At 46.2% G+C, this 126,012-nt stretch overlaps 2 protein-coding genes and 2 long non-coding RNA genes across 9 annotated transcripts; 3 read left to right on the forward strand and 1 right to left on the reverse strand.

Moving 5' to 3' along the window:
* The first annotated feature begins 11,183 nt into the window (after nt 1-11,183).
* Nucleotides 11,184-16,154, forward strand: LOC142923037 (uncharacterized). Its single transcript, XR_012940485.1, has 3 exons — nt 11,184-11,283; nt 13,920-14,013; nt 16,069-16,154. It is a non-coding gene; the product is annotated as an uncharacterized LOC142923037 (long non-coding RNA).
* A 14,613-nt stretch (nt 16,155-30,767) lies between these two features.
* LOC142923041 (NLR family CARD domain-containing protein 3-like) lies at nt 30,768-67,674 on the reverse strand. Of its 6 annotated transcripts, XM_076063971.1 has the most exons (10): nt 67,612-67,673; nt 65,088-65,178; nt 64,050-64,145; nt 52,186-52,571; nt 48,678-48,742; nt 46,785-48,460; nt 36,012-36,095; nt 35,352-35,438; nt 33,450-33,522; nt 30,768-32,664 (listed from the first exon to the last, which is right to left on the reverse strand). In XM_076063971.1, exons 6-9 carry the CDS (start codon nt 47,540-47,542, stop codon nt 33,486-33,488), a joined length of 966 nt encoding a protein of 321 aa, XP_075920086.1. In that variant the 5' UTR covers nt 47,543-48,460; nt 48,678-48,742; nt 52,186-52,571; nt 64,050-64,145; nt 65,088-65,178; nt 67,612-67,673; the 3' UTR covers nt 30,768-32,664; nt 33,450-33,485. The 6 variants fall into 6 exon arrangements, 4 of the variants coding, with proteins under 4 accessions (XP_075920086.1, XP_075920085.1, XP_075920087.1 ...); XR_012940490.1 differs by lacking the exon at nt 48,678-48,742 and having other exon boundaries at nt 67,612-67,663; XM_076063970.1 differs by lacking the exon at nt 48,678-48,742 and having other exon boundaries at nt 67,612-67,672.
* Nucleotides 67,675-68,129: 455 nt separating this feature from the next.
* On the forward strand, nt 68,130-74,098 carry LOC142923025 (uncharacterized). Its single transcript, XM_076063957.1, has 2 exons — nt 68,130-68,362; nt 71,546-74,098. The coding sequence occupies exons 1-2, from the start codon at nt 68,179-68,181 to the stop codon at nt 72,199-72,201; spliced, it is 840 nt and encodes a 279-aa protein (XP_075920072.1). The 5' UTR covers nt 68,130-68,178; the 3' UTR covers nt 72,202-74,098.
* A 41,388-nt stretch (nt 74,099-115,486) lies between these two features.
* Nucleotides 115,487-117,307, forward strand: LOC142923036 (uncharacterized). The gene is made up of 2 exons (XR_012940484.1): nt 115,487-115,619; nt 116,477-117,307. It is a non-coding gene; the product is annotated as an uncharacterized LOC142923036 (long non-coding RNA).
* Nucleotides 117,308-126,012: the final 8,705 nt, after the last annotated feature.

Here is a 126,012-nt window from a genome sequence, read left to right on the forward strand (position 1 = left end):
CAAATGTTGGTTCCTTTACGATTGCGCAAGCCGCTAGACCAGGAGGCGACTGAGGGGGGAATTCTTCTAGGATCCTCAAACAAAGACATTCGTGGTTTGCCGTTGGTGGGGGCCCAAACTATCATATCCAATCACCAGGAACCGCTCATTCAAGTCCTGAATGCAGGGTTGGACATGTTTGTCATTCAGGAGGGCACCGTGCTAGCTCATGTGTCGTCCATGCTTCACGAGGGAAACATCATTGGCGGTGTGGGGGTCACGTTGAATACGAAGCCGCAACAGGTTTCTTATGAAAAGTGGATGGATACGCTTTGTTCTGAAAATTCCGAATTGTATGAGTCCCAGTCACCACATCGATATGGGCGACGCCGCTCCCATCCAGCAGAACCCCTACCGGCTGAGCCCTAAGGAAAAAGAACACGTACAGCTGGCAGTTGATGAAACGTTGGCCGCCAATATTATCTCACAGTCCACCAGCCCGTGGGGAGCCCCGATTGCTCTTGTTAAAAAGCAGGATGGTAGTTTGCACTTCTGTGTTGACTTCCGTAAGCTTAATACGATCTCTGTAGCTGACCCGTACCCTCTTCCTCGGATGGACGATTCCCTGGACGCTCTCGCAGAGGCATATTATTTTTCGACTATTGACCTATCTTGATTTTCGCAGTTGCCCTTGAATGAATCCTCTAAACCTAAGACAGCTTTTTGCACATCACAAGGCTTAATTGAATTAAATCAGCTTCCGATGGGTCTTCACTCCACTCGGCTACGTTCCAACGATTGACGGAACTAGTTCTGGCAGGCCTTCAGTGGGACTCATGCCTAATATATCTGGATGATGTTATCGTTTTTAGCCGTACGTTTAAAAAACATCTGGAATGGTTACATGCTGTCTTTCTTAACATGCCTGCGGCGAATCTCAAATTTAAACTGCAGAAGTGTCAACCTGCTCTAAAACTGGGTTCGGTATCTTGGCCACATAGTCAGTAAATCAGGGATAGCGATGGACCTGAACAAAACCACATGTGTCCGTACTTGGCTGACCCCCACGTCGGTGGGGAAGGAGGTGCAGAGTTTCATTGGATTTGCATCCTATTACCGCCGTTTTGTCACCGGGTTTGCCATGATCGCCAAACCTCTCCACGCCCTGACGGCAAAAGGTCAGAAGTTCCATTGAGGGGAGTAGGAGGAGGGCACATTTGTTGTGCTCTGGGATGGCTTGGTGAACGCCCCTCCCCTCCACTACCCCGACTTTTCCTTGCCGTTCATCCTTGATACGTATGCTAGCAACACCGGAATTGGCGCTGTTCTGTCTCAAGTCGTTATGGCATGGAAAGTGTTGTAGTATATGGCAGCAGAGTGATGTCTCCGGCGGAACTTTTGGCAACTGTTTTTTTTATGCAACAGTATCGCGCCTATCTTTATGGCAGACGCTTTGATATGCTCTCTGGCCATGCAGCGCTACAGTACGCGCTGCATATTGAGCAACCATCTGACCAATTTTCATGTTGGTTGGAAGTCCTCCAGGACTATTCCTTTACTGTTTCCTTTTGTAAAGGTACCCAACACACGAACGCGGATGCCCTGTCGCGATTATCAACGAGCGACGGGTGAACGTGTTTCTCGGGCCGGGGCGCTGTAAGGCACCTGCTGAGGACTCGCCTCGTCCCCTTCCGGCATTGGCTGAGGTTGACATCTCTGAGGAAAGCCGACGGTCCTGTGGTGCATGACGCCGTTATTGGCATGAACCATGCAGACTTCGGACGCCTTCAGGTGGAAGACGCTTCCCTGTTCAAGTTACAACGCCATGTCAAGGAGGTGGACGGGGGTGGGAATCGATGGGGTGTAGCCTCTGTCATCCTCAGAGGCAGATTGCTCATGCATTGGAATAGAGGGTTGACACGTTACAACATTGTCGTGCCTAATGCCTTACGGAGTAAAGTCATCTGGGCTGTGCATGAGCGACTGTTGCACCTTGGGGTGCATAAGATGCTAGCCACACTTAAGCTCGACTTTTTCTGGCCTGGCATGGTGGAAGATGTCGCTATTGTATTCAAGGGGTGTGTGCAGTGTGCATGGCGGAAACCCCCGTCCAAACTCTGCTGTCCACCATTGCAATCCATTCAGGTTTCCCGCATAAATGAGCTGGTCGCTCTTGTTATCCTTGGTCCATTTCCTACCACCCCTCGTGGCAATAAGTATTTACTGGTGGGCGTCGAATATTTTGGCCGATGGCTTGGCCGCCGCCCAACCAATCGGATGTGGCCATCACCGAGGCATTCCTTGATTGCTATGTGATGGACAAGGAAAGCCCTGAGCATCTTCTGACCGATCAGGGCAAGGAATTTTCTTCAAAATTGCTGCGGGAGGTGTACGACTTGTTGGGAACAAATAAAATACGAACGTCACCATACCACCCTCAGACGGATGGAATGGTGGAGCGGCTGCAGAGGACTCTGACCTCCATGTTGAGCCATCAGGTCAGTGAGTCCCAGCTTGACTGGGACTTCCATGTTACCGGGGTCCTGGCTGCCTATAGAATGGCCCCTCACCCATCCACCGGCTTCTCACCATTTTTTTAATGTATGGAAGAGAACACGACCCCCAGATTGATGTCCAATTATGTGCCGAGCTAAACAAGGCTAAATCTTAAATTTCGGAGTCCATGCGCTTTACTCTTCAGAGGCTTTCAGAAGCACGCGAGGCTTCCAGAGAAAATTCCAATTCGTACCAATTGTCAAATGAGCAGCTGAGGGGTCTCCATCTTTCCAGACATGAGTGGGCTTCAGGCGGCAGAGCCTGGCTGCACTGTCCCCACATACTGGTGGGTACATCACCGAAATTGTTTAAACCCTGGAGGGGGCCGTTTGGCGTGATTTGGGTCGTTTGGCTCCAGTGTGAAAAAAATTTGCTTGGGTCGGCGGAGTTGGTTTGTACATCCCTCTCGCCTCAAGCCTTTCATCACGCTGCGTGAATTCATCCCATCTACACTACACAGGGGCCAAGTGTCAGATGTGTCTGGCGAGCTGAGGTGTGTACCCACTGAGGTTGGTCCTCAGGGGAGTCATGTGATCCCATCCTCAAATTCCGCACGTTTAACATCCCCCAAGCCGCCACCTGCGCCGTCTTAACAAGCTTCGGGAGCGGAAGGCTCGTCTGCCCAGCGACTGCTTTTTGCTCGATGGGACATTTTGAAATTCCCCCTGCGACCCGCGAGGAGAGTACGCCCACCTCTCCTGGTAGCCTGGCCACAAGGACTCGATCAAAGACTCATCGGTTTTGTATATATTGTATATATTGTATAGATGGGTTGAAGTATTTATTTGTTGGTGCACACTAACGGGTTGTTTGTTTTGTTCTTTTATTGAAGGGGGAGTTGACAAAGGGGCCCCAAGTGAGGGCTAGGGGGGTCACGTGGTTGGGATCCAGATCCTGCTCGAGGATTCTGTAAGGTGGTCGTGACCAAGGGTGGAGCCAGCCACGCCGCAGAGAATATAAGCCGGGTCCCGAGAGGGACCAGGGTTGTTGTTGTTGTTCATCCTGGAAGAAACATTCGTCGACGGTCTACGTTCTATGATCTACGTTCTCCATTCAATGAGTCTCCAACACGTGTACCTGGACCCGAGCTGTTGGTCCCGGTCTGTAGTAGCTAGTTACGTTGTAGTTAGTGTAGTTAGCCTGGTGGTCACCACCATAGGTTGTTATTCTAAGGGGAAGTTACCCTGTGTGTTGGAGTTAAATAAATGTGTTGCCTCCAAGTCTACGTCTGCGACTCAGTTGAACTCACTACACATTTACAACTTAGAGCATTATTACTACAGCTATCAGTCAGCCCTGATGGTTTCCACCTTATCACTCCACAATTAGTTTGTCCCAATCTCGTCCACCTTGTTCTTTGTGCATCCCCGGGCAAGTGCGGAGATCGCGGGCCTTGCTCCCCTAATATACCCCCTTGGCCCCGCCCCTATCAGACAGTGCCCCCACTCCACTGTGGCAAGTGTATTGTTTATTGGATAATTTATTATCATCAATACAGTACCTTTCGGCCACCTGTTTCTAATTATCTCAAAGTGTACGCTCTAGAACTTTCTCTTTACAGTCCCCTACACAAATACAATGTCACTGCTTATAGTCAACACATCTTCTATCCTCTCACATATATTCCTTCTGCATTCTCCAATCCGTACTCACCAACAACGTGAATTATGATGAAAAAGCAACAATCGACAACTCACTTGGCATTGAAAAACCCTCTCCCAGCCTTGTTGTGATCAATTATTTTCCTGATCCTGTTCAGGTAATGCTATGAACAATTGTATATTTCTCTGTGCACTTGCACCATCCTGGATCCATGGTACCACCGTCAAATAATCATTGCAAATTCATCACCTTAATACAGCAGTGACATTTTTCCTACGGTGTTGAAGTAGACAGTGCCTCCAACTGATGAAGCAATTACATTTTGAGCATTCCAGATGTTGGCTCTACAGATATCCATAGATTTACAGACGTTCGGATTACGGAATTTCGCGTTCATGCAATTGACAAGTTATGGACATTTTTCTATTTACGAAATCGAATTTCCATGTTAACGAAATTTTACACGGCACACGCCATGAAAGCATCAAAGAAGAAGCACCCAGGAGGATGCGTCATCCATCCGCGACACTGTCACAGTATATCCCTACAGCTAACCAGTAACGCCTCACATCGCCTTTCTAGGCATTCCAACATGCAGATCGTTTGGTGAGTTCCCTTAAAAGTATGGATCCTTGCAGTCGCGAAAGCTTGAAATCTAGAATTAATTATTAGTCTTAAATTAGTTATTTTTCAATCTTCTTAACATTTATGTACTTTCTTATTATTTCTTATTTGTCAATATGTGAACAATTTTTGGTTAGGAGTGGGGTGGAATGATTGCCTGAAACTCATCCCTAATTTTTTGTATTGAATATAATGGGAAAATATTTTCTGATCACGAAATTTTGATTTAAAAATTGTGTTTGACTCAAGAACTCATCCATTTCTTAATTCGACGGATGCCAGTATTATGCAGGGTGTTCTCAGGCTCATGTCTAATCTGACATTATCATGTTGGAGGACTTCTGACATCCGACTGACGACGTTCATGATGGTCATGGCCTTTCTTTTAGTGATCAGAAAAACACTTTGTATCAGTTCAATACTGTAAAATACAGTAATTGAGAAAAAAAGGCAATCGGAGGGGTAACTATCTCGTAAATATTAAAAATGAAATATCTTTGTTTAAAAGAGCCTGCGGCAGTGGCACCAGGTCAATGGCAATTATGAATGCCTATCATAGTTGGCACTTTCCAAGGAATAGCTCATGTTAATGTCCCACAAAGAGGTACTCATCAACTCCAGAGGGATGAAAGGATGATTCAGTACCTTATCGAGATATTATCTTATGATCTTTAATGCTAGCTTTCTGTCTTATTGGACCCCTCACCCTCCAAAAACTATTGACAATGGCCATCAAAATCATTTGGAACAATATGACATGGTTCAAACGAATAACTGCCCACTGGAAGCATTTCTGAAGACAACAGATGAATAATTTAGAGAATGCAGAAATCTCTTGTCAACCTTAATTCACTGTGTTCCACTAAATCTTCTCATCTCAACTAATTTTTTTCATCTGCTTCCTTTGTCCCTTCCATAATTTGGCCACCATTGCATTGTTAATGTTGACCTTACATCTGATGTGCTAGATAATCACCTGCCAACTCTAGTTGGCAGGTGATTATCTAGTTAGTTTTGTATATAGGATTTTTTACGGAAAAAACTTTTTTTGCCGTTGGTCAGTTCCATTCTTTGTCCAATTTTAGCTCAAAAGAGAATGCGTCTTGCCTTGAATCTCGTTGAACATTTCACTCACAACGAGGCTGCTACAGAGAGCAATGCACATTATACCATCGGCAAGCCAATGTTTTATTCGTATATGTGACATTTAGTAAGATCAAGTGCAGATGCAAATGTAATTTCATTATTGTGCAGTCATTGATGACCTGGCTGAGGCCATGAAATATCTGCACTAGAAAAGTCGCTCAATAACAGGAAGCTGTCTTGATTCAGATGAAGGATATTGGCAGTACCAGCATCGCGCTCTGCCCTTGGAGCTGCCTGGCTACTGTTTTCATGCCTTCTTGACTGATAGCATGACTGAAATATTAATGGGGATGATATAACGCTCTAACGTTGTTCACGTCTCACAGCCGGAATACTGCCGACTGCTTCGCTCCTGACAAAGCGCTGATACACCGCTGGATCGAGTAGGATGGTCCTTGTGGCGAGGCTCTCAAAGTGGAAGATACCAAATCAGCTTCAACCCAATGGTGGTGTTTAGGAGAGCATTTATCTATGAGTATATATAGGCTGGCTGACAGATATGAAGTTATTCCTTCGGTGGTAATAAACAAGGACAATAATAATTGTTACCCTTTGTCATACCACTTATGGGTGAAGTCTTTCCATACTGGATAAGTCGTGGAGATTGTTTGACCATACTCCATCATGCTTGTCAACGTGGGTTGAATGACGAGAAGGCTCAAAGGCCAGTTTGCTTGATGGTAACTATGACTGAGAATCAAACTAAAGTGGTCTGATTCATATTGCAATGGCCAACCATTGTGCCACCGTTACACTCGTATGCATAAGTTAACAGGGAAAAAAAACTATACCATTTTTGTTACTGTGAATAAAATGACAAAACTCGTCGTCTTGAAATTACGGAATGTACAAATCTAAAGTCTTAGGTATAATTGAGAGAAGGGTTTTGCTAGTTGGGCGATCTCAGAATGGGTAGCAGGTGGCAATCCTAATCAAATGCCATTTTTCATATTTCGTCTGTTTAGGTCTGTTGTAGACAAAAAACGGCCTGCGATGAAACATGTCCTCTATTCAGACATGTGTAAAGAAGCTCATTCGCAGGCTACATTTTCATGATGATTTATTTCACGATAATATATTTACAGGCGAGAGTACGACTCACACGTTTCACAAGGCTATAAATACCGCAGTCCTGGTGGTTTCTAATAGAGTAATATCGAAGTCTATATTGATGGTTTCCACCATGTAGATCTCCAACAGTCGGCCCCGATGTCGTCCACCTGCAGTTGTTCTTCAGTCCCCAAGGAATCAACCCATTTGCGGGCCTCGCTCCCCCTTATATACCCCTACGGCCACGCCCTGGTAACTCCCAGCACTTGCCCCCGGTAGATTATATCAGCAAACTCTATCGTCATCTACTTCCCTTCTCTTCGATGGCAAAGGTTATAGTGGTGTCAGTGTTGATGGGTGGAGACAGGTACAGGGTACTTTACAGGGGAAGGTTCGTAAAAGTCGTATTCCTGCGTTGTAAATACTTTATCGTGAAATAAATCATCAAGAAATTGGAACCTGCAAAGGAGCTTCTTTACACATGTGAGTGTAAGCCTGAGTACAATCTCACGTGTTGTTGCTGTAGAGTATTTTCATTTTACCAGTGGGTCAATGAGATAAGGGGATGGTGATTAAGGAACTGAGTGATAGGATGGGTGGGTCATTCTTGAGAGCATGAAAAAGTGCGTGAGTGAGGTTGACACAGTGAATGATCAGATGATTGTGTGAATGATCAGGTAAATATATGACTCATGAGGAGGGAGAGGGAGCATTTATGTAAGTCATAGAGTAAGGGAAGTGGGTGAGTTCATAATGGAGTGAGTGAGTACCAGTTTATTGAGTTGAACAAGGCAAGAACTAAAGCGACCAGGATGAGTCTCATTTGCAAGAGAGACCTGGATCACCCAAATGACCAAAGTTAAATAAAAACACAGAGTTACAGTAATGAAAGCAAATATAAATAATACAAAACAACTGATACGTCACATGGGAAATCGACGTAATGGAGTTAAGGGATGATAGAATATGTGAGTAAGGTGCGACACGGATGTCCTCTGGCCCTTTCACGACTCAACATTTTTTTTGACTACGTAGTTTGAGACGATTTCCATGGATGTACCAGTAGAATTTATATCTGGTATAGATATAATGGGAGGCTGGTCGATGCCCCAGTCGGGTCATGGTATGGTTCTCTATTGTTAAACCATATTATGAATGCGGATGATCTGGTGATTACTTCCCACTCTAAGGAGAAGTTGGAGACACTACAGCTAAACATGGAGCATGCTCCTAAATTATGGGCCGTTACCATCAGCATCACAAAAACAAATCACCTCCCTGGGTATTTTACATCATCAAAATGCTCCCCTCCCTCAATTCCCCATGTATTTTGGGGCAGTTGTGGAGAGAGTGGAGATATTTCCGTACTTGGGCAGTGTGCTGATGACCAACTTTGTTTCAGTAGCCGAGGTCTCACTTCGAATCATTCGAGCGGCATTATATTTTCATCAGCTGCTGAACACTGTGTGGAAGCTACCTGGCATGTCACTCCATACAAACCTTCATGTCTTCTGGACCGCAGTTATGCCCTCCCGTATCTCTCTCGAAAGGAACATCTGCGCTGGTTTGAAACATTTTGGTTAGCCCACGATCTATCCAGGGTTTAACCAGACTGGAATCTGTGAGGAGCTCAGATTCCTGGAATATCTGGACAAATGCCCATCTGTGGGGCTCCTCCAGCAAGCGAGGCTGCGTTGGTTGTTTCATGCAGTCCGTATGCACAGCCACGGCATCCCCAAGCAGCTTCAATTTGGCTGGATAGATGGTGCTAAATGGGCGTGGTACGGGCTAGAGAAGAGATGGACTGATGTGGTACAGAAGGATGTGGAGCTGATTGGACTCATTGATGACTGGTATCAGCAGTGTCACGATCGGCTTCTGTGGAGGAGGTTCATGAAAAGCGCTGCTGGGGAGGTGGAGGCAGTTGCCCTCCAGCTACAGCATAGGGCAGAGGAGCGAGGCTCAAAACAACGAGCAGAGCGCCAAACAACTGACACAAATAAAGTTGGCACAGTGGGGAGCACGGCTGTTGCATCTGCCCATCATTTTCCTAAGTCAATCCATGGCACCTGCGTCTATTACATGACCTCCTGCCAGCCAGCCTTCGACACTTCACGTGGCCTCAAAATGCACCGAGCATGGCACAAGTGCTGTGGTGACACTCTTTAGTTCTATTGGATAAAGTCACGTAGGTAAAAAATAAAATAACAAAAATCACGACGTTTCGGCCACAACACAAGCGGCCTTCATCAGGTGAAGGGACGAGACTGTCTGGAGGACAGCGAAAGCTTTAAATCTGCTGTGGTGATGTCACCGCCACTTAGGGGTGAACGACGGTTGTTGCGTTGTTGTTGTGCGTGTGTGCACGGACGTATGTACGCCTGTGAGTCTCGTGTATGGAGAGAGAGAGGCAGCCGTGCGTTGTGCTGGCCCGTGTGCCATTCTGAGCTTCATAGGCGCTGCTCGCTAACAGCGCTTGCCCCAACATTCTTGTAAGGCTATACGGCGAATGATTGTCGCTGTTGTGTGTGTGTATGGACGTTCACCCCCCTCCCACCGCCCCCGTGTGTGCAGTTTTAGGGACTCATTACGCCCCCTCCCGACAAGCAGACCAGCATCCGGACTAAAGGTAAGTGACAATAAAAACAGATTTTTTTTTTCCATTTAAGTAACTTTATGTTTTGCTCACAATACAGTATTTATTACAGTGTTGCATGCAAATGTACGATATTTTGTCTTACATGTGACTTTGACAATGTTTCCATCTTTTGCTGAACCGTGATAACATCTTAAAAAACTTACAGTATGTGGATTTAAATACAGTACACTATTGTATTCAGACTTATGAACCATTCGACTTACGGACAGTTCTCAGGAATGGAACCGCTAAGTTGTACTATTCGCTAACAGCACCTTCCATTGGTATGGTTGACTACATACAATGCAAAGAAAGTTAAATATAGATACATATATATTGTACAGCACTTTCCCCAATAGTATGTTGATGTTCTATGGGGTATGTTTGTCTTGCTGAGTAATGTTTTAATTGGGGCAGTGTCATTTTCATAATTTCCCCAATGTTTTTACATGGCCGACTTGCGCGTCAGCAATTTTCGCACCCAATGGATAAATCTCTTCCTCTTCTTGGGCCTGGTGGCGGTGGTGGCAGAAGCGGCGGTGGAAGGGGCATCGGTGGCATCATGGTACATTTGAGACACGGCGCATTTCAATTCTTTCAGCTGGCTACTGAGATGAAGGTTCTCTTCATGCAGCCTCTTTTCCCCATGCCACATGTCCTCGTGACGCACCAGCTTCCCGCGTAGCCTAAACTGTTCCTGGCCTCTCTGCGGATCCAGGAAGTTCAACTCCGTCAGGTGGGCGTGCAGCGACCTCCGGAGATCTTTGTTTTCACAGCGCAGCGACATTTGCCGCTGTGCTGCATTGCAGTCTCGGAGAAAATTCGCATGGAGAGACTTGCTCTCCCTGCAAGGCACTCTCGTGGATTCCAGCTCCAACTGGCACTCTTTAAGCTGTTGAACCAGGCTCCTGTTCTCTCTCTGGAGAGTCTCTCGGTTCTCCATCAACTCCTCCTGCTGCTGCTGTAGCTCCAGACGGAGCATCTTGTTCTTCTGACAGAGCTCCACATTCTGCTGGCTCATCCTCTCCGTTTGCAGCGTCATGGTCTCGCGGTAAAAGTCTGAGATGGAAAGCGTAAAACGACGATAAATGAAGATCTCCATCCCAAGCATGGCCAAGACCAGAACGCCAACGATCAGCAGCACCATGCTCAGCTCGTGTTGACGGCACGCGGGACGGAAGGAAGTGTGAGACACGTCACGAAGGGGCGTGATATTTATACCAACGTCAATACCGGATGTAACGTACGCTATGACGTACCAGCCATCCCTGCCCACTTATTGTCAATCATTGCTCACCACGTGACTCCACGGCCCCGCCCCTAACCGTGCAGCTCCTCCCCCATACACTTCTTCCGCCTTCCCCACGTGACGCGAAGCGAGCCAATCAGGCGAGAGGCGGCGCGCGGTCGGCCCCGCGACCGCTTTCCGCCATTCTTGCAATGGGCGGCGGGGCCGCGCAGGGTGGTAGGGGGGCGGAGGGAGGCGGGGGGGAGGGGCCAGGATGGACGAGGGGGAGGGGCCAGGAGAGATGAGGGGGAGGGGCCAGGAGGGACGAGGGGGAGGAGCCAGGAGGGACGATGGGGAGGGGCCAGGAGCGGGAGGGGGGGGAGCCGTGGCGCCGCTCTTGGGCCGCGAGGCCTCCCCCTGGGCCCGCGGCGCCACGCGGAGATCGCGACAGCAGCAGGAGGTGGTGGTGGTGTTTGTGTTTGTAGGCACGGGAGAGGTGGTGGTGGTGTTTGTGGTTGTAGGCACGGGAGAGGTGGTGATGGTGTTTGTGGTTGTAGGCACGGGAGAGGTGGTGGTGGTGTTTGTGGTCGTAGGCACAGGAGAGGTGGTGGTGGTGTTTGTGTTTGTAGGCACGGGAGAGGTGGTGGTGGTGTTTGTGTTTGTAGGCACGGGAGAGGTGGTGGTGGTGTTTGTGGTTGTAGGCACGGGAGAGGTGGTGGTGGTGTTTGTGGTTGTAGGCACGGGAGAGGTGGTGGTGGTGTTTGTGGTTGTAGGCACGGGAGAGGTGGTGGTGGTGTTTGTGGTTGTAGGCACGGGAGAGGTGGTGGTGGTGTTTGTGGTTGTAGGCACGGGAGAGGTGGTGGTGGTGGTGTTTGTGGTTGTAGGCACGGGAGAGGTGGTGGTGGTGTTTGTGGTTGTAGGCACGGGAGAGGTGGTGGTGGTGTTTGTGGTTGTAGGCACGGGAGAGGTGGTCACGGACAGGCGGTGAGTGCCGGGTGATGGAGGGGGGGGATTGCAGGGTGAGTGAGTTAATGAGGAGAATTAATAGGTGAGGAGGGTGAGTGAGTTGAAGGGTGAGGTGAGTGAGTGGGTGAGTGATGAGTTCACGACAGGGAGATTGGGGCTGAGTGAGTGAACGCAGCGCACGGTAAAGATCCCCTGAGAGCATTCGCAAGAGTTGGACATTGAGTGCCGCTGTCAGGGTCCACACGCAAATTACTCACTTGGCATGATATACAAATTAACCATTGTAAACGATAACTTTAAAAAAGTCCGCTATTAGTCAGAACTAATGCGATGTGCATTTAGCATATTTGTAGCACTTTATAACCAACGTCAACATCGTCATTTAGAGTAACCATTAGTCCATACGTGTCACTTGCTAATAGTCCCCGGGTCAATCACAACTTTGCCGTGCGTGCAGGCTTTGTCTCTGGCTGCTCGCTAGGGCTGCGATGCCTTTCCATTCCACAAGATGACGTGCATTGCTCCTTCCACACCGCGACAATATTTACTGCAGTGTTCTATAACGCGGCAGTTGCGCTGCTGAAGAACACCGCGTTGTGTAAACTCCCTCGTTACAATGACTAATACAGGGTAAAGCACAGTCCGTGATAACAGCGTGAGATGCGTGTGTCGGCTGAACAAAGACTGAGGCGCGTGGGGAGCATCAGGAAGCATCCAGCAGCATCCCAATGCCTCGTGTGACGCTGTGCCCAGGCAGCCGTACAACCGCACATTCCTACTCGCGCGACGTGGTTCTGTTGACTCAATCGCGTCATATCCACTTAGCATCCACGTTATAAAACGTGTTCCCTAATACATCTATCGTGCCATATCCAAATGGCGTTATGAAAACACGCGTTAAGGCAGAACGAACTCTATAAACTATTTTTATTTTACCAGGTGAGACCCACTGAGCTATGTGGCTGTTTTCCAGAAGCGACCTTTCCACAAATGATAGATCAGCTAAATGGCTAATCACGTTAGAAATGTGTAGCACCAGCCACAAATACTCTAGACATGGGATCCCCTTTGACAGGGTCAGTGTCTACTTAGATTCACTCACTCCGCCTATTGTCATGTGGCGTGTGCAGCTGCGTCGTGATACTTGGTAGAGTGCTGTCTTTAAGGCAGAGAGCTTTACAACCGTGTGCAGTGGTTAATTTGCTTAACAGCTTTACACCGAACTCCTTGCTTGTGGTAAAACATGTTTGCGACTTTGCTGATCGAGAACTATGCAGATTTAGATTCATAGTAACATGTACTTGGTGTGAGATGAACTTCCAAACAATTTCCTTTGCTCAACATCTTGCAATTAATGTCTTTTTAAATGGTCAGCTTAAGTGATTCCGTGATGGTTATGTAACTTGACCATTAAGATAATCTATGGAGCACAATTATTTCAGTATTATTTGTCATAAGTAAACTTTAAACTGAACCCATATGTGATATTATATTGCCTGATTATTTTAATTTAGTCTACATGCTCTTCTGGGGATATTACCCCACATTTCATTGATGTTCCCTTTGACATTGGTAATTGACATTGTCACACCATAGTAATTCATGGGCAATTATGTAATTCTCTCTGTGTCTATCTCTCTCTGCATCTGTCTGTGTGGGTGTCTCTCTCTGCCGGTGTGTGTGTCTCTATATGCGTGTCTCGTGTGTCTCTTTGTGTGTGCCTCTCTCTGTGTGTGGATGTCTCTCGGTGTCTGTCTCTTTCCTTTTCCACGATGTGGTGTTGTATTTACATGCAAATTCTACCTCTAGCCCCGCCCACTTACCCTTGCGCTGAGCTTATCTCAAGCCAATATAACTTCGTGTTTCAGCAGCTTTCTCGCTATATTTTTTCACCTGATGATGGTTGCTTGTGTTGCAATCGAAACGTCGTGATATATTATTTTTTTCTACCTACGTGACTTTACCGAAAGAACCAAAGAGTATTGTGATTGTAATTTTGATAGTGATCGTTGTGGTGGAGGTGGTGATATTGATGGTGGTGTTAACGATAGCGGTGATTTTGGTGGTTGTAATGGTGGTATTGATGGTGGTTGACTATTACCCCTCTCGTGTCCTTACTTCCACCACCAGGTTTAAGAATCTGCCGGTGTCTGTGCTGGAGGTGGACGTCTGGATATCTGTGCGGTCTGGAGCGGTGGACAATAGACTCCTGCAGCTCAACCAGGTGGACGCACTGGGCAACGAGCAAGATGGTGGTGGCCCTAGAGACCCACTTACTCCCACAGAGAGCCATAGACTCACTCAGAGAGCACTCACACAGAGAGCCAAAGTCTCACTGACACAGAGCCATAGACTCACTCACATGGAGACACATAGACTCACTCAAACAGAGAACCATTGATTAACCCACACAGAGAACCACAGAGTCACTCGCACAGACTCACACAGAGAGACATAGACTCACTGACGTAGAGGACTATATGCAGTACATCCTCGTCTTTTATGTAATGTGTTTCGCTTAGCGCACACCACACCCACTATAACTCGATTAGCACATGACGGACTGCTCTTATGAGTGGTGTGGGTGTTGGCAGCGTTGTTCTGTATTGCTGGGAGCTGATGCTGTACCGGTGCGCACTGTGTTACGTGGCGTGTCATCCTCTTCCTCAGCCTTTGTTCCAGCATCTGTGTGTAGTGTCATCTCACTCACTCCCTTATAGTTTTCACTCATCATATCTCCCTTTCATGTCCTTTGTATGTATTTTGATGAATGTAACACAATTTTTTATTATTATTTGGCTGCTATAAATTTCCACGTCATAAGCTACTTCATTCATCTATCATTTGTGGCCAGTTCGCTTCTGAAATAGAAGCTAATAGCTTAGAGGGCTTTACTAGGTAAGATAAAAAATAGTTTATTTTTTTGTGATTTGCTTACCTTTCCTATACTTTTCACTTCGATTGTGTTTTTGCATCGTTTGTTCTTGTAACTTTCTGTACCACCCCAACTGGAAATCTGTGAAAAAGGGCTTTTTAGATTCCTCCAGTATAAATAAAGATTATAATATAGATCTTCTACATATACACAACACATTTAAAATAAACATAGAAAACAGTGTACTGTACTCTCAATTAAAAATAATAATAAAAGTTATATTGTGCTAAAACGGAGTCTCCCCCTTTACCGTTTTTCCTTGTAGAAAAGTTTTCTGCTTGACGTAAAATAGCTTTAAGCAGCAATTTTCGACAACGCAACCCCCGCGTTAAGCAAGGATATGTTGCACTCACTTACACAGAGAGACATAGACTCAAACTTGATTTGGCACTTTCGTGACTGCAGGAATTACTCTTTGGTTATTTCGGTAAAGTCACGTAGACATAGACTCGCACAGAAAGCCATAAACTCACTCGAACAGAGAGACTTGGAGTCAATCACACAGAGCCATCGACTCATTCAAACACAGATGATGATAACAGATACCCATGAACTCACATTGAGACCCATGGACTCACACAGAGACCAGTAAACTTACCAGACCTGTAGACTCACAGAGACGCATAGACTTACAGAGAGGTATAGACTTACACAGAGACCCATAGACTTACAGAGAGGTAAAGACTTACACAGAGACCCATAGACTGGTGAGCGAGATTTGAACTCGGATCACCAGATTTGTAGCACAGCACATTCGCCGATACACTACCGTTCACCTTACACACTCACACACGCACTCACATGCTCACTCATTCACGCAACCAGACGCTCACTTACACATTCAATCAATCACTCAATCACTCACACACTCGCGTTTTATTGCATGTAGCAATATCTTCAGGAGCTAAATGTCAATTATTGAGGTCTGTTAAGATAAGCGAGTGTGTGGGTGTGTGGATGACATAGCAATAGTGGGTGAGTAGGTGAGTGAAGAGGTGAGCTCAGTAGCATGTTGCAGGTCTTCCCCAGGACAAGGCGGGTCATATTTAGGGTGTGTAACATGTTGATTGACTGGGTTGAGTGTTGTGTTTGTGAGCGAGTAGGTGAGCTCACTCGAATGTCGCAGGTCTCGCCCAGCGTTTTCCAATCAAAGATTAAACAGATGAATGAGTGGTGGGATTTTTGTTATTGTTTTCAGGTGAGCAGCACCACCTTAACACAAATATCTGTATTACACCTTCATACATGTAATAGCTGTGTCCGTCTTACACCTCCATTTTCTTAGAAGCCTCTGGATTTGACATAGGGCATCTTTTTCTGTGTGTGTGTGTCTGTGTGACCCAGTCCTGAACCTTCCCTCGGTCGACTCACCCTCTAAAGAGTACCTGGTGCAGTGTCTATAATAAACATCAGCAATTGGGAGAGACAAAGGTGGCCGCGTGCATGGTGTTGGCCACATCACATCCCCACAGCGGATTTTGGCGAACCATCGAACAAAGGCGGTCGCTGCATCGCACTTTCAGAAGCGCTTCTGCGGCCGTCTCGAACGCTCTTCCTTCTGATATTAGAAGCCACTGGAGCTGTGCACTTTTACATCTAGATTGAAAACTCATTTCTTTGGAACTACTTTTTGTGCTTACTTTGTTGCCCTTCCCCTGCACCTCCGATTAGCACGGTTGGCTACGTACCATGCAAAAGAAGTTCAACATACAAAATACATACCACCCCCTCGTGTGTTCCACAGCACAAGGCTCCACAACTTGCCCTAACATGTCTATTGAGGCTACTTTGGTGACCTGTGTGTGTGCATACTTAATTATCATTATTTTATTAAATGGCCTTCATCAACAAAGGACACGAGTCCATTGAGGGACGGGGACAGCGTGGGACCCTTCGTGGAGCCGATTCTCGCAATGGCGGAGGAAGAGTTGGAGGGATGCAGCAGAGGAGGGGGTGGCACCGCACGATGTTCGTGCTGAGAGTGAACGTGGCACTGGGGGAGGCTCCGGAGTTGGGCCTCTTCAGGGCGACTGGCGATAGAGTGGAGAAGTCGAGGTGAGAGTGACTCGGGGAATGGGGGTGAGGTGAGTGGAGGGGTGACTCGGGGAGTGAGATTAGTGGAGGGGTGACTAGGGGAGTGGACGTGCACCTGATTATGCACGAATGTGAGTGGACTGCCCGTGCATTCATCATCATTATGGGCATCATCACCAGTGGTAAATCCACTGTTTGATGAAGGCCTCCCCAAACCAACGTCACTTCTCGTGACGCCTGCGCTGTGACATTCGGCCCCAGCACCTCCTGTGCATGAGCTTCCCACCTCCTCCCCTCCAAGTTACTCTTGATCATCAGCCATCGTCACTTCCAGAAACGTTTTCATCTGCGTGTTGCTTTTTCCTTCTCATCATGGTCAACATGAGGAGGGATCTTACCTCTGTGTATGTTCTCTCATCTGCACGTTCCTCTGTCTTGGTGTGATTTCGAGCACGCGTCTCTGCATGCTTCTCTGCGCAGGGTTTGTTCTGTACGTGTTTTTTGAGCTGGTGGCCGCGTCTGAACCGTGTCGTGCCCGTCAGGATGCCACTCAATACAAAACAAATGGAAGGAGTGAAATTATCTTGGGACCACAGCCTTGTCTCAATTCTTCACCCCTGGTGTACAAGTCAGCAGCTGGGACCATCACTGCTATCCATTAATATGTACGGGCTGCTAAGGATTCTCTTCATCTCTGGGTCTCTACCTCTAAATGATGACTCTGAGTATTGACCGCAGTGCATTTCTCAGCTCTATCGAGTACCCGGTAAGATCGAGAAACTCTCAGCTCACACGGTGGCTTCGGGTGATCAGCCAATGAATACATCAGGATGTGCACCCTCATGAATAACAAACGTGCATTGCGGAAGGTGCCGACTGACTGCCATGCTGCATACTGCTGTATAAATAACCCACCCACACATGCACAAGCCTGTGTGGGTATGCGTATTATCCGGTAATTGTATAGTGTTTCGCGTATTGCGCGATGAACTTGGCAACACCAGTACCGATGACTAAAGTGGTTTTGGGCTAACCCGAGGTCGACTCAGCCTCCAATGAGTACCTGGTGCGGTGTGTAAACATCACTACTCGGGAGATAAAGGCGGCCAGGCATGGTGCTGGCCACCCTCCCCATTGTGTACCATGCTGGCTTTCATAGTTGCTCGCTAAAAGCACTTGCCTCAAGAGTCCGTTGAGGTTATACAGACAACCTTTGTGTTTGTGTTTAATGTTTTAATTGGTAGCGGTGTAATTTTAAATGTAATTTTTTTTCATGGCCGACTTGCACTTTGGCCACTTCCAGACCCAACAAATAAATCTGTTCCTTTTCTTGGTGGCGGTGGTGACGGTGGTGGCGGTGGTGGCTTTGGTGTATATTTATAGAGTGCCTTCTCTCTTGACATAACAAGCACAAGACGGTGACAGAATGGAATGATTTAGATGGCAGGGGTGTACAAAGTTTGAGGAATAAGTGACAGCGATAGACAGTAATGGGATCGGAGAAGAGTAGGGACGAGAAGGAGTGGAGGCTTAAGGGGAGAGAAGAGGTAGAGAATGGGCAATGGAGAAGAGGTGGGGATTTATGGGAGGAATGGAAGAAGGTTAAGTAGATGGACCATAAATGAGGTTTGGCACAAAGAGGAGGGACAGAGACAGAAGATTGGGAACAAAGAGGACGAGAGAGGACATGGAAGGAGATGAAAGAGGCAAAATTATGTAGGGCAAGTCCATGGAGAGGTTTAAAGACCAGCGACAGGTATTTTAAAAGACAGCGGTAGTGAACGAGAAGCCATTGGAGTTGAAGGAGGAGAGGCAAAGTGTGAGAATTAAAGGGGAGATTGAAAATAACTCGTGCAGAATAATTTTTTATTTGGTGGAGGGGAATGAGGGCAGATGCAGGGAAATCAAGAAGAAAATTACATTTGTAATTAGAGGTAGCTCTGTTATATCCACTTCTGTGGGTGACTGTCTAATACATATGTGGTTCATAAAGCAGTGCGCCAACCATAAATAACTCTGTCCGCGTGTGATTTTTTCTCACAATTTAAAGGATTTCAACTGCACGGCAGTGCGTACAACTGTAGACCCCTAAGTCGTATGCGCTGTGCAACTTTTAGGCCTTGTAAATATTCCCACACACAGATCTTCTTAATGCGATGTTTTTTTCAATTGTAGAGGATTATCATCGTTAAAATGTTTACTCAGGCACGTGTATATGCATAAACACGATTTGATCAAGACTTGTCACACTAGACTTTCGCGACTACAAAGTAGAGAAGTAATGCATGGTGCTGTTTTTGTTTTATTTTAATTACTTAGATTCGCTCGGGGAGGGTACATGCGGAGTGTTTTTGTATCTGAACGTGTAAACGTGACTTTACCGTAAAAAAAACAAGTATACTATTTTCACTGATACAATTGTGAAATCTATTGTTTCCAGCCTGCATAATTTATATTTGTTGTGATTGGTTTTATCATCATTTACAGATTTGATTACTGTTACCTTTAGACAACTGTGTATGGGGTCACCATAGTGTAAAGGTCATCTCCATATATGGGGCTGCCAGAGGCATATGACAAGAGAAATTATCGATTACCGTCCTGCACTAATGAGTCCTAATTAGACGAAACCGGTCCACAGTTGTCTTTGTCTCACTGCTGCCTGTTGCTGGGACGGCCACGTGTTCTCAACGCTTTGAGTCTGTGGTCTAAACCAGGGGTCCCCAACCCCCGGGCCGCGGACCGGTACCGGTCCGTGGCCTGTTAGGAACCGGGCCGCACAGCAGGAGGCGAGCGGTGGGCGAGCGATCGAAGCTTCATCTGTATTTACAGCCGCTCCCCATCGCTTGCATTACCGTCTGAGATCCGCCTCCTGTCAGATCAGCGGCGGCATTAGATTCTCATAGGAGCGCGAACCCTACTGTCAACTGCGCATGCCAGGGATCTAGGTTGCACGCTCCTTATGAGAAGTCGGAATCCGTAACTTATTATAGTCTGCGCGTGGCCTGCCTATTATTGTATTTACCACTTCCGTCCGCGCCTCTCTCCCGCACTGTGCACTTGTCTCAGTCACAGTTTTGGTGTAAAGCCCACAAGCTAACCCTCGCCAAAATGAGTAAAAAAGAAACGTCGTTGGAGAGCTTCTTTGAAAAGGGGGAAAGGCCCAATGATGACCCCCCCCCCACCAGTCCGTGAAAAAAATTTCTTCCACGAAACTGGTCCCTGGTGCCAAAAAGGTTGGGGACCGCCGGTCTAAACGACAACTTGGTCACAAATTCAGTTTTTCTGAGCTGTTGGTCTAGATAAGTTGGAGAGGGTGGGTGCATGCATGCTGCACACCTATGTATGGTTTTTCATCTAAGATGACTCCCTGTCCCTTTAAATGCCGTGAATCCTACACCTGGAGGGTGATGGTGGTAACGATGGTGTGGGTGGTGACGTTGGTGACGGTGGTAACGATGCTGAAAGTGGTGACGGTGGTAACAATGGTGTGGGTGGTGATGATAGTGACGGTGGTGACGATGGTGATGGTGGTGACGGTGGTGACAGCGCTGACACTGGGACGCCTGCATGGCGCGACTGCCTCTCAAGGGCAAAGCTGGGCCACGTGGTTTGCGAGGAATGCAATCCCCTTTGCACTTCTAAAGGGCACCCCCAGTGGCAACTTTTTTTTTTGCACAATAAGAAGGCGACTCAGCATTTCACCTGCAAGCGGCTTTGCTCTGCACGTAGGGGTGCTGATTGCTCGATGTAAAATACAATTGAGTAATGTCCGATTATCACGGTTGGCTAAGCACGGTGCAACAGAAGGTCGACATACATACAAGGATCTTATTGCAGCCTCGTAATTTAATAACACACTGATCCACATTCTCGCATTTAGCCACAAACACGCGCAGTTGAGCACACCCACAGCTAGACGATAACGCGTGCTTCTCTCGAGTTATCTGCTGTCATCTGGCTCTCGTGATCGCCGGCCTTGCCTCGCCACAGCTGCTGTGGAGTCGCCTTTGTGCAGAATATAAATTACAACGTAGAAACGCATACAGCCCCTGTCTACTGATCTATTTTATCATCTGTAAAACAAGTAATCCTGATTTGTTTACAGATGTTTTACTAACTAAAAGTCTATCCTCCCAAGAGCGGGTGAGTGAGCGGGTGAATGTGTATGGATGGGTGGGTGAGCAGGTGGGTGGTGAGTGGGTGGGTGGTGAGTGGTTGGGTGGGTGTGTGAGTGAGTGGGTGAGCGAATGGGTGGTTGAGCGGGTGGCAGGTGTGTGAGTGGGTGGGTGAGTGAGCAGGTGGGTGGTTGAGCACTTGGGTTGGTAAGCGGGTATGGTTGGTGGGCGGGTGGGCAGGCGGGTGGGTGAGAGTGTGAGTGAGTGGGTGAGCGGGTGGGTAAGCAGATGGTGAGTGTGTGAGTAGGTGGGTGAGTGAGCGAGTGAGCGAGTGAGCGGGTGGGTGAGCAGGTGGGTGGATAAGCAGATGGCAGGTGTGTGAGAGGGTGGGTGAGTGAGCGGGTGAGTGGGCGAGTGAGCGGGTGGGTGGGTGAGCGGGTGGGTGGGTGAGCAGTTGGGTAGGTGAGCGGATGGGTTGGTGAGTGGGTGGGTGGTGAGTGTGTGAATGAATGAAGGAATGGGTGGATGGTGAGTGGGTGAGTGGTTGAGAGCGTGGGTGAGCGAGTGAATGGGTGGACGAGTGAGTGGTGAGCAAATCGGCGAGCGAGTTGGTGAGCCAGTGGTGAGTGGGTGAGCGGGTAGGTGGATGAGTGGTGGGTGGGTTAGGGGGTGAGCGGTTAGGTAGTGAGTGGCTGGGTGAGCGAGTGGATGAGCGGCTGGGTGAGCGAGTGGGTGAGCGGGCGGTTGAGTGGGTGGGTGGTGAAGGGGTAGGTGAATGGCTGGGTGGTGAATGGGTAACTGGCTGGTGGGTGAGTGTGAGGGTGAGTGGGTGAGCGGGTGGGCGAGTTGTGAGCGAATGGCAGCGCTGCTCGTGAAGCTGAGTCTCTGTGAGTCTCTGTGTAAGCCTCCGTGTGTCTCCGTGTCTCTGTGCGAGTCTGTGAATCATGAGGTGAGTTTATTTGCGAGTCTTTGCGTGCGTCTCTGCGCGAGTCCCCGAGTCTCCGTGTCTCTCTCAGGACCCCCTGGATGCGTTGAGGCAGCTCTGATCGCGTAACTGTGAATCTCTCAAGGCGGAGTTCTCCAGCGGAGAGTCTCGCGTCTTGTCCTGGACTCGCACCCAGGAGTCTTTCGCCCAAGAGCTCCTGGATCTGCCCCACTGCCAGGACCACTGCGTGCATCTCCACGGCAACCGCCGTAGCAATCGCGGCAACCAACATCACCGCGATGGTCACCATAGAGACCGCCATGATTATAGCAACTTCCATCGCCATAGCAGCAACCACCATCACCACAGTAATCACCGTAGTTACCACCATCACTGTCAGCAACCATAGCGTAGCAACCACAATCAGTCTAGCAACAACCACCATCACCACAGCCACCAATATGGCAACTACAATACAGCAATCAACATAGTTGCAATCACAGCATAGAAACCACATTCACTCTAGCAGCAAACCACCATCACCACAGCAATCATCGTAGTAACCACCGTCACCAAAGCAACCACCATAACTGGAATCCAATAGGAATGAGTCATTATGTTGACGATGATGTTTTTGTTGCTGCAAGTTGCAAATCAACTTTTTTCTAAACTCAAATGAAGAAACACCATCTCTACCCCCCCCCCTTTCCTCGCGCTCGGTTGCCTAGCGACGCCGTGTGTGCTGTAAGTACCAATAATAAGTTCATAGTTCATTTATTTGGTATAGCCCTGTGAGCCATTCGGCTCTTGAATCGGGTGCAACCGCAACAAACAAAAAACATGAACAAGAAAACGTCTTAAAGTGATTATGTGACTGTGCAAACAAAAAATACAGGAAAAAAATATCAAAATATTCCTGAAATAGCACCGTACACCAACGCTGTGCGCAAAAATCCCAGTGGGATGTAAGTCAAAATAACAACAACCACAAGACAACTAAGATTAAGGCCATCAGTCAACTCCGTACTACAATAAACAAAAACATGGCCAAAACAAAAAAAAAACCTTTTCGAAATCACCAAAATAAAACCCATAAATGCAATGTAACAGTGATCATAGGGACTGTGACCGAATTTTTTACAATAAACTACATAAATTAATTATAACACCAAAATCTAGAGCCATATTTTAGGCCACTGAATAGCAGTGGCAGCTAGGGTTGTACAACTCCTCTAGAGCAGTTTTGAGTGAAGATCTCATAGGTAGTGATTCAAGTTGCAGTTTATTGGCAATAGCATTCCAGACCCTACGGGCATCAATAGCAAAGGCCCTTCAGTTTTAGTATGGCAATAGGGAATGTGAAGCTGGTAAATAAACACCGAGTTGTCTCCAAAGTCCGTGTCTCCGCGATCTCTCTCCCTGCTATACTAAGGTTTTTAAATTTTTCCCCCCTGATTCTGCTGAAGATTTCCTCTTCATACTTCCTCGTCTCCTTGTTCTCGAGTGCCTCTTCTCATTGCGTTCTGGATGTCCATTTTAGTCGTAGGTTGCATAGTACCAACCACTGAGGCATGGACAGTCCTAAACATGGGATTGGAAACTGCAAAACAGGGAGTGGCTCTTCTTTTGAATAAAACAATGAATGCGGTGTGGGAAGCTGCGAATCTCAAGTAACGGTGGGCTCACCTCCCATTATCGGGAGTCAGGTAATGGTGGCTTGGTCACAGGAAGATGCGCTTGAGAGTCTTCCACTCTGGTGGTGGGTGTCCATCTCGGACCCCATTAAAACCGACAGTGGCCTGGTTTCAGCCAGCTGATGAAAGTTGTAATAAATAATTTCATCATCGCTTGCAGTTGGGGTTGGCATCGTCCCCCTCTCCTACTTATGCCCATCCATCCTGGGTTTAACCAGGCTGGATTGTGAGCTCACATCACGTGAGCTCTTCCAACGGGCAATGCTTGAGTTGACTGGGTCATCTAGCCAACATACCCAGCCTCCACATGCTCAAGTAGCTTATGTTGGGGCAGATAGAGGGTTATAAACGGACATCACACAGGCTGGAAAAGAGATGGATTGATGCAGTAAAGGAGAATGTGGAGCCGAGTGTATTTGCTAAAGACGGCGCTCAAGGGAGAGCTGCATTTTGGGGACATGGGTGTTACGAGATAAGAAATAGGCTGAGCCATTTTCCCAAAGAGCACTTGACTCTAGAGCCTGTATGGCTATTAGGGGTTCTTTGTCTCAGCTTTTTGTGTGGAGGAGAGGGAAAGAGTGCTCTTAGCAGAGAGAGAGAATTTCAAATATGATAATAACAATGTCCATCTATCTGCGATAACATCACTGGCATCCCAAGACTAATTTTTTTTAAGCCTGCCCTGGGACGGCTGACTATTTCCATGAAACAGGTGTTTGGCTTTGTGTGGGAGGGAACCGGAGTACCGGGAGAAACTCCACCTTGCACATGAGAGAATAACACTCACAGTTCTGCAACCAGATGGAATTCACAGACCCACTTGCTGTACTGCTAGATAAAGGCCTTCCTATGTATTATCTGTAGTAATGCTTTTTTTTCTAGATTTGAAGCTTTCGTGACTGCAAGGATCCATACTCTTTGGTTTAATTCGGTAAAGTCACGTAGGTAAAAAAGAAAATAACAAAAATCACGACGTTTCGACCACAACACAAGTTGCCTTCATCAGGTGAAGGGACCGAGCTGTCATTAGGACAGCGTTGGAGTGAAAACAGCCAAGCCCAGGTCGCGTCATTTAAGCTGTGTGGAAGCAAAACGCTTGGCCAAGGAATTAGCATAAAAATGAGCATGATGTACGTAGGAGGTGCATGGGCCATGATGGACCAGCAGCGGGGGGGGGGGGGGGGGGGGGAGTAGAGTGAGTGAGTGGAGTGAGTGAGTGGAGTGGAGTGAGTGAGTGGAGTGAGTGAGTGGAGTGAGTGGATGGAGTGAGTGAGTGGAGTGAGTGAGTGGAGTGAGTGAGTGGAGTGAGTGTTTTAGAACATCTTTCCAATGATTGCTTAATTTGAAACCATCCTGTTTGTTGAAATTGTGTCTGTGTTTGTAAATCTGAATTGCCTCGTGGACAAATCTCTGATAAAAACCCGTGGGTTTGCAGAGAACCTTGGTATTGGAGAAAACTACATCGTGATCACCCACAGCATTGTAACAGTGATCAGCTACGGCAGAATAATTCGTTCTGCCGTGTTTCAAATCTGATTTGTGCTCGCGAATTCTGTCAGACATGTCGCTTCGTCTCCCCGATATAGCAATCACCACAAGTGCAGCTCAATTTGTAAACCGCGGGGTACTGTAAGTCAGGAACGACATCCTTCACGGATGGGATCAGGTCACGGATTTTGTGCACTGTATTGAACCGGACCAGGATCTTGTGTTTGTTTGGAATTTTGGAGATCTTTTTAGTAACGCCTGCTATATATGGTAGAGTGATGGTTTTGACCGGAGTATCAAGTGGTTGTTTCTGTATGGAGGGAGAAACAGCTTGGCGGATGGTATGGTCAGAGTATCCGTTTCTCTTGAGGGCCAGGTGTACATGTTTTAATTCACTGGTCAGGTGGTGTTGGTCCGAAATGCAATGTGCCCTGTGGTATAACGTTTTGATGAGATAATTATTTTGAGCTGGGTGGTGGTGGGAATCAGGTTTCAAGTAGGAATCTGTGTGGGTGGGTTTCCTGTAGACCGAATGCCCCAGTGAGCCATCAGGTCTCCTCTCAAACAGAACATCCAAGAATGGTAGCTTGCCATCTTTCTCCACTTCCATGGTGAATTTGATGGCGGGATGTCTAGAATTGATGTGGTGTAGGAAAAGGTTCAAAGCTGGGAGGCCATGTGGCCAAATGACGAAAGTGTCATCCACATATCTCTTCCACAGGGAAGGTCTGAGGGTGGAAGTCTGGATGGCGTCTGATTCAAATTTCTCCATGAAAACATTGGCTATCACTGGTGATAATGGAGAACCCATGGGGATACCCTCATTTTGTTTGTAGAAGCTGCCATTCCAAGTAAAGTAGGTAGGTATTGGTGAGGCAGTGTCTAATCAGCGCAGGTGTATCGGGGTCTAGTCCATGTTGGACCAAATTTTCAATTATTTCAATGGTATCAGGTACCGGGACCTTGGTGAACAGGGAGACCACATCGAAGCTTGACAAGGATATCGTCAGGGGACAGTACAACGTCTTTGACCATAGAGACCAAATGAGCTGAGTTAAGTACTGCTGAGGTCTTGCCAGTGAAAGGTAGCAAGGTATCTGACAGAAAACATGCTAGCTTATAGGTAGGGGAGTTGATCGTGGATACGATGGGTTGTAGTGGAGTGCCTTCTTTATGAATCTTGGGGAGACCATAGAATCTAGGGGGTCTTGCAGCAGAAGGTTTTAAGGAGGGACGTTTAGTTGGTTCGCTTAGGGAGGTCGAACTTGTGATGATCTTGTTGGTTTTTATAGTTAGGCTATTAGTAGGATCATTTTTAATGTTTGAGTAACTTCCATCGTTGAGTAGGTTCTGGATTTTGTTGTTGTACGAATCTTTATCCATAATTACAGTAGCGTTGCCTTTGTCGGCTGAGAGGATGACTATATCACTTCTGGTTTTTAAATTCGCGAGTTCAGAGCGTTCATTTTTGCTTGTGTTGCTAATGGGTTTCTTAGCATTATTCTTAGCTCTTTCGGTAAAGTCACGTTGAAGGGAAACAATAAAGTAATAAAATATATATAAAACAATAAAAAAAATTCTCACGTTTCGACCATAACACAAACGGTCGTCATCAGGGTGTGTCGGTTTGCATAAATTTATTTATTTTTAAACGGTGCATTTATATATTTATAAAAAACGTCAGCGCCACGTGCAGCGATTTGGCAGTTTATTTAGAAGGACTAGTCCATCTATGTTCTGAAAAGAGGAGGGGGGAGACGAAAATTAATGTATGCTGTCTGAAAGCCACTGTAAGCGTGAACAATCAATTAAGACCTGAAATGGTTTATCAAATCTTTCCAATGATTGCTAAGCCAGAATCCATTTTCTCGGTTGAAATTGTCTCTGTGCTTGTATATGTGGATAGCCTCATGAACGAATCTCTCATGGTAGCCAGATGGCTTACAAAGAACACCGTTTAAAATACACCGTTTAAAAATAAATAAATGTATGCAAACCGACACACCTGATGACGATGGTTTGTGTTATGGTCGAAACGTCGTGAGAATTTTTTTCTTGTTTTATATATATTTTATTATTTTATTGTTTCCCTTCAATGTGACTTTACCGAAAGAGCTAAGAATATGAATTACTGCAGTCACGAAAGCTTTAAATCAACATTTCTTAGCATTCTTAGGAATAGTGGATATTTCAGCTCTCGCAACGTCTGCTTGGATGTGTCCTATGCCTTTAAGGGCCGCATCGACCTGAAAGATGATATCTACAGGAATGTTTCGGGGTGACAGCAAAATTTAGCCCTCTAGCCAGTACTGTTTTCAGATTGTCCGAAATCGGGGTGCTACTCTGATTAATGACGATTTTGTTAACGTCTAGTTTTGTTATATGTGGGACTGGGTTCTTCTTCGATAGGTGGTTGAATTTAGAAATCAAGTTAGCTTTGTATTTGACTGAAAGTGAATCGGCAGAAGAAGCAGTCATGTTGTCTACGTGGTTCCAATCAGCAGGTGACATTTTTGTGTTAGCGTTAAATGAGCTTGTAGGAGAGTCTTGTCTAAAGTATCGAGTCAAAACGGAGTAGTCTTATCCTCTCTGAGATAAAAGATAGGCTGGCCTTAAACAGAATCTGTTTAGAATTCGGTGAGGATACAGCAGCAGATGTTAGTGTGAAAGCGATGGGTATTACCTTGTTGTCGCGGCATCTTTTGAGGAAGGTCAGCGTCTCGATGAGCTTTGACTTATTGTCCCGTTGTCTGTTGAAAGCGCTAACAGATAGGTGAAAGCCCTCCCCGTAGAGGTTATCAATTCTAGATTTGAAGCTTTCGTGACTGCAAGGATCCATACTCTTTGGTTCTATTCGGTAAAGTCACGTAGGTAAAAAAGAAAATAACAAAAATCGCGACGTTTCGGCCACAACACAAGTGGCCTTCATCAGGTGAAGGGACCGTGCTGTCATGAGGACAGCGTTGGAGTGAAAACAGCCAAGCCCAGGTCGTGTCCTTTAAGCTATGTGGGAGGAAGCAAAACGCTTGACAAAGGAATTAGCATAAAAATTAGCATGATGTACGTAGGAGGTGCATGGGCCATGATGGACCAGGAGCGGGTGGGGACCATGACAGACCAGCAGCGGGGGGGGGGGGGGGGAGTAGAGTGAGTGAGTGGAGTTAGTGAGTGGAGTGAGTGGAGTGAGTGAGTGGAGTGAGTGAGTGGAGTGAGTGAGTGGAGTGAGTGGAGTGAGTGGAGTGAGTGAGTGGAGTGAGTGGAGTGAGTGAGTGGAGTGAGTGGAGTGAGTGAGTGGAGTGAGTGAGTGGAGTGAGTGAGCGGAGTGAGTGAGTGGAGTGAGTGTGTGGAGTGAAATATGCAGCTGTGAAAGTTTGGAATACCACTACTTGAAGAAAAAATTACTGTACCATTGAAAATTTGTTTAATGTGTGGTTTGATTTAGAACATCTTTCCAATGATTGCTTAATTTGAAATCATCCTCTCGGTTGAAATTGTGTCTGTGTTTGTAAATCTGAATTGCCTCGTGGACAAATCTCTGATAAAAACCCGTGGGTTTGCAGAGAACCTTGGTATCGGAGAAAACTATATCGTGATCACCCACAGCGTTGTAACAGTGGTCAGCTACGGCAGAATTCGTTCTGCCGTGTTTCAAATCTGATTTGTGCTCGCGAATTCGGTCGCTGCTGGTCCGTCATGGTCCCCACCCGCTCCTGGTCCATCATGGCCCATGCACCTCCTACGTACATCATGCTAATTTTTATGCGAATTCCTTTGTCAAGCGTTTTGCTTCCTCCCACATAGCTTAAAGGACGCGACCTGGGCTTGGCTGTCTTCACTCCAACGCTGTCCTCATGACAGCACGGTCCCTTCACCTGAAAGGCCACTTGTGTTGTGGCCGAAACGTCGTGATTTTTGTTATTTTCTTTTTTACCTACGTGACTTTACCGAATAGAACCAACGAGTAAATGCTTTTTTTCTATATTTCACCATTACGCCCTGTATGGGTTGGTGAAGCGAGGGGGGGCAGGACTGATTCTTCTTCACTCGACTGCTTTCAGGCCATGGGTTTGTCGTGTGGTGCATCTAAGCACTGCAACTGCTCCACCTGATATTCCTTTGCACCGTTGCACGTAAGATATTCTATCGCAATGGATTTTCCAGATTAAATATTTTCTAAAATAAAAAATGCAATGCAGGAAAAACAGAAAAACTGCCACGACACGGTGGGCAGGTGTGAGATAGAATGGATTAAAATGATCACGACTGAACACCCATCCCGAGCACACCGTAGTGGTGTTCACTTCATCTGGTGGCGAGATGTTAACGAACACCTTGTGAAAGGCCCAAGGCAGATCCCTGGGTTTGATCTTCCAAGAAGCTCATGGTCCACCCTAAACCGCATCCACTGCACAAACCATGGCAGATGCAGATAGCTGATGCACAAATGGAAAATTAAAAACTCTCCAGTGTTCAACTGTGGTCATCCAGAACAGACCAATCAACATACAATGAAGCAATGTCCGATCCACATGACAATGACACACTGCGCTACTCTTGACGTGGTTATCTGGCTTGACCACCTGAATGTGAAATTGTAGTTGTTACTCTGCATCTACATCAGCCATCTGAAAACAGAAGACAAAATGATAGGGGAGGGAGGGGTAGAGAATGGGAAATGGAGAAGCGGTGAGGCTTTAAGAGAGGAACAGAATGAGGTTAAGGAGGGGGACTGCTTAATGTGCTGGGGAAAGTTATTCCAGTGGAGGTGTCCAGAGAGAAGGATTGGGCGTAGGGAGATGGAGGGACAGGGAAGATTGGGAACGGAGAGGACGAGAGGGCACATGGAAGGAGATGAGGGGCAAGATGAGGTAGGGCAAGGCCCTAGAAAGATTTGAAGATGAGCATCAGGCATTTTAAAAGGCAGCGGTAGTGAACGGGAAGCCAGTGAAGTTGAAGTAGGAGAGGTAAAATGTAAAAAATAAATGGTAGATTGAAAATAACTTGTGTGGAAGAATTTTGTATTTGTGGAGGAGAGTGAGGGTTGATTCAGGGAGACCAAGACGACGAGAATAACAGTGGTCCAGACGGTTTAAGATCAGAAAATTAACTAGGAGTGGGATAATAGTGGGAGGGATTAGTGGTATAGTGGGCGTGGCAAGCTGTGAAATTGGCAGATCTTAATGGTAGTGGGCTGGGTTAGTGATGAAGTGGGTTGGGCTAAGTGAGGGAGTAGGCGGGCCTCGTTGGGGAGTGTGCGGGTCTCATGATGGAATGGGCATCCCTAGTGGTAGAGTGGGCGGTGCTAGTTGGGGGGGGGGGGGGCTCTCTGTATGATTCTCTGGACGTTTTCGTGAGTCTGTAGCTTTGAGTTGATATGAGTCTCTTTGTGAGTGTGTTTGTCGAAGCGAGACTGTGTGCCTTGTGTGAGTCTATGCATCCCTGTAAGTCTCTAGCTCAGTGTGAGTACATTTCTCTGTTTGTCTTTTTGTGTCTATATGAGTCTTTATATCTAAATGTGAGTCTGCGGATATCTCAGTTTATGGGTCTGTCTGAAACCGAGTGTTAGTGGAATGCATTTGACTGGTAGCTCTGTGATATCCACTTTTGTGGGCCGCTATCGAACACAAATGCTTGCACTGCACCGTGAGATATCCAAACATTATGTTATTAGTCTCGTGACACCATTAGTACGGTCGATGATAGCATTGCGCACAATATCAAAACTATTCAATAACATTGAAATATTTAAATGGCAACGCCACATGAGTAACCAGGAGAGTCCTCTTGTGAGTTACACCGAGTTTGTATTCTCCAGCACGTAGTCCATGCGAGAAGTTAGAATGCTTGACAAGCAAGAGAAGCAAGTGGAGTCAGACAAATGGACATTTCCTAAACCTCCTGCATCAAAAGCTCCACGCGCTGACACTGGGAGCGGAGGAGTGGAGTCGCTGGGAGTCTCTTCTCTGTTCCCGTGTTTCATCATCACCATCTAAACCACGGCTACCCCCACACACAAGTACAACACAGATCCCCCATATACAGTACACACACACACACGAGGAAACATACACAGATTCCCCATGTAGCCTCCACAAGCTGTATGGGAAAGTCCAGTTAGTTAGCACCTATTCAGGCTGACATGGCACACGAGGGTGTGGTGTGGCCAGTGCCACGCTCGGCCACCTTTGTCTCCCCAGTGCTGATGTTTACACACTGCGATGGATACTCAGTTAAGGCTGAGTATATAAATATAAATCTACACTTAATAGCAGAATCTGAACATTTATACTGGAGTAATGCAATGAGTGCAGTAGAGACAGGACAAAAGTTACAACAACCAATACAATACAACACGATAAGAGTGCACAGTAAAGTAAAGGTGAACAAATCACTTAAAATATACAAATGAAACTAAACTCTTTTTTTTATCTTACCAGGAAAGGCCCAGAGCTATTATCTAATTTTTCAGAAGCAAGCCACTAATAATAGCTCGAGGAAGTGGATTATCACGTGAAAATTTATAGCAGCAAATACATGTAAACGGATGTTTCTAAATATGGAGAGAAAAACTGGAGAACCCAGAGGAAAAAAAAAACAAGTGACCACGGAGAGAACATGCAGACTCCAACTATACAGCAGGTGTCAGGGTCGAAATCCAACCCCTGAACTCTTGCATACCAGGCGAGGAAGATGACATCACACCACCATGGCGTTACTTAAACAAATACCTAAAAGTATGCAAGTTCAAATTGCATCAGTTCCCAAGCTTGGGAAAGGCAGTAAAACAACAGCAATAAACATTCCCAGACCACATCCAGACAATGACAGTCTGCCAATAAATGTATACATTAAAATTGAATTATTGATACGTTGTTAAGCATTTCGAGGCTGAAGTGCTGTTATTTGGTATACAGATGTGTATAATCAAAGATAAGAAATATCAAGTGTATTTGTTTAGCCAGGTTTTTAACCTGGATAGTTTCAATTGCAAGTGTGATCCGAGGCACCAAAATCGAAAACTAATCAATTAGAGCAATGAAAGAGAATTCAGAGTAAAACAACTTTATAACAATCGTTAGTACATTTCTTATATCTGAAGTCGGCTTGGAAGATTATTTTTAGACCGATCATAGCACAACTGAAAGTTAAAATGCATGAATATAAAAAAGATAGAGGGTGAATATTGAAGTCATACATAAATAGACGAGGATATCTGCATGAGTGTGATACACACCCCTATGTACGCACATTCATGACAAACATTCCTACTCAGTGAAACAATGGTGAGCTGCCAGACCATTTAAAAGCCACCGACACCCCTTCCACATGCCACCAACATCGCTTCCCTATACCACATATTCATAAATACACTTACACATTATTACACATTATTGGAATCACCACACTCATCAGCATCTTGGAGTCGCGTTCACCCTTGGCTCCATGTGGAGCTCACAGAGAAAGCTCCCAGCTCATTGTCGTCTCAGAGTCAGGGTCGACGATCGGAGCGGTGGAGGTAAAATGAGCCGGGCTGCTGTTCAAGTCGTGCGTGGACCAGCTCCATCTGCTGCAGGGCCAGCACGGCCTCTCAGCTTATATCTAAATATCCAGGCCTCCTCGGTGAGTCCATCTGCTCCTCAACTCCTGCTTCCCTTCCTCACTGAAGCGAGTGCCATCCACCCTGCAGCACAGAGAGAGGTTCACGCTGACGCGGGTTCACACAAAGACCCACGCTGCCCCCACAACAACCATGCTGGATGAAGGTCTCTCCATGCCATGAGAGCTGCTTCACCATACTTCACCACGCGGGTCAGTGCAGGCCTGTGATGGCAAGGACTGCAGATCTAGGATCGTAGTGAAGTACAACGGTGGATTGTGCTGCACACTGCAGTCTGTTGTCTGCAACTTAGCTCTGCTGCCTATAACTCCTGTGGTTATGCGCGGTGGTCACCCGTCTCAGCACTCCAGGCTAAAGCCTGCTTATCTTGCAGATTTAAGATCAGGCGCATTTCCAGTCGTTTGGACATGTTCATTGGTCTGATAATGAATATTGTGATTATTTGGAGGAGCGGGGTCAGCCAGGTGGGGTGTTGGCTGTTGTGCTGTTCGGTTCTGTGTTGTGTTGCATTGTGTTTCTAAGTTTGCTATTTTTTTTCATTCTTACCTGATGATGGTTGCTTGTGTTGCAATCGGAACGTCTATTCTATTATTATTTGATTTTATTTTCTACGTGACTTTACCGAAAGAACCAAAGAGAATATTAAATGCACTGGAATACACTCCACTACTCACTCCACTTCTGGCAATGGCTCTCATAGCACACAAACATGCTGTGAAGGTCAATTTCCAAAACGTTGCCTTTTCCATATTTTCTCCTGCTAAGGCCACAGTGTTACTGACGAATCTAAGTTGTTTTGTTTGTAGCAACAATCAGAGCGCGTATGAGACACAAGCTGCATAACTTACCCGAGCTTCCTCAATGCTTTGTTGGTGATCATGATGTCATGGAGAGCTGGGATCGATTTGTCCGTCAGTGAGACTACAGGGAGAGAAGAGGCACTGAGTGGGGTGAAACTGGAAAATAAAAGTGTACACACTCACAAGACATGGAGAGCAACTCAACACCTTTTAGTACAATAAGGGTGGAAATCTCGTAGAATCAGCTAAACAGAGGGAGTAATCATTTCGGACCCAGGAACGCAATCCTATTTGTCTATTAATTGTTTAATGTGGCTTTGTCCAACACGGCATTTTACAGGAACGTAACCCACCGCATTTGGCGAGGTCTGCAATATTTTGTATTAAAAATCGCGTTTGTCCATGCAAGGCCACTAGATACAGGCAGAGGAGCCAGAATATAAATCTGAATATTTATTTATATTAGAGAATCTGAAAAGCTAAAAAGCTCTTTTTCACAGATGTCCACGTAACCCATCACGAGGCAAAGGCTAGTTTAAACTGTATATTGGGTAAGGTTAAAATAATGTTCAAATGTATCGGGTTGGCGAATAAGAGCCATTGGTGATTTATGGCTTTAATAAGAGTTAGGTTGTGGTGTTATTAATGTAAACGTATGGGTGGGCAATTAATGTCAAGATTGCAGCCGTTCATTATATAAAATTCTTAATTGTAATCTATGACATTAAATACAGATGATCATTGATTATATCCAGAGCGTGCCTATCTGGGTTCCAACATCCGATGAAACCGGTAAAACCGCTCCAAAAGCTGAACCAGTCCGGCGATCGGCACAAAGTGCGTGACAAAACAAGCAGCTATGCTTTATTTCAGTGTCAAATAATATATACAGTTCATTACACACTACATACAACAACTTAAACAATGAAAATACTGCACGTATATAAATGTTTCATGACTAATAACTAGTCATAGAAACAGAAAGTATAAAGTGCGATCTGGTGAAAATTGAGTGGAATTCGGCATTCACCAGAGCACCGGTCTGAAGGCTGCATCAGTCCAACTATTGACAAACACAAGTTTTTGTTGTTGTCAAACACAAGTTGTTTAACAAGAGCATAGTACACACATCACCCCATGCAGAGTCTTTGATATTGGAGTGGTGAGTGCGGTTAGTAAATGTTGTGGCCAAAACGTCGCGATAATTTTATAATGTTTTATTTTTATTATTTTATTATTTCCATTCTACGTGACTTTACCGAAAGAACCAAGAAGAGTAAATAGTCACTTTTTACAGCAGGATATTCATTTTGTATTTGTATATTTACTTTTAGCGATTTTTAGATCGCAAACTATTTAATAACATTAAATATATATACAGAACACCTAAAAATATAATCGTATTTTTAGCTCTTTCGGTAAAGTCACGTTGAAGGGAAACAATAAATAATAAAATATATAAAGCAATAAAACATATATTGTTTTATATATATTTTATTGTTTCCCTTCAACGTGACTTTACTGAAAGAGTTAAAAATATGAATTACTGCAGTCACGAAAGCTTTAAATCAAAATATAATCGTATTTAAGAATATGCAAAAATAAGCTATTTTAAATAATTATGCGATTATCTGGTTGTGTTTGAAAATCTGGCTGCCGGATAATCGATGATCTAATATATTAACATAATATAATTTAAAACAATATCATTGGTTAGAGTTGGTTATGTGACCATTGTAATTGTATTGTTATTTAATAGTGGTTAACAGTGCTGTAATAAGTGTGGCTAATAACTTAATTGATAAGTGCATACAAATTAAGTTATAATCGACGTTAAATATACAACATTATCATGCTATACTGAGTATCTTGGTGTTTTGTGTCTGTATATGTGTATATATTTGTTTAGGTGTACTTATATTAGTGTGTGTGCATCAGGACATTACTCACACTAACGTCTCCAACCTCCCTTCTCTCTCCAACATCCCGTCTGCTAAAAGTCGGAGGCCGCTGTCTCCAATCTCGTTGCGACGCAGCCTAAACCCGGGTGGACGGGAGAAGGGACAGCGCTGACTCACTGAGCCCACGGGAACCGCGGAGTGAAACACGCGGTGAGTGAGGGACACTCACAATGGCGGTGCACGTGACCACAGCACACACGTTCATGAGCAAAGCTGCTCATTGTTTAATGCTTCTGTTAGACATTTTATATAGAATAGGTGGCATTCACAAATATCAGTTTACTCGCGATCATCCATTCAATTATACTGCACTGTACCTTTATAATATGAAGTGTTTGTGTTTATATAAACACAAAGTTACAAGAGAGGATCACACACAAGTGAAGTACATTTTCATCGAGAACACAGGGAGATGTTTTCAATTAATGTATCTGCTAACAATGTTGTGAATATGAATATTGCTTTAACCTATGTGATAAACTAAACAAATGTGTTAAGATTACAGTAAAACATTTTTAAAGTGGACTCGATTAAGCAGGACAGCAAGATTAAATGTGTTCACATTCAAATGTTTACTTCACAACGCGTTGCACCAATAATTAGCAGTTAGTGCACAGAGCGCAAGTGAGAAACGAACAGCAGAGCTTACCTGAGAATCTTCAAACCTATGTTGGCCTTGAGGATGACACTGAGAGAGGAACCCGACTTGTCCGTCAGTGAACAAAGATACAGACTGCAGGAAGAGAAGAGGTGGTTAGTCGGGGCAGAGCGGATGGGTGGAGGGTCGGGGCACAGAGTGGGGGATGGTGAGGGATGGTGAGAGGTGGTGGTGGTTGATGGGATAGTGGTTGAGGGTCGTGTTTGTGGAGACTGCACAAATTAACCTCGTGTCAACTTTAATAGGAGCTTGCAAATAGCAACTGCTGTTTAGATTTTTGGGTTGAATGTGATGTGTGTGTGAATGTCTACTATGTGTGCATTTGTGTAAGTCCATCTCTATGCGTGTTTGGTACATGTGTATCTTAGTGCATGCATATTTGTGTGCATGCGCATGCGCATGGGAAGTAGTGGTGCAGTGGTTAGCACAGTGAGCCACAAACCTGGTTCGATTGCCGCTCATGGCTAACTTCATTGATGAATATCTAAAACGGCCGTGGACCTCACCTAGGTCGACTCAGCCTTAAATTACTACCTGGTGTAGTAAGTAAACATCAGTTGGCTGAGTGTGGTGCTGGCCTCCCAACCCCTCATGTGCCGTTCTGGTCTTCATTAGGTGTTCCCGAACAGTATATGACCCAAAAGTCTGCTAAAAGTTATCTGTAGAATCTGTGTGTATGTATATATAGATCAAATAATCATGATTTAATTTCGATATTGCATCATTCTGTAAGCGGTCACACCTGAAAGCGTTTCATTTAACATCTCATCACAATGTAATTAAAGGAAACCCCCAGTGACAACTGTCTGGCACAAGGTAACTTAGCACCTGGCCTGCATATCGGCATTTCCACTACAACTGTTCCAGTAGCCTCTCATTCCTAATTTCCTCAGAACATCCTCCCATTTCCGCATCAAAAAATATATACAGTACATTATACACTACATACAACTTAAACAATGAAAATACTGCACTTATATACATTTTCATGACTAACAACTACAGTAATAGAAAGAGTAAATATACAGCTTGATCCGGCGAAAATTGCGTGCAGTTCGGCGTTCGCCAGAGCACCGGTCTGAAGGCTGCATCAGTCCGGCGATTGTCAAACACAAGTTGTTGTTGTCAACCACAAGTTGTTGTTGTCAAAAACATGTTGTTGTCAAACACATGTTGTTGTTGTTGTCAAACACAAGTTGTCAAACACAAGTTGTCAAACACAAGTCGATGTCTAACACAAGTTGTTGAACAAGAGCGTTGTACGCACATCACCCCATGCAGAGTCTTCGATATTGGAGTGCTGAGTGCGGTACAGTAAATAGTCACTATTTACAGCAAGATATTTATTTTGTCTTTGTATATTTAGTTAAGCGATTTTTATATCGTAAACTATTTGAAACAGTCAATATATATGCAGAACACCTAAAAACATAATCTTATTCAAGAATGTGCAAAAACAAGCTATTTTAAATAATGATGTGGTCATCTAGTGTTTTTTGAAAATCCAGTACCCCTCCCCTCCGATGCTGCTGGATAATCGATGATCTACTGTATTAACACAATATAGTTGAAACAATATCATTGGTTATAGTAGGTAATGTGACAATGGTAATTGCATTGTTATTCTTTGGGTCTTTCGGTAAAGTCACGTAGATAGAAAAATAATCAAATATTATTTTCTATCTACATGACTTTACCGAAAGACCTAAAGAGTATGAATTCCTGCAGTCACGAAAGCTTTAAGTCAATATGTAATTGTATTGTTATTTAAGTGGTTAACAGTGCTGTAATAAGTGTGGCTAATAACTTAATTGATGAGTGCATATAAATTAAGTTATAATCGACGTTTAAATACATTATTATGGTATAGTGAGTATATTTGTGTTTTGTGTCCGTATATGTGTATATATTTGTTTAGGTGTACCTATATTAGTGTGTGTGCATCAGGAAATTACTCAACACTAACGTCTCCAAACTCCCTTCTCTCTCCAACATCCCGTCGGCTAAAAGTTTGAGTCTGCTGTCTCTGATCTCGTTCTCACTCAGCCTAAACCCGGGTGGACAGGGGAAGGGACAGCGCTGACTCACTGAGCCCACGGGAACCGCGGAGTCAAACACGCGGTGAGTGAGGGACACTCACAATGGCGGTGCACGTGACCAGAGCACACACGTTCATGAGCAAAGCTGCTCATTGTTCAATGCTTCTGTGTTAGACATTTTATATATCATAGGTGGCATTCACAAAAAGGAGTTTACTCACAATCATCCATTCATTTATACTGCACTGTACCTTTATAATCTGAAACGTGTTTGTGTTCATAAGGGTGTTGTTTTGCAAGACCTCATCTTACAAAAAAGACAAAGATCCCCCGTGTAGCCTTAACAGACTGTAGGGGCAAGTGCTGTTAGCGAGCACCTATGAAGGCCGGAACGGCACACGAGGGGGTGGGTGGTGTTGTATATGGCCCTTTTTCCACAATTAAAATCAATAATAATATTTGCCGATATTTTTAAAATAGTAACTGAAATAAATAAATAAACACCGCTACGACAAGGACCAGCAAACAGCAACGGGAGATCGTAAAAAGGTCGTTTAAATAAATAAATAATAACCTCCGGGGCAAAGAGAGGTTAGCGACTATCTGCAAAATCTCCAGATTGCCAAAGGACAATTCACAAACAAACCTGTTTGATGTAACACAGCCGCCCGGGGTCACCAAGAGGGGAGGGGGGCAATCACGCGCGCGACCGCGGTGAGACAGCGGACGGGGAGGGCATCTGTTTTTTTCTCTCTCTCGCAAGAGACGCGGAGAGAGGAGAGGGAATTTCACATTTAAGCTCCGCAAAGGACAGCGAGACAGCGTTCGGAAGAAGACATCAAGCCAGCTCCGAGGCATGGCCTCGAGACATTAGCAATGGGTGCTGTGTCCCGCAGAGAAGAGGGGCGAGGGGACGTTAGGTGCTGAGTTCGGCATGGGCAGACAGAGTATCGCTGAAAGTTATTATACATTCATCCTGATGTTTTGAGTCGCTTGCAGAATCGAGGATTGCGATAAGCTGTATCGTACTAAGCTATCAGAGTTGTGTAAGAGGTGTGCAAATACAATTTTCAAGTTTTGAGAGTGAGCGACAATAGCACACTCGACAGTTCAACAAGACAACAGCTCAGCAAGCGCCAGAAGAGGGTGGCGAGCGGCAGGCTCCAAGGGGGCCCCGCGATCAACCGAGGATGAGAGGCTGGCAGAGTAGCGATGTGCCACCGAGTGTGAGTTCAGAGCTGAAAGAAATATCGCTAAAAGACTTTTATTCTACATTGAGTGCCAGCTGCCAGCAGCCAAGCGTGTGCTGACTTGGCTCATCCAGCAATGGAAAGAGCCTGACCAGCCGCCCATGAGCAAAAGAGTCAGCGAACCAGCAAAGAGCGCGTTCGAGCATCTCCACAGAGAGCACGTGCGGCGCAGCTACTACATCAGTGGAAAGAGACCGTATCTGCCAGCACGAGCAGCCAAGCCGACGCCCCGAGCAAGAGAACAAAGCAGTTCGTATAACCCTCCCCCCACACTCTCACCCTCACGACGCATCACCCTGCGTCTGCTTCACGAAGACACACAACACGCATATCGGGACAATCAAGAAGAGTGACATTCCAAGGTGCTGATCGTGAAGAACATTGCTGCCTATTGAGTTACGTGGATACAGTCATTTAGAAGTATCTCAGTCGTTCGTTTTCTTTTAATGGCATAATCTTGCCGATGAATCCATTGACGTATACTTTTGCCTTTGAGAATAATAATTGTTTTGACTGCCTTTTCGCATGAATATCGTCGGATGAACTACTAAGGACTTTTTATTCGTATTTTCCATATGCTCGTGGTACCCAGAGGAAGCAATCAATTGTTCCGTTACCCAATTAACAACGTGATTATTGAGGGTTGAAGAGATGGATCAATGAAATGAACATTGCCTGTAGTACTATGCTGACAATTTCAAGTACAAAAATTCCCATATTAGAGTGTTAAAGTTTTTGTGTAGAATAGCGTGCCTGCATGTTTTAACGACTCTCCCTATCACCAATTAAGCTCGCGTTACGCAGTGGAATTAATGATATGTGCAGTTGTCAAAGTGAAACAACGCAATCGTTGATGTTTACTGTGTTGATGCTGTGTTGAAAATTCCGAGCTTGAGAGTTCGCATATCCTTATGTTAAAGTTTTGTTTAGAATAAAATTGATTAACGCAGAAGTGGTTGCGTGTGTCCTTCCTGATTTCGTGCGTAATAATCTTATTTATAAGAACTGTATTCTGCGTTGAGATCTCAATTTGGAGACCTGACATAAACACACTAATACACTCAGTAAATGTTAAAACGAGAATAATTGTATTATACCGATCGATAATACGAAGTTAAACAAGGAAGCCGAGCTGACTCTGGCATGCTCACAGCACCTGCATAACTTCATACGAAGAATTGTATTATTCCGATTGATAATCCGACCCTCGTCAGCGAGGCGGGGCCTAATCATAATAACGGATTGCAATAGCATAATCACACACACGAGCATTAATGAATATGATTATATCTCGAATTAGCATAATTTATGCGCATAATTGCATCACCTAACATAATTGCGGATAATTACGCAAATTCCAAATTTCATTTAATTTTTATTATTTTCATCAAAATTTTCACAACCAAAATATACAACAGTGACCTACACCACCCCGACCGCCTTTGTATCCTTAGTGGCAATGTTTACACACCGCACCAGGTCCTCATTTGAGGCTGAGTCGACCTAGAGGGAGGCCCAGGTCCGGTTCAGATAATCGTCACCGGTGTTGGTCGTTAGCGGGAATCGAACCCGGGACGCCGGGTTCATAGCGTAGCGTAGCGCTAATCACGACACTACTACTCCTCGTCTACACACCTACATACACACACAGTAACGAAAGTAAATAACGCACATACATGCGTATATTCACTAATTTGTCCATGGCGCACTCATATCACTGGATGAATTGCGCCTCATGAATGTGAATCCTTATTATATGAAGATTCCTTGCATTCATTTTCATGTAAAAAAATACTGTCACATTAAAACTGCAGACTCAAACAGGGGTGTGTAAAGTGTGTACATGTGAGTGAGTGTGTGTATATTCATATATGAGAGTGTGTATATTAGTGTACATGTGTAGTGGAGTAGGAAGGTGCATAGTGGAAACAGCGTGATTACATAACACAGACAGTACGGGTTATGTTGGGTCAGCCTGTAGCGAAGGCAAATACAGTGCAGGTTATATTAGGGCAATTAAGCTGGGTGAGCCAAGGACGGCTGTGATTGGCTGGAGCTGTTGCCAAGTCTAGAGTCGCGCCTAAAGGTCTGGAGGAGAAGCAGGTGCGAACGACGAGGAGCGTGGTTGGGACGCGGACTAATTAATTGGGGAGTAATGAGAGCGGGGATAAATTGGGGGGTCGGCAATTGGAGCAAGGTTGTTGAAGTTGGAGAGCTTGGAGTGAACAGCGGGGAATTGAAGTTGGAGTCAACAGCAGGGAATTGAAGTGTGGAGAGCTTGGAGACAGAGAGTGGAGAGACAGAGTTTGAGAGACAGAGTTGGAGATGGAGCATGGAAACAGCATAGCGATAGCAGAGCTGAAGAAGAGAAGCAGCCAGCAGTGGAGAGAGCGTAGCGATGGCGGAGCTGAAGAAGAGAAGCAGCCAGCAGTGGAGAGAGCATAGCGATAGCGAAGCTGAACAGAGACGAAGCAGTTAGCAGTGGAGAGAGCATAGTGATGGTGATAGCGGTGAACAGAGACAAAGCAATTAGCAGTGGAGTGAGCATAGCGACGGTGATAGCGGAGAGCGGAGACAAAGAAGTTAGCGGCGGAGTAAGCGAAGTAATCATGGGGAGTGGAGAGACAAAGGTGGCGAGCGAGTCGAGTGAAGCACGGTGAGCGAGCCGTGACGACATGGATACTGTAAAATATTGAGGACATGCTGAAAGTTGTAAATAAAGCGGTGTTCGAAGAAAGACAAAAGTTGTCCGAGTGAAATCGAACACTACATTTCGTGTCAGAGTGACTACGAACCATGCCGAAATGTCAAGGAAGGCGGCCAAGAAGAAGAACGTGCCGGTGGACTCATCCGACGACAGCAACGATGAGGACGTGCTTGCCCGTGTCCTGCCAAGTGGCCGATACTCCTCCGGAGGGCCTGGTTGAACGAGAGTCTAGAGAATGAGACAGCGGTTCGAGCGAGGCCGAGACCCCCGCACCGTCGAGTGATTGGAGAGTCCTCATGGCCCAGTGGGAGGCCAGGATGGCGACATTGACGGAGGCGTTTAACCGCTTTGTGACATCGGACCAGGTGCAACCGACGGTGTCAAGTCGACCAGCAGATGTTGCCGCGGGGTCGGAGCGATTGGAGAAATCCGACGACGATGAAGCACCACCATCGGGAACAGCACGGCGACTTCATGTGCAGCGGTTCGAGGCCAAAGTTGGGGATTGGACGGCATTTACAAGACGGTTCCGAGCAGCTTATCAATCTCTGGAGTGGACTGAGGGTGCCGCTCTGCGGGCACTGCCGACGGCCCTCGATGATGATACCTTGGCGACATTTAATGGATTCCCTGCCACCGTCAGGTCAACACTGGATGGGGCATTCGCGGCAATGAGCAAGGTGTACGAGCCGCGGTCGGTCGCCAAACGTAGATTCCAGCAAAGGAAGCGGGAGGACACGGAATCCCCTCTTGCATTCCGCAGCGCGCTGTTGGCCCTCGCTCAAGTAGCATACCTGGCGATGGACCAGGAGGCCCTGGATTCCTTGCTGCAGGAGAAGCTTTTGCAGTTGGCCAAGGAGCTACGAGTCATCCTTTCGCTTCCTGACAGCAACAACGACGATGACATGTCTCTACAGATCGCCAGGAACATCAAAGTCAACCTGGACCTCCGCGATGAGCCAGCGGTGGTGGGTGCGCAGCTGCTGTTGCTGAGCGCTGCCGCGTCCGAGAGCGCGGTGGCGGTGGGCGAGGCACCGCCGATTGCAGCGGCGGCCGGGGTGCCACCCGCGGGCATGCTGCGTCGCCCCGCGGTGTATGGATGTACTACGAGTGCGGACGGAGAGGACATGTTGCCCGCGACTGCTGGTGGCGCAGGGGCGGCCTTCCAAGGGCGCCGACCAGCTACAACCGAGGATTCTCCCAGGACCGAGGATTCCGGGTGAGTCGCGATACATTCAATACACGGCCGCTCTTTCCACATCACCAATCTGCGTCATCTCACCCATTCACATCTCATTCATATGTTGTGCACGGTCAGGACGTGTGGGGCGCGTTGGTGCATCGTGTTTTGGGAGCTGCGCCAGGGTCGTCGGATGTGATGGCACTTATTCAAGGGGTGATGGTCAGAGTTATTGTTGACACGGTGGCTTCTGCGACCCTTATCTCGTTACAAACTTTTTGCTTATTGCCAACTTTGCCCCAGGCCCTAGAACCGGTTGATGGGCCGTGCATAGTAGCAAATGGTGGCAGTCTCGGTATTATGGGTTGTATGGTCGCGACGAATCAAATTGGCGAAGTGAGCGTTACGGGGAATATTTTGGTTTCCAAGGCCTTGGCGGTACCGTGTTTGTTGGGAACGGATTATTTGCAAAGGATGCCACTTAGAATTTCTATAGAGAAAGGGGTGTTTGGAATTGCCATCGGGAAAATGTCTAAAATTTTTGGGAACGCCTTCTAAGCTTGCGGTTGCGAATGCCGTGGTGCAGGCCATGGTGAGCCGCACCGTTCGCGTTCCGCCTGGCACGCAGATGCTTGTGCCGCTGCGCTTTAAAAAACAGTTGCCTTTCGGCGAGCAACAGGAGGGTATATTGCTGACGCCCTCAAATGCTGTATCACGGATGCCCACTTTGGTAGGGGCTTTGACTATTGTACCGGCAAATTGCGACCCTTTAATACAAATTGTAAACGTGGGACACGAATCGGTCGTCATTCTGGAGGGTACAACGTTGGCGCATGCAACGGCAGCGCCGGGTCCGGAAGGGGAGGCGTGTTTGGCAACGGGACAGAGTGAGATGTTGCCGGGTGATGGAGATGATCCGGACTGGTTGCGAGATCTATATATGCAAAACCCTGAACTAACGCCTGTGCAGCGGTCGCGTCTCTATGGGTTTCCCTTTGAATTCAAAGATGTGTTCAGCGTGATTACATGATAACACAGACACTACGGGTTATGTTGGGTCAGCCTGTAGCGAAGGCAAATACAGTGCAGGTTATATTAGGGCAATTAAGCTGGGTGAACCAAGGACGGCTGTGATTGGCTGGAGCTGTTGCCAAGGCTAGAGTGGCACCTAAAGGTCTGGAGGAGAAACAGGTTCGAACGATGCGGAGCGTCGTTGGGACACGGACTAATTAATTGGGGAGTAATGAGAGCGGGGATAAATTGGGGGGTCGGCAATTGGAGCAAGGTTGTTGAAGTTGGAGAGCTTGGAGTGAACAGCGGGGAATTGAAGTGTGGAGAGCTTGGAGACAGAGAGTTGGAGAGACAGAGTTTGGGAGACAGAGTTGGAGACGGAGCTTGGAAACAGCGTAGCGATAGCGGAGCTGAAGAAGAGAAGCAGCCAGCAGTGGAGAGAGCGTAGCGATAGCGGAGCTGAAGAAGAGAAGCAGCCAGCAGTGGAGAGAGCATAGCGATAGCGAAGCTGAACAGAGACGAAGCAGTTAGCAGTGGAGAGAGCATAGTGACGGTGATATAGGAGAGCAGAGATGAAGAAGTTAGCGGCTGAGTAAGCGAAGTAATCGTGGGGGAGTGGAGAGACCAAGGTGGCGAGCGAGTCGAGTGAAGCACAACGAGCGAGCCGTGGCGACATGGATACTGTAAAATATTGAGGACATGCTGAGAGTTGTAAATAAAACGGTGTTCAAAGAAAGACAAAAGTTGTCCGAGTGAAATCGAACACTACACATGTAAGGTCTAATAAATCTGAAAATCTAAATAGGCTCGAGGCTGGATGGTGCTTCTACCCAAGACTAACATGTATAACAACAGTTGTTGTAGCCTGCGGAGCTGCGTTATGGCAATGGAACAACATTCATCTCTATGCTCTACACCAACCCACACTGACAAGATTGGTGATGTCTGGTCAAATAACCCCCAAGACCTGCATGGTGTGGGAGTGCCTTATCCAGCAGTAGACTGACCAAAGGCTGTACTTGTACATGTGTAGGAGTGTGTGAGTTTATATGTACACTATGTGTACGTTTGTGTGTGTACATGTCTGTGTGTATATACGAGTGTCTTTGATTGTGTATTTATATGCGTTTAGGGGAATGGTGGGAAAGTCGTTGGCACATTACATTACAAACGAAGTGACCTGGGTTCAATATCCGTAAACAGCATCAGTGGTGAGTGATGAAAAAAATTCTGGTCCTGGAACTCCCGTAGGGTGACTCTGCCTTAAATGAGTACCTGGTGGTGTGTCAACATCAGCAATGGGGAGAGAAATACAGCCAAGGACGGTGCTGGTCAGGGAAGTGCGATCAGCACTTGCCTCAAAAGTGTATGCAGGCTCCACGGGGAGATTGTCTTTGTGCTCTAAAGTGCAGTGTAATAGTGTGTGCTTGTTCCCTGTCACTGGCTTCACTTTCCCCACCAGTTTATATGGGCTACTTGGGGGATCATTGTCTCTTTAATGCTTTACAACTAAGATTAACACCCATTACCAATTAGCTGTCTCTGTAGTGGTGAGCACAATCACTGACCATGATCCACTGTGAACCAGGGGCTTGAATCGGACACGTGGATCAAACCGTTACCCTCACTCTCCACCGCAGTCGCAATCAGGGCTACATTTTCTCAGTATGGCCTAAGGTCACCTCACTCCCTGCATATAGTGCGAGGGCTATCATTATCGCTAATTAAATGTTGCTGAAGATGATGGAAAACTTTACAGCATCCATGAATATGCATAACTTTTTTTTTTCCTTTTGTACTTTAACGTACAGTGAGTGCAGCATTCATTGTGGACCCACCTACTCACTGTACATTTACTTACCCACTCACACTAATTCACTCATTCACCAACCCACTCACACACTAATTCACTCATTCACCAACCCACTTACACGCCACTCACATCCTCACTTAACTCCACATATTCACTCATCGATCCACCCACCAAGTCACCCACCAACTCAAGCAGGCACGCACTCACTCACCGAACCTCATCCCTCAGTGGATGAGTGGGAGTGGGTATGCGGCTGGAGAGTGAAGGTATGGGCAAGGGTGGGGGATGGGTTATGGAAAAGTGAAGGCAGGAGCAGATTGGGGGTTAATGGGAGGTATCAAGGGAGGGGTGAGCGTGGCGTGCGGGGAGAGGAGTGAAGTGAGTGAGGACAATGATGGCAGTGGAAAGGGGAAGAATTTGTCAAAATTTGTGTTCATGCTTGGGCTACGCAAGACCGAGTGTTTACGTGAGAATGGAGTTACATTGTACTGTATGCACAGTTAATAAGTGAGGATTCTTATAGACAAAGATCTGCCGTATAGCCTTAACAGACTGCTGGGGAAAGTGCCGTTAGGGAGCACCTATGAAAGCCGGCATGGCATATGATGGAGTGGGTGGCCAGTATCACGCCCGGCTGCTTTTGTCTCCCGAGTAGCGATGTTTTACACACTGCACCTGGTGCTCAATTGAAACTGAGTTGATATCACGCACAATTATGCACACACAATTTGTGAAGTAGTGAATGCAAGGTGTGCCAGTCTTACACTAGATGTTTACATCTGTGCAGTCCACGCTGAAGCCTCTTCATTTCCTCGGTGCCGATGCCACAGCCGAACAGGTTGAGTGTCTCCACAGGTTCTTCTCGCTGCAGCAGGATCCAGGAGATGGCAGCGCAGTCTGGCAGGGACAGCCTTGTGAATGACAGGTCTATCTCAGTCATGGACCGAGTGACATCACTCAGGGACTTGCGGTCGTGCAGCTCGTGCACGCAGTGCAGGAGACTGTTGAGCCTGTGTTTGTCAACCATCCGATTCTTCATGCTGCGATTGAGCCACTCGATTATTTCCTTTTGATAATCTGCAGATGGAGGATCCAAGATACCCTCAAAGAACTTCCATGGAGTGCTTGATGCCAGTCCACAAAAAAACCTCTGAAACACATCAAACCTCCCATCTTTGCTGTCCTTAATAGCCTTGATGACGTCATTCACTGGCCATGTTGAATGTGACAGATGCACAGCTATCGCTGCAAAGAATTCCTGCATTGTCAAGTGTGAAAATGAATAACAACTCCCTTGTTTAATGCCCTCACATGTGAACACTTTGTTGATGAATGTACTTCCTAGTTCAGAAGAACTAACAACAAACTCTTCTAGATCTTTTTGGCTGAACATCTGGATGTTTTGCTGAACCCCCTTCAGAGCCATATTGCCAAGAGACGATACAATTTCCTTGGCACAGCAGCTGCCACGTCCATGGTGTACTATGAGCCCAAACACGTATTGTGTGAAGAGGTCGGTCATTGATTTGAGGATAATCTCAGAATGTTCAGACTTTTGTAAATGTTCCTTCAGTGTAATGGCTGCTATATGGCAGAATGAAGGGTTCTGGGACAATGTATTCACTGTTTCATTTTCCTGCAGGAGCTTGAGTGCCCTTTCTGCTAGACTCCTATCTTGGTAAAATTTGTTTAAAAAATGCTATTTTATCTTTGTTGGAAAACCCAGTGATTTCAACAGCTCGATCAACATTCACTTGACTCAGTTGTTCCATGGCAATGGGTCTGGTCGTTATCAAGACCGAGGCCTTGGGCAAGAGATTTCCATTCACTAGGGCAGCAATGATGGCTTCTACTGTTGCCGTCTTACGTGGATCGGTGCACGCATTGGCATAGTCAAGGCGCTTTCCAAACTCGTCCAACCCGTCCATAACAAAATGGGTTCTCTCTTGGTTTGCGAAAACCTCATCCGCTTTGTTTCCCAAACATGAGTGCAGCTTAGAAAACAGCTCTGCCAGTGACACCTCTCCAATATCATTTATCTCCCTGAACCTTATGAGCACGATGTGCTCAAAGCGTCGTGCAAATACTTTCTCACCTGACAGCAAGCTGTGCACAATGAATTTGCTCAACATGGTTTTACCGCTGCCTGGAGTCCCCACTACAATAACCAGTCGGGGGTGTGTTTTTTTTCCAATGTGATCAAAGAGCTTCTTGTAAGTAATCCCTTCTCTCTGTGCTCTCTTCATCAGCTCCTCGTGCTGCTTGCCTCTCGCTAGTAACTCGTGCTCCTTGGTTTCTTGATGGCGGTAGTAGGGAACCAGAATTGGCTTCACCATCCTCTCCAGCAAAAACACTGCAGGTTCTCCAGGTCGTGCGTCGTAGTTTCGTGTTAATGATGTCAGCTTCAGCAATAATTCTCTGAAATCATCACCAGGCTTATCTAAATGACACAATTAATTTAACGAGCAGATCAGTTTCACTTACAATAAAAAACATATTCCTATAGCAGACAAATATGTTTAAAATAAACTATGTCAAAAAAGCGTAGCGAATTCATTCACCATGGATAATGCAGCAACATCATGTACATCATGAATTATTGTGTGGAAGTTTTCACGATGTGTATTCTCCAAATGCAATTTTTATAAACACTGTACCTTTTGTAAAAAAATATGTTTTATCATAACAAAAATGCTACCACCATGTGTCTTGTTTGTTTTGCCTGTGAAAAAGATAGTACCACATTTAGCATTACCGTGTACATCAGCATCATCACAACCTAATTCTATCAATCTGTGTGTAAAATGCACTGCTTGCCTTATCCTACAATTATCGATTTTTTTTTGTCTAGGATGTTGATTTTTTTTATATTTCACTGGTATTGGGGCTGTGTTTCCTCTCCCATCTCAAGCTGGCTTACATCACGTAGCACGGGGGCTACACTGGTGGAGTGCAGTACACCAGCCACGGTCCTAGCAGCAGAGAAGATGAAGTGCTGTCACTTCCACAAGAACAGACACATGAATCACAACACTCGTAGCATCCCACGTGATACATCGTAGGTTCACTTGAACTTCAACTAATCTGGCTACTGCATCATCAGCAAACACTGTGGCAGCCACTACATTGTGGAGAGTGTCGATTTCCAATGACAAATTTGCTCAACAACTTCCATCAGCTTTCCAAGGAAACATTGAACCCAGTCTCTCACCACTTGGGCAATGGTGACCATGAGTAGCCTGATCCCTCTGTATCTGATCTTATTTTAATTTCTCGGGAATCATATATTCGGAGTCATTATCTCCCGTGGACTTTTTTACAAATGACGAGGTCTACAAATTTGACGTTGAATCTGGAGTGAAGTATAACCAATCCAGTTTCAGTTTCATTTATTTTGTATAGCCCTGTGAGCCATTCGGCTCTTGAATCGGGTGCAACTGCAACAAGCAAAACCAGGAACAAGAAACATCTTAAAGTGACTACGCGCAAACAGAAAAATCCAGGAAAAAACAGCAAAGTCTTCCGGAAAAAGCACCATATATCAATGCTGTGTGCAAACATCCCAGTGGGATGCAAGCCAAACAATTACAACCATAAGACAATTTAGATTAAAGTTATCAGTCTAACTCTGTACTACAACAAATAAATATGGCTAAACCAAAACGTTTTAGAAATCACTAAAATAAAGCTATAAAAGCAATGTAACAGTGATCATAGGAACTAATTTAAATTTTACAATAAAAGATACACATAACATGTACTACCAAACTTTGCAGCCATAGCTTGCTGCATGAGTCACTCCATAACAGCAGGAGTATCAGTAGGAGTATCAACATTTTTCAAGAGTTAAGAGGAGAGAGTAGGTTCCGTTTCATGAGTCAATGGCATTAAAAGGCGGGGTGTCATTATAAATAGTAGTCATTTCTAGATTTAAAGCTTTCGTGACTGCAAGGATCCATATTCTGGTTCTATTCGGTAAAGTCACGTTAGTAAAAAATAAAACAACAAAAATCACGACGTTTCGGCCACAACACAAGCGGCCTTCATCAGGTGAAGGGACCAGGCTGTCTCGAGGACAGCGCTGGAGTGAAACACAGCCACGCTCAGACCGCGACCTTTAAGCTGTGTGCAAGGAAACAAGGTGCCTTGACAAAGGAATTAGCATAAAAATTAGCATTTGATTGGCCGACTTAGCATGATGAACGGTGTAGAGGTGGTTTACATGCGGGTGCACATTCCGGTTGGCGTGGGGGGGGAGGGGGAGTTTACCTATTGATGGTGTGAAAAAGGAATTTTTAAGAGCTGCGAAAGTTTGGGGTACCACTACTTGAAAAATATACTGTACCATTGAAAATTAGTTTAATGTTTGGTTCGATTTACAACATCTTTCCAATGGTTGCTTAATTTGAAACCATCTTCTCGGTTGAAATTGTGTCTGTGTTTGTAGATCTGAATTGCCTCGTAAACAAATTTCTGATAAAAACCCGTGGGTTTGCAAAGAACCTTGGTATCGGAGAAAATTATATCGTGATCACCCACAGCGTTGTAACAGTGATCAGCTACGGCAGAAGAATTCGTTCTGCCGTGTTTCAAATCTGATTTGTGCTCGCGAATTCGGTCAGAGACATGTCGCTTTGTCTCCCCGATATAGCAAGCACCGCAGGTAAAACTCAATTTGTAAACCCCGGGGTACTGTAAGTCAGGAATGACATCCTTCACGGATGGGATCAGATCACGAATTTTGTGTACTGTATTGAACCGGACCTGGATCTTGTGTTTGTTTAGAATTTTGGAAATCTTTTTAGTAACGCCTGCTATATATGGTAGTGTGATGGTTTTCACCGGAGTATCAAGTGGTTGTTTCTGTATGGAGGGAGAAACAGCTTGGCGGATGGTACGGTCAGAGTATCCATTCCTTTTGAGGGCCAGGTGTACATGTTTTAATTCACGGGTCAGGTGGTGTTGGTCCGAAATGCAATGAGCTCTTAAAAATTCCCTTTTCACACCATCAATAGGTAAACTCCCCCTCCGCGCCAACCGGCATGTGCACCCGCATGTACACCACCTCTACGCCGTTCATCATGCTAAGTCGGCCAATCAAATGCTATTTTTTATGCTAATTCCTTTGTCAAGGCACCTTGTTTCCTCGCACACAGCTTAAAGGTCGCGGTCTGAGCGTGGCTGTGTTTCACTCCAGCGCTGTCCTCGAGACAGCCTGGTCCCTTCACCTGATGAAGGCCACTTGTGTTGTGGCCGAAACGTCGTGATTTTTGTTGTTTTATTTTTTACCTACGTGACTTTACTGAATAGAACCAAAGAGAATAGCAGTCATAGCTAGTCAATATAAAAAAAATTAGGAGTAAAAAATGTCCACAAAGGAGGAGACATTATACTGAGAAGAGCAGATAGCCAAGGACCGAGCCACGTGGAACACCATATAATTGGGACTTCTGAACAGAAGGCAGTCCTTGCTTGCAAAAATAGGGCTCACTTTTAGAGGGGAAGCAGAAGCAATGGGGAAGTGTGAGAGATGCCTGCGTAGCCATGCCGATTCAATAGGATGGAGTGGTGTGTGGTATCCAAAGCAGCCCAAAAGTCAAGAACTAGAAGCAGCTTCCATAATTTAAGAGAGGTGGTCATTCACCCTCAATAGGGAAACAGTTTCAACGAAATGGCCTTGGTGGAATCCAGATTGTACCAAGTCATGGAGACCAAGGCAGCTGATGGGTTTGCTGCCATGGCCAAACATATTGGGCTTGACACTTGAAAGAGAGCTTCATAGCTCATTATATTCTTCCAGCTCAAATAAAATGCCTGTGTCTGAAGAGGTGAGAGAAAATCACCATGTTTTAGTCATTTGCAAGGAAAGGGAGGTGTAGGATAGGACAGAAATTCAGGAATGTTGGGGTACAGTGTGGATGCAATGTTTTGATACTGACACACATTTCCATTATCCATCCATCCTTTCCTCCAAATTTCTGATCCCTTGTACATACCCTGCTATGGAATGGAATATGAATGTCCTCCTCCTGAGAGGGATGTTGTTATGCAAGAGTGGTGCAGTTTGCGAATATCAAATGACAGTTCATATCAGTTCAAAGCAATTCCTTCGCTTAAACTTGCCAGAGACATGCGAATGGTTACGTGAAGTTTAGCATCACTCACGAGAAGCTGCTCCAGGGATGGCTTTACCCGCAGTTGTGCTCAGATCGACACCCATCACGTTGAGCTGCTGCTCATGCTGTGATATCCACTGACCCAAGAGAGGGATCTCGGATCTCAGTGGCACCAGCACATCTTTAAGGAATCTCATGCACACTTCTTCTCCATTGTTGAGCACCAGGTCAACCAGGTCCCGTGTTCGTGCCATGGGGTTATTCTCGCTTTTGAGGGACGCATATACACTGTCCAGGACTATCCCTGTTTGATAGGAATAGTCAAGCACTTCTGAAGACTTCGCCTGGAGGTATTTCTGCAGATTCACTTTGTTGGTTTTAATGCTCTCACATGCAGAAACTTTTGATGCCATCACGACAAATGCATCGAGTCACCTGAAGAAAATGAAAACAAACCATGTGTCACCTGTAAGCATAGTCGTGTAATTTTAGACAGGTACGGGAAAGAATAATAATTATAAAAATAAAATGTTGCTACTAAAATCTGAGAGGTCTCGGTTAGGTACAATTGTGACTTTAGGTATTTGATTGTGAATACATTGAGTTATTTAAATTGTAATGAAAGCTTAAAAATTGTCATTGGAATATATAGAAATACATACAATTGCATCGAAACACTTTAGGCATCTCAAAACACTCTTCAGTGCAAGCATTTGAACATTCACATGAACACAACACTACGATAAAGAAAAGTAAACCTAATTCAAAACACCACACAGGTTTAACAGATTAAGCAGCTGCGTGACACCACGTGCTCACTGCCTCGACCATCGTGATGCCACGCAGACGGCAAATTGCGTTGTAATGTGCAATGATCGGGATAGCGTCACCTCTAGTTGAGTGACGATTAGAGGGTGGGAGCCAGGTTTGATCTTGGGTAGTCCCTATGTAGTGGGCACTCCCATGCTCTCAATGTATGGGTAGAGGGTGCTCTGAGGTTGTCTAGCAGTGGTATGACGTCACATACCGCGCTCCCAGCAGCGGCTGGCGGGGCCATTTGTGAGGGGGCCGGGGGAGCCGACGGAGGGAGCCGATGGAGCCAGGAGGCCGACGGGGCGGGGGAGCCGGGGGGGGGGGCGACGGAACCGGGGGGAGGGGGGGGCGACAGCGCGGGCAGAGGGAGCCGACACTGACTTTCTCATACATCATACACTGACTCATTCACACCATGCACTGACTCACTCACACATCATGCACTGACTCACTCACACATCATGCACTGACTCGCTCACACATCATGCACTGACTCGCTCATCATGCGCTTACTCACTCACACATCATACACTCGAACAACCACTGACCCATTCACTCATCATACACAGGTTCACTCATCGTGTGCTGGCTCACTCGCACATCATACACTCACTCTGCCGCTGACTCGCTCACACATCATACACTGACTCACTCATCATGCGCTGACTAACACATCGTGCGCTGGCTCACACATCATGTACTCACTCAACCTAATACTGACTCGATCATCATACGCTGACTCGCACATCATACGTTGACTCGCACATCATACACTCACTCACGCTGCTGCTGACTCACTCACACATCATACACTGGGAGTGTCGTGCTGCCAGCTATGGCTGCAGGTTTTGTCGTACATGTTATGTTTATGGTTTGTTAATTTTAAAATCACAGTTCCTATGATTACTGCTGTTACATTGTTTTTGTAGCTTTATTTTGGTCTGGTTGTGGTTTAATAGTTTTCTGCAATGTAGATTCATATTTTGTTTGTTGCGGTTGCACCCGACTTAAGAGCCGCATGGCTCACAGGGCTATACCTAATAAATTAAACTTGAATACGCTTCACAGAAATGAGTAAACATGACCTTTTGTGGAGGTAGTGTGTTTGTGTGGGGAAGCCAAAACTTAAAGTACACACATGAGGCAGCGTCAATGTTACTGTAATGTTCATTATGTTAAATAAATCACTTATACAGGACAGCAGTGGTCCAGGTGTCTGTGCAATCACCTTCCTATGCCTTTGAATCTCCACTTGCACCGTCTCTTAGGAATCCTTCAAAATGAGCGGCATGTTACATCATCATCAGCAGCCATTGTCTCTCTACCGCTGAATGAACGCCTCCCTATATTTGTTTAACGTGAGAAATTAATGAAAAAAATTATTAATTTTACATTTTTTATTAGTATCAATAATAACGAAGCATCTGGTCAGTGAGTATACACCACGTGCATTTACAACAGCATGCAGAGCATGAGACTATAACGAGTTTTGTACATCATGTTTGTAAACCCAAGTAATCCATTCTTTAGTATGAGATATTTATACATTTAACTCTTTGTGTATTGAGCTGTGTGTATTGCATCGCTGCAAACTAAATATCTATACTGTACATATACAGGCCGGTCTGACTTAACCAGCGTTCTTTCTACAAGAATGTGCTATAACAAGCAATATTAATTTATCCCTGGGGTGTCACTATATACGTATGATTTTATGAGTAGTCAAATAGTACGAGGAGATAATGCAATAGGGAGAAGGGGGTGAGGGCGTGGGCTCAGTCGCTTTTTCTCTCATACAGCACACATCTCCACAGGAAATGAAAAAAATAACACCTGGAAAATGGACATACATTGATGTTTACGCCCAAGGCGCAACAACTCTATTGGTTTCACTATCGTGCAGCTCCACGCTACACACAGCAGACGCGTGCTCCCTACAGAGGATAAACTGTCGAGCGTCTTCTACGCCGACAGAACGAGCTTCAACACAAACATCCCCCATGTAGCTCCACAGACTGGTGGGTCAAGTGCTGTTAGTGAGCCCCTTTGAAGACCTGCACGCAAAGTGGGGTAGAAATGGCCAGCACCACACCCGGCCACGTTTGTCTCATAGGTTATACTGATTACCCATTGTACCAGGCACTCATTTAATGCAGACACAACCTAGAGGACCCAAAACCGGTGTAGATATCACGTGCTATTGATAACTGTGGCTGAGTTTGTTGTGCAGCATGGCTCGCCACAAACACACATAGGCGATGTACACAAACATACAAGATACAAATGAGAAAAATCTCCCATATCGTTTTTTACATTATTGGGATTAGTTCTGCTAGCGAGCACCTAAGAAGGCCAGTACGGCACATGAAGGGGTGGGTACATAAACACAATAACAATAAAAGCCATTCGCCACTCAAAATTGGTGACGTCAACAAAGTGTTTGTGCCAGGCTAAGTGCACATTGAGGTCATGTGGACTGTCGAAGGCTCATGGGCAGGAGGTTACAGGATAGATAAAGGTGTCATGGGTTGAGTGACAGGGATGACTGGCAGATCTACCACCTGTGCTCCCTACTGTTCCACCTTGCTGCATTTTACTCATTCTGCACTCCGCTCGTTGTTGTGAGCATCACTCCTCCGCCCTCCGTTATTGCTGGAGGATGACATCCTTCACAAAACTCCTCCAGAGACGCTGATCTTGAAACCACTGGTCGAGCTGTTGGCAAGCCCAAACAGCTCCACCATCCTTCTGTTACACAGCAGTCAAACTCTTGCCTATAGCGATAAGCCCCTTATATCTGGACAAACAGAAGCTGTTTGGGTACACAGTGACTGGGCATTTGGGCTACATGACTCAGCCAATGCTGCCTCACCTGCCTTAGTATCTCACTGATGGGCATTTGTCCAGATCATTCAAGGATCTAAGCTGCTCACATAATCTAGTTTGTTAAGCCCACGGTGGATCGTAGACAACTTGAATATGCAAAACCAGTGTGGATGTTCCTTTAAAAGGGATCCAAATTTCTCAAATGTAGAGAAGGGAGGGGATATCTGGCTGAGAAGACCCAGAGCTTTACATGGAGCGACAGGCAATGCAGCATTCACAGTGTGTTACGCAGCTGAGATAATTATGTTCAACCGATTCGGAGCATGACCTCTGCTGCCAAACTGGAGCTAGTCACATGCACCCTTTCCAGGTATGGAAAATTGTTCTGCTCTGTCCAAAAATGCCCCACTGCTCATGGGGAGTGGAGGGATGGGAGAATACGATGACACAGAATACCCAGGCAGGTGCTTTGTTTTATGTGGGGATGAACGTAAACCCCATTTCTTAGTAGTACTCTCGAAGTTCAACAAAAGCTTCTCCAGCTCATACAGGATATAATTCTTATAGTGGGGATGGTTGTAATGTGGAGGTGGGCAGTGGTAATGCACGCTCCTGTCGAATGAGGAACCAACAGTTTGGGACAATTTCAAGGTTATGTAAACAACGCCGCCAAGACCTGCCCAACAACTTGTTGCAATATTGGAAATGAATGAATTAGTGATTAAACGTGGTGTTAATTGAAAAAAGAACGTAAAAACTGCTACAAGGGCCTAAGAAGGCAATGCAAAACTCAGATCTGGCATGAACAGAGGGGGCCTGATGGAAAAGCTGCAGCAGTTGAATAATAACTCTCAGTCAAATAAAGGATGACTTTGCAAACTTCAGTCAGCTCAGGGGATATTTCCTGCGCAATTACAAATGCCAGTGGCAAGCTCCTCAGCAGTTGAAGGCATAAACTAGCATGCTAGAAGTAATTATGCTCCCAAATGCAGAATCGCTCGTCATATCCCTTTGAAGAGCTCATGCAAGCCACAGCAACCAAAGACCCTACACCTTCTGCATTGAGCCATTTGAGTATAAAGTGAGAGGTACCCTAAGAAAAATGAAAGAAATCACTAGTACCCAACACTTGCAATATCAGAGCAGAAATGCTGACACCCAGAGGCTCAACTATCATCACATGGGTGAGTAAGATATTTTAACACACGTGGAGGGCAGGCTTGAAACCAGCTTTCAATGATGCAGCCTCTTTGGTTGGACTGCAGGCAGTCTTACTCATGCCGTGTCAGTCATAGAAGTTGTTGGACCATACTTATATTTGCCTCAAGCAAGTCTTGACGAACAAAGTGGGGTATAATCTGCTGAGTAGTGTAGTGGAGGCTGTGAAATGAGAAATAATCAATTAGAGTGCCTTTAAAAAGAGCCTCTGTCAGGTGATGTGCACATCAATGAGATACAATCATCATTGGGAACAAGGAGGTGTACATTCAGCCTACATTTCTAAAGAGAGAACATACAGTGATGATCACAGGAGAAATCTGTGGATAGTAAGTGACAGGCCCAAATAATTGCATCAAAATAAAAGGGAATGAGCGACCTCCGAATGAGTAAAGGTTGATTAGAAGTTCCAACAGGAAGCCTTGGTTGCTGGGCGGAGAATGAGTGAAGGGGAGTAAAGCGAGATGGTAGGGACGATATAGGAGAACATTGGGAGGGGAATGAGATGATGGGAGAGGCAAGCAGGAGCGTGTCCATGGTGGAACTTGAAGACAGCAAAGGGGATATTGTGCTTGATGCAGAAATTAATCGGATACCAGTGGAGGGATCAAAACGAACACAGCTTTACCAATTAAAAAACAGGCAACAGAAACAAACATGAGAACATTATTACCAAAGACAAGACTGTCACACTATATAAAGTCCCACTCATTTCATGGATCGTTATTAAACAAAGGTGTCGCTTTAATCGACATTGTGAACTTGGGATGTTACGGGACAATGAGTCCCATAGGCAACGCCACGGGCTGAAGGGCACAGTGGGGGCTATCACTCCCTCGACTGACTGTGCGCGAGTAACAGACTTCAGCCTCTATTGACGATCTCTGTGAACAGGGAGGTGAAAGCCAATAGAGTTCATGTCAACAAAAAAACCGTGACCTTTAAAGAGACAATGCTCCTGTTAAAATACGATTACAGTACATTACCATTTTTACATGCTTCAGAGTACTATGCCCATTTTAGAAGCAGCGTTGCTTTTGTGTTACTGATGGAGATAGTAAAAAAAGCATGTGGCAAGATGAGACGTTCATTCGAATCCGTGTTCTCAATGTCCTAGCCCCTTGGCATAGCCCCTAGGCTCGAGCACAAGACACTGATACTATTTTACTCAACACCCACCTCTATAACCCCCCTAATCGCTCCCCCTCAATCCCACTATCTCCCCCTCCCCCCATCGCGATGTTATTTATCTTCCAAAAAAACTTCTTCGATAACACCGCTTTGAAATGAAATGCATATAGTAAGAGACGATTCAGGCAATGGCCCTTTTGTCACAGCACTTCAGTCTCCTCGACTTGTGACATCGGCACCACCCATGAGGAGGCCGCATTTGTTGCACTCCAAGATGGCTTGGTGAACACCCCTCCCCTCCACTACCCCGACTTTTCCTTGCCGTTTGTCCTTGATACAGATGCTAGTAACACTGGCATTGGAGCTGTTCTGTCTCAAGTTGTCAATGGCGTCGAGAGTGTTATCGCATAAGGAAGCAGAGTGCTGTCTCCGGCTGAACAGCGGTACTGTGTCACACGCTGATAACTGTTAGCTATCGTGTTTTTCTTGCAAAAGTATCTTCCATATTTGTATGGGAGAGACTTTGAGGTGCGCTCGGACCACGCGGCGCTGCAGTACGCGCTGCAGGTTGACCAGCCATCTGGCGAACTTTCACGCTGGTTGGAGGTCCTCCAGGACTACTCTTTTCAGGTTACCTATCGCAAAGGCTCCCATCACACGAACGCGGATGCCCTGTCGCGATTACCCATGAACGAGAGTTGCGCAAGTTTTTCGGGCTCTGGTCACTGTAAGCCGCGCAACGAACACTCGCCCTCTACCCTTACGGCATCGGCCGAGGTTGTAACATCTGAGGGGGCTAGGGATCCAGTGGCACGTGATGCTGTCATTGGATTGGACCACGAAGAATGGGGGCGCCTCCAGGTTGAGGACGCTTCCCTACTTAAATTGCGATGCCGTGTCAGAGAGACTGATGGGGGCGAGGATCGATGGGGTGTCGCCTCTTTCATTCTCAGAGGCGGATTGCTCATGCATTGGGGCGGAGAGATGCGATGTTCTAACATTGTTGTGCCCACCGCCCTGTGGAGTAAGGTCATTTGGGCGGTGCACGAGCGTCTGTTGCACTTGGGTGTGCATAAACTAGCATTGGCCACACGTAAGTCGGATTTCTTCTGGCCTGGCATGGCTGAGGATGCTGCTAATTTGTTGAAGGGGTGTGTGCAGTGCACGCGGTAGAAGCCGCTCGTGGGAATAAATATTTTCTGGTGGGAGTCGAGTATTTCTCATGATGGCCTGTGGCCTGGCCGCTTCCCAAACAGTTGGCGGCAAAGATCACTGAGGCATTCCTCAATGGCTACGTAATTGTAGTGGCATGGTTGAACATGATCGCCACTAATCATAGCTGGCAGTACTAGCTTGTGTCAGTAGGGAGCAGAGGGGAGGCTGAACCTGCGGGATTAATGATGACGGGCCGTTGGCCAAGGCAATCCCTGGGGGAGCATCGTGACCAACGGTCGGGACCCCAGATCCCGGGAAGGGGGCTGGGGAGATGATGTCATTCTCCAGACCCTCGGAGACGGTCCTAGAAGGAAGGCGTGGCCAGGGGCGGAGTGAGCCAGGAGCCTATATATAAGTCAGGTCCCTGAGCGGTCCCAGCAGTTGTTGTCCGGCCGAAGACTAAAGAGCATCCTGGAGCCCTGAAGAGAAGAGCCCAATGGGCAGAGCAGAACCCCTGGCTAGGGTCGGCTCGAGCTTGTACCAGTGAAAGCTCCAGCTGATAACCAGTGAAGACTCAAGGGAAGACTCAAGCCCCAGCAGTATAGATGCCGTGATAGCGTGATAGCCAGTGAGAGGCAAGCTAGTCTGGAGGGACTACCTCCATAGAGTATCGGGTGAAAGGGGCCATTACCCCATTGTGTAATAACCTGTTAATGTTATAATAAATGTGTTGCCTCAGAGTAAGCTTCCTCCAGTTTATTACCCACTACATTATGGACAAGAGTGCTCCCGAACGTCTTCTGAACAATCAGGGCAAAACATTTTCTTCAAAATTATTGCAAGAGGTGTGCGTTAGTTGTGAACCAAGAAAGTACGCATGTCACCGCACAATCCGCAGACGGATGGTATGGTTGAGGTGGCTGCACAGGACTCTGACCTCCATGTTGAGTCATCAGGTCAGCGAGAACACGACCCCCTGATTCATGTTCAGTTACAAGCCGCACCCAACAAGGCAAAATCTTAAATCTCTGACTCTGTGTGCTGTACCCTTCAAAAGCTTTCCGAAGTGCGGGAGACTTCCAGGGTAAATTCTGATTCGTGCCGATTGGCCAATGAATGGCTGAGAGGCTTCCGTACTTCAAAAGATGAGTAGGCACCTGGGTACAGAGCTTGGTTGCACTGTCCACAGGTACCGGTGGGTACATCGCCCAATTTGCTCAAACCCTGGAGAGGGCTGGTTGATGTGATTTGGGTCATTCGACCGCAGTGTGTCCAGATCCGCTTGGAGCGGCGGAGTTGGTTTGTACACTCCTCTTGCCCTAAGCCCTTTATTGCTCCCTGTGAGTTTGTTCCATCTCCACACTGTGGGCGCCGAGGGACAGATGTGTCCGGCGAGCTGGCATGTGTGCCCGTTGAGGTTGGTCCTCAGCGGAGTCGTGTGCTTCCTCCCTCAGGTGCCGCACGCCTGATGTCCCCCGAGCCGCCGCCTGCGCTGTCTTCACTTTATTCAGGAGAGGAGAACCCGTCGACCCGGCCTACTGCTCTTCGTGAGGAGCCGGATTCGACTGGACAGTTGCATATTCCCCCTGGGCCCTCCAGGGAGAGTGAGCCCACCTCCACTGGAGGCCCAGCCACGAGGACTCGCTCAAAAACTCTTCGGATTTTGTGACACCCATGCACACACACTCCCACACCATCAGTTGCTTGTCACACTCAGTAGGCCATATCGGTTATTGGCTGAACCTAGCCTTTGTTGTGCTTATGGGTATTGTTACACGGTGAGGATGGGAGATGTTGGTGATGGAGGGGATTCCGTGCATTCGCGTTTTATATTTTCGCGTGTTGTTCTGTACATTTGTAGCTAATGTATATATTGTATAGGTGGGCTTGGGTATTTATATGCTATTTGTTATTGTTAATTATTGAGGCACACATAGCGTTTAGTCACTTTTACTCGCTTTTTATCACCTTATTCACTTAAGCAACCATTGGAAAGATGTTCTAAATCATACCAAACATTAAACTAATTTTCAATGGTATTTATCTAAATAGTGATATACCAAACTTTCATAGAAGCTTATTTCACTTCACACCTACATTTGTAAACTTCCCCCCCGCCCCGTGCCGGTCCTCTACGTTCCACTTCACACCCCCTCCCCCCCTCCGTGCCGGTCCTCTTGTGCGTTACGGTCATTTTATGCTAATTCCTTTGTCAAAGCATTTTGATTCCTCCTACACAGCTTAAAAGGACGCGACCTGGGCTGGACTGTCTTCACTCCAACGCTGTTCTCATGACAGTACGGTCCCCTTCACCTGATGAAGGCCACTTGTGTTGTGGCCGAAACGTCATGATTTTTGTTGTTTTATTTTTTCCCTACGTGACTTTACCGAATAGAACCAAAGAGTATGGATCCTTGCAGTCACGAAAGCTTCAAATCTAGAACTTATTCACTTGGTTAGTTTTAAGGGGGAGTTGACAGCCAGGACGGCTGAATGCTACGAATGGGGGGGGGGGTAATGTAGTGACATCGGGAATGCCACTGTGTAGTGCCGGCCTGAGAGGCATGGCGTGCGATGTAATTACATCACCGACACCCCATATATGTGGGTGTAGTACCAGCCCTAGTGGGGCTTGGTGAGCGCTGAGTCATGGCGCTGAGTGGCACCACGCGTAGCGTGCAGTGCTGTTCTCTATAGGAGGGGTGTGAAAGTGTCAGCCATGAATGAGGTTAATGTGGGCCATTGCACTCTGGTTGAACCTGGAAGGTACATGACGGGTAAAGTCTACACAGGGGCCCCAAGTTGGGGCTAGTGGGTAGTCACGTGTCAGGGCGAGATCTTGCAATAGGAATCGGGAAGGTAGTCGTGGCCAAGGGCGGAGCCGGCCACGACTGGTGAGCATATAAACCGGGTCCCCAGAGGGACCGGGGTTCAGCTTTGCTGTTGTCTTCTGAAAGATCTACATTCAACGTCCGTGAAGAGTCACCAACACATGGGCAGGACTCAAGCTGGAGTCCTGCTCGTTGTAGCTATCCCAGAGTGTTAGCGCAGATAGCCTGGTGGTCCACCACCATAGGTTGTTATCTGGTAAAAGGGAAGTTACCCCTTCGTGTTGGTATAAATAAATTTGTTGCCTCCAAAGAGTATGTCTGCGACTCAATTGAACCGACTACATAATGGTGCAAAGGTCAGTAAAGTGACCGAGGCCACCAAGGGCTGTACCAGTATACCACATCAGACTAACAAGGGGCTCAGTGGTGGCAACAAGTTATCCCCTTCGCCTGGAATGCAGGAGGTCGTGGGTTCGATTCCTACCCCAACGCCTGGATATTTGGAGTTTGCATATTCTCCCCGTGGTGGCGTGGGTTTTTCTCTGGATCCTCGCAGTTTTTTTCCCTCCACATTTAGAAATATGCGTTTACAGTATTTGGCTGCTACAAATTTCCACGTGATAAGCCACTTCGTTGAGCTATGATTTGTGGCCAGGTTGCTTTTGAAAAACAGCTATATAGCTCAGTGGACCTTACTTGGTACAATAAAATAAAAATCTGCCGATTCCTGGAGTTATACTATAGGAAGGCCTGGGTACCCAAGGGACCAGGTTACAGCATCTGTCAGTTCAATGAAAAATCTAATAGCTTATTGGACTTTGCCTGGTTCATAAAATACTTTTTTAGTGTTTAACCTCACGTGACAAACAATAAATCCAACAAACACACCCAGTGCTGAAATGCACTGAAAAACAGTAAATGTACCAGAATGAAGCAGTACACATCTTGTCAAGTTGTATTTATGCAACAAAGATAACTGAAGAAAAATAACCAAATCCACAATTAGATGTGGATGTGATAATAAAGTAAAGCCCTTCTGGATAATGGGCACCCTATGCCCTGTTGGTAGTGTTGATTTTTTTACCATATTTCACCACGCTGACTAGTGCGGGTTGGTGAAGCGAGGGGGGTAGAACTGATTAATTTGTCACTCGCCTCTGGATTTAGTCCATGGGTGTGTAGTGATGTGCGCTAAGCACTGTGCAATTGGACGACCCCACATGCCCTGGGCACCCTTTCGCATGAGATATTCAAACTCAATCTATTTTGCAGGTGAAATATTTCTGAAATAAAAATGCAATGAAGGAAAAACAGAGAAACTGCCATGACACGGTGCACAGGTGTGAATTAATATATTATAATAATCAGTCACACGACTGACCATACAAGGCAAGCACACCATCGTGGTGCTCGCTTCATCCACCCAACAACACATTTCAGCGCAATTGTTTCCCAGCGCCTATCTCGTGACTCGGTATGGGAATCGCTGCGGCGGTGTCCGCTCGTGCAGCTCCATGCGACCCACAGCAGACGCGCGCTCCCTATAGAGGATCCACGGTCGCGCGTCGTCTACGCCTACAGCACGAGCTCCGACACAAACATCCCCCATGGAGCTCCACAGACTGGTGGAGCAAGTGCTGTTATTGAGCTCCTATGAAGGCCGGCATAGTACACGAAATGGTAAGTGGTCAGAACCACGCCGGACCGCCTTTGTCTCCCCAATGTGTGATGTTTACACACCGCCCCAGATACTAATTTGCGTTACACACACATTTACGTCCCTACCCCCCACCGCACACACACTCACACACTACACCGTCTTCCACACACACACATTTAAGCACCAATCAAAAATCCCCCGTGTATCCTACACAGGTGGTTTATATTCTGGACCACACCACCCACCGTCCCCCATGCACCACGAACTCCCCACACTCACCCACGCTGTGAAGTGTCGAGTCGCCCCGCGTCTCTCGCCCCTGACGCGGCCCAGCTCCCCGTGTAGCCTCCTCTGCCATGCTCTCAGCCTCTGGCCCTGCCGCAGCAGAAAGGAGAGGGGTGGAGGGGTGACGGGAGGAGTGAAAGGAGCGTTGAGGGGAGGGTTGGGGGTGGGGTGGGTGGGGTGGGTGGGATGGGTGGGGTGGGTGGGGTGAGTGGGGTGGGTGGGGTGGGGTGGGTGGGGTGGGGTGGGTGGGGTGGGTGGGGTGGGTGGGGTGGGGTGGGTGGGGTGGGGATGGGTGGGGATGGGTGGGGATGGGTGGGGTGGGGTGGGTGGGGTGCCCTTTGCTTTCTTCGGCCCCTCCCCCCACCTCTACTACTTATTTTAAGCCTCTGTCTGTTCATTCCTCCGGCCCCCTTTTTCTTGCTTCTCTGTCCGTCTTTCCTCTTCTTACCTCTTGTGTCCCTGTATATGTATTTCTGCTATATTATACCTCATATTTGTTCACTCTGTCTATGCTGGTATGTTCAACCCAGAGGATGAACATGAAATTTAGCATTCTTCTGAAATTCGTGGTCTGCCAGGCAAGTGTCTAACTGTGTCGTTGGCCGACTGGTATTGCATCACGTAAATTTTTCTTAGGTTTTTTGAATTCTCGTCTCTCATCTTGTTGTTGTATTTACCTCCGTGCAGTTTAACGCTCTCTATGTGTTGCGTTGATGTCACCCTATGTGCTATTTGTTTTTACACCTGATGAAGATCGCTTGTGTTGTGGTCGAAACGTCGTGCTTGATTTATTTTAATATAATTTTATGGTATTTCTACATACGTGACTTTACCGAAAAAACCAATGAGTTAATCAATGGTTCTCTGTGTGTGTGAGTCTATGTGTCTCCATGTGAGTGAGCCTATGGCTCTGTGTCAGTGAGACTTTGGCTCTCTGTGTGAGTGCTCTCTCTCAGTGAGTCTATGGCTCTCTGTGGGAGTAAGTGGGTCTCTAAGGTCACAACCATCTTGCTCCCTGCCCAGTGCGTCCACCTGGTTGAGCTGCAGAAGTCTATTGTCCACCGCTCCAGACCGCACAGATATCCGACGTCCACCTCCAGCAGACACCAGCAGATTCTTAAACCTGGTGGTGGAAGGACACGAGAGGGGTAATAGTCAACCACCATTACCACCATCAATACCACCATTACAACCACCAAAATCACCGCTATCGTTAACACCACCATCAATATCACCACCTCCACCACAACGATCACAATCAAAATTACAATGACAATACTCTTTGGTTCTTTCGGTAAAGTCACGTAGGTAGAAAAGATAATAGATCATGACGTTTCGATCGCAACACAAGCAACCATCATCAGGTGAAAAAATGTAGCGAGAAAGCTGCTGAAACACGAAGTTATATTGGCTTGAGATAAACTCAGCCCAAGGGTAAGTGGGCGGGGCTAGAGGTAGAATTTGCATGTAAATACCACATCGTGGAAAAGGAAAGAGAGACACAGACACCGAGAGACATCCACACACAGAGAGAGGCACACACAAAGAGACACACGAGAGATGCATATAGAGAAAAACACACCGGCAGAGAGAGACACCCACACAGACAGATGCAGAGAGAGATAGACACAGAATTACATAATTGCCCATGAATTACTATGGTGTGACAATGCCAATTACCAATGTCAAAGGGAACATCAATGAATGGTAAATGTGGGTTAATATCCCCAGCAGAGCATGTAGACTACATTAAAAATTAAAATAATCAGGCAATATAATATCACATATGGGTTCAGTTTAAAGTTTACTTATGAAAAATAATCCTGAAATAATTGTGCACCATAGATAATCTTAATGGTCAAGTTACATAAACATCACGGAATCACTTAAGCTGACCATTTAAAAAGACATTAATTCCAAGATGTTGAGCAAAGGAAATTGTTTGGAAGTTCATCTCACACCAAGTACATGTTACTATAAATCTAAATCTGCATAGTTCTCAATCAGCAAAGTCGCAAACATGTTTTACCACAAGCAAGGAGTTCGGTGTAAAGCTGTTAAGCAAATTAACCACTGCACACGGTTTTAAAGTTCTCTGCCTCAAAGACAGCACTCTACCAAGTGTCACGACGCAGCTGCACACGCCACATGATAATAGGCGGAGTGAGTGAATCTAAGTAGACACTGACCCTGTCAAAGGGGATCCATGTCTAGAGTATTTGTGGCTGGTGCTACACATTTCTATGTGATTAGCCATTTCGCTGATCTATCATTTGTGGAAAGGTCGCTTCTGAAAAACAGCCACATAGCTCAGTGGGTCTCACCTGGTAAAATAAAAAGTTTATAGAGTTCGTTCTGCCTCAACGCGTGTTTTCATAACGCCATTTGGATATAGCACGATAGATGTATTAGGGAACACGTTTTATAACGCGGATGCTAAGTGGTTGAGTCAACAGAACCACGTCGCGCGAGTAGGAATGTGCGGTTGTTCGGCTGCCTGGGCACAGCGTCACACGAGGCATTGGGATGCTGCTGGATGCTTCCTGATGCTCCCCACGCGCCTCAAGTCTTTGTTCAGCCGACACACGCATCTCACGCTGTTATCACGGACTGTGCTTTACCCTGTATTAGTCATTGTAACGAGGGAGTTTACACAACGCGGTGTTCTTCAGCAGCGCAACTGCCGCGTTATAGAACACTGCAGTAAATATTGTCGCGGTGTGGAAGGAGCAATGAACGTCATCTTGTGGCATGGAAAGGCATCGCAGCCCTAGCGAGCAGACAGAGACAAAGCCTGCACGCACGGCAAAGTTGTGATTGACCCGGGGACTATTAGCAAGTGACACGTATGGACTAATAGTTACTCTAAATGACGATGTTGACGTTGGTTATAACGTGCTACAAATATGCTAAACGCACATCGCATTAGCTCTGACTAATAGCGTACGTTTTTTAAAAGTTATAATCGTTTACAATGGTTAATTTGTATATCATGCCAAGTGAGTAATTTGCGTGTGGACCCTGACAGCGGCACTCAATGTCCAACTCTTGCGAATGCTCTCAGGGGATCTTTACCGTGCGCTGCGTTCACTCACTCAGCCCCAATCTCCCTGTCGTGAACTCACCACTCACCCACTCACTCACCTCACCCTTCAACTCACTCACCCTCCTCACCTATTAATTCTCCTCATTAACTCACTCACCCTGCAATCCACTCCCTCACCCCCCCTCCATCACCCGGCACTCACCGCCTGTCCGTGACCACCTCTCCCGTGCCTACAACCACAAACACCACCACCACCTCTCCCGTGCCTACAACCACAAACACCACCACCACCTCTCCCGTGCCTACAACCACAAACACCACCACCACCTCTCCCGTGCCTACAACCACAAACACCACCACCACCACCTCTCCCGTGCCTACAACCACAAACACCACCACCACCTCTCCCGTGCCTACAACCACAAACACCACCACCACCTCTCCCGTGCCTACAACCACAAACACCACCACCACCTCTCCCGTGCCTACAACCACAAACACCACCACCACCTCCTGCTGCTGCTGCTGTCGCGGTCTCCGCGTGGCGCCGCGGGCCCAGGGGGAGGCCTCGCGGCCCAAGAGCGGCGCCACGGCACCCCCCCTCCCGCTCCTGGCCCCTCCCCCTCGTCCCTCCTGGCCCCTCCCCCTCTTCCCTCCTGGTTCCTCCCCCTCGTCCCTCCTGGCCCCTCCCCCTCGTCCCTCCTGGCCCCTCCCCCTCGTCCCTCCTCCTCCCGCTCGCGACGTGGAGTGAACTCAGCCCCGCCCCCCCCGCCCCCCCCGCCCCCCCCTGCGCGGCCCCGCCGCACATTGCAAGAATGGCGGGAAGCGGTCGCGGGGCCTACCACGCGCCGCCTCTCGCGTGATTGGCTCGCTTCGCGTCACGTGGGGAAGGCGGAAGAAGAGTATGGGGGAGGAGCTGCGCGGTTAGGGGCGTGGCCGTGGAGTCACGTGGTGGGCAATGATTGCCAATAAGTGGGCAGGGATGGCTGTACGTCACATCCGGTGATATAGGACACGCCCCTTCGTGACGTCCCTCACACTTCCTTCCGTCCCGCGTGCCGTCAACACGAGCTGAGCATGGCGCTGCTGACCGTTGGCGTTCTGTTAGCCCTGCTTGGGATGGAGATCTTCATTTATCTTCGTTTTACGCTTTCCATCTCAGACTTTTACCGCGAGACCACGACGCTGCAAACGGAGAGGATGGGCCTGCAGAATGTGGAGCTCTGTCAGAAGAACAAGACCATGGAAGTGGAGAAAGATGGTAAGCTACCATTTTCTTTGGTTCTTTCGGTAAAGTCACGTAGAATGAGAATAAAATAATAAATTGATAAAATAAAATAACAATAATATTCTCACGACGTTTCGGCCACAATACAAGCAGCCTTCATCAGGTGAAGGGGACGAGACTGTCTGGAGGACAGCGCTGGAGTGAGAAAGCCACGCTGAGATCGCGATCTTTAAGCTGTGTGAGAAGAAACAAAGCGCCTTGACAGAGGAATTAACATATAATTTAGCATTGAAATGGCTGAGTGATTAGCTTGTGACTGTTCACAGAAAAGGCTATGTTAAGTTAAAGCATACACATCCGCAAAGGCACCCCTTGACAAAGGAATTAGCATAGAATGTAGCATTGAAATAGCTGAGTGATTAGCTCGTAACTGGTCACAGAAATAGCTATGTTAAAGTCAGAGCATATACATTCACCGAGGCACCTAGTACACATCAAACATGAGAATTTAGCATTGAAATAACTAGGCGAATTTAGCATTGAAATAACTGAGTGATTAGCTTGTGACTGGTCACAGAAATGGCTATGTTGAAGTTAAGGCCTACACATCTGAGCTATTCACAGTAACTGGGTATACAATACAATATATAATGAATACTATATAGTGAACCAATAAATATTACAAAAATATAAATTACCTCAATGTTATCAATAAACTCTATATTCTCCAATCAGCTAAGCTACCAACAATAAGTTGTTATATATCACAATGCTATATGGCGAAAAATGGGTGGATTCTTACCCTCAACATTAGCAACACGGATAGCTACGGGTCCCGTTCAGACGGACGAGTTAATCGATGGTCGGAACAGAGGAGGGGGAGAGAGACAGCTGCGAGGCGCTGTTATACTCCATGTTGTAAACCATACCATTAACCACGGTTAAGCTATCCGTGTTGCTAAAGTTGAGGGTAAGAATCCACCCATTTTTCGCCATATAGCATTGTGATATATAACGACTTATTGTTGGTAGCTTAGCTGATTGGAGAATATAGAGTTTATTTATAACATTGAGGTAATTTATATTTTAGTATTTTTTATTGGTTCATGATATAGTATTCATTATATATTGTATTGTATACCCAGTTACTGTGAATAGCTCAGATGTGTAGGCCTTAACTTCAACATAGCCATTTCTGTGACCAGTCACAAGCTAATCACTCAGTTATTTCAATGCTAAATTCGCCTAGTTATTTCAATGCTAAATTCTCCTGTTTGATTTGTACTAGGTGCCTCGGTGAATGTATATGCTCTGACTTTAACATAGCTATTTCTGTGACCAGTTACAAGCTAATCATTCAGCTATTTCAATGCTAAATTCTATGCTAATTCCTTTGTCAAGGAGTGCCTCTGCGGATGTGTATACTTTAACTTAGCTATTTCAATGCTAAATTCTATGCTAATTCCTTTGTCAAGGGGTGCCTTTGCGGATGTGTATGCTTTAACTTTAATATAGCCTTTTCTGTGACCAGTCACAAGCTAATCACTCAGCCATTTCAATGCTAAATTAAATGCTAATTCCTTTGTCAAGGCGCTTTGTTTCTTCTCACACAGCTTAAAGGTCGTGATCTCAGCGTGGCTTTCTCACTCCAGCGCTGTCCTCCAGACAGTCTCGTCCCCTTAACCTGATGAAGGCCGCTTGTGTTGTGGCCGAAACGTCGTGAGAATATTATTGTGTTATTTTATTTTATCAATTTATTATTTTATTCTCATTCTACGTGACTTTACCGAAAGAACCAAAGAAGATGAATCCTTGCAGTCACGAAAACTTTAAATCGAAATTTAAGCTACCATTCTTAGATGTTCTGTTTGAGAGGAGACCTAATGGCTCATTGGGGCATTCTGTCTACAGGAAACCCACCCACACAGATTCCTACTTGAAACCTGATTCCCACCACCACCCAGCCCAAAATAATTCTCTCATCAAAACTTCATACCATAGGGCTCATTGCATTTCGGACCAACACCACCTGACCAGTGAATTAAAACATGTACACCTGGCCCTCAAAAGGAATGGTTACTCTGACCGTACCATCCGCCAAGCTGTTTCTCCCTCCATACAGAAACAACCACTTGATACTCCGGCCAAAACCATCACACTACCATATATAGCAGGCGTTACTAAAAAGATTTCCAAAATTCTAAACAAACACAAGATCCAGGTCCGGTTCAATACATTACACAACATTCGTGATCTGATCCCATCCGTGAAGGATGGCATTCCTGACTTACAGTACCCCGGGGTTTACAAATTGAGTTGTACCTGCGGTGATTGCTATATCGGGGAGACAAAGCGACATGTCTCTGACCGAATTAGCGAGCACAAATCAGATTTGAAACACAGCAAAACGAATTCTTTGCTGATCACTGTTACAACGCTGTGGGTGATCACGATATAATTTTCTCCGATACCAAGGTTCTTTGCAAACCCACGGGTTTTTATCAGAGATTTGTTCACGAGGCAATTCAGATCTACAAACACAGACACAATTTCAACCGAGAAGTTGGTTTCAAATTAAGCAACCATTGGAAAGATGTTCTAAATCGAACTAAACATAAACTAATTTCTGTGGTACAGTATATTTTTCAAGTAGTGGTACCCCAAACTTTCGCAGCTCTCAGCTCCCCCCCCCTCCCGCTCCTGGCCCCTCCCCCTCGTCCCTCCTGGCCCCTCGTCCCTCCTGGCCCCTCCCCCTCGTCCCTCCTCCCGACTTGCGACGTGGAGTGAACTCGCCCCCGCCCCCCGCGCCCCACCCTGAGCGGCCCCGCCGCCCATTGCAAGAATGGCGGGAAGCGGACGCGGGGCCGACCGCGCGCCGCCTCTCGCGTGATTGGCTCGCTTCGCATCACGTGGGGAAGGCGGAAGAAGAGTATGGGGGAGGAGCTGTGTGGTTAGGGGCAGGGCCGTGGAGTCACGTGGTGGGCAATGATTGACAATAAGTGGGCAGGGATGGCTGTTACGTCATAGTGTACGTCACATCCGGTAATGACGTCACGATAAATAACACGCCCCTTCGTGACGTGTCTCACACTTGCTTCTGTCCCGCGTGCCGTCAACTCGAACTGAGCATGGTGCTGCTGATCGTTGGCGTTCTGGTCTTGGCCATGCTTGGGATGGGGATCTTCATATATCTTCTTTTTACGCTTTCCATTTCAGACTTTGACCATGAGACCACGACGCTGTCTACGGAGAGGATGGGCCTGCAGAATGTGGAGCTCTGTCAGAAGAGCAAGATGCTCCGTCTGGAGCTACAGCATCAGCTGGAGGAGTTCATGGAGAACCGAGAGACTCTCCAGAGAGAGATCAGGAGCCTGGTTCAACAGCTTAAAGAGCGCCAGTTGGAGCTGGAGCCCACGAGAGTGCCTTGCAGGGAGAGCAAGTCTCTGCATGCGGATTTTCTCCGAGACTGCAATGCAGCACAGCGGCAAATGTCGCTGCGCTGTGAAAACGAAGATCTCCGGAGGTCGCTGCACGCCCACCTGAGGAAGTTGAACTTCCTGAATCCGCAGAGAGGGCAGGAACAGTTTAGGCTGCGCGGGAAGCTGGTGCGTCACGAGGACATGTGGCATGGGGAAAAGAGGCTGCAAGAAGAGAACCTGCATCTCCGTAGCCAGCTGAAAGAGCTAATATGGACCGTGTCTCAAATGTACAATGATGCCACCACCACCGACGCCACTTCCACCGCCGCTGCCACAGCTTCCACCACCGCAACCGTTTCCACCACCACTTCTGCCACCACTACCAAGCCCAAGAAGATGAAGAGATTTAGCCATTGGTTCCGAAAATTGCTGAAGCGCAAGTCGGCCATTTAAAAATATTGGGGAAATTGTGAAAATTACACCACCCTAATTAAAACATTACTCAGAAAGACAAACATACCCCATAGAACATCAACAAAGTCATATATACTACAAAATATCGTACATTTGCATGCAACACTCTAATAAATACTGTATTGTGAGCAAAACATAAAGTTACTTAAATGGAAAAAAAATCTGTTATTGTCACTTACCTTTAGTCCGGATGCCGGTCTGCTTGTCGGGAGGGGGCGTAATGAGTCCCTGCACACACGGGGGCGGTGGGAGGGGGGTGAACGTCCATACACACACACAACAGCGACAATCATCCGCTGTATAGCCTTACCAGAATGTTGGGGCAAGCGCCTATGAAGCTCTGAATGGCACACGGGGTGAATGGCCAGCACCCCGCCCGGCTGCCTCTCTTTATCTCTCCATACACGAGACTCACAGGCGTACATGCGTCCGTGCACACACGCACAACAACAACGCAACAACCGTCGTTAACCCCTAAGTGGCGGTGACATCACCACAGCACTTGTGCCATGCTCGGTGCATTTTGAGGCCATGTGAAGTGTCGAAGGCTGGCTGGCAGGAGGTCATGTAATAGACGCAGGTGCCATGGATTGACTTAGGAAGATGATGGGCAGATGCAACAGCCGTGCTCCCCACTGTGCCAACTTTATTTGTGTCAGTTGTTTGGCGCTCTGCTCGTTGTTTTGAGGCTCGCTCCTCTGCCCTATGCTGTTGCTGGAGGGCAACTGCCTCCACCTCCCCAGCAGCGCCTTTCATGAACCTCCTCCACAGAAGCCGATCGTGACACTGCTGATACCAGTCATCAATAAGTCCAATCAGCTCCACATCCTTCTGCACCACATCAGTCCAACTCTTCTCTACCCCGTACCACGCCCATTTAGCACCATCTATCCAGCCAAATTGAAGCTGCTTGGGGATGCCGTGACTGCATACGGACTGCATGACACAATCAACGCATGCCTCGCTTGCTGGAGGAGCCCACAGATGGGCATTTGTCCAGATATTCTAGGAATCTGTGAGCTTACAAAGTCCAGTCTGGTTAAACCCTGAATAGATCGTGGGCAAGCTAACCTTAATGTTCCTTTCGAGAGAGATAAGGGAGGGTATAACTGTGGCCGAGAAGACATGAAGATTTTTATGGAGTGACATGCCAGGTAGCTTCCACACTGTTGAGCAGCTGATGAAAATATAATGCAGCTCGAATTATTTTAAATGAGACCTCGGCTCCCAAAACGGACTTGATCATCAGCACACTGCCCACTCCACTCTCTCCTCAGGTGCCCCAAATACATGAGGAATTGAGGAAGGGAGCATTTTTATGATGGAAAATACCCAGGGAGGTGATTTGTTTTCGTGGGGCTGATGGTAACGGCCCATATTTTAGTAGCATGCTTCATGTTTAGCTGTAGTGTCTCCAACTTCTCCTTAGAGTGGGCAGTAATCACCAGATCATCCGCATTCATAATATGGTTTAACAATAGAGAGCCATACCATGACCGGCTCAGGCATCGATCAGCCTCCCATTATATCTATACCAGAAATTCTACTGGTACATCCATGGAAATCGTCTCAAATTATGTAGTCAAAGAAAATGTTCAGTCGTGTAGGGGGCAGAGGACATCCATGTCGCACATTACTCACACATTCTACCATCCCTTAGCTCCATTACGTCGATTTTTCATGAGACAGCAGTTGTCTTTCTATTTATATATGCTTTATCGAAAGAAGAAAATAGTATGTTTGCTTTAATTACTGTAACTCTGTGTTTTATTTAGCTTTGGTAATTTGGGTGATCCAGGTCTCTCTTGCAAATGAGACTCATCCTGGTCGCTTTAGTTCTCGCCTTGTTCAACTCAATAAACTGGTACTCACTCCATTATGAACTCACCCACTTCCTTAAATCTATGACTCACGTAAATACTCCCTCTCTCTCCTCATGAGTCATATATTTACCTGATCACACAATCACCCGATCATTCACTGTGTCAACCTCACTCACGCACTTTTTCATGCTCTCAAGAATGACCCACCCATTCTATCACTACATTAATCATCATCCCCTTCCCTCATTGACCCACTGGTAAAATTAAAATACTCGACAGCAACAACACGTGAGATTATACTCAGGCTTACACTCACATGTGTAAAGAAGCTCCTTTGCAGGTTCCATTTGATAGATGATTTATTTCACGATGACGTATTTACAACGCAAGAGTACGACTCACACGAACCTTCCCCCGTACAGTAACCTGTACCTGTTTCAACCCATCTCCACTGCCCCCACTATAAACTTTGCCATCCAAGAGAAGTGAAGTAGAAGACAATAGAGTCTGCTGAGAGAATCTACTGGGGAAAACTGCTGGAAGTTACCAGGGCGTGGCCGTGCGGGTATATAAGGGGGAGCGTGGCCCACAAATGGGGTGATGCCTTGGGGACTGAAGAACAACTGCAGGTGGACGACATCGGGGCCGACTGTTGGAAATCAACATGGTGGAAACCATCAAGAAAGACTGTTCGAGATTAATCTACTCTATTAGAAACCACCGGGACTGCAGATAGTCATAGCCTTGTGCAACGTGTGAGTTGCACTCTCACCTTGTAAATATGTTATCGTCAGGAATAAATCATCTAGAAAATGAAACCTGCGAAGGAGCTTCTTTACACATGTAAGAATGCAGGACGTGCTTTATCAGCAGGCCGTTGTTTTTGTCTACAACAGACCTACACTCAAAAAAATGATAATTGGTAGTTGTTGGTCCAAAGAATGTAATTATGTTTAAATTAAATAATGCTCTAACGTTTGTGCATTAAAATTAAAACAGTTGTGTTGACAAAATTAGAAAAAGTGATATTTCCCATTTACACAGCTCACTTGTGTTAAATGAATGACATTCAGTTGTGTTGCTTCTGCAGTACCGCACTTTGGTCAGCAGGTGGACCGATATCTGCGCATGCGCAGATGGAAAGCACATCCAACGATCAACTTTGATCCTTCAGCTCACTCAAATTCCCTCATCGCCATTTTGTGCATTCAAATGCAACATTTCACAATCAACGTTTTGTCTTTGTGGACACAGAGGTGAGGTATTTTACTTTTATGCATTTATATAGGCTATAGGCTGTCAGTAGATGGTTTATCGCGGATATCGTGTTTTGTATGGTATTTTAATGAAGTTGCCGCATTCGTGTGGTTTTCGCATTTTTGTTAGTTAGGCATATAACGTTACATTCGTGTGTTTCGATCTTATATAATATATACTTGTTGAACTTTGATGTGAATTTCCCCACACAAAGACACAAATTACTTATTAAATTGCTAGTTAATAAGAGTTTCTCCACTTATGTGTTAACGGATTGGTGTGTGTGATGTTACTGTATAAAGCAAAGCACTTTTTCACATTTTAGTAATGTCAGTTTTAATAACTGTCTCAAATAATGGTGTTGAGCATTTTTATTTAATGTAAAATGTTAACATTCAAACTTTGGAAGACCCAAATAACAGCTATAAACACATTTGACACATGAATAAAATGGCATTGATGTTAGCTAACAAGTAATGTAAGCTTGGCAGTTAGGCCTAATCTAAAGTGTAAACTCATAATAACGGTTTTTGGGTTAGAGCGCATTTATTTATAAATGTGTCGTAACCCTCCACCACCCGACACGGCCAATCAGCAAAAAAAAGTGTCACGTTAACAAAAGACAAATAATTCACTACTTTAGCCCACCGGTGTGTTGAAGAGTGAATCCACATTTACAGTTATGGAGAGGGGATTTCTTTAAACAAAAGGAAGGAGCAGCAATGGGTTCTCCTTTATCCCCTGCTATAGCAAATTTGTACATGGAAAACTTTGAAATAAGAGCACTTGCCTCGAGCACATTAAAACCATCCTTTTGGTTTAGATATGTGGATGACACTTTGGTTGTCTGGCCACATGGTAAAGATACACTTAATGATTTTCTAAATCATCTCAATGCACAAAACCCGGCCATCCAGTTCACCATGGAAATGGAGGTGAATAACACACTCCCATTCCTAGATATTTTGCTTGGACATGGCCTAAACGGTAAAATAACACACAGCGTTTACAGAAAGCAAACGCACACTGATGCCTATCTGAATGCAGAATCACATCATCATCCAGCTCAGAAATCCTCTCTTATCAAGACGCTCATACATCGGGCTAAAACAGTGTCAGATGGTGAGAGTCTAGTGAGAGAGATTAAACACGTTAAAGACGCACTACGACAGAATGGCTACAATAATGCTCAAATTAACAGAGCACTGAATGCCAAATCACGATCGCAAAGCAATACTGCTGAAAGCGACCAGATTGTTAAAACAATAAAAATTCCATATATCTCAGGAGTAACTGACAAATTAGCCCGCGTTTTGCAAAAGCAAAACATTACAGTAATATTTGGTACAGTACACAAAATTCAAAAACTAGTATCTTGCACTAAAGACGCATTACCTAAACTATCAACAGAAGGTGTATATCGGATTAATTGTTCATGTGGCAGCTGCTACATTGGGCAGACGGGACGTAACATCAGTGTAAGACTAAAAGAACATCAGAGAAATATTAAATTATCTCAAACACAACTGTCGGCAGTGGCAGAACATGCTTGTCAACAAGGACACTCAATTGATTTTGACAATGTTGCAGTGGTGTGTAAAACTAATTATTACTGGCAAAGACTAATTAGAGAATCCATTGAAATTGAGAGGAACAAGAATAACTTTAATCGCTCTGACAGCTACCGGCTTAGTGCGGCCTGGAAGCGTATTATTAAATAATACACATTACATTTTGATTTAAAGAATTACTAATCTACAACTCATTACTAATCATAACCAATGACTGATTACTAATCGATTATATAATTACATTACCCCCCCCCCCTCCGCCTCTAATCACTGCACCTGATATGAGTTAAGTGATGACGTCACCCTGCTGCTCTATATAAAACCGGGAGCAAGCGAGGGCTTTACCATTCTGGCGAATTGCCCGATGATGCTGGAAGTATTTACCAACGAAACATCGTACTCAAACTGTAAATGTGGATTCACTCTTCAACACACCGGTGGGCTAAAGTAGTGAATTGTCTTTTGTCAACGTGACACTTTTTTTGCTGATTGGCCGTGTCGGGTGGTGGAGGGTTACGACACATTTATAAATAAACGCGATCTAACCCAAAAACCGTTATTATGAATAATATTGGTCGCGAAAGCCTACGTGTTAAACTAAAGTGTAAACTATTTACCAAGAATATATACAGATTTTTACTGTATAGCATACCACTTATTAATAATTTATGAACCTATTAACTAATAATTTATAAATGACTTATATCTGAATTAACAAAAGAATAGAAAAATGTAGCATATCACTTATTAGTCATTTATGAATGTATAGTCATGTTTTGTAAATGATTAGTTCATCATTAATAACCTTACAACTAATTTAACAAAACATTCATAAAATGTTAGCACATTACTTATTAATCATTTATGAATGTAGACATGTTTTGTAAATTATTAGTTTATCATTAACTAATTACTTATAAGTCACTTATAACTGAACGTTATTATAAAGTGTTACAGTGTTTCATATTCTTAGTTTTTTCGGTAAAGTCACGTTGAAGCTTTGTTACAGTGTTGTTTATATTATTATTCTTTGGTGACTTACATCTTTTTTTTCTCACAGAGTTTTGGAGTTCTAGAGTCCCACATGTGGCTGTGCAGAGATTGTTGCTCGTCTCACATATCTAGATCAAAACTTTTAAAACACTTAAGGTTGGTACATGGACAATATGGCCGCAGACACGCATATCCATGCGCATATTCTTACTGTCCATGCACTTTTAAAACCTGGAATGCACTGCGGTCCCACTTATGCAGATCACATGGTAGTGAGCAGCAACCTCAAAAGCATGTTTGTGGTGTTACTGACATTCGTTCAGTAAATGATTACTTTCTCCACATAAATAAGCATTTGCGCAGTCATGAGACAGTAAGTTTTATGTTTGACTGCTCGTTTAAATCAAATGTGTATAGCACATTCAAATCACATAAGAGGCGAAAACATTGTCAGTGTTCGTTGACTGATTTTAAGGAAGGAATAGTGAAAACAAGAGGTAAGAGGAATATCTGATGACACTCTTTCAAACGAAGAAATCAACACATCTACGTTAGAGGAGGATTCCAGTTGTATTGATACAGGAGAGGTTCCAGAGAACTTTCCAAAGTTGGTAGAGCTTAAATTTGCTTCTTTGCTGTTGAAGCTGGAGAATCACTATCATGTCCCAGGCACAGCTGTCGATGAGTTGTTGGAGGACTTGCATTATTTACTGAGTGATGCTTCTTTCCCTTTGTCATACAGAATTATTGTAGACACCTTACAAAAGCACAGGATTGACAATGATGAGTTTCTAGTCAAAGACCTTGTTACATCTTTAAGTACAACAAATCCTTTACTCACTGCAATAAAGCATGGTGGTCCACTCGCCTCTGCATTTAAGCGTAAAGAATATTACAGGGAAAATTTTAAAGTTGTAGACTCCGTGGAGTATGTTCTTGAGGCCAAGGGAAACAGAACTTTTGAATATGTTCCAATACTTGAGTCTTTACGGAACCTACTTGGTCAGAATGACCTACTAGACAAAGTGGTCGAAAGTCACAGTTCTCAACAGTTAAGAAGAGATGTCCATCAGTACAGGTCAATTCAGGATGGTCAGTTTTTTAAAGCAAATAATTTCTTCTCAGATGAGTTGAAGATATCTGTGTGCTTATATGTCGATGACTTTGAAATTTACAACCCTCTCGGGACATCAAGAAAGAAGCACAAGATATGTGCAATCTACTGGATTTTGGGTAATGTGCCATCCATGTTTCAGTCAACTTTGTCTTCAATTTATCTTACCGTTTTGTGCAAAACAGAAGACGTGATAACATACGGATTTGAGAAAATCTTGCGACCTCTTTTGCAAGATCTTCAAACTTTGGAACAGCAAGGTGTTTTTGTCCACCAGCTGGGAACATTCCTTAAAGGAACAGTTCAATTTGTTGTGGCCGATAATCTTGCTGCACATTCAATGGCTGGCTTCATTGAGAACTTTTCAGGAGAGTACTGTTGTCGATTTTGTACAGCTTCTCGTGCAGATTCTCAGACCAATGAAGTGAAGGCAAGTGAATTTAAACTAAGGACTGCAGAAGAACACCAGGGACATGTGAAACTTGCAAAGGAGAAAGGTGTAAATGTCATGGCTGTGAAAAAAGCATGTGTTTTCAGTGACAGCCTTAGCTACTTTAATGTTACAACAGGCTATCCTCCTGATTTGGCTCATGATCTTTTTGAAGGCATAGTACCAGTTGAGCTGGCAGAGTGCTTTTCTGTACTTATTTCAAATAAGATCTTGTCTCTTGATCTGCTCAATGAACTCATCCATAATTTTCCGTACAAGTGGGGTGATAAGACAAATCGACCTCAATTGGTGCCACAGACATTTGCAAGGAGAAAATCAGTTGATGGCAATGCGCATGAAAATTGGTGTCTGTTAAGACTGCTGCCATTTATTATTGGGTATTTGGTGCCTGCAGATGAAACCTGTGTGGCTTTTGATTTTAAACTTGAAGGATATTGTGGAACTGGTTGTGTCTTCAGTTCATACAGATGAGACCATTGCATATTTGGAATGCAAGATCTCTGAACACCGTCAGATGTATCAGGAGCTTTTCCCACTTAAACAGCTGCTTCCAAAGCATCACTTTTTGGAGCACTATCCAGAAATGATTCGCTGCTTTGGTCCTTTAGTTTTTCTTTGGACATTGCGTTTTGAAGCTAAGCATAGCTACTTCAAACAAGTAGTTAGGCACACAAATTGCTTCAAGAACATAACACTAACTTTGGCAAGAAAACACCAATTGATGGTTGGATATAACCTCCACATACCCAGCCCTGAAAAGACCACCTTACAGGTCAGACGTATCTCTACCATCACGGTCGAGGTCATGAAAGAGGATGTCGTACGTTGCCTTAATTCTAGATATCCTGGCATCACCACTGTCAATGTTGCTCAGAATGTTTCTTATGATGGCATTATGTATCGAAATGGCATGATAATTGCCCATGGGTCTCTTGGTGGACTTCCAGAATTTGCAGAAATTGCTCAAATTTGTATAATCGAAGACAACCTTGCTTTCATTGCCAAAAAAATGTGTTCATGGTATCGAGAGCACTTCAAGGCGTTTGAATTGGTACCAACTCTTGAAATGTGCTTAATTACCCTCACTGAGTTGAAAGACCCATACCCTCTTGCAGATTATAAGGTTTGCGGTGTCCGAATGATTACCCTAAAACGACACATACTAATAGATGAGGTGTAATAACCAGCCACTGAAGTCCTCTGTGGACTTGTATATTTTATGTATATTTCATTTTATACTAAACATCTATTTAATGTCAATAGTTTGGATTGGTCTTCTGCTATTATATTCATATATTCATCCCCTCTATCTCTCTTTCAGAAAAATTTGACAGGATGGGTACCCCAGCCAAACTTCTAGTAATCTTGGGAGAAAATAATTGTGAAAGGTTAAATCTCCCAACTGGTATACCAAACTCGTTGAATGACCTTAAAAGAGAAATCCAAACACAACTGACAGTACTTGAAGATTTTCGACTTCAATTCAAAGATCCGGACTTTAATGATTTTGTCAACCTCACTTCAACTTCAGACATACAGGATAAAGCTACACTCAAGGTCATTCAGTTACCTTCATCTACAAGTTTCCCAACTACTTCATCTGTGCCAGAAATAAATGAGACCTCTTCAGTATCATCCTGTGACACAGACATAATCTCATACTCACAGTCATCTTTACTTTCAAGTCCAGAATCTGTGTCCTCAGAAGTCAGGCATGGCCTGAACGTTTCCCAATACCACAGTTTAGTTTTGATGCTGAGATTCAACTGCAAAAAGCTCAACTTGCTTATCAGGCTGATGGTATTGTCCTGCGCCCCAATGCCAAACTGAAGTCTGATATTTTGGATGCTTTAGCTTCAGAAATAATAAAGTACAAGGCATACCCTACAAGTGCAGATCTTGATGATGTTGCTGCTGCTTTGGTACAGAAGCACCCATGCCTCAAAGAAAAAGGCTCTGTGAGCGGCTACTTTGGCTGGAAAATAAGTCTGAAATATAAGATGGCAAACTACAGAACAAAATTGAGGAACATGGGATGTTCTGAGTTAAACATCAACTCCCACAAGCGAAAAGGATCCATGGGAAGTCCCAACCAAGTGAAGAAACCTAGAAAAGCCGAGGTTAATTACTGTCCAGATTACCCATTGGGTGGAACAAAGGATATGCTTGAAAAGCAAAGGATGACACTACTGTCTGAGGTGACTAAAATAAACAATGAGCAGGTTATCAAGGTCCTGATGGAGAGAACATTTGTGCTCCGGAGGCATGAGGTGGTAGAAGATTTGCCGTTCATCGTTGAGTTTAGGAACAGATGGCCAGCACTCTTTACTGAGAGAGAGGTAAGTCTTTGATGTAATGCCAGTTATGATTAAATACTTGGATGGTTTTTATAATTCTAAAATATGAAAATGTTCATTTGTAATTTTGTATGTCATCTGTAAGTGCTGGAAAAAAAATGTTCAATGTTTTTTAAACATGTTTATCAGCAGCCAACATGATTTGTCCTTTCAAAATTGTATTAGGTATCTGCAGAATTCAGTAGGATTACAACTATCCCTTTGGTGTCCAAATTTATGGGTCAGCTGGATAATTTCTCAACCCAGCTCCTCAGAATCTTCAGAAAGAAAGGAGGAAGAGCAACACAGAAGATGACAAACATCCTGTCAGGTATGGATCGGGTATGTTCTCTAAATTCATAATTTTAAATCTGACAATAATTAATATTATATTTTAAGAATATTTAACCCAAAGATGGAAATTCAGTCATTATGTATAGCCTCATGTTATCGAGGTGGTTAATTTTTGGGTTAAGTATCCCTTTAAAGTCTGGTATATACAGTACTCTGCAAAAGTCTTAGGCATGTTAATATTTTCACCCCAAAAAGAAATGGTTTTAAGCCAGTTATTTAAATCTTGTACTGCAGTGTGTCAGTACAAAATATCGTTTTACATTTCCAAACATTCCTTTTGCCATTAATTGTAATAATCCAGTGACATTTTTATATACACAAGGAGTCTGACAATAGCCAGTATGATCCACACAGAGATTCGATCTCATCATCATCAAGTCTGTCTGTGATTACATGAAGAAACAGAAAAACTGAGAAAGATTAAATCCAGAAGAACTGCGTCAACATCTCCAAGACACCTGAAGAAACCTTCCTGCAAAGCTACAGTACTTTTTGTACTGCTTTAAAAAATGCCATAAATAGATTTTATTTACTTAACTTCTATTAACTACATAAAATCAATACTCGGTGTGACCAGCCTTGCGTTTAAAAAAGCTTTTGTCCAGGTACACTTGCTCATAGTTTTTCAGGTAGCTTTGCAGGAAGGTTTATTCAGGTGTCTTGGAGATGTTGACGCAGTTCTTCTGGATTTAATCTTTCTCAGTTTTTCTGTTTCTTCATGTAATCACAAGAATGACAAACTTGACTTGAATGAAAACAACACAGTGGGATAATCTGTATAATGCTACTTATAATGGTACAATAACAAGTCTAAAAAGCAAAGTGCTAACTAATGCTCATTTCATTTTTTTTCAGAATGACACCATCGAAAAAAAACGTGAATGCATCTTGAAAGTTCTTACTGTTTACATGAACGAAGACCCCTCAAACCTTGTGAAGGAGTACTTGGTAAGTTATTTTTTTTTTAAACCTATTGTATGTTTCTTTAAAACCAACTCCCACTTTCAGCCCTGATCTGTTATTAATTGTTTCTATTTGTATTTTACTTTTTTAGGACGTTGAACATGATGAAGCCCAAACTTCAATGCTCAACACCACCCTCGACATTTATGTCATCGTACATGAAGGGGCAGATGCTACAGACCCTTATGAAGATGTTGGCATTATCATTAAAGGCGTCCAAATACTTGAAGACCTGAACAATGTGGCAAATGCTTGTTCTGTGATGCTTGGTCTAATTTACGCTTTAAACTTGGCTTACCCACAAGACCTGAGGTACACTTTTGAAGTATTTCAAAAGATTTTTATGGAGCTAGATGCAAACAAGCTGTCAAACAAGGTCCAGGTCCTGAAAAATAAACTCCTTTCGTAAACGCTGTAACTTGAGGTCAGGACCAAGACCCAGGACTTATGTTTTCTCCATAATGTTGCACTGTTGGTTTGGCTGTTGTAGTACATATATTTATGTACATAATACTGTTTTTTTAATTTTTGTTCTTGTGCAATTAAAAGGAAGCAAAAGAAGACTGCTATTATTTTTCAAGTATAACACTTGTATGTGCATATTTTATTAATACTTTAATTTAAAGACAGTATGCTTTTATTTATTTTAATTTTCTTGTAATAAGCAGATTCTTTTCATTTTTAAAAGTAAAGTTACTCTTTTGAGATTACAGATTTTGTACCAGTTATTCTTTTTGGAAAAATGTGTAAAGTAGATGCCTTTGATTTTGAAAAGTAAAGTTAGTTTTTTTTAGATTACAGATTTTGTGCAAGTTATTCTTGTTATAATTTTTTTGTGAAAGTTTTCAGAATTGTTATTGAATGGATTCAATAAAAAAACTGGAACAGAATGAAAATGGATTATTTATTTTGGATGAATTTAAAAGTATTAATTTTAGGATAATTGTAGTTAATTAACTTTATTGTTTAAAACAAAACCAAGACTGTTAAGTTGATTCAACTAAACAACATTGCATTTACCTTAAGTAATTCACTTACGTTTACCGAAATAAATAATGTTACTTAAATGCAACATAACCCAGTTGTGTGCATCCTGTTGACATAAAAAAGTTAAGTTAGTCCAACATATCATTTTTTTGAGTATGCACACGATCTTGAAAATGGCATTTGATTAGGATTGTCACCTGCAACCCATTCTGAAATCGTCCATCTACCAAAACCCTTGTCTGCATTATACCTAAGACTTTTGACTTGTACATCTCGTAATTTTCAGACGACGGGTTGACCAACGTGGCAATGTTATTTTCTCATTTTATTGACAGTAAACAAAAAACATGGCATAGTTTTTAATTTCCCTGTTAACTTGTACATACGAGTGGAACGGTGTCACAATGGTTTGTGCATTGCACTATGAATCAGGCCACTTGCGTTTGATTCTCGGTTATAGTTAACATCAAACAAACTGGCCATGAGCCTTTTCGTTATCAACCCACGTTGAGAAGCATGATGGCGTATGGTGAAACAATCTCCATGACTGATCCAGTATGGGAAGACTTCACCCATGACAATGGTTATACATTTATTATTGTTTTTGTTGTATATTACCACCAATGGAGTAGCTTCATACCTGTCAGCCAGCCTATATATACTCATAGATAAACTTTCGCCTAAACACCACCATTGGGATGAAGCTGACTTGGTATCTTCCATACTCTTTGGTTCTTTCGGTAATATCGAAGAGTGGTGGAATCCAAAGGCATGAGAGTGCAATCCAAAGGACATGTGAGCATGAGAGATCTAAGAGAGAGGCATAGAGAGAGACACAAAGAGTCGGAAATAACAGCTGACATAGGCAGGTAGGATAGAAATATCAGTCATAAAGAAGGTACACCACTCTGTGCCATCGTCTCCACCAAAGAGTATGAATCCCTGCATTCATGAAAGCTTTAATTTAAGATTATTCCAGCAGACTTTACCGTCTTCTACCTCGAACCTTCCCTCGTACGGTACCATGCACCTGTTTCCACCCATCTCCACTGACACCACTATAACTTTTGCCATGTACAGTACCCTACATCCCTCTTCTGCCCATAAAAATATATGTCCCGGCTACAACTCTAATTTATAATAGGGAACTCTATGTGGGAATCAATGGGATCACACACGGGATTCAATGATGTGGGCATGGAGTACAAAACATTTAACCTTTGGGTTAATGCATAACATAGGCGCTTGAATCAAGGGGGGAAGGCATTACAACCCAACTTGACCATTCACTATCATCACCAAACTCTTACGTGGGCTGCCCTATTGAAGGTGTACATTCTTAGGCAAACAATACGCAACATCATTAGCCCTACATTTACAACAAGCCATCAATATGTACTGTAGGTGTGGTCGAGCAGCACATTCGACCCGGTGACACTCCTTCTCGGCACCTCTCTAAATTAGTCCGTCGGCCTCCCTCATCGTGGCCATCTTCATTCTGGTCGATCCTGAGAGGAGAGTGCGAGGGCAGAATTTCTGTGAGGAGGATGCTCCCCTCCCTGGCATTCGTCACGACGCCCCTGGACACGGCATTGTGAGCCTGAACGATCCCTTGTGACGTCAGTTCTCTATATGGTTTAGGGCGACTCGGATTAACCACCCATCTCTGGCATCCCATTTGGATGCGAACACTTTGCGGGCAGAGTATTTTAACAATTTCACTGGGCTTTGCCAAGGATGGTGTAGTTTGGCGGATGTGCTTACCCGGACCTCAGGACAGTGTAACCAGGCCCGATCACCCTGTTCAAAGGGTACAGGCGTCTCCGTTCTTTTCCGCAACCGTTTGTTTGCTATTTGCGATCTGTCTGACTCCGCTATCGCGGCTTCACGAGCTTCACAGAGCTTTTGTAGTGGCAGTCTGAGGGAGGCTGGCGACGACACAACTTTAGCAGGGAAAGCCACCAGTTGGTCCTCAATAGGTGGCTCAGGGTCTCTCCCATACATCAAAAAGAAGGGGAAGAGCCCGGCCGATGCATGTGGCACTCTACAATATGCCCCTAGGACCCCTGGGATGTGCAAGTCTCAGTCCAGCTGATCACCATTTACAACATGGCACAACATTGCGGACAGCGTGCGGTTAAGCCTATCTACTTGTCCATCACACTGCAGGTGATACGGTGGTGTTCGAATTTTCTTAGTGCCCACGATATTACAAACCTCTCGCAACAGGTTAGTAGAAAACTTCTGACCCTGGCCTGTTAGACGTTTCTCAGTGAGGCCTTTGTCCAATACATAGCCATGGAGAAAGGCTTCTGCTATTATTGCAGCCGTTTGGTCATGTATCGGCCATGCAACGAGCCAGTGTGTGCAATACTCCATCCCCTCGAGCAAATATTTATTTTATCCTTGCAGTTTTAGGAAATGCACCCAGGATATCCAACGCTACTAGTTCGTTTACCCTCACCACTGCGATCGACTGCAGTGGAGGCTGCATAGGATGGGGAGCAGGTTTCCTTTTTGCACACTCCTGACAATGATTATCCGCTTTGCGTACATCTTTTGACATCACTGGCCAAAAATATCGAGCCTGCAGTGTGAGCAATGTGTTAGGGTGGCCCAAGTGCATTTGTTGTTTGGCGTGCACTTCTAGTAGCAACTGTTTTTGCAAGGGTTTTTGCACCACTAGGCAACAACACTGCATATTCATGTCCCACCTCATCAGGAGTCCTTGCCATGGGATGAATGGCTCCCCCTTTTGACCAGTTTGAGCACATTCAGCTGCCTGTGCAGCCAATGACTGTATAATTTCATCCTATTTTCTGCAATCGGATTCATTCGGTCCTTATCAGCCCAAGATCATGATCTGCGGGTGGTACATCATTTTCTATCGTTGCTGTTTATTGACATCACCTGTCTCGGCGAGTCAGGGAGGGTCGGTTTACACCATGCTGCTCCTGTCGCTGCTGCTATGACTGATCTCACTAACTTTTCCAACTTAGCCCGAGAGTGGTGTGCTAGTGATGTTGGTGATGAGGGTTTTGGAAATGAGGTGCACGTGTGATCTGGCTGGTTGTACAGGCGACATGCCTGGGTGTTTTTTGGTTGTCTCGGGATGACTTCACCTCGGCAACCTCTCGCGATGTGGCCCGGCCTCCCGCAGTGGTAGCAGTATATCACCGCATGGTCCTGGATTCCTCCGTGGTTGTGCCATGGTCGCTGATGCTGTAGTTGACACCTTGAATCGTTGAACCCCTGGATGGCCACAGCCATCTCTTCCAAGGTCGCCTGCAGATCACCCTCCATGCTGGGCATTGCGGCGGTCCCTGTTGTTGCTGTCCCTGTTGGCTCCGTTGGTCCTCCTGCTCCTCCATTCTCCATCACCCTTGTCACATGGGCTGCTACTTCACATGGTGCCCTGGGATCTGTGTGTGCCCAGAGGCATTTAGCAAACTACATTGAAGTTTGCTCACTCTCTGGCACAATCGGCAATGTAATGCCACTTTGATAGAGGAGAGTTTGTAGCCGCTCCGCCACTAGCACGTCTCAGGTCGTCATGTCCATTCTTGGAAATGCCACATCTGCAACCGCTTGCAAGGTACTTCTATAAGCCATCAGTGGCTCGCTCTCTCCTCTTCTCCAGGCCGAAAATTGCTGCCTTGTGCTGGACGCAGGACAGAAAACATCGGCCATCCATTGACAACCTTGTTGGGTTGTGGCAGGTTGATTTTCCGGGATCATAAAGAAGGCCAATAGTGCTCTGTCATCCAACACCGTAAGCAGCAGTCGTAGCACTTCATCGTCAATCAATCGGCTGACTCTGACAGCTGTTTCAAATCTTTTGATGAATGCAATCCAATCGCCTCCCGTATTTTTCTGCATGGTGGTCAAGGTCTGTTGAACAGCTGCTAGTTGTGGTTGAGTCATTTGATTGGTTCCCGCCTGCTGCTCGACGGGGGGAAGCGATGGCTGCTGCCCTATGGCGCTTTCTCCTCGCCATTGCGGTCCATGGTGGAGATGGATCTGGCTTAAGCTGCAAACTACCTGTTCCTTCCTCTTCTCTTTTCTTCATCATCGAAATTATCAGTCGATCCACCACTGAGGTAAGGTGGCCCAACCTGTCCAACAGCTGCCGCCAATTTTCTTTGTTCGGTGATGCTGGTTCTTGGGTCTTTGGCGGAGCATCCACTTCCATCGGGAACTTGGCTGCCAACGGGGTCCGGCTCTCACTCGCGCCATTTGCCGAGTCTCAAAAACCCGGAGTGCTTAGGGTTGATAACCCGTCCTCTGCAGGAGCTCTTCGGCGGGTCTTCCTTCTTGAACTTGTAGACTGTATCAAACCACTGCCACCAGAAGCTCCTTTGCAGGTTCCATTTTTGAGAAGAGAGTGCAACTCACACGCTTCACAAGGGTATGACTATCTGCAGCCCCAGTGTTTTCCACTACATTCATCTCGAACAGTCTTTCTTAATAGTTTCCACCATGTAGATACCCAACAGTCGGCCCCGATGTCAGCCACCTGCAGTCGTCCTTCAGTCTCCGAGCTAGCGCCCCAATTGTGGGCCTCGCTCCCCCTTTTCTACCTACTCAGCCTCGCCCTGGCAGCTTCCAGCAGTTTTCCCTGGTACATTCTTCCAGCAGACTCAACTGTCTTCTACTTCCTTTCTCTTAGATGGCAAAGGTTATAGTGGTGTCAGTGTTGATGGGTGGAAACTGGTGCAGGGTACTGTACGAGGGAAGGTTCATGTGAGTCGTACTTTTGCGTTGTAAATACGTTATCGTGAAATAAATCATCTAGAAAATCTAACCTGCGAAGGAGCTTCTTTAAACACGTGAGTGTTAGACTGCGTATTTCCATTTTACCAGTGGGTCAATGAGGGAAGCGGATGGTGAGTAAGGTAGTGAGTGATGGGATGAGTAGGTCATTGGTGAGATTGTGAAATAGTGCGTGAGTGATGTTGGCACAGTGAATGATCAGGTGGTTGCCTGGGTTATCAGGTCAATATATGACTCATGAGGAAGGAGAGGACGTATTTATGTGAGTCATAAAGTAAGGGAAGTGGGTGAGTTCATAATGGAGTAAGTAGTAATTTATCTAGTTAAAACAGGCGAGAACTAAAGAGACTAGGATGATTCTCATTTGCAAGAGAGACCTGGATCACCAAAATAATAAAAGCTAAATAAAAACACAGAGTTACAGTAATGAAAAGCATATATAAACAATAGAAAAACAACTGCTGTGTCTCATGGGAAATCGATATAATGGAGTTAAGGGATGATAGAATATGTGATTAATGTGCGACATGGATGTCCTCTGGCCCCTACACGACTTAACATTTTCTTTGACTACTTAGTAATGAGATTATTTCCATGGATGTACCAGTAGAATTTATATCTGGTATAGATATAATGGGAGGCTGATCGATGCACGAGTCTGGTCATGGTATGGCTCTCTATAGTTAAACCATATTATGAATGCGGATGATCTGGTGATTACTGCCCACTCTAAGGAGTTGGAGACACTCCATCTAAACACGGAACATGCTACTAAAATATGGGCCGTTACCATCAGCCCCACAAAAACAAATCACCTCCCTGGGTATTTTACATAATCAAAATGCTCCCCTCCCTCAATTCCCCATGTATTTTGAGGCAGTTGTGGAGAGAGTGGAGATATTTCCGTACTTGGGCAGTGTGCTCATGACCAACTCTGTTTTGGGAGCCAAGGTCTCACTTCGATTCATTCGAGCGGCATTATATTTTCATCAGCTGCGTAACATTGTATGGAAGCTACCTGATCTGTTACTCCATACAAACCTTCATGTCTTCTGGACCACAGTTATGCCTTCCCTTATTTCTCTCTATAGGATTATCTGCAATGGTTTGAAACATTTGGTCTAGCCTGCCTACGATCTATCCAGGGTTTAACCAGACTGGACTTTGTGAGGAGGCCAAAATTTCCTGAAATATCTGGACAAAGCTCATCAGTGGGCTCTTCCGGCAAGTCAGGCTCCATTGGCTGGGTCATGAAGTCTATATGCACTGTCACCGCATCCCCAAGCAGCTTCAATTTGGGCGGATAGATCATGCTAAACAGGCGCGGCATGGGCTACAGAAGAGATGGACTGATGTGGTACAGAAGGATGTGGAGCTGATTGAACTTGCTGATGACTGGTAGCAGCAGTGTCGCGATAGGCCTATGTGGAGGAGGTTCATGAAAGACTCTACTGGGGAGGTGGAGGCAGTTGCCCTCCGGCAATAGCGTAGGGCAGCGGAGCGACACTCATAACAATGAGCAGAGCGCTATACGACTGAAACACTGAAAGTTGGCACAGTGGGGAGCACGGCTTTTGCATCTGCCCGTCATCACCTTAAGTCAACCCATGGTACCTGTGTCTATTCATGACTTCCTGCCAGCCATCCTTCGACACTTCAAGTGACCTCAAAATGCACCAAGCACCGCACAAAAGCGCTATGGTGATGTCACTGCCACTTAGGGGCAAACGGCGATTATTGTCTTCTTGTTGTGCGTGTGTGCACGGACGCATATACCCCTGTGAGTGTGTGTGTGGGGAGAGATAGTGCAATGGTGAACACTGTCTACCATCCCACCGATCCCAGTTCGATTCCCACTCACGACCAACACCTTTAACGATTATATTAATGGTTGCTGGGCTTTCCGTCGATCGACTCAGCCTCAAATAAGTGCCTGGTGTGGTGTGTAAATATCATCCACTGGCGAGACAAAGGCAGCCGGGCGTGGTGCTGTCCACGCACCCCCTCGTGCGAGATTCCAGCCTTCATAGGCGCTGCTGGCTAACAGCACTTGCCCCAACATTCTGGTTAGGCTATTCGGGGGATGACTGTCGCTGTTGTGTGTGTGTGTGCTTGCGGGCGTTCACCCCCAAGCCTCCCGTGTGCAGTTATGGGGACTCATTATGCCCCCTCCCGACAAACGGGCCCACATCCAGACTCAAGGTAAGTGACAATAAAAACATATTTTTTTTCCTATTTACGTAACTTTATTTTTTGTTTACCATACAGTATTTATTACAGTATTATTTGCAAATGTATAATATTCCGTGTTATGACTTTAACAATGCTTCAAAATTTTTGTTAAACCGTAATACATTTTACAACACTTCCAGTATGTGAATTTAAATACAGTACACTATTTTATTCAGACTTATGAACTGTTCGACTCACTAACGATTCTCTGTAATGGAATCCAAAAGTTGTACTATTCATTAACAACATCTCCCATTGGTATGGTTGACTACATGTGATGCAAAATAAGTTAAACATAAATAAATATATATTGTACAACACTTTCCCCAACAGTGTGTTGAGGCTACATGGGGGACCTTTGTGTTTGTGCTTGTGATTGTATTGTGGAGGCCTTCTTAGGTGCTGCTCCTTGCTAATAGCACTTGCCCCAATAGTCTCTTGATTCTATACGGGGAACGTTTGTCTTTGTGAATAATGTTTTAATTGGGGCGGTGTCATTTTCAAAATTGCCCCAATGTTTTTAAATGGTCGACTTGCGTTTCAGCCATTTTAGGACCCAATTAATACATCTCTTCATTTCTTGGGCTTGGTGGCGGTGGTGGCAGCTGTGGCAGCGGCGGTGGCAGTGGCGTTGGTGGTGGTGGCATCTTTGTAAATTTGAGAAATGGCGCATTTCAGCTCTTTCAGCTGTCTACTGAGATGCCGGCACTCTTTGCGCATCTTCACTTCGCCGTGCCAGTTTTCCTCGTGACGCGCGAGCTTCCCGCGCAGCCTAAACTGCTCCTGCCCTCTCTGTGGATTCAGGAAGTTCAACTCCCTCAGGTGGATGCGCAGCGACCTACGGAGACCTTCCTTTTTACAGCGCAGCGACATTTGCCGCTGTGCTGCATTGCAGTCTCGGAGAAAATTCGCATGGAGAGAGGCACGCTCGCAGCGAGGCACTCTCGTGGACTCCAGCTCCAACTGGCACTCTTTAAGCTGTTGAACCAGGCCCCTGTTCTCTCTCTGGAGAGTCTCTCGGTTATCCATCAACTCCTCCTGCTGCTGCTGTAGCTTCAGATGGGGCGTCTTGGTCTTCTGACAGAGCTCCACATTCTGCTGGCCCATCCTCTCCGTTTGCAGCGTCGTGGTCTCGCGGTGAAAGTCTGAGATGGAAAGCGTAAAACGAAGATAAATGAAGATCTCCATCCCAAGCAGGGCCAAGAGCAGAACGCCAACGATCAGCAGCGCCATGCTCAGCTCGTGTTGACGGCACGCGGGACAGAAGCAAGTGTGAGATACGTCACGAAGGGGCGTTATTTATACTAACGTCATTACCGGATGTGACGTACGCTTTGACGTAACAGCCATCCCTGCCCACTTATTGTCAATCATTGCCAACCACGTGACTCCACGGCCCCGCCCCTAACCGCGCAGCTCCTCCCCCATACTCCTCTTCCGCCTTCCCCACGTGACGCGAAGCGAGCCAATCACGCGAGAGGCGGCGCGCGGTCGGCCCCGCGACCGCTTCCCGCCATTCTTGCAATGGGCGGTGGGGGGGCGAGATCACCCCACGTCGCGAGCGGGAGGAGGAGGGACGAGGGGGAGGGGCCAGGAGGGACAAGGGGGAGGGGCCAGGAGGAACGAGGGGGAGGGGCCAGGAGGGACGAGGGGGAGGGGCCAGGAGAGACGAGGGGCCAGGAGGGACGAGGGGGAGGGGCCAGTTGGAACGAGGGGGAGGGGCCAGGAGGGACGAGGGGGAGGGGCCAGGAGGAACGAGGGGGAGGGGCCAGGAGGGACGAGGGGCCAGGAGGGACGAGGGGGAGGGGCCAGGAGGGACGAGGGGGAGGGGCCAGGAGCGGGAGGGGGGGTGCCGTGGCGCCGCTCTTGGGCCGCGAGGCCTCCCCCTGGGCCCGCGGCGCCACGCGGAGACCGCGACAGCAGCAGGAGGTGGTGGTGGTGGTGTTTGTGGTTGTAGGCACGGGAGAGGTGGTGGTGGTGTTTGTGGTTGTAGGCACGGGAGAGGTGGTGGTGGTGTTTGTGGTTGTAGGCACGGGAGAGGTGGTGGTGGTGTTTGTGTTTGTAGGCACGGGAGAGGTGGTGGTGGTGTTTGTGGTTGTAGGCACGGGAGAGGTGGTGGTGGTGTTTGTGGTTGTAGGCACGGGAGAGGTGGTCACGGACAGGCGGTGAGTGCCGGGTGATGGAGGGGGGGTGAGGGAGTGGATTGCAGGGTGAGTGAGTTAATGAGGAGAATTAATAGGTGAGGAGGGTGAGTGAGTTGAAGGGTGAGGTGAGTGAGTGGGTGAGTGGTGAGTTCACGACAGGGAGATTGGGGCTGAGTGAGTGAACGCAGCGCACGGTAAAGATCCCCTGAGAGCATTCGCAAGAGTTGGACATTGAGTGCCGCTGTCAGGGTCCACACGTAAATTACTCACTTGGCATGATATACAAATTAACAATTGTAAACGATAACTTTAAAAAAGTCCGCTATTTGTCAGAGCTAATGCGATGTGCGTTTAGCATATTTGTAGAACGTTAACCAACGTCAACATCGTCATTTAGAGTAACCATTAGTCCATACGTGTCACTTGCTAATAGTCCCCGGGTCAATCACAACTTTGCCGTGCGTGCAGGCTTTGTCTCTGGCTGCTCGCTAGGGCTGCGATGCCTTTCCATGCCACAAGATGACGTTCATTGCTCCTTCCACACCGCGACAATATTTACTGCAGTGTTCTATAACGCGGTAGATGCGTTGCTGAATAACACCGCGTTGTGTAAACTCCCTCGTTACAATGACTAATACAGGGTAAAGCACAGTCCGTGATAACAGCGTGAGATGCGTGTGTCGGCTGAACAAAGACTGAGGCGCGTGGGGAGCATCAGGAAGCATCCAGCAGCATCCCAATGCCTCGTGTGACGCTGTGCCCAGGCAGCCGAACAACCGCACATTCCTACTCGCGCGACGTGGTTCTGTTGACTCAATCGCGTTATATCCACTTAGCATCCGCGTTATAAAACGTGTTCCCTATTACATCCATCGTGCCATATCCAAATAGCGTTATGAAAACACGCGTTAAGGCAGAACGAACTCTATAAACTATTTTTATTTTACCAGGTGAGACCCACTGAGCTATGTGGCTGTTTTTCAGAAGCGACCTGTCCACAAATAATAGATCAGCGAAATGGCTAATCACGTAGAAATGTGTAGCACCAGCCACACATACTCTAGACAGCTTTACACCGAACTCCTTGCTTGTGGTAAAACATGTTTGCGACTTTGCTGATCGAGAACTATGCAGATTTAGATTTATAGTAACATGTACTTGGTGTGAGATGAACTTCCAAACAATTTCCTTTGCTCAACATCTTGGAATTAATGTCTTTTAAATGGTCAGCTTAAGTGATTCCGTGATGTTTATGTAACTTGACCATTAAGTAATCTATGGAGCACAATTATTTCAGCATTATTTGTCATAAGTAAACTTTAAACTGAACCCATATGTGATATTATATTGCCTGATTATTTTATTTTTTTATGTAGTCTACATGCTCTTCTGGGGATATTACCCCACATTTACCATTCATTGATGTTCCCTTTGACATTGGTAATTGGCATTGTCACACCATAGTAATTCATGGGCAATTATGTAATTCTCTCTGTGTCTATCTCTCTCTGCATCTACCTGTGTGGGTGTCTCTCTCTGCCGGTGTGTTTTTCTCTATATGTGTCTCTCGTGTGTCTCTTTGTGTGTGCCTCTCTCTGTGTGTGGATGTCTCTCGGTGTCTGTCTCTCTCTTTCCTTTTCCACGATGTGGTGTTGTATTTACATGCAAATTCTACCTCTAGCCCCGCCCACTTACCCTTGGGCTGAGCTTATCTCAAGCCAATATAACTTCGTGTTTCAGCAGCTTTCTCACTATATTTTTTCACCTGATGATGGTTGCTTGTGTTGCAATCGAAACGTCGTGATCTATTTTTTTTTCTACCTACGTGACTTTACCGAAAGAACCAAAGAGTATTGTGATTGTAATTTTGATTGTGATCGTTGTGGTGGAGGTGGTGATATTGATGGTGGTGTTAACGATAGCGGTGATTTTGGTGGTTGTAATGGTGGTATTGATGGTGGTAATGGTGGTTGACTATTACCCCTCTCGTGTCCTTACTTCCACCACCAGGTTTAAGAATCTGCTGGTGTTTGTGCTGGAGGTGGACGTCGGATATCTGTGCGGTCTGGAGCGGTGGACAATAGACTTCTGCAGCTCAATCACGTGGACGCACTGGGCAGGGGGCAAGATGGTTGTGGCCTTAGAGACCCACTTACTCCCACAGAGAGCCATAGACTCACTCACAGAGTACACTCACACAGAGAGCCAAAGTCTCACTGACACAGAGCCATAGGCTCACTCACATGGAGACACATAGACTCACTCACACAGAGAACCATTGATTAACTCATTGTTTTTTCGGTAAAGTCACGTATGTAGAAATACCAAAAAATATTAAAATAAATCAATAAATCAATCTTCATCAGGTGTAAAAACAAATAGCACATAGGGTGACATCAACGCAACACATAGAGAGCGTTAAACTGCACGGAGGTAAATACAACAAGATGAGAGACGGGAATTCAAAAAACCCAAGAAAAATTTACGTGATGCAAAACCAGTCGGCCAACGACACAGTTAGACACTTGCCTGGCAGACCACGAATTTCAGAAGAGTGCTAAATTTCGTGTTCATCCTCTGGGTTGAACATACCAGCATAGACAGAGTGAACAAATACGAGGTATAAGATAGCAGAAATACATATACAGGGACACAAGAGGTAAGAAGAGGAAAGACGGACAGAGAAGCAAGAAAAAAGGGGCCGGAGGGATGAACAGACAGAGGCTTAAAATAAGTAGTAGAGGTGGGGGGAGGGGCCGAAGAAAGCAAGGGGCACGGCAGCAGCAGAAGAGGGGGGAGGGGCAGGAAAATGTAAGGGGGCGCAATTAGTTTAGTACAGAATTGTAAAGGTAACTTCCCCGTAGAAGTGTGTTAATAAAGAATTAAAGCTTTCAATGACTGAATAAATTACTCATTGTTTTTTTCAGTAAAGTCACGTATGTAGAAATACCATAAAATTATATTAAAATAAATCAATCACGACGTTTCGACCGCAACACAAGCGATCTTGTGTTGCAAGATCTTGTGTTGCAAGATCGCTTGTGTTGTGGTCGAAACGTCGTGATTGATTTATTTTAATATAATTTTATGGTATTTCTACATTAGTGACTTTACCGAAAAAAAACAATTAGTAATTTATGCAGTCACGAAAGCTTTAATTATTTATTAACACACTTCTACGGGGAAGTTACCTTTACAATTCTGTACTAGACTAATTGCGCCCCCTTACATTTTCCTGCCCCTCCCTCTTCTGCTGCTGCTGTGCCCCTTGCTTTCTTCGGCCCCTCCCCCTCCCCCCACCTCTACTACTTATTTTAAGCCTCTGTCTGTTCATCCCTCCGGCCCCTTTTTTCTTGCTTCTCTGTCCGTCTTTCCTCTTCTTACCTCTTGTGTCCCTGTATATGTATTTCTGATATCTTATTCCTCGTATTTGTTCACTCTGTCTATGCTGGTATGTTCAACCCAGAGGATGAACACGAAATTTAGCACTCTTCTGAAATTCGTGGTCTGCCAGGCAAGTGTCTAACTGTGTCGTTGGCCGACTGGTTTTGCATCACGTAAATTTTTCTTAGGTTTTTTGAATTCTCGTCTCTCATCTTCTTGTATTTACCTCCGTGCAGTTTAACGCTCTCTATGTGTTGCGTTGATGTCACCCTATGTGCTATTTGTTTTTACACCTGATGAAGATTGATTTATTGATTTATTTTAATATTTTATGGTATTTCTACATACGTGACTTTACCGAAAAAAACAATGAGTTAATCAATGGTTCTCTGTGTGAGTGAGTCTATGTGTCTCCATGTGAGTGAGCCTATGGCTCTGTGTCAGTGAGACTTTGGCTCTCTGTGTGAGTGTACTCTGTGAGTGAGTCTATGGCTCTCTGTGGGAGTAAGTGGGTCTCTAAGGCCACCATCATCTTGCCCCTTGCCCAGTGCGTCCACCTGGTTGAGCTGCAGAAGTCTATTGTCCACCGCTCCAGACCGCACAGATATCCGACGTCCACCTCCAGCACAGACACCGGCAGATTCTTAAACCTGGTGGTGGAAGTAAGGACACGAGAGGGGTAATAGTCAACCACCATTACCACCATCAATACCACCATTACAACCACCAAAATCACCGCTATCGTTAACACCACCATCAATATCACCACCTCCACCACAACGATCACTATCAAAATTACAATCACAATACTCTTTGGTTCTTTCTGTAAAGTCACGTAGGTAGAAGAAAATAATAGATCATGACGTTTCGATCGCAACACAAGCAACCATCATCAGGTGAAAAAATATAGCGAGAAAGCTGCTGAAACACGAAGTTATATTGGCTTGAGATAAGCTCAGCCCAAGGGTAAGTGAACGGGGCTAGAGGTAGAATTTGCATGTAAATACAACACCACATCGTGGAAAAGGAAAGAGAGAGACAGACACCGAGAGACATCCACACACAGAGAGAGGCACACACAAAGAGACACACGAGAGACGCATATAGAGAAAAACACCCCGGCAGAGAGAGATACCCACACAGACAGATGCAGAGAGAGATAGACAGAGAGAATTACATAATTGCCCATGAATTACTATGGTGTGACAATGCCAATTACCAATGTCAAAGGGAACATCAATGAATGGTAAATGTGGGGTAATATCCCCAGAAGAGCATGTAGACTACATTAAAAATTAAAATAATCAGGCAATATAATATCACATATGGGTTCAGTTTAAAGTTTACTTATGAAAAATAATCCTGAAATAATTGTGCACCATAGATAATCTTAATGGTCAAGTTACATAAACATCACGGAATCACTTAAGCTGACCATTTAAAAAACATGAATTCAAAGATGTTGAGCAAAGGAAATTGTTTGGAAGTTCATCTCACACCAAGTACATGTTACTATAAATCTAAATCTGCATAGTTCTCAATCAGCAAAGTCGCAAACATGTTTTACCACAAGCAAGGAGTTCAGTGTAAAGCTGTGAAGCAAATTAACCACTGCACACGGTTTTAAAGCTCTCTGCCTCAAAGACAGCACTCTACCAAGTGTCAAGACGCAGCTGCACACGCCACATGACAATAGGCGGAGTGAGTGAATCTAAGTAGACACTGACCCTGTCAAAGGGGATCCCATGTCGAGTATTTGTGGCTGGTGCTACACATTTCTAACGTGATTAGCCATTTAGCTGATCTATCATTTGTGGAAAGGTCGCTTCTGGAAAACAGCCACATAGCTCAGTGGGTCTCACCTGGTAAAATAAAAATAGTTTATAGAGTTCGTTCTGCCTCAACGCGTGTTTTCATAACGCCATTTGGATATGGCACGATGGATGTATTAGGGAACACGTTTTATAACGCGGATACTAAGTGGATATAACGCGATTGAGTCAACAGAACCACGTCGCGCGAGTAGGAATGTGCGGTTGTACGGCTGCCTGGGCACAGCGTCACACGAGGCATTGGGATGCTGCTGGATGCTTCCTGATGCTCCCCACGCGCCTCAGTCTTTGTTCAGCCGACACACGCATCTCACGCTGTTATCACGGACTGTGCTTTACCCTGTATTAGTCATTGTAACGAGGGAGTTTACACAACGCGGTGTTATTCAGCAACGCAACTACCGCGTTATAGAACACTGCAGTAAATATTGTCGCGGTGTGGAAGGAGCAATGAACGTCATCTTGTGGCATGGAAAGGCATCGCAGCCCTAGCGAGCAGCCAGAGACAAAGCCTGCACGCACGGCAAAGTTGTGATTGACCCGGGGACTATTAGCAAGTGACACGTATGGACTAATGGTTACTCTAAATGACGATGTTGACGTTGGTTAACGTTCTACAAATATGCTGAAGGCACATCGCATTAGCTCTGACAAATAGCGGACTTTTTAAAGTTATAGTTTACAATGGTTAATTTGTATATCATGCCAAGTGAGTAATTTACGTGTGGACCCTGACAGCGGCACTCAATGTCCAACTCTTGCGAATGCTCTCAGGGGATCTTTACCGTGCGCTGCGTTCACTCACTCAGCCCCAATCTCCCTGTCGTGAACTCACCACTCACCCACTCACTCACCTCACCCTTCAACTCACTCACCCTCCTCACCTATTAATTCTCCTCATTAACTCACTCACCCTGCAATCCCCCCCCCTCCATCACCCGGCACTCACCGCCTGTCCGTGACCACCTCTCCCGTGCCTACAACCACAAACACCACCACCACCTCTCCCGTGCCTACAACCACAAACACCACCACCACCTCTCCCGTGCCTACAACCACAAACACCACCACCACCTCTCCCGTGCCTACAACCACAAACACCACCACCACCTCTCCCGTGCCTACAACCACAAACACCACCACCACCTCTCCCGTGCCTACAACCACAAACACCACCACCACCTCTCCCGTGCCTACAACCACAAACACCACCACCACCTCTCCCGTGCCTACAACCACAAACACCACCACCACCTCTCCCGTGCCTACAACCACAAACACCACCACCACCTCTCCCGTGCCTACAACCACAAACACCACCACCTCCTGCTGCTGCTGTCGCGGTCTCCGCGTGGCGCCGCGGGCCCAGGGGGAGGCCTCGCGGCCCAAGAGCGGCGCCACGGCACCCCCCCTCCCGCTCCTGGCCCCTCCCCCTCGTCCCTCCTGGCCCCTCCCCCTCGTCCCTCCTGGCCCCTCCCCCTCGTCCCTCCTGGCCCCTCCCCCTCGTTCCTCCTGGCCCCTCCCCCTCGTCCCTCCTGGCCCCTCCCCCTCGTTCCAACTGGCCCCTCCCCCTCGTCCCTGCTGGCCCCTCCCCCTAGTCCCTCCTCCTCCCGCTCGCGACGTGGAGTGATCTCGCCCCCCCACCGCCCATCGCGCCGCCTCTCGCGTGATTGGCTCGCTTCGCGTCACGTGGGGAAGGCGGAAGAGGAGTATGGGGGAGGAGCTGCGCGGTTAGGGGCGGGGCCGTGGAGTCACGTGGTTGGCAATGATTGACAATAAGTGGGCAGGGATGGCTGTCACGTCAACGTGTACGTCACATCCGGTAAAGAAGTTATATAAATAACGCCCCTTCGTGACGTGCCTCACACTTGCTTCTGTCCCGCGTGCCGTCAACACGAGCTGAGCATGGCGCTGCTGATCGTTGGCGTTCTGCTCTTGGCCCTGCTTGGGATGGAGATCTTCATTTATCTTCGTTGTACGCTTTCCATCTCAGACTTTCACCGCGAGACCACGACGCTGCAAACGGAGAGGATGGGCCAGCAGAATGTGGAGCTCTGTCAGGGGAACAAGACGCCCCATCTGAAGCTACAGTATCAGCAGGAGGAGTTGATGGATAACCGAGAGACTCTCCAGAGAGAGAACAGGGGCCTGGTTCAACAGCTTAAAGAGCGCCAGTTAGAGCTGGAGTCCACGAGAGTGCCTGGCTGCGAGCGTGCGTCTCTCCGTGCGGATTTTCTCCGAGACTGCAATGCAGCACAGCAGCAAATGTCGCTGCGCTGTAAAAAGGAAGGTCTCCGTAGGTCGCTGCGCATCCACCTGAGGGAGTTGAACTTCCTGAATCCACAGAGAGGGCAGGAGCAGTTTAGGCTGCGCGGGAAGCTGGCGCGTCACGAGGAAAAGTGGCACGGCGAAGTGCAGATGCGCAAAGAGTGCCGGCATCTCAATAGACAGCTGAAAGAGCTGAAATGCGCCATTTCTCAAATTTACAAAGATGCCACCACCACCAACGCCACTGCCACCGCCGCTGCCACAGCTGCCACCACCGCCACCAAGCCCAAGAAATGAAGAGATGTATTAATTGGGTCCGAAAATGGCTGAAACGCAAGTCGACCATTTAAAAACATTGGGGCAATTTAGAAAATGACACCGCCCCAATTAAAACATTATTCACAAAGACAAACGTTCCCCGTATAGATTCAAGAGACTATTGGGGCAAGTGCTATTAGCAAGGAGCAGCACCTAAGAAGGCCTCCACAATACAATCACAAGCACAAACACAAAGGTCCCCCATGTAGCCTCAACACTGTTGGGGAAAGTGTTGTACAATATATATTTATCTATGTTTAACTTATTTTGCATCACATGTAGTCAACCATACCAATGGGAGATGTTGTTAATGAATAGTACAACTTTTGGATTCCATTACAGAGAATCGTTAATGAGTCGAACAGTTCATAAGTCTGAATAAAATAGTGTACTGTATTTAAATTCACATACTGGAAGTGTTGTAAAATGTATTACGGTTTAACAAAAATTTTGAAGCATTGTTAAAGTCATAACACGGAATATTATACATTTGCAAATAATACTGTAATAAATACTGTATGGTAAACAAAAAATAAAGTTACGTAAATAGGACAAAAAATATGTTTTTAATGTCACTTACCTTGAGTCTGGATGTGGGACCTTTTGTCGGGAGGGGGCATAATGAGTCCCCATAACTGCACACGGGAGGGTTGGGGGTGAACGCCCGCAAGCACACACACACACAACAGCGACAGTCATCCCCCGAATAGCCTAACCAGAATGTTGGGGCAAGTGCTGTTAGCCAGCAGCGCCTATGAAGGCTGGAATGTCGCACGAGGGGGTGCGTGGACAGCACCACGCCCGGCTGCCTTTGTCTAGCCAGTGGTGATATTTACACACCACACCAGGCACTTATTTGAGGCTGAGTCAATCGACGGAAAGCCCAGCAACCATTAATATAATCGTTAAAGGTGTTGGTTGTGAGTGGGAATCGAACTGGGATCGGTGGGATGGTAGACAGTGTTCACCATTGCACTATCTCTCCCCACACACACACTCACAGGGGTATATGCGTCCGTGCACACACGCACAACAAGAAGACAATATTCGCCGTTTGCCCCTAAGTGGCAGTGACATCACCACAGCGCTTTTGTGCGGTGCTTGGTGCATTTTGAGGTCACTTGAAGTGTCGAAGGATGGCTGGCAGGAAGTCATGAATAGACACAGGTACCATGGGTTGACTTAAGGTGATGACGGGCAGATGCAAAAGCCGTGCTCCCCACTGTGCCAAATTTCAGTGTTTCAGTCGTATAGCGCTCTGCTCATTGTTATGAGTGTCGCTCCGCTGCCCTACGCTATTGCTGGAGGGCAACTGCCTCCACCTCCCCAGTAGAGTCTTTCATGAACCTCCTCCACATAGGCCTATCGCGACACTGCTGCTACCAGTCATCAGCAAGTTCAATCAGCTCCACATCCTTCTGTACCACATCAGTCCATCTCTTCTGTAGCCCATGCCGCGCCTGTTTAGCATGATCTATCCGCCCAAATTGAAGCTGCTTGGGGATGCGGTGACAGTGCATATAGACTTCATGACCCAGCCAATGGAGCCTGACTTGCCGGAAGAGCCCACTGATGAGCCTTTGTCCAGATATTTCAGGAAATTTTGGCCTCCTCACAAAGTCCAGTCTGGTTAAACCCTGGATAGATCGTAGGCAGGCTAGACCAAATGTTTCAAACCATTGCAGATAATCCTATAGAGAGAAATAAGGGAAGGCATAACTGTGGTCCAGAAGACATGAAGGTTTGTATGGAGTAACAGATCAGGTAGCTTCCATACAATGTTACGCAGCTGATGAAAATATAATGCCGCTCGAATGAATCGAAGTGAGACCTCGGCTCCCAAAACAGAGTTGGTCATGAGCACACTGCCCAAGTACGGAAATATCTCCACTCTCTCCACAACTGCCTCAAAATACATGGGGAATTGAGGGAGGGGAGCATTTTGATGATGTAAAATACCCAGGGAGGTGATTTGATTTTGTGGGGCTGATGGTAACGGCCCATATTTTAGTAGCATGTTCCGTGTTTAGATAGAGTGTCTCCAACTCCTTAGAGTGGGCAGTAATCACCAGATCATCCGCATTCATAATATGGTTTAACTATAGAGAGCCATACCATGACCGGACTCGTGCATCGATCAGCCTCCCATTATATCTATACCAGATATAAATTCTACTGGTACATCCATGGAAATCGTCTCATTACTAAGTAGTCAAAGAAAATGTTAAGTCGTGTAGGGGCCAGAGGACATCCATGTCGCACATTACTCACATATTCTATCATCCCTTAACTCCATTATATCGATTTCCCATGAGACACAGCAGTTGTTTTTCTATTGTTTATATATGCTTTTCATTACTGTAACTCTGTGTTTTTATTTAGCTTTTGTTATTTTGGTGATCCAGGTCTCTCTTGCAAATGAGAATCATCCTAGTCTCTTTAGTTCTCGCCTGTTTTAACTAAATAAATTACTACTTACTCCATTATGAACTCACCCACTTCCCTTACTTTATGACTCACATAAATACGTCCTCTCCTTCCTCATGAGTCATATATTGACCTGATAACTCAGGCAACCACCTGATCATTCACTGTGCCAACATCACTCACGCACTATTTCACAATCTCACCAATGACCTACTCATCCCATCACTCACTACCTTACTCACCATCCGCTTCCCTCATTGACCCACTGGTAAAATGGAAATACGCAGTCTAACACTCACGTGTTTAAAGAAGCTCCTTCGCAGGTTAGATTGTCTAGATGATTTATTTCACGATAACGTATTTACAACGCAAAAGTACGACTCACATGAACCTTCCCTCGTACAGTAGCCTGCATCTGTTCCACCCATCAACACTGACACCACTATATCCTTTGCCATCTAAGAGAAAGGACTTAGAAGACGGTTGAGTCTGCTGGAAGAATGTACCAAGGAAACTGCTGCAAGCTGCCAGGGCGAGGCTGCGTGGGTAGAAAAGGGAGAGCGAGGCCCGCAATTGGGGCGCTAGCTCGGAGACTGAAGGACGACTGCAGGTGGATGACATCGGGGCCGACTGTTGTACATGGTGGAAACCATTAAGAAAGATTGTTCGAGATGAATGTAGTGGAAAACACTGGGGCTGCAGATAGTCATACCCTTGTGAAGCATGTGAGTTGCACTCTCTTCTCAAAAATGGAACCTGCAAAGAAGCTTCTGGTGGCAGTGGTGGGATACAGTCTACAAGTTCAAGAAGGAAGACCCGCCGAAGAGCTCCTGCAGAAAACGAGTTATCAACCCTAAGCGCTCCAGGTTTTTCAAACTCGGCAAATGGCGGGAGTGAGAGCCGGACCCCGTTGGCAGCCAAGTTCCCGATGGAAGTGGATGCTCCGCCAAAGACCCAAGAACCAGCATCGCCGAACAAAGAAAATTGGCGGCAGCTGTTGGACAGGTTGGACCACCTTACCTCAGTGGTGGATCGACTGATAATTTCGATGATGAAGAAAAGAGAAGAGGAAGGAACAGGTAGTGCGCGGCTGAAGCCAGATCCATCTCCACCATGGACCGCAATGGCGAGGAGAAAGCGCCATAGGGCAGCAGCCATCGCTTCCCCCCGTCGAGCAGCAGGCGGGAACCAATCAAATGACTCAACCACAACTAGAAGCTGTTCAACAGACCTTGACCACCATGCATAAAAATACGGGAGGTGATTGTATTGCATTCATCAAAAGATTTGAAGCAGCTGTCAGAGTCAGCCGATTGATTGACGATGAAGTGCTACGACTGCTGCCTACGGTGTTGGATGACAGAGCACTATTGGCCTTCTTTATGATCCCGGAAAATCAACCTGCCACAACCCAACAAGGTTGTCAAGGGATGGCCGATGTTTTCTGTCCTGCGTCCAGCGCAAGGCAGCAATTTTCATCCTGGAGAAGAGGAGATAGCGAGCCACTGATGGCTTATAGAAGTACCTTGCATGCGGTTGCAGATGTGGCATTTCCAAGGATGGACATGACAACCTGAGACGTGCTAGTGGCGGAGCGGCTACAAATTCTCCTCTATCAAAGTGGCATTACATTGCCGATTTTGCCAGAGAGTGAGCAAACTTCAATGTAGTTTGCTAAATGCCTCTGGGCACACACAGATCCCAGGGCACCATGTGAAGTAGCAGCCCATGTGACAAGGGTGATGGAGAATGGAGGAGCAGGAGGACCAACGGAGCCAACAGGGACAGCAACAACAGGGACCGCCGCAATGCCCAGCATGGAGGGTGATCTGCAGGCGACCTTGGAAGAGATGGCTGTGGCCATCCAGGGGTTCAACGATTCAAGGTGTCAACTACAGCATCAGCGACCATGGCACAACCACGGAGGAATTCAGGACCATGCGGTGATGTACTGCTACCACTGCGGGAGGTCGGGCCACATCGCGAGAGGTTGCCGAGGGGAAGTCATCCCGAGACAACCAAGAAACACCCAGGCGTGTCGCCTGTACACCCAGCCAGATCACACGTGCACCTCATTTCCAAAACCCTCATCACCAACATCACTAGCACACCACTCGACACATCGACCTGGAGTGAAACAACAGGGAAAATTCGGCCAACATCTCGGGCTAAGTGGAAAAAGTTAGTGAGATCGTTCGTAGCAGCAGCGACAGGAGCAGCATGGTGTAAACCGACCCTCCCTGACTCGCCGAGACAGGTGATGTCAATAAACACAGCAACGATAGAAAATGATGTACCACCCACAGATCATGATCTTGGGCTGATAAGGACCGAATGAATCCGATTGCAAAAACAGGATGAAATTATACAGTCATTGGCTGCACAGGCAGCTGAATGTGCTCAAACTGGTCAAAATGGGGAGCCATTCATCCCATGACGAGGACTCCTGATGAGGTGGGACATGAAGATGCAGCGTTGTTGCCTAGTGGTGCAAAAACCCTTGCAAAAACAGTTGCTACTAGAAGTGCACGCCAAACAACAAATGCACTTGGGCCACCGAAACACATTGCTCACACTGAAGGCTCGATATTTTTGGCCAGTGATGTCAAAAGATGTACGCGAGCGGGTAATAATTGTCAGGAGTGTGCAAAAAGGAAACCTGCTCCCCATCCTATACAGCCTCCACTGCAGTCGATCGCAGTGGTGAGGGTAAACGAACTAGTAGCGTTGGATATCCTGGGTGCATTTCCTAAAACAGCAAGGATAAAATAAATATTTGCTCGAGGGGATGGAGTATTGCACACACTGGCTCGTTGCATGGCCGATAAATGACCAAACTGCTGCAATAATAGCAGAAGCCTTTCTCCATGGCTATGTATTGGACAAGGGCCCCACTGAGAAACGTCTAGCAGGCCAGGGTCAGAATTTTTCTACTAACCTGTTGCGAGAGGTTTGTAATATCGTGGGCACTAAGAAAAATTCGAACGCCACCATACCACCTGCAGTGTGATGGACAAGTAGATAGGCTTAACCGCACGCTGTCCGCAATGTTGTGCCATGTTGTAAATGGTGATCAGATGGACTGGGACTTGCACATCCCAGGGGTCCTAGGGGCATATTGTAGAGTGCCACATGCATCGGCCGGGCTCTTCCCCTTCTTTTTGATGTATGGGAGAGACCCTGAGCCACCTATTGAGGACCAACTGGTGGCTTTCCCTGCTAAAGTTGTGTCGTCACCAGCCTCCCTCAGACTGCCACTAAAAAAGCTCTGTGAAGCTCGTGAAGCCGCGATAGCAGAGTCAGGCAGATCGCAAATAGCAAACAAACCGTTGCGGAAATGAACGGAGACCCCTGTACCCTTTGAACAGGGTGATCGGGCCTGGTTACACTGTCCTGAGGTCCGGGTTAGAAAATCCGCCAAACTACACCATCCTTGGCAAAGCCCAGTGGAATTGTTAAAATCCTCTGCCCGCAAAGTGTTCGCATCCAAATGGGACGCCAGAGATGGGTGGTTAATCCGAGTCGCCCTAAACCATATAGAGAACTGACATCACAAGGGATCGTTCAGGCTCACAAAGCCGTGTCCAGGGGCGTCGTGATGAATGCCAGGGAGGGGAGCATCCTCCTCACAGAAACACTGCCCCGGCACTCTCCTCTCAGGATCGACCGGAATGAAGATGGCCACGATGAGGGAGGCCGACGGACTAATTTAGAGAGGTGCCGAGAAGGAGTGTCACCAGGTCGAATGTGCTGCTCGACCACACCTACAGTACATATTGATGGCTTGTTGTAAATGTAGGGCTAATGATGTTGCGTATTGTTTGCCTAAGAATGTACACCTTCAATAGGGCAGCCCACGTAAGAGTTTGGTGATGATACTGAATTTTCAAGTTGGGTTGTAATGCCTTCCCCCCCTTGATTCAAGCGCCTATGTTAAGCATTAACCCAGAGGTTAAATGTTTTGTACTCCATGCCCACATCACTGAATCCCGTGTGCGATCCCATTGATTCCCACATAGAGTTCCCTATTACTGGTAGGAACGAAGTTGTAAACTGAGTGTACCAGCCTGCAATAGATGAGTGTACCAGCTTGCAATAGATTAATGCGTCCGTCCGTCCCCTTTCAATACTTTAACGAAGTGAAATCTCGTGCTATTGGGGTGTAAAAATAAAATTGCGCAAAATTCCAATGTTCCTACCAGCCCACCCTGCAGGGACCTGTTAAATTAGAGTTTTAGCCGGGACAGATATTTTTATGGGCAGAAGAGGGTGATGTAGGGTACTGTACATGGCAAAAGTTATAGTGGTGTCAGTGGAGATGGGTGGAAACAGGTGCATGGTACCGTACGAGGGAAGGTTCGAGGTAGAAGACGGTAAAGTTTGCTGGAATAATCTTAAATTAAAGCTTTCATGAATGCAGGGATTCATACTCTTTGGTGGAGACGATAGCACAGAGTGGTGTACCTTCTTTATGACTCTGATATTTCCATCCTACCTGCCTATGTCAGCTGTTATTTCCGACTCTTTGTGTCTCTCTCTATGCCTCTCTCTTAGATCTCTCATGCTCACATGTCCTTTGGATTGCACTCTCATGCCTTTGGATTCCACCACTCTTCGATATTACTTTAACATGCTAATCTCTCACATTAACATAGCCCCTTTCATGCCCTCTATGAGGAGGCCGCTCTCCGTTCTTACATTTACATGCTAATTTCTCACATTAACATCACTAGCCCCGCCCACTTATTTATGGCCCTTGGGCTACACCCATTTCAAACTCTTTTAAACATTCTGCCTCAACAGCAGATCATGCTTTGCCATCTGATGACGGACGCTTGTGTTGCACCCGAAACGTCGTGATTTATTTCATTTTATACCTACGTGACTTTACCGAAATAACCAAAGAGTATGGAAGATACCAAGTCAGCTTCATCCCAATGGTGCTGTTTAGGCGAAAGTTTATCTATGAGTATATATAGGTTGGCTGACAGGTATGAAGTTACTCCTTTGGTGTTAATATACAACAAAAACAATGATAAATGTATAACCATTGTCATGGGTGAAGTCTTCCCATACTGGATCAGTCATGGAGATTGTTTCACCATACGCCATCATGCTTTTCAACGTGGGTTGATAACGAAAAGGCTCATGGCCAGTTTGTTTGATGTTAACTATAACCGAGAATCAAACTCAAGTGGCCTGATTCATAGTGCAATGCACAAACCATTGTGCCACCGTTTCACTCGTATGTACAAGTTAACAGGGAAATTAAAAACTATGCCATGTTTTTTGTTTACTGTCAATAAAATGAGAAAATAACATTGCCACGTTGGTCAACCCGTCGTCTGAAAATTACGAGATGTACAAGTCAAAAGTCTTAGGTATAATGCAGACAAGGGTTTTGATAGTTGGACGATTTCATAATGGGTTGCAGGTGACAATCCTAATCAAATGCCATTTTCAAGATCGTGTGCATAAGTCTGTTGTAGACAAAAACAACGGCCTGCTGATAAAGCATGTCCTGCATTCTTACATGTGTAAAGAAGCTCCTTCGCAGGTTTCATTTTCTAGATGATTTATTCCCGACGATAACATATTTACAAGGTGAGAGTGCAACTCACACGTTGCACAAGGCTATGACTATCTGCAGTCCCGGTGGTTTCTAATAGAGTAGATTAATCTCGAACAGTCTTTCTTGATGGTTTCCACCATGTTGATTTCCAACAGTCGGCCCCGATGTCATCCACCTGCAGTTGTTCTTCAGTCCCCAAGGCATCACCCCATTTGCGGGCCACGCTCCCCCTTATATACCCGCACGGCCACGCCCTGGTAACTTCCAGCAGTTTTCCCCGGTAGATTCTCTCAGCAGACTCTATTGTCTTCTACTTCACTTCTCTTGGATGGCAAAGTTTATAGTGGGGGCAGTGGAGATGGGTTGAAACAGGTACAGGTTACTGTACGGGGGAAGGTTCGTGTGAGTCGTACTCTTGCGTTGTAAATACGTTATCGTGAAATAAATCATCTATCAAATGGAACCTGCAAAGGAGCTTCTTTACACATGTGAGTGTAAGCCTGAGTACAATCTCACGTGTTGTTGCTGTCGAGTATTTTAATTTTACCAGTGGGTCAATGAGGGAAGGGGATGGTGATTAATGTAGTGATAGAATGGGTGGGTCATTCTTGAGAGCATGAAAAAGTGCGTGAGTGAGGTTGACACAGTGAATGATCGGGTGATTGTGTGATCAGGTAAATATATGACTCATGAGGAGAGAGAGGGAGTATTTACGTGAGTCATAGATTTAAGGAAGTGGGTAGGTTCATAATGGAGTGAGTGAGTACCAGTTTATTGAGTTGAACAAGGCGAGAACTAAAGCGACCATGATGAGTCTCATTTGCAAGAGAGACCTGGATCACCCAAATTACCAAAGCTAAATAAAACACAGAGTTACAGTAATTAAAGCAAATATACTATTTTCTTCTTTCGATAAAGCATATATAAACAATATAAAGACAACTGCTGTGTCTCATGGGAAATCGACGTAATGGAGCTAAGGGATGATAGAATGTGTGAGTAATGTGCGACATGGATGTCCTCTGGCCCCTACACGACTGAACATTTTCTTTGACTACGTAGTTTGAGACTATTTCCATGGATGTACCAGTAGAATTTATATCTGGTATAGATATAATGGGAGGCTGATCGATGCCCGAGCCGGTCATGGTATGAATCTCTATTGTTAAATCATATTATGAATGCGGATGACCTGGTGATTACTGCCCACTCTAAGGAGAAGTTGGAGACACTACAGCCAAACATGAAGCATGCTACTAAAATATGGGCCGTTACCATCAGCCCCACGAAAACAAATCACCTCCCTGGGTATTTTACATCATAAAAATGCTCCCTTCCTCAATTCCTCATGTATTTGGGGCACCTGAGGAGAGAGTGGAGTGGGCAGTGTGCTGATGATCATCTCCGTTTTGGGAGCTGAGGTCTCATTTCAAATAATTCGAGCAGCATTATATTTTCATCAGCTGCTCAACACAGTGTGGAAGCTACCTGGTATGCCACTCCATACAAATCTTCATGTCTTCTCGGCCAAAGTTATACCCTCCATTTTCTCTCTCGAAAGGAACATTTAGGTTAGCTTGCCCACGATCTATCCAGGGTTTAACCAGACTGGACTTTATGAGCTCACAGATTCCTAGAATATCTGGACAAATGCCCATCTGTGGGCTCCTCCAGTAAGCGAGGCTGCGTTGATTGTGTCATGCAGTCCGTTTGTACAGCCACGGCATCCCCAAGCAGCTTCAATTTGGCTGGATAGATGGCGCTAAGTGGGCGTGGTACGGGCTAGAGAAGAGATGGACTGATGTGGTACAGAAGGATGTGGAGCTGATTGGACGTATTGATGACTGGTATCAGCAGTGTCATGATCGGCTTCTGTGGAGGAGGTTCATGAACGGCGCTACTGGGGAGGTGGAGGCAGTCGCCCTCCAGCAACAGCATAGGGCAGAGAAGAGAGGCTCAAAACAACGAGCATAGCGCCAAACAACTGAAACAAAGAAAGTTGGCACAGTGGGGAGCACGGCTGTTGCATCTGTCCATCATCTTCCTAAGTCAATCCATGGCACCTGCGTCTATTACATGACCTCCTGCCAGCCAGCCTTCGACACTTCACGTGGCCTCAAAATACATCGAGCATGGCACAAGTGCTGTGGTGATGTCACCGCCACTTAGGGGTGAACAATGGTTGTTGTGTTGTGCGTGTGTGCACGGACGCATGTACGCCTGTGAGTCTCTTGTATGGAGAGAGAAAGATAGGCAGCTGGGCGTGGTGCTGGCCCGTGTGCTATTCTAAGCTGCATAGGCGCTGCTCGCTAACAGCACTTGCCCCAACATTCTGGTAAGGCTATACGGCGAATGATTGTCGCTGTTGTGTGTGTGTATGGACGTTCACCCCCCTCCCACCGCCCCCGTGTGTGCAGTTTTAGGGACTCATTACGCCCCCTCCCGACAAGCAGGCCAGCATCCGGACTAAAGGTAAGTGACAATAAAAACAGATTTTTTTTTTCCATTTAAGTAACTTTATGTTTTGCTCACAATACAGTATTTATTACAGTGTTGCATGCAAATGTACGATATTTTGTCTTACATATGACTTTGACAATGTTTACATGTTTTGCTGAACCGTGATAACATCTTAAAAAACTTACAGCATGTGGATTTCAATACAGTACACTATTGTATTCAGACTTATGAACTATTCGACTTACGGACAGTTCTCAGGAATGGAACCCATAAGTTGTACTATTCGCTAACAGCACCTTCCATTGGTATGGTTGACTACATACGATGCAAAGAAAGTTAAATATAGATACATATATATTGTACAGCACTTTCCCCAATAGTATGTTGATGTTCTATGGGGTATGTTTGTCTTGCTGAGTAATGTTTTAATTGGGGCGGTGTCATTTTCATAATTTCCCCAATGTTTTTACATGGCCGACTTGCGCGTCAGCAATTTTCGCACCCAATGGATAAATCTCTTCTTCTTCTTGGGCCTGGTGGTGGCAGAAGTGGTGGTGGAAGCTGTGGCAGCGGCGGTGGAAGGGGCATCGGTGGCATCATGGTACATTTGAGACACGGCGCATTTCAATTCTTTCAGCTGGCTACTGAGATGAAGGTTCTCTTCATGCAGCCTCTCTTCCCCATGCCACATGTCCTCGTGACGCACCAGCTTCCCGCGTAGCCTAAACTGTTCCTGGCCTCTCTGCGGATCCAGGAAGTTCAACTCCGTCAGGTGGGCGTGCAGCGACCTCCGGAGATCTTTGTTTTCACAGCGCAGCGACATTTGCCGCTGTGCTGCATTGCAGTCTCGGAGAAAATCCGCATGGAGAGACTTGCTCTCCCTGCAAGGCACTCTCGTGGACTCCAGCTCCAACGGGCACTCTTTAAGCTGTTGAACCAGGCTCCTGTTCTCTCTCTGGAGAGTCTCTCGGTTCTCCATCAACTCCTCCTGCTGCTGCTGTAGCTCCAGACGGAGCATCTTGTTCTTCTGACAGAGCTCCACATTCTGCAGGCTCATCCTCTCCGTAGACAGCGTCATGGTCTCGCGGTAAAAGTCTGAGATGGAAAGCGTAAAACGACGATAAATGAAGATCTCCATCCCAAGCATGGCCAAGACCAGAACGCCAACGATCAGCAGCGCCATGCTCAGCTCGTGTTGACGGCACCCGGGACAGAAGCACGTGTGAGACACGTCACGAAGGGGCGTGTTATTTATACAAACGTCATTACCGGATGTGACGTACGCTTTGACGTACGGCCATCCCTGCCCACTTATTGTCGATCATTGCCAACCACGTGACTACACGGCCCCGCCCCTAACCGCGCAGCTCCTCCCCCATACTCTTCTTCCGCCTTCCCCACGTGACGCGAATCGAGCCAATCACGCGAGAGGCGGCGCGCGGTAGGCCCCGCGTCCGCTTCCCGCCATTCTTGCAATGGGCGGCGGGGCCGCGCAGGGTGGGGGGGGCGGAGGGGGGGGACGCGGGCGGCGGGGGGGGCGGGGCTGAGTTCACTCCACGTCGCGAGCGGGAGGAGGAGGGACGAGGGGGAGGGGCCAGGAGGGACGAGGGGGAGGAGCCAGGAGGGACGAGGGGGAGGGGCCAGGAGCGGGAGGGGGGGTGCCGTGGCGCCGCTCTTGGGCCGCGAGGCCTCCCCCTGGGCCCGCGGCGCCACGCGGAGACCGCGACAGCAGCAGCAGGAGGTGGTGGTGGTGGTGTTTGTGGTTGTAGGCACGGGAGAGGTGGTGGTGGTGTTTGTGGTTGTAGGCACGGGAGAGGTGGTGGTGGTGTTTGTGGTTGTAGGCACGGGAGAGGTGGTGGTGGTGTTTGTGGTTGTAGGCACGGGAGAGGTGGTCACGGACAGGCGGTGAGTGCCGGGTGATGGAGGGGGGGTGAGGGAGTGGATTGCAGGGTGAGTGAGTTAATGAGGAGAATTAATAGGTGAGGAGGGTGAGTGAGTTGAAGGGTGAGGTGAGTGAGTGGGTGAGTGGTGAGTTCACGACAGGGAGATTGGGGCTGAGTGAGTGAACGCAGCGCACGGTAAAGATCCCCTGAGAGCATTCGCAAGAGTTGGACATTGAGTGCCGCTGTCAGGGTCCACACGCAAATTACTCACTTGGCATGATATACAAATTAACCATTGTAAACGATAACTTTAAAAAAGTCCGCTATTTGTCAGAGCTAATGCGATGTGCGTTTTGCATATTTGTAGCACGTTATAACCATCGTCAACATCGTCATTTAGAGTAACCATTAGTCCATACGTGTCACTTGCTAATAGTCCCCGGGTCAATCACAACTTTGCCGTGCGTGCAGGCTTTGTCTCTGGCTGCTCGCTAGGGCTGCGATGCCTTTCCATGCCACAAGATGACGTTCATTGCTCCTTCCACACCGCGACAATATTTACTGCAGTGTTCTATAACGCGGTAGTTGCGTTGCTGAATAACACCGCGTTGTGTAAACTCCCTCGTTATAATGACTAATACAGGGTAAAGCACAGTCCGTGATAACAGCGTGAGATGCGTGTGTCGGCTGAACAAAGACTGAGGCGCGTGGGGAGCATCAGGAAGCATCCAGCAGCATCCCAATGCCTCGTGTGACGCTGTGCCCAGGCAGCCGAACAACTGCACATTCCTACTCGCGCGACGTGGTTCTGTTGACTCAATCGCGTTATATCCACTTAGCATCCGTGTCATAAAACGTGTTCCCTAATACATTCATCGTGCTATATCCAATTGGCGTTATGAAAACACGCGTTGAGGCAGAACGAACTCTATAAACTATTTTTATTTTACCAGGTGAGACCCACTGAGCTATGTGGCTGTTTTCCAGAAGCGACCTGTCCACAAATGATAGATCAGCTAAATGGCTAATCACGTTAGAAATGTGTAGCACCAGCCACAAATACTCTAGACATGGATCCCCTTTGACAGGGTCAGTGTCTACTTAGATTCACTCACTCCGCCTATTGTCATGCGGCGTGTGCAGCTGCGTCGTGACACTTGGTAGAGTGCTGTCTTTGAGGCAGAGAGCTTTACAACCGTGTGCAGTGGTTAATTTGCTTAACAGCTTTACACCGAACTCCTTGCTTGTGGTAAAACATGTTTGCGACTTTGCTGATCGAGAACTATGCAGATTTAGATTTATAGTAACATGTACTTGGTGTGAGATGAACTTCCAAATAATTTCCTTTGCTCAACATCTTGCAATTAATGTCTTTTTAAATGGTCAGCTTAAGTGATTCCGTGATGTTTATGTAACTTTACCATTAAGATAACCTATGGAGCACAATTATTTCAGTATTATTTTTCATAAGTAAACTTTAAACTGAACCCATATGTGATATTATATTGATTGATTATTTTATTTTTTAATGTAGTCTACATGCTCTTCTGGGGATATTACCCCACATTTACCATTCATTGATGTTCCCTTTGACATTGGTAATTGGCATTGTCACACCATAGTAATTCATGGGCAATTATGTAATTCGCTCTGTCTATCTCTCTCTGCATCTGTCTGTGTGGGTGTCTCTCTCTGCCGGTGTGTTTTTCTTTGTATGCGTCTTTCGTGTGTCTCTTTGTGTATGCCTCTCTCTGTGTGTGGATGTCTCTCGGTGTCTGTGTCTCTCTTTCCTTTTCCACGATGTGGTGTTGTATTTACATGCAAATTCTACCTCTAGCCCCGCCCACTTACTCTTGGGCTGAGCTTATCTCAAGCCAATATAACTTCTTGTTTCAGCAGCTTTCTCGCTATATTTTTTTACCTGATGATGGTTGCTTGTGTTGCGATCGAAACGTCGTGATCTATTATTTTTTCTACCTACGTGACTTTACCGAAAGAACCAAAGAGTATTGTGATTGTAATTTTGATTGTGATTGTTGTGGTGGAGGTGGTGATATTGATGGTGGTGTTAACGATAGCGGTGATTTTGGTGGTTGTAATGGTGGTATTGATGGTGGTAATGGTGGTTGACTATTACCCCTCTCGTGTCCTTCCACCACCAGGTTTAAGAATCTGCTGGTGTCTGTGCTGGAGGTGGACGTCGGATATCTGTGCAGTCTGGAGTGGTGGACAATAGACTTCTGCAGCTCAACCAGGTGGACGCACTGGGCAGGGAGCAAGATGGTGGTGGCCTTAGAGACCCACTTACTCCCACAGAGAGCCATAGACTCACTCACAGAGTGCACTCACACAGAGAGCCAAAGTCTCACTGACACAGAGCCATAGGCTCACTCACATGGAGACACATAGACTCACTCACACAGAGAACCATTGATTAACTCATTGTTTTTTTCGGTAAAGTCACATATGTAGAAATACCATAAAATTATATTAAAATAAATCAAGCACGACGTTTCGACCGCAACATAAGCGATCTTCATCAGGTGTAAAAACAAATAGCACATAAGGTGACATCAACGCAACACATAGAGAGTGTTAAACTGCACGGAGGTAAATACAACAAGAAGATGAGAGACGAGAATTCAAAAAACCTAAGAAAATTTTACGTGATGCAATACCAGTCGGCCAACGACACAGTTAGACACTTGCCTGGCAGACCACGAATTTCAGAAGAGTGCTAAATTTCGTGTTCATCCTCTGGGTTGAACATACCAGCATAGACAGAGTGAACAAATACGAGGTATAAGATAGCAGAAATACATATACAGGGACACAAGAGGTAAGAAGAGGAAAGACGGACAGAGAAGCAAGAAAAAAGGGGCCGGATGGATGAACAGACAGAGGCTTAAAATAAGTAGCAGAGGTGGGGGGAGGGGCCGAAGAAAGCAAGGGGCACCCCACCCCACCCACCCCACCCCACCCACCCACCCCACCCCACCCACCCCACCCCACCCCTCCCACCCCTCCCACCGATCCTCCCCCCAACCCTCCCCTCAACGCTCCTTTCACTCCTCCCGTCACCCCTCCACCCCTCTCCTTTCTGCTGCGTAAGGGCCAGAGGCTGAGAGCACAGCAGAGGAGGCTACACGGGGAACTGGGCCGCGTCAGGGGCGAGAGACGCGGGGCGACTCGACACTTCACAGCGGCCTTCATAGATGTGTACTGCTTCATTCATAGGAGCTCAATAACAGCACTTGCCCCACCAGTCTGTGGAGCTCCATGGAGGATGTTTGTGTCGGAGCTTGTGCTGTAGGCATAGACGACGCGCGACCGTGGATCCTCTATAGGGAGCGCGCGTCTGCTGTGGGTCGCATGGAGCTGCACGAGCGGACACCGCCGCAGCGATTCCCATACCGAGTCACGAGATAGGCGCTGGGAAACAATTGCGCTGAAGTGTGTTGCTGGGTGGATGAAGCGAGCACCACCATGGTGTGCTTGCCTTGTATGGTCAGTCGTGTGACTGATTATTATAATATATTAATTCACACCTGTGCACCGTGTCATGGCAGTTTCTCTGTTTTCCTTCATTGCATTTTTATTTCAGAAATATTTCACCTGCAAAATAGATTGAGTTTGAATATCTCATGCGAAAGGGTGCCCAGGGCATGTGGGGTCGTCCAATTGCACAGTGTTTAGCGCACATCACTACACACCCATGGACTAAATCCAGAGGCGAGTGACAAATGAATCAGTTCTGCCCCCCTCGCTTCACCAACCCGCACTAGTCGGCGTGGTGAAATATGGTAAAAAATCAACACGACCGACAGGGCATAGGGTGTCCATTATCCAGAAGGGCTTTACTTTATTATCACATCCACATCTAATTGTGGATTTGGTTATTTTTCTTTAGTTATCTTTGTTGTATAAATACAACTTGACAAGATGTGTACTGCTTCATTCTGGTACATTTACTGTTTTTCAGTGCATTTCAGCACTGGGTGTGTTTGTTGGATTTATTGTTTGTCGATTTTTCATTGAACTGACAAATGGTGTAACCTGGTCCCTTGGGTACCCAGGCCTTCCTATAGTATAACTCCAGGAATCGGCAGATTTTTATTTTATTGTACCAAGTAAGGACCACTGAGCTATATAGCTGTTTTTCAAAAGCAACCTGGCCACAAATCATAGCTCAACGAAGTGGCTTATCACGTGGAAATTTGTAGCAGCCAAATACTGTAAACGCATATTTCTAAATGTGGAGGGAAAAAAACTCGAGGATCCAGAGAAAAACCCACGCCACCACGGGGAGAATATGCAAACTCCAAATATCCAGGCGTTGGGGTTGGAATCGAACCCACGACCTCCTGCATTCCAGGTGAAGGGGATAACTTGTTGCCACCACTGAGCCCCTTGTTAATCTGATGTGGTATACTGGTACAGCACCTGGTGGCCTCGGTCACTTTACTGACCTTTGCACCATTGTGTAGTCGGTTCAATTGAGTCGCAGACATACTCTTTGGAGGCAACAAATTTATTTATACCAACACGAAGGGGTAACTTCCCTTTTACCAGATAACAACCTATGGTGGTGGACCACCAGGCTATCTGCGCTAACACTCTGGGATAGCTACAACGAGCAGGACTCCAGCTTGAGTCCTGCCCATGTGTTGGTGACTCTTCACGGACGTTGAATGTAGATCTTTCAGAAGACAACAGCAAAGCTGAACCTCGGTCCCTCTGGGGACCCGGTTTATATGCTTACCAGTCGTGGCCGGCTCCGCCCTTGGCCACAACTACCTTCTCGATTCCTATTGCAAGATCTCGCCCTGACACGTGACTACCCACTAACCCCAACTTGTGGCCCCTGTGTAGAATTTACCCGTCATGTACCTTCCAGGGTCAAACAAAGTGCAATGGCCCACATTAACCTCATTCATGGCTGACACTTTCACACCCCTCCTATAGAGAACAGCACTGCACGCCACACGTGGTGCCACTCAGCGCCATGACTCAGCGCTCACCAAACCCCACTAAGGCTGGTACTACACCCACATATATGGGGTGTCGGTGATGTAATTACATCGCACGCCGTGCCTCTCAGGCCGGCACTACACAGTGGCATTCCCGATGTCACTACATTACCCCCCTCCCCCCCCATTCGTAGCATTCAGCCGTCCTGGCTGTCAACTCCCCCTTAAAACTAACCAAGTGAATAAGTTCTAGATTTGAAGCTTTCGTGACTGCAAGGATCCATACTCTTTGGTTCTATTCGGTAAAGTCACGTAGGTAAAAAATAAAACAACAAAATTCATGACGTTTCGGCCACAACACAAGTGGCCTTCATCAGGTGAAGGGGACCGTACTGTCATGAGGACAGCGTTGGAGTGAAGACAGTCCAGCCCAGGTCGCGTCCTTTTAAGCTGTGTGGGAGGAAACAAAATACTTTGACAAAGGAATTAGCATAAAATGACCGTAACGCACAAGAGGACCGGCACGGGGGGGGAGGGGGTGTTAAGTGGAACGTAGAGGACCGGCACGGGGCGGGAGTTTACAAATGTAGGTGTGAAGTGAAATAAGCTTCTATGAAAGTTTGGTATATCACTATTTGGATAAATACCATTGAAAATTAGTTTAATGTTTGGTATGATTTAGAACATCTTTCCAATGGTTGCTTAAGTGAATAAGGTGATAAAAAGCGAGTAAAAGTGACTAAATGCTATGTGTGCCTCAATAATTAACAATAACAAATAGCATATAAATACCCAAGCCCACCTATACAATATATACACTAGCTACAAATGTACAGAACAACACGAGAAAGTATAAAACGCGAATGCACGGAATCCCCTCCATCACCAACAACTCCCATCCTCACTGTGTAACAATACCCATAAGCACAACAAAGGCTAGGTTCAGCCAATAACCGATATGGCCTACTGAGTGTGACAAGCAACTGATGGTGTGGGAGTGTGTGTGCATGGGTGTCACAAAATCCGAAGAGTTTTTGAGCGAGTCCTCGTGGCTGGGTCTCCAGTGGAGGTGGGCTCACTCTCTCTGGAGGTCCCAGGGGGAATATGCAACTGTCCAGTCGAAGAGCAGTAGGCCGGGTCGACGGGTTTTCCTCTCCCGAATCAAGTGAAGACAGCGCAGGCGGCGGCTTGGGGGACATCAGGCGCGCGGCACCTGAGGGAGGAAGCACACGACTCCGCTGAGGACCAACCTCAACGTGCACACATGCCAGCTCGCCGGACACATCTGTCCCTCGGCGCCCACAGTGTGGAGATGGAACAAACTCACAGGGAGCAATAAAGGGCTTAGGGCAAGAGGAGTGTACAAACCAACTCCGCCGCCCCAAGCGGATCTGGACACACTGCAGTCGAATGACCCGAATCACATCAACCAGCCCTCTCCAGGGTTTGAGCAAATTGGGCGATGTACCCAACGGTACCTGTGGACAGTGCAACCAAGCTCTGTCCCCAGAGCTTGGTTGCACTGAAGTACGGAAGCCCCTCAGCCATTCATTGGCCAATCGGCACAAATCAGAATTTACCCTGGAAGTCTCCCGCACTTCGCAGCACACGGAGTCAGAGATTTAAGATTTTGCCTTGTTGGGTGCGGCTTGTAACTGAACATGAATCAGGGGGTCGTGTTCTCGCTGACCTGATGACTCAACATGGAGGTCAGAGTCCTGTGCAGCCACCTCAACCATACCATCCATCTGCGGATTGTGCGGTGACATGCGTACTTTCTTGGTTCACAACTAACGCACACCTCTTGCAATAATTTTGAAGAAAATGTTTTGCCCTGATTGTTCAGAAGACGTTCGGGAGCACTCTTGTCCATAATGTAGTGGGTAATAAACTGGAGGAAGCTTACTCTGAGGCAACACATTTATTATAACATTAACAGGTTATTACACAATGGGGTAATGGCCCCTTTCACCCGATACTCTATGGAGGTAGTCCCTCCAGACTAGCTTGCCTCTCACTAGCTATCACGGCATCTATACTGCTGGGGCTTGAGTCTTCTCTTGAGTCTTCACGGGTTATCAGCTGGAGCTTTCACTGGTACAAGCTCGAGCCGACCCTAGCCAGGGGTTCTGCTCTGCCCATTGGGCTCTTCTCTTCAGGGCTCCAGGATGCTCTTCAGTCTTCGGCCGGACAACAACTGCTGGGACCGCTCAGGGACCTGACTTATATATAGGCTCCTGGCTCACTCCGCCCCTGGCCACGCCTTCCTTCTAGGACCGTCTCCGAGGGTCTGGAGAATGACATCATCTCCCCAGCCCCCTTCCCGGGATCTGGGGTCCCGACCGTTGGTCACGATGCTCCCCCAGGGATTGCCTTGGCCAACGGCCCGTCATCATTAATCCAGCAGGTTCAGCCTCCCCTCTGCTCCCTACTGACACAAGCTAGTACTGACGGCTATGATTAGTGGCGATCATGTTCAACCATGCCACTACAATTACGTAGCCATTGAGGAATGCCTCAGTGATCTTTGCCGCCAACTGTTTGGGAAGCGGCCAGGCCACAGGCCATCATGAGAAATACTCGACTCCCACCAGAAAATATTTATTCCCACAAGCGGCTTCTACCGCGTTCACTGCACACACCCCTTCAACAAATTGGCAGCATCCTCAGCCATGCCAGGCCAGAAGAAATCCGACTTACGTGTGGCCAATGCTAGTTTATGCACACCCAAGTGCAACAGACGCTCGTGCACCACCCAAATGACCTTACTCCGCAGGGCGGTGGGCACAACAATGTTAGAACATCGCATCTCTCCGCCCCAATGCATGAGCAATCCGCCTCTGAGAATGAAAGAGGCGACACCCCATCGATCCTCGCCCCCATCAGTCTCTTTGACACGGCATCGCAATTTAAGCAGGGAAGCGTCCTCAACCTGGAGGCGCCCCCATTCGTCGTGGTCCAATCCAATGACAGCATCACGCGCCACTGGATCCCCAGCCCCCTCAGATGTTACAACCTCGGCCGATGCCGTAAGGGTAGGGGGCGAGTTTTCGTTGCGCGGCTTACAGCGACCGGCGCCCGAAAAACTTGCGCAACTTTCGTTCGTGGGTAATCGCGACAGGGCGTCCGCGTTCGTGTGATGGGAGCCTTTGCGATAGGTAACCTGAAAAGAGTAGTCCTGGAGGACCTCCAACCAGCGTGAAAGTTCGCCAGGTGGCTGGTCAACCTGCAGCGCGTACTGCAGCGCCGCGTGGTCTGAGCGCATCTCAAAGTCTCTCCCATACAAATATGGAAGATACTGTTGCAAGAAAAACACGATAGCTAACAGTTATCAGCGTGTGACACAGTACCGCTGTTCAGCCGGAGACAGCACTCTGCTTCCTTATGCGATAACACTCTCGACGCCATTGACAACTTGAAACAGAACAGCTCCAATGCCAGTGTTACTAGCATCTGTATCAAGGACAAACGGCAAGGAAAAGTCGGGGTAGTGGCAGGGAGGGGCGTTCACCAAGCCATCTTGGAGTGCAACAAATGCGGCCTCCTCATGGGTGGTGCCGATGTCACAAGTCGAGGAGACTGAAGTGCTGTGACAAAAGGGCCATTGCCTGAATCGTCTCTTACTATAAACATTTCATTTCAAAGCGGTGTTATCGAAGAAGTTTTTTTGGAAGATAAATAACATCGCTATGGGGGGAGGGGGACATAGCGGGATTGAGGGGGAGCGATTAGGGGGGTTATAGAGGTGGGTGTTGAGTAAAATAGTATCAGTGTCTTGTGCTCGAGCCTAGGGGCTATGCCAAGGGGCTAGGACATTCGAATGAACGTCTCATCTTGCCACATGCTTTTTTTACTATCTCCATCAGTAACAAAATCAATCTACAAAGCAACGCTGCTTCTAAAATCGGTATAGTACTCTGAAGCATGTAAAAATGGTAATGTACTGTCAATCGTATTTTAACAGGAGCATTGTCTCTTTAAAGGTCACGGTTTTTGTTGTTGACATGAACTCTATTGGCTTCCACCTCCCTGTTCACAGAGATCGTCAATAGAGGTTGAAGTCTGTTACTCGCGCACAGTCAGTCGAGGGAGTGATAGCCCCCACTGTGCCCTTCAGCCCGTGGCGTTGGCTATGGGACTCATTGTCCCGTAACATCCCGAGTTCACAATGTCGATTAAAGCGACACCTTTGTTTAATAACGATCCATGAAATGAGTGGGACTTTATATAGTGTGACAGTCTTGTCTTTGGGAATACTGTACTCATGTTTGTTTCTGTTGCCTGGTTTTTAATTGGTAAAGCTGTGATCGTGTTTGATCCCTCCACTGGTATCCGATTAATTTCTGCATCAAGCACAATATCCTCTTTGCTGTCTTCAAGTTCCACCATGGACACGCTCCTGTTTGCCTCTCCCATCATCTCATTCCCCTCCCAATGTTCTCCTATATCGTCCCTACCATCTCGCTTTACTCCCCTTCACTCATTCTCCGCCCAGCAACCAAGGCTTCCAGTTGGAACTTCTAATCAACCTTTACTCATTCGGAGGTCACTCATTCCCTTTTCTTTTGATGCAATTATTTGGGCCTGTCACTTACCATCCACAGATTTCTCCTGTGATCATCACTGTATGTTCTCACTTTAGAAATGTAGGCTGAATGTACACCACCTTGTTCCCAATGATGATTGTATCTCACTGATGTGCACATCACCTTGACAGAGGCTCTTTTTAAAGGCACTCTAATTGATTATTTCTCATTTCACAGCCTCCACTACACTACTCAGCAGATTATGCCCCACTTTGTTCGTCAAGACTTGCTTGAGGCAAATATAAGCATGGTCCAACAACCTCTATGACTGACACGGCACGAGTAAGACTGCCTGCAGTCCAACCAAAAAGGCTGCATCATTGAAAGCTGGTTTCAAGCCTGCCCTCCACGTGTGTTAAAAGATCTTACTCACCCATGTGATGATAGTTGAGCCTCTGGGTGTCAGCATTTCTGCTCTGATATTGCAAGTGTTGGATACTAGTGATTTATTTCATTTTTCTTAGGGTACCTCTCACTTTATACTCAAATGGCTCAATGCAGAAGGTGTAGGGACTTTGGTTGCTGTGGCTTGCATGAGCTCTTCAAAGGGATATGACGAAGAGCGATTCTGCATTTGGGAGCATAATTACTTCTAGCATGCTAGTTTCTGCCTTCAACTGCTGAGGAGCTTGCCACTGGCATTTGTAATTGCGCAGGAAATATTGAAGTAGGCTCCCCTGAGCTGACTGAAGTTTGCAAAGTCATCCTTTATTTGACTGAGAGTTATTATTCAACTGCTGCAGCTTTTCCATCAGGCCCCCTCTGTTCATGCCAGATCTGAGTTTTGCATTGCCTTCTTAGGCCCTTGTAGCAGTTTTTACGTTCTTTTTTCAATTAAACACCACGTTTAATCACTAATCCATTCATTTCCAATATTGCAACAGGTTGTTGGGCAGGTCTTGGCGGCGTTGTTTACATAATCTTGAAATTGTCCCAAACTGTTGGTTCCTCATTAGACAGGAGTGTGCATTACCACTGCCCACCTCCACATTACAACCATCCCCACCATAAGAATTATATCCAGTATGAGCTGGAGAAGCTTTTGTTGAACTTCGAGAGTACTACTAAGAAATGGGGTTTACGTTCATCCCCACATAAAACAAAGCACCTGCCTGGGTATTCTGTGTCATCGTATTCTCCCATCCCTCCACTCCCCATGACCAGTGGGGCAGTTTTTGACAGAGCAGAACAATTTTCCATACCTGGAAAGGGTGCATGTGACTAGCTCCAGTTTGGCAGCAGAGGTCATGCTCCGAATCGGTTGAACATAATTATCTCAGCTGCGTAACACACTGTGAATGCTGCATTGCCTGTCGCTCCATGTAAAGCTCTGGGTCTTCTCAGCCAGATATTCCCTCCCTTCTCTACATTTGAGAAATTTGGATCCCTTTTAAAGGAACATCCACACTGGTTTTGCATATCCAAGTTGTCTACGATCCACCGTGGGCTTAACAAACTAGATTATGTGAGCAGCTTAGATCCTTGAATGATCTGGACAAATGCCCATCAGTGAGATACTAAGGCAGGTGAGGCAGCATTGGCTGAGTCATGTAGCCCAAATGCCCAGTAACTGTGTACCCAAACAGCTTCTGTTTGTCCAGATATAAGGGGCTTATCGCTATAGGCAAGAGTTTGACTGCTGTGTAACAGAAGGATGGTGGAGCTGTTTGGGCTTGCCAACAGCTCGACCAGTGGTTTCAAGATCAGCGTCTCTGGAGGAGTTTTGTGAAGGATGTCCGCCTCCAGCAATAACGGAGGGCGGAGGAGTGATGCTCACAACAACGAGCGGAGTGCAGAATGAGTAAAATGCAGCAAGGTGGAACAGTAGGGAGCACAGGTGGTAGATCTGCCAGTCATCCCTGTCACTCAACCCATGACACCTTTATCTATCCTGTAACCTCCTGCCCATGAGCCTTCGACAGTCCACATGACCTCAATGTGCACTTAGCCTGGCACAAACACTTTGTTGACGTCACCAATTTTGAGTGGCGAATGGCTTTTATTGTTATTGTGTTTATGTACCCACCCCATCATGTGCCGTACTGGCCTTCTTAGGTGCTCGCTAGCAGAACTAATCCCAATAATGTAAAAAACGATATGGGAGATTTTTCTCATTTGTATCTTGTATGTTTGTGTACATCGCCTATGTGTGTTTGTGGCGAGCCATGCTGCACAACAAACTCAGCCACAGTTATCAATAGCACGTGATATCTACACTGGTTTTGGGTCCTCTAGGTTGTGTCTGCATTAAATGAGTGCCTGGTACAATGGGTAATCAGTATAACCTATGAGACAAACGTGGCCAGGTGTGGTGCTGGCCATTTCTACCCCACTTTGCGTGCGGGTCTTCAAAGGGGCTCACTAACAGCACTTGACCCACCAGTCTGTGGAGCTACATGGGGGATGTTTGTGTTGAAGCTCGTGCTGTCGGCGTAGAAGACGCTCGACAGTTTATCCTCTGTAGGGAGCACGCGTCTGCTGTGTGTAGCGTGGAGCTGTACGATAGTGAAACCAATAGAGTTGTTGCGCCTTGGGCGTAAACATCAATGTATGTCCATTTGCCAGGTGTTATTTTTTTCATTTCCTGTGGAGATGTGTGCTTTATGAGAGAAAAAGCGACTAAGCCCACGCCCTCACCCCCTTCTCCCTATTACATTATCTCCTCGTACTCTTTGACTACTCATAAAATCATACGTATATAGTGACACCCCAGGGATAAATTAATATTGCTTGTTATAGCACATTCTTGTAAAAAGAACGCTGGTTAAGTCAGACCGGCCTGTATATGTACAGTATAGATATTTAGTTTGCAGCAATGCAATACACACAGCTCAATACACAAAGAGTTAAATGTATAAATATCTCATACTAAAGAATGGATTACTTGGGTTTACAAACATGATGTACAAAACTCGTTATAGTCTCATGCTCTGCATGCTGTTGTAAATGCACGTGGTGCATACTCACTGACCAGATGCTTCGTTATTATTGATACTAATAAAAAATGTTAAATTAAGAATTTTTTTCATTAATTTCTCACGTTAAACAAATATAGGGAGGCGTTCATTCAGCGGTAGAGAGACAATGGCTGC

Source organism: Petromyzon marinus, unplaced genomic scaffold, assembly GCF_048934315.1.
Source record: "Petromyzon marinus isolate PM22_M1 ecotype Great Lakes invasive population unplaced genomic scaffold, UKy_Petmar_22M1.pri1.0 PM_Scaffold_25, whole genome shotgun sequence".
Lineage (NCBI taxonomy): Eukaryota > Metazoa > Chordata > Hyperoartia > Petromyzontiformes > Petromyzontidae > Petromyzon > Petromyzon marinus.

Coding starts and splice junctions, on each gene's coding strand:
- LOC142923041 (XM_076063972.1), bottom strand. CDS start 47,542: ATGACCGACCTCTTCACACAATACGTGTTTGGGCTCATAGTACACCAT. Junction 36,096..46,784: donor CACAGATGTAAACATCTAGT/GTAAGACTGGCA, acceptor CTCTTCCTGCAG/TCTGTATCTTTGTTCACTGA. Junction 35,439..36,011: donor ATAGGTTTGAAGATTCTCAG/GTAAGCTCTGCT, acceptor ACCCGGGTTTAG/GCTGCGTCGCAACGAGATTG.
- LOC142923025 (XM_076063957.1), top strand. CDS start 68,179: ATGGCGCTGCTGACCGTTGGCGTTCTGTTAGCCCTGCTTGGGATGGAG. Junction 68,363..71,545: donor CATGGAAGTGGAGAAAGATG/GTAAGCTACCAT, acceptor TTTCCATTTCAG/ACTTTGACCATGAGACCACG.